The sequence below is a fragment of the Vipera berus genome (genome assembly GCF_964194415.1).
Source record: "Vipera berus genome assembly, chromosome: 1".
NCBI lineage: Eukaryota > Metazoa > Chordata > Lepidosauria > Squamata > Viperidae > Vipera > Vipera berus.
The window spans coordinates 196,188,828-196,300,350 of record NC_138202.1 but is presented as its reverse complement, the minus strand read 5'-3'; the positions used below and the strand labels follow the sequence as shown (position 1 = coordinate 196,300,350).

Sequence of the window (111,523 nt, the reverse complement as noted above, 5' to 3'; positions counted from 1 at the left end):
ATAACACCTGCAAAGGGTTCCCGAGCCTTTAAATGGTCTCTCAGTCTGGTTCAGTAGGAATCACAATCATGGGGAAGACTGCTGACCTGACAGTTGTGCAGAAAACCATCATTGACACCCTCCATAAGGAGGGAAAGCCTCAAAAGGTAATTGCAAAAGAAGTTGGATGTTCCCAAAGTGCTGTATCAAAGCACATTAATAGAAAGTTATGTGGAAGGGAAAAGTGTGGAAGAAAAAGGTGCACAAGCAGCAGGGATGACCGCAGCCTGGAGAGGATTGTCAGGAAAAGGCCATTCAAAAGTGTTGGGGACTTTCACAAGGAGTGGACTGAGGCTGGAGTCAGTGCATCAAGAGCCACCACACACAGACAGATCCTGGACATGGGCTTCAAATGTCGTATTCCTCTTGTCAAGCCGCTCCTGAACAACAAACAACGTCAGAAGCACCTTACCTGGGCTAAAGAAAAACAGACCTGGTCTGTTGCTCAGTGGTCCAAAGTCCTCTTTTCTGATGAGAGCAACTTTTGCATCTCATTTGGAAACCAAGGACCCAGAGTCTGGTGGAAGAATGGAAAGTCACACACTGCAAGATGCTTGAAGTCCAGTGTGAAGTTTCCACAGTCTGTTGATTTGGGGAGCCATGTCATCTGCTGGTGTTGGTCCACTGTGCTTCATTAAGTCCAGGGTCAACGCAGCCATCTACCAGGAGATTTTGGAGCACTTCATGCTTCCTTCCGCAGACGAGCTTTATGGGGATGCTGACTTCATTTTCCAGCAGGACTTGGCACCTGCCCACACTGCCAAAAGCACCAAAACCTGGTTCAATGACCGTGGGATTACTGTGCTTGATTGGCCAGCAAACTCGCCTGACCTGAACCCCATAGAAAATCTATGGGGCATTGCCAAGAGAAAGATGAGAGACATGAGACCGAACAATGCAGAAGAGCTGAAGGCCGCTATTGAAGCATCCTGGTCTTCCATAACACCTCAGCAGTGCCACAGGCTGATAGCTTCCATGCCATGCCACATTGAGGCAGTAATTGCTGCAAAAGGGGCCCAAACCAAGTACTGAGTACATATGCATGCTTATACTTTTCAGAGGTCCGATATTGTTCTATGTACACTCCTTGTTTTATTGATTGCATGTAATATTCTAATTTTCTGAGATTGTGTATTTGGGGTTTTCATGAGCTGTACGCCATAATCATCACAATTATGACAAATCACGGCTTGAACTATCTTGCTTTGCATGTAATGAGTCTATCTCATATATTAGTTTCCCCTTTTAAGTTGCATTACTGAAATAAATGAACTTTTGCACGATATTCTAATTTTTCGAGTTTCACCTGTAAAAGGTGTGGTTAGAAACTTCTGTCAAGTAGCTTTGCAAGCAGATTAGCAAAAATCCACCTGCGTTTAAACAAAAAAGGAAAAAAAATAATTTCTGAGTTACTTAAAATGGTTTTTCATCAGAACACTTCCGAATATAGGTCAAAAGTTCAGTTATTTTAGCACACATTTTTTAAAGTGAATATTTCATGTTTGATCAGGGTATTACATATGAAAGTACACAGTGCACAAAATCATAGCTACTTAGGAACAGTTGCTTTTCAGTTTTGGATTTTCATTCTAGTTGTTCAATCAGAATTTTCAAGACTGTTTTTCTTAAAATGTGAACACTTAGTTGTCTTCAGAATTTGCCTAGTTTTGACATGGCTACTGATAATAAATAGAAACAAGAACTGCTCACAAAGGACACAGCCCAGACAATTTAGCATTTGAATTATTTTTTCATAACTTAACACTAAGAAAAGATAAAAATGGAGGGCACTGTCCAAAAATAAAACTGGAAGCTTCTGGCCAGAAGTACCGAGTAATCAATGGAAACCAAGATGAATATTTCTGGAGATTTTTCTTTCTCCTGTAAAAGATCAGCCATATTTAAATGCACTGCAAATAAAGGGGCAGAATCTCAGCATATTGCCCATCTATGGGAATTATTGATTAGAAAGGAGAAATTCTCTTCCATCACCACCACCCAACATTGGAAAAAGTAAAAAGGGCAATGAGATTGCTGGTATATTGGAGATTATTGAAAAACCCCAGTATTAGATATATTTCCTATATGAATATGTTTTAACAAGGAAATCAAGGAAAGCATAGGGAGCAATAAGGAGAATGCAATAAGGAGCATAAGAATATGAAAGGCTGGCCTAAATCAGGACAAGAAAGGAAGCCAAACCTGCAATCAAATATACCTCTATTTTGTACATCACTCAAATAATTTAAACCAACATTTTTTAAAAAAGAAATTGCAACAAAAATAGTGAACTAATTAAAGATGACTTGACAACATGACAACAAATGCAAGAAAAGGACACTGCAGAACAGTAGAATTTTGTCTGCGTGTGTAATCTTCAGTGAGAAAACCACATACCTTGCTTGAATTGAATTTCAGGAAAAAAATCTAAAGAATGAAGGTTCCCAACTACTATTTTGCAGTCGCTGGAGGCCCATCTGATTGCACCACCAAAATTCAGCACTGTGGTTTTCCAATAAAAATCACCGTAATGTTTATAAACTACTATTTCTGTGCTGGATTTTTCTTAGTACTTTAATGAAAAAAATGTTGTATTTACAATTATTTTTCTTCCAGTTGCCCTTAATTACTTGGATTTTTTTTTCTACTGAGTCTTCCTACCAAAGTCATCCTATCAAAGTCATCAAGGCTCTGCTTATTGGTGACTTTGACCAGGGTAGAAAAAAATTAAAATGTGGCCCAACACTACAGAAAATTGTACCTCCCTGTTCTAAGTCCTTGGAATAAAATCGCATCATCACCATCATCATCATCATCATCTGCTTGGCTTGAATAATATCTACCACCAAAAAATTCTTAACTTTTATCTGAAATTACTGTGTTCAACAACAGCAAAAATAAATTAGTCTATATTCTGGTTTTTGAATTACAAGTTTTATTATTTATTTATTTATTTATTTGGTGTTGGTTGGGTACTTATGTCTGAGCATTTCTAGTCTTGACTGCAAGACAAATCAGTCAGGAGTTTAATGTATGTAAAATGTATTCCTTTCTTATAACTGATAAGGGGAAGACAAAATTCCATGTATTTTAAAATACAGTATTGGACTGCCATCTGCTGACATATATGAACCTTGTTAGAGACCATGTATTTTGTCTTTCAGTTGAGTATTATGTTTTAAATGAAATATCAAGCTTTGATATAGATATTCTTTATTACAATATAAAAATGACATGTGCAAGAGGTTGACACACATTATGAACCAGTTTTGGTTTTGATTTGATAACCTTGAGAGTTCTGTTGAAATCAAACGGTGTAATTTCACATAATGTTGACACAGGAAACACAAACTAGAGTGAAAAGGTTTCATTCATTATGAATAATAATAATAATAATAATAATAATAATAATAATAATAATAATAATAATAATAATATAATAATAATATTTATATACCGCCCTTCTCCCGAAGGACTCAGGGTGGTGAACAGGGCAAACATATAAAAATACAAAGATACAAAAGTTAAAAAGAATTAAACACAGTGCCCAGCTAAAACAATAAATAGATATATTAAAAACAACAGTAAAATCCCAACCCATCCCCCATCAGGCCAGGCTGGCTTGTTCGAATAAGTGAGTCTTCAGATCGCGTCGGAAGGAGCGAAGGTCGGGCGCCGTCCGGAGCTCGACCGGCAACCGATTCCATAAATCCGAGGCGCCCACAGAGAAGGACCTTCCCCTGGGGGCCACCAGACGACATTCTCTGACCGGAGGCACCCTGAGGAGGCCCTCTCTGTGGGACCGCACAGGGCGGAGGGTAGTTGATGCCGGCAGCAGGTGATCCCTGAGGTACTCCGGACCCATGCCATGTAGGGCCTTGAACACCATTACCAGTACCTTGAATCTCACCCGGAAGACAACTGGGAGCCAATGCAGCTCACGGAGCAGAGGTGTAACATGGGAGTATCGGGAGATTCCCAACACAACTCTCGCGGCTGCATTCTGTACCAGTTGGAGCCTCCGAGTGGTCCTCAAGGGCAGCCCCATGTAGAGAGCATTGCAGTAGTCTAAACGAGAGGTCACGAGCGCATGAGTGAAATACCCTACCTGCATGTTAAAAAGTTTGACATGATATCATCTATGGGTCTGACTTAAAGTATAAAATCCTTAAGTTGGTGACAGCTGCATGTTGTGCTCTAGCAAATGGTTAAGACTGGAAGAACCAGTGATGACTTATGAGGAAAATGATTAAACATTCCAAATGAATTGAAATCCAGGGAGGAAATGTTATGCTGCTAGATGACACAAATGGACGGAAGGCTGGGAACAAGATGAGACAGTGTAATAAAAGTAATCAGGCATTTTTGAAGACCCTAAAATTAAGAGAATGATGACTGTTGGTGTAGAGATTTAGTGACCTTTGGAAAGCTAGGCATAGGGAGCAATGGTGACATAAACAAAAGCTTACTTTAAGCCTGGCAATATTGAAAATGTAAGGAATAAGCTTAGATTGACTCCTCCCTAATTCACTATAGTATAAGGCAAGGGTAAGCAACTTCGGCTCTTTTATGACTCATGGACTTCAACTCCCAGAATTCCCGAGTCAGCATAGCTGATTCAGAAATTCTGGAAGTTGAAGTCCATGAGTCATAAAAGAGCCGAGGTTGCCTACGCCTGGTATAAGGTGAAGAGAGAGGACTGTTCAGTCAGGCTTTCAAGTTTCTGTTTACTATTGTGATTCCAGTCAGATTTATAGTGTCTCTTTCATTTTCTTTCTTTCTTTTTGTTTATAACATTTTATTGGATTATAAAATAAAATACAAAAATGAATAGTAGGACCTAGTGGGGAAGGAAAAGAGAAAAAAAGTGAGGGGGAGAAGGGAAAAAGAAAATAAAGAAAGAGCTTTGACTTCCGACTTCCTCTGTTGCAGTAGAATAAAGCATTAACATCGAACCTCCACTTTTTACTTTTCCAAAGTAGTACAAACTACCCATTTCTATAACAACATATCAGTCTAATAAGTAAATCATAATATCAAAGTTTCACTTTTTTCCACCTCAAGCACAAACTCCAGAAGCAGTTTCCATGTGGAAACAAAAGTACTTATGTTCTTTTCTTTAATCAAAACAGTCAATTTAGCCATCTCTACCAACTCCATCAACTTCTGTAGCCACTCATCCATAGTAGGAATTGAAATGTCCATTTTTGTGCATGCAATAGTCTTGCTGCTGTTGACATATATAAGATCAAAGTTCCAATTTTTTTTCTAAGTCTTTTTCCATTAAAGCCCAGAAAGAAAATGTCTGGTTTCATCTTTATCGTTAAGAATTTTGTGTATTAAGATATGTATCCTACTCCAATATTTCTTTGCTTTATCGCATGTCCACCATAAATGAAAAAAGGTCCCTTCTTTACATTTACATTTCCAACATTCATTTGAAATACCTTCATACATTCTAGACAACTTATTTGGTGTTAAATACCAGCGATACATCATCTTATAAAAAACTTGTTTTAAGTTATAATTCATTGTAAATTTTAAGCTTTTTGTCCACATATACTCCCATTGTTTCAGCATCACATTATATCCAAAATTCCTTGCCCACTGAATCATACAATGTTTTTACATGTTCACTTTCCAAATTCAGTATCAATAACATTTTATAAATTTTAGCAAGAGATTTAGGGAGTCTGTTTTCTTGATCGGGACTATCTCATAGTTGGTATCAAGCAAGGGGAGTTATACCAAATGACTTATAGAACAAAAGGTGCTTAGCAGAATGATGAAATGAAATAGGATGTGGGTCCTACGGGAGAAGGGCGGTATATAAGTTTAATAAATATAAATATAAATAAATATATAATATAAGGGGAAAAAAGCATGTCGCAGAATGCTATGACAATGATAATCAAATAAAGCTATATTGTGCAAAATGTATGAAGAGAAAAATATTGCAAAGAATGCGATCAAGAAGAACAAGGAGTTATTAAGATAAAATACAGAGTGATTTGGTGGAAATAAAGCATTGTTCTGAAAGTCAGTACAGAAAGAGAAATGAGCCTCCTGCAGACTGAAAGGAATTAAAAACAAAAGTGACAACATCATTTTCAATGATATTTATGTAATAATAAGATGAAGAAAGGAAAAAAGGACCAAAGAAAGGAATTAAAATTAATCAAAATGAATGGTAGAAATTCAGTGTCCAAGAAAAAAATTGATGATAAAGGAAGTAGTAAATACTATGAAAATGTTTTTTAAAATATTAAGGAAATTATAGATAGTGTAACTGGAGAAATGCTAAAATAAAAAGAGATATGACACATGAACAATATTTGTGAAGTGTAGTGTGTAGATTAGATTTTGCGCTCTTACATTTCATTGAGAAAAGTATGAAGGGAAGAAAGAATGTTTATTTTATATTTGTTGATTCAGAAGAAGCACATGATCAAGCCAAAGAGTTTGAATTATGAAATGTTTTAGATTAAACTAAAGTGTCATGGTTCCAACAGATGAAACTCCTCAAAAGAACTTTGAGGCATTGTTTACCTTAAAGAATCTTTTATTCGAGAAACAAAAGTATCAGCACTACATAGTTAAAGCCAAAAACTGAATTCCCCTCCCCTGGGCACAAAGTAGCAAAGCACAATTCCCTCCTCCAATTAACAGTCATAAATCATATTCCCCAATTAGCTTGGAGTGAGGGCTTTCTCCCTAGCTCTCCAAATCTTTATCAACTCTGGGCGCAATAACCTTGGATTCCCAGGGCTGAGTTATTATTGTTATGACTAACTGGACTCTCATCCACATCCCCTCTCCCAGCATCAACTAACTCTAAAAGCGAAAGAGAAAAGATGGCTACATTTCCATCTGTTGTCAAAACAAGTACATCCGATGTTAGCAGCCTTGACATAAAGCATGCATGAGAATAAGTGGAATACTTAGCAAATGGTTTAGCAATGAGGCAGAAGTAAAAATAAAAATGTATGATGTTCTCTAAGTTGCTTAAGATATTTATGGATAAATGAGCAGGGAACATTTGTGATGATGATAGAAGTGTATTGCTTGGGGGCATGAATGTGTACGCTTGTATGCAGATGATGCCATGTTGTTGGCTAAGAACACATATGATTTGCAGGGAACATTTGAAAGACTAGAAGATGTAACTGAAAATTAGGGAAATGAAAGTATTGACTACCAAGATAACTGTATTAAACAGGGAAAACTGAATGAATAATTACAGTGTAGACATTTCCGGAAGGCTACTGCAGCCGAGAACCAAGATATGGACTGAATCCATAGTTCGGTTCTCAGCTGCAGAGGCCTTGCAGGACTGAGCTATGGATTGAATCCATAGTTCGGTTCTTGGCTGCAGAGGCCTTGCAGGACTGAGCTATGGATTGAATCCATAGTTCGATTCTTGACTGCAGTGGCCTTCTGGAAAGGCCTCTGACTGTGGAATGCAGGCCTGGGGACACCACAGAAGAAGTGAGCCAGCAAGGAGAGACCTGGCTGTAAGGTGAGTGTGGAGCTGCCCCAGGTGCCCCACCCCCACTCTAGCTTGATTTTTAGGTGCCCCACCCCAAAACCAGGGCTTATGTTTGGGGCAGGGCTTACATTAGGTCCACCTCCAAAAATCAAGCTAGGACTTATTTTCAGGGTAGGTTTTACTTTCGAGGAAACACACTAGGTACATCAGAGAAACATAAGCATAAGTTGACTGCTACATGAATGGGTTACTTAAGAATTATGAATGTAAAATGAGAAGATATAAGGTTAAAAATGGAGGTGTGCTGAATAACATGAACTGGATACAAAAGTAAATAGGAAAGGTGAGGTGCTTGATGATATAATGAAAGATGAATGGGTTGAGGGGAAGAGAAAGTAAGTCATGGTTGGATGGAATTGATGATATCCTGAAAAAAGAGAAAGGTAAGTGGTTGTGTTAAAGAACAAAGGAAATGTACAAAAACCATATAATCCCAAAGACTCGCCAATAGGAAAGTGATTTGTACTTGCTTTCCCAGCATGAGTGGAAGGATAAAGGGGCCAGGGAATTCAATCAAGTATTGTGGTAAGAGAGGTCTGGACAGAACACAAAGCCATCAACGTGGCTAAAGCAGAAGCAAAGTGATTTAAACTGGCTCCATTTTCATCTAGTTTATACAGAAATTCAAGCAGCTCAAGGCTGCAATGCAGAGTAATCTATAGCGGATGATCTTGCAGTAAACTAGTTTTAGCTATGTTTCCTTTTCCTTATCTCATGCCTTTAATATCTTTGGCTTATTATTTCTTACTTGTTTTCTGTACACTAAAAGGAAATAATATGTATGATGGATACATGTGTATGTAAGTATTATAAAAGAAATAGCATTGAGACGTAGATATTACCTCTCCTCTTAATGGAGCAGGATTCAGTTACCTCACTTACATAAAGGGGAAAAATAAGACAATTTAAAAACTAGAACAAAAAAATCCCATGTAGATAAAATACTCTGAAATACACATAGAAAATACCATTTCAGTTGAAATCAGTGGGTTATACTTTCTCATAAGTGTATTTAACAATATAGTTTAACTATAAATCTGCTATTTTAAACAAATAATTTAAATGAAAACTTTTGAGAATGTATTAATCCACTAAGAGTTATGTAAACTGTAATTAATCCTGTTGGTGTATTTTTGCTTGCTTCCTTTGAGAACATCCACCTTAATGTTGACTTTTATGCTTTTTATTTACCAAAACCAATAAAATCACAACATTTGCAAAATCATTGCTTTGGCATTTCTTTTGGCAATGAGGATCATGCATAATCCTATTGTTAACATAAGGTAAAGGCAAAGGTTCCCCCGCACATGCGTGCTAGTCGTTTCCAATCTCCGTTTCAAAGCCAAAGAGCCAGCGCTTGTCGGAGGATGTCTCCGTGGTCATGTGGCCGGCATGACTAGACACCAAAGGCGCACGGAACGCTGTTACCTTCCCGCCGTAGTGGTCCCTATTTGTGTACTTGTATTTTTACGTGCTTTCGAACTGCTAGGTGGGCAGAAGCTGGGACAAGTAACAGGCACTCACTCTGTTATGTGGCACTCGGGATTCGACCCGCCAAACTGCCAACCATCTGATCGACAAGCTCAGCGTCCTAACCCACTGAGCCACCGCGTCCCTATTGTTAACACAGACAAAGACAAAGCTAAACCTTTCATTTCAGAACTTCTAATTGACTACACCTGCTACAATACTTTTTAATGCCCTTACCACTATCACACACAAACCAAAATAGGCCATATGAAAATTGCTAGGGAACATGTTTTCTTCTGTATATCGAAGAGCATTGTTGTTGTTAGTTGCGAAGTCGTGTCCGACCCATCGCGACCCTATGGACAATGTTCCTCCAGGCTTTCCTGTCCTCTACCATCTTCTGGAGTCCATTTAAGCTCACGCCTACTGCTTCAGTGACTCCATCCAGCCACCTCATTCTCTGTCGTCCCCTTCTTCTATTGCCCTCAATCTTTCCCAGCATGAGGCTCTTCTCCAGTGAGTCCTTCCTCCTCATTAGGTGTTTTAATAATAATTTTTTTCAATGACAATATGAAATTATGTAAGTCACAGACTTCAGACCAGACTATTGAGAAGAGAGCCATTAATTTTTTCTTCTTTTAGAAAAATAGTAATAATTCTTATTAACAGTTGAAATTCACAATCAGGAAATTGTTAATCCAACCACAATCCTTGACTGAATTTCCGTGCTTCTTTATCCCTCCTGCTTTTATTGGGAAAACAAGTACAAATCACTTTCCTATTGACAAGTCTTTGGGGATGTGTGATTTCATTGATAGACCTTTTGTATGACCTCATCTTTGTCGACTCCTTAACTGATGGTCAAAATGATTTTGATCTAAGTTGCCAGAAAAAAATAGATAAAACAGATGTTCTTAACTGTCCAACAATCTTAGTTTGGGTCACCTGCATGGAACTTGTGGTCTGACAAGTAGTATAGGCCACTCTAACCATGAAGCTACTAGGAGTTGAGCTTAACTTGAAATTTCCACTTTACTTTGTTACTTTTATTCAGCTGTCATGCTCAACCGTTATCAAAATCTAAAAACTATGTCTCAGATTGCTCTACAGTGTTTATATAACAGGAAAAAAAATGTCTTCTGCTGCCCAGTACTAGAAATCTGATCTAAGCAGGTATTTCACAGCCATAATCAGAAGATGTAAAAACAATATGTTTTGCAAAAGCTTAAATAAAAGGAAACAGATCTATAAGTATTTTTTTAACCCAATTGCTCTCAAACCAAGGAAATAAGTGCAAAATATTTGTCACAATTTTCAAACTAAAAGCTTAATGCCATCAGTTTATCCTTTATATGGGACATTAATGTCTATCCTATTGTACAATAGAAGTTGTATACAACTTGCCATTTATGGTCAATTGAACAACACACTTTTTCTTGATCCTAAAGCAATATCAGCTGTTTTTCTGTTCCATTCACTGTTCAAAATACACAATTATTGTATTCATATTAAACTAATAAATTGCATGTTTTTCTGATGACTCTGAAATGCATTAACTTTGTTTAAAAAAATGAAAATACAGAAAAACAGAAAAGAACTATTTTGGTTTTAAGTGGTTGTTTCTGAAAACATTTTATTACAAGTAGTCTTCAGTTAATGATTCAACAACTATTCAAACTTGTAATGAGTGGCATCAACAAGCAGTCATCAGAGTTCTGGCCTTCAGTGCCCTGTGATCATGTGACTGCCATTTGTGATATTTGCAGACTTCCAACAAGCAGTCAATGGGAAAGCTGGCAGGAGATTACATTATAAATGTAATATATTATACTCATTATAAAGATTTTTCCTTGTCAGAGTTAGGCAATCACAAATCCCATATTACAAGTCCAGAAAACGTATAACCAAATTTGACAAAAAACCCACAAAGATCCAATGGTTCAGCAGTACTTAGTCTTAGTAAACCAAATCCTTCATCAAAAACAACTTTCCCTGATTCCTCTACAGTTACATCACTGCTGCATCATAGCAGTCCCTAATAAATGCTGAAACTAAAAAAAAAAGAGTAGTCCCCTTCCATCACAAGATTACCTTACGTGAAGGTAAGCTTCTTGTAGTCCCTTATTTATAGATTAGTTCAATATATTTGGTTGAAAGAAAATCTAATGTATTTCATTGAAACTTATCTTCTTTCACATATGCAGCATTGCATCTCTGAGTAATAGATAATATACATATTTCTAGTAATCTTTGATTATACCTCTAATAAACTAACTTTGAAATTGCAACATAAAATCTGATTTAAAGTACAACCAGGAAAATATGAGTAGAAGCCAACTACCCATTTTTGCAAGCCAATATTCTGATTTCTACTCCAAAGTACTCAGATGAGATCTTTGTTGATTAGGTCTTGATACAATTTTGTTGCCATCTGGTTAATCAAATAATTTGTTTGCAGCCTGCCAGATGGTAAGATCATAACCAATGTAGTCAATCTAAGCACATTCAGTAACAATTCACAACATTAACCAATATTTCATAATTAGTGGTGGGTGGAGCCAAGCTTGCAAGACTAAGCATGTGAAAAGACTTGGTATTCGCTTGATAGAAAAGTATTTATATATTTTACTGCAGAGTTTATTAATTGGCCATATGTAATATTTGTGAGTTATTATTTCAGAATTCTAATTCAAACAACCTTAAAACAATTTGATATTGCTTATCTTCTAAAACAGTGCTTTCCAAACCTGGGTAAATTACTCAGAATTGGATAAAAGTGGCTTTTCTTTGGGTAACAATGTACAAATCCATTACCCGATCACAATGTGAACATTTAAATTGACTTAGAAGTATTTTACCCTGTGGAATAAAAAGGACTTTCTGATAAGTGGTTTGGAGTAATGAAAGAAAAAAAAATCAGAACACTATTCTAAAACACATCCCCAAATATTTTTGTTAATTCCAGAAAATGGCATTTTGGTAAAATGAAATCACTGCTTGGTGGTAAATAGCCCTTTTAACTTCCTTAGTTTTGCTTTGCTTGTGGGTGTGCGTGTGTGTGAAAAGAATTTAAAGATGGAAATACTAATTTTAGTATTATGCAGAAATGGAGTGTTACTTTACTTTGAGAACACTTCTGTGGAGCCGTTGAACGAGAAAGCGTAAACTACAAGGAGGAAGCAGAGTGGGGAGTTGAAATAAACAACCCAACCCCAATGATTATTTTAAAAAACAAGTTCAATTGATCTGAATAGAATTCTTGTCAAGTCACAAAGGTGATCACATGACTTTGGGACACTGCAACTGTCATACAGCGCATTCAGAAAGTATTCAGACCCCCTTCACTTTTGTCATTTTTTTAATGCCAATGTGACAGTCCAGTTTTTTCTTTTTAATAAACGTACATACATTTCTAAAATTCCGTTTGTCCTTATGGGGTACTGAGTGTAGATTAAGGAGAAAACAAATGAGTTTCAACAACTGTAGAATCAGGCTGCAGCATAACAAAATTGACAAAAGTGAAGGGGGTCTGAATACTTTCCGAATGCACTATAAATACCGGTAAATACCCTAAGAGGCCAAATTTTGATCACATGACCATGGGGATGATACAAAGGTCATAAGCATGAAAAAGTCCTAAGTCACTTTTTAAGCGCTGTTGTAACTTTGAATGGTCATCAAACAAATGGTTAAGTAGAGGATTGCCTGTACTGTTGCCTTTGAAAACTGCAAAGGAAGACAACGTAGTTAGTCCACAGGGCAGCCCCCCTGGTTACATTACAGCTTGGCCCACCGATCACATTCCTCTGAATCTTGAACCATTGCATTGCCAATAGAAATCAGTATATTTTGGGCCCAATTCAAAGTGGGAGGCTAGGGAGGTTAGAACAATCTGAGATTTTTGAACAGAAAGCCTTTCCCTCAGAAGGCGAAGTAGAGTAAGGTGGCTCCAAGAGAGTGGGCCACCGAGGTTGTGACGTTAGCCTTTCCCTAGCCCAGGGGTAGGCAACCTTGGCTCTTTTATGACTCGTGGACTTCAACTCCCAGAATTCCTGAGCCAGCATGGCTCAGCTTGGAAACTCTCCCTTTCCCCTCAGCATGGCCGGCTCAGGAATTCTGGGAGTTGAAGTCCACGAGTCATAAAAGAGCCAAGGTTGCCTACCCCTGCCCTAGCCTAGCCTAAAGAGAAAACAATGCTCTTCCACTTAAGGGAGGTGGTGGGTGGGGCAGAATTTCCTCAGGCCGAACCACGGAGTAACTGCGCCAAGAGAATTCAAGCAAAACCAGGCAAAACCGTGGTGGGGCCGGCCTTGGACGGCGTCCCATCTCTGACCGCCACCCTCGCCTCCTCCGTAGATACGGAGGATCTCAAGTGAACGCGGGGGCGGGGGGGGGAAGAGAAAAGAAAAGGGCGCGGAGCCGCAGCCACAGCCCGGCGGCGGCACGGGAGTCGCACGGCGGCTCCTCCTCCTTCTCCTCCTCCTCCTCCCAGTCACGGCTGCGACGAGAGGCGGCGCTTGCCTGAGGCCGGCGAAGTCGTTGCGCTGCCGCCGGCCGAGTGGCTCGGCCCAGAGTCGCCCATGGTGGCGACGTGTCGCTTTGGAGGCGCCGGGAATTACGCTAGGCCGCATCCGCTGTTTCGGCCTTTGCCGTCGCTGCGACGGCGACAGCTGCAGCCACCCGGCGTTGCTGCGGGGCGGAAATCCCGCCGGTCCCTCGGGGAATTCCAGACCGAGAAAGGCGAAGAGCGCCGGCGCCGGCGGCAGCTTCTCCGTGCTGTTCTTTTCACGCCCGGTCAGATTCCCCCCTGCTAATAGCGGGGAGAGGCGGAGAAAGAGCGCAACAAAACCTCGCTAAGGTAGGCCGGGCTCGGACGTCCCCTTAGAGAGGCAGAGGATGGTAAATTGCAGGGGCGCGTCTCTCCCACCCTCCGCTTTTCCCGCATTTGCTTGGTGCGGTTTGCAGAGGACAGGGGGCTCCTTTCCTTCCCAGACATCAGACTTCGTTTACTGGAGTTTACTGGAGCCCTCCCGTCATTTGGAGAAAGAGATACAATAACCCTCTCTTTACCCCCCCCCCACCCCAAATACTCCTCCCTCTGTGCGCCCCCAAGATAACCTCTTCTCAAAGAGGTGTCTTCTCAAATCCCAACTGTGAGGGGGGAAAAGGACTGGGTGTCTTTTTCCCTCTCCCATCTCTTAATCCCAGGAAGATGAGGAACCCCACCTGTCCCTCTTTTCCTCCCTCCCCCCTTTTCCTTTCAGTCGAAGACGATGCCCTGCCAATTTCAAGGAAATGGTTTTAATTGGAGCAAAAGGAATATGCTCTGGTTCTTAATCTCGAGGAAACAATTGATAATCTTCACCCCCTGTATGGGTATACATAAAAGGAAGCCACTTTCAGGCCAGAGAAAGTTAGGTCTGCGCTGTATCTTCTTTGTCCCATCAGAGGCACCCCTGTGCCCAGCTAAGTTTTTTTTTTATAAAGGAAAAGAATAACACATTTTGAATGGTGTCTTCTTTTTAGAATATGACAAGGTTCACAAGGGAAGGCACTTGTAAAAATGGATTCATTCCACCTTACCCTCTTTGCCCACTAGGGCTACCTTGTTCAGAATCCCTGCTTAATTCGAGCTATTAGCTCAGAATTACTGTTAAATGTTTTTCCTGTGAGGTGTAAGCCTGGCAGTATATTTAAAGGAGATGTATGTTTTACAAAATTAATTAATTAATTAACACAATTTAGGGCATAAGCATTTGATTTCACTTTAATCCACTGAGTTGGATATATGAATTGCTATCCTCAATTAGCAAGAATTCAAATATAATGGTAAAGGGTGTCCTTTACTGTAGAGAGTGTGATGGAAAGAAAAGGAAATGCAGAATAGAAAGACTGATAATTATATTGGTTTAAATAGGTGTGAATTAATTACAGCTATATTACACTAATTTATAAAATAATACTGATTGATACATTGACTTTCATAAATTTGATTAACATTTTAAAAGGCTTTTAGTGTTGCTATCCTAAATTAGCAAGAATTCAAATATAATGGTAAAGGGTGTCCTTTACTGTAGGGAGTGTGATGGAAAGAAAAGGAAATGCAAAATAGAAAGACTGATAATTATATTGGTTTAAATAGGTGTGAATTAATTACAGTTATATTACACTAATTTATAAAATAATACTAATTGATACATTGACTTTCATAAATTTGATTAACATTTTAAAAGGCTTTTAGCGTTGCTTCTGGGTCAGTAGCAAAATTAAGTCATACTGAGTGACATTACATGCAGTATTTTTCTTAGCTGTCAAATAGCATCACAGAATTTTTTTCTAATGGACTTATTTTCTGATATATGTCAAAGTCATGGGGGTTGGAATGGTAATATTTGTAGATTGTCTTGGAAGGGAAACTGGCATCCTTTAGAAATATCCTAGATGTAAACATACAGTATGTTCCTGCATTGTGTTTTAAATGCAAGTTATGTGACAGGTGCCCATGTTTCATCCCTCTTATGAGAAGTACGGTTAAAAACTGCCATGGACAAATCATTTAAATTAAAATGATTTATTTTCAGGATTTCCTTATTTGAAAAAGTCAGAAATTGTAAGGGAAACATTTAAGACATGTTTTCAACCTATTATTTATTTTGCTTCTTTGCTTTTTGTTTTGTTTTGCTTTTTGTATGGTTAATATATTAAATGTTCCTGATAATTCTTTGTAAAATGCTGTCTTTTCAATGGCAGCATCAAACTTGTTCCTTTATTACTTTTGATATTTTTTTAAAAAATATTAAATGTTAGCATCCATCTTGGTATGTATCATGAATGGTTTTACAATAAAATTCTTAATTATATTTTAAGAAACAGTGAGAAATCTATAGGTACAATGGAACTGCATACATTACACAGACCTTGAAGTAACCATCCTGCTATCAAAAGGAAAAAGTTTAGTTTAACAACTTACAAGAAACTATATTATATGCAGTCTTTAAATTATACCTTTGCTTTTTAAATTAGTAATTTAAATTTGGAATTAATAATTTGATACTTTTTTCTATATGCTTTTTTTTGTTTAGAACTTGAAAAACAGTCATGTATATTATAGTCTTGTGATCTTTTTAATAAATGAAACTGGAAGAGATATGAGGTCTGCCTTACTGGAATCTTCTTGGAATACTGTTGTTAAGGTATGCAAATTAAGTGGTTTTTTCATTTGTCAGGTACTTATAGATTGTGGTCACTATTCTCTCATACCCAGTAGATATTAATAATGTGCTAAAACTGTGTATACTTAAAATAAAATGTACAAACACAAGTTTAAATAACTTCCTGACTTAATCTTTATTTTTAGTTTCAAGGGTAATTTCCTCTATGATCATAAATGAGCATCTCTTGAACTAGACAGCCATAAATGTCACAAATTCCAAAGTATTCCATACAGTTATACATTTTTAGAGTTGATCTTTTTAGCAACTTATTATTTTTAATAAAGTAGAAGACATTATATATATATATATATATATATATATATATATATATATATATATATATATATATATATATATATATATATATATATGAAAAACACTATGACTTAAGCTAATTGTTATGATAAATGCCTAGAAACCAAGTTGTTTAAATGAAGATGAAAACAATCAGAATTGTTTCTTTATCACATAGAACCATAGGGAAAATATCTAACATTTAAAGTTAAAGCATTGTAAATTACATAATAACACATAGATTTAATCTAAAACAGAGGTCCCCAACCTCTGGGCTGCAGCCCACTACCAGGCCGTGGCCTATTTGCAATCGGGCAGTGTGAGCAGTGGGCCAGTGCACACATGCACTCGTGCAAGTCGAGCTGCGCATGTGCACGTGCGCACTGCCCGCCACTAATCTGGCCTGGTTCCCCTCTTTCTCTCCAGCTGAGCCACAAAGTTTGGGGACTGCTGATCTAAAATACCACACAATATATAGCTTCTCACATAGCAATAGCCTTCTATTACCTCCTTAAAAAACAAAAACAAAACATTCCCTCCAATTAAAATATTTCTTCTAACTTGTTTGTTCAAGTACAATCATCTTCATTAAAATATTTTTAATATTTTACCATTTTATCATTGGGGCTTGTTAGTTTAATCTTTTTTAACATTTGTATTATTGTGTTTTATTGTTGTTAGCTGCCCTGAGTCCTTCGGGAGATACGGCGGCATATAAGTCCCAAAAATAAATAAATAAATAAATAGATTAATATCAATGGTTAAGAAAAATTCATAAAACTGATGGGAAAAAATTATTTTTTCCCTTGAGAAATTAACAAACGGTGCCCAAAGAATAGCCAAAAACTATTTAGAAGAGGCATGTCAAACTGCCGGCCCATGGGCTGGATGCATCACTCTGAAACCACACACACCCCATTGCCAGCAATGGGGAAAAAGTTGTGATATGTCGCACGATGTCACGTGACGTGAGTTTGATATGCCTGATTCAGAAAGTAGCAGATTTGTGTTGAACATTGAACTACTTCTGGGAAATACTTTTTAATTGTTTTATGTTTATATTTACATTTAATTTTTTAAAATAGAATAGAAAGTATATAAGAGCCGTGGTGGCGCAGTGGTTAGAATGCAGTATTGCAGGCTAATTCTGCCAACTGCCAGCAGTTCAGTTCTCACCAGCTCAAGGTTGACTCAGCCTTCCTTCCTTCTGAGGTGGGTAAAATGAGGAACCAGATTGTTGGGGGCAATATGCTAACTCTATAAACTGCTTAGAGAGGGATGTAAAACAGTATGAAGTGCTAAGTCTAAGTGCTATTTCTATTTTAATTTACAAGTAGTCCTTGCTTACAACCATAATTGGGATTAGAATTTGCATTACAAGTCGATGTAGTTGTAAAGTGGGTCATTACATGACTGGACCTGATTTTATTTTCATTTTTCCTATGGTCATTAAACAAATCACCACAGTCAAATCATGCAATTTTTAAATGAATCACATAGTTGTTAAGTGAATCCAGCTTCCCCAAATGATTTTGCTTGTTGAAGCCAGCTAGAACAATTGCAAATCACAAACAAGACACAGCAACCCTCGTAAATGTGGGCCAGTTGCCAAGTACTGAAATTGAAATCATGTCACCATGATCCACAAACCCAATCAATGCATTTTTGGTAGTTATAACCAGGCCTGAGACCTGGCTTACACAGAATCCAGTTAGCCCATTTCGGCCAGGGTCTTCTGAACCTTATTTACCACTTTAACAGAAAAGGAGATTGGAGACTAATAAAAAAAATTATTCAAAACTGTTGGGTTCAGCAATTAATGTTAATTAGCATTAATGAAGCTGCAGAAATGAGCGTTTATTCAACATACTTACATTTGACTACCAGAAGAAAATGCAGAACTTCTACATACCAAATTTAATGTTGTCCTGTATTAATCTGCAAAAGAGGCATACATGCAGTGGACATTTTCAAGGAATTAGTAGTTAAGAATATATAGTTAAAGAAAGAATGAGATATAGAGATTTATAAGCATTTGGCTGGCTATCCAAAAGTCAAAATCGCAATACATCTGTGAAATGATCAAGTATAACTCTTTAGAAAGAATTCAACAAATACACAGTCAACACTTTTCATATGAAACACTGCAGCAAAACCATTAGATCTTTCCAAAGTGAAGAAGAGGTTTGTAACAGGAAAGAAAGGATTAGTTGCCATTGTCATTTACATACAAGGTTGTGAAGTGCATCATATAGGTACAGAGCCAAAAATGGGAGGAAATGACCAAATACCAGAACTGAGCAATTAGGGACTGATAAAATCCTATTGCCTCAATATATCTGAACTAAAGTAATCCATCCTCAAAGTAAGTAAGTACACAAAATACTGAAATGTTTTCAGATATTGTTAATCTTGTAATAATTGATTTATTACTAAATGTAGAGCCTATCTTTCTACTACAAGCATCTTTCAGTATATTAAAATGCAAACTGAAATTATGAATGAACATAAAAAGTAAGATAAATAGGAAACAAATAACCACCATTTAAAATCCCTTCAAACAAATACCTTAAAAGCCAAATTCCTGTTTGATTTTTTTTCTTTTGCTTACTAGTAGATAGACAGTACAGACACACAACCCAAAAGGGATGAGAAAGAAGTGTCTCTATTAACAATTTTAAAAATCTCACACGGTCATATAGGAAAATAGGGTTTTTAAGTAGCCTACGTCAAAGAAGCATCAGATTTTATAGATGGAATAGAATAGAGCTGGAAGGGACCTTGGAGGTCTTCTAGTCCAGCCCCCTGCTCAAGCAGGAGGACCTATACCATCTCAGACAAGTGACTGTCTAGCCTCTTCTTAAAAATCTCCAGTGATGGAGCGCCCATGATTTCTGGAGGCAAGCTGTTCCACTGGTTAATTGTCCTCACTGTTAGAAAATTTCTCCTTAATTCCAGGTTGCTTCTCACTTTGATCAGTTTCCAACCATTGTTTCATGTCCTTCCCTGTGGTGCTTTGGTGAATAACGTAACCCCTTCTTCTTGGTGGCAGCCCCTCAAATACTGGAATACTGCTATTATGTCTCCCCTATTTCTTCTTTTCTTTAAACTAGCCAAACCCAAGTCCTGCAGCCGTTCTTCATATGTTTTAGTCTCCAGGCCTTTATTCATCTTAGTTGCTCTTTTCTGATATTTTCCCAAACTCTCAACATCTTTTTTGTGATATAGTGACTAAAATTGGCTGCAGTATTCCAAGTGTGGTCTTACTAAGGTTTTATAAAGCGGTACCAATACTTTGCATGATCTTGATTCTATGCCTCTGTTTATACAACCCAGGATTGTATTAGCTTCTTTGGCTGCTGCTACACATCGCTGGCTCATAGTCAAGTGATCATCCACTAGGACTCCAAGGTCCCACTCACGGTTACTGTTTTTAAGCCAGGTCTCGCCCAATCTGTACCTTTGAGTTTTCCTGCCTAAATGTAAAACTTTGCTTTTCTCCACATTGAAAATCATTTTGTTGGAGAGGGCCCATTGTTCAAGTTTGTCAAGATCTTTTTGGACCCTGAGTTTGTCTTCTGGGGTGTTGGCTATTCCTGCCAGTTTGGTGTCGTCTGCAAATTTGATGAGTTCCCCTTCAATACTCTCATCTAAGTCATTGATGAAGATATTGCAGAGTACTGGGCCTAAGATGGAACCTTGTGGTACCCCACTGCTTACTTCTCTCCATGTGAATGTAGTGCCATTGAGGACTACTTGTTGAGTACGGTTTGCTAGCCAGCTACAGATCCATCTGGGGGTGATGCTGTCTATTCCACCTTTTTCTAGCTTACCAAGGAGTAGGTTGTCTACTTTATCAAATGCCTTACTGAAATCTAAATATACTATGTCCATAGCATTCTGCTGATCTAGTTTACTCACTTTATCAAAGAATGAAATAAGATTGGTTTGGCATGATCTGTTTTTAACAAACCCGTGCTGGCTACCAGATATAACTTTGTTTGCTTCTAGTTGTTCACAGATGTGTTTTTTGAATACCTTTTCTAGGATCTTCCTAGGTATTGATGTTAAACTGATTGTAATTTCCTGAGTCCCATTTTTTTCCCTTTCTTGAAGATGGGAACCACATCAGCCCTTTTCCAATCTTCGGGTACTTTCCCTGTGCTCCAGGATTTATGAAAGATGTGGTGCAGTGGTTCTGAGATAACATCTGCCACCTTCTTCAGAACTCTGGGATGTAATCTGTCGGGTCCCGGTGATTTATATTCGTCAAAGTCGGATAGGTGTTCTCTTACCATTTTCTTGCTTATTTTAATTTTTGTTTCTAGTTTGTCTTTTGCAGTGGTTTCTTTTGTATGTTGGGCTGTAGTTTCTTTTTGTGTGCAGACTGATGCAAAGTATGAGTTAAGCAGCTCTGCTTTCTCCCTGTTGCCTGTTATTTCCTTGCCATCTTCTCTCTTCAGTGGACCTACAGTTTCCTTTACTTTTTTCTTGTTGTTAATATGTTGGACTTTGAAAGGACCAATTGCCAGTGAAATTGTTGTAACCTAAGAGTCATGTTCTCTGATAAATAGCAGAATAGTCTGCTACCTGCCCTGTAACCTGCCCTTTGGCTGATCAATGATAGTTTTGCTTTCTCTGGATCAATATAGCTCTTGTTTGCTCTTGTCTAACCCCTTATCAACATCTGATAATTAAATTTAAAACTTTACTTAGTTTAGACTGCAAGGAACAGAATTAGATATCATTAACAATTGATTTTGAGGAACCCAGATGGACAATGCACATCTTGTATATGGGCTTCACCGTGATTTGTTAGGGGTATAATTAAAAGTTTGGGTTGTGAGCTATTTAAGCTTTAGCTTAGTTATTTAAAAGTCTGTTTATTCCTACTAAATGTGCCTGGCCCATAAAGAAAGCTATGGTTATTAAACTAATTCAGTAATTACCTACAAACAGTATGCATGCATGTATTTCTGAAATGCTACTCAATATATGCTACTCAAAGGGACGCGGTGGCTCAGTGGGTTAGGACGCTGAGCTTGTCGATCAGAAGGTCGGCAGTTTGGCGGGTCGAATCCCGAGTGCCGCATAACAGAGTGAGCGCCTGTTACTTGTCCCAGCTTCTGCCAACCTAGCAGTTGAAAGCACGTAAAAATGCAAGTAGAAAAATAGGGACCACTCCGGTGGGAAGGTAACAGCGTTCCGTGCGCCTTTGGTGTCTAGTCATGCCGGCCACATGACCACGGAGACATCCTTGGACAAGCGCTGGCTCTTCGGCTTTGAAATGGAGATGAGCACCGCCCCCTAGAGTCGGAAACGTCTAGCATGCATGTGCGGGGGAACCTTTACCTTTTATATGCTACTCAATTTCAGAAAGGCCCTGAATTGACTGCAAAAAGTAAAATTAAAATAAGTGGGGGAGGAAGAAAAGTAAACATTCAATATGAATGTTTACTTCCTAGTCACACACTGTCCTAGCAGCACACTCTAGATAGGGCTTGATAGCTTTCCTTAGTGCCAGCTAAATTGGTGCTGACCTGAAACGAATTCTTCCAAACAAGCAAAAGAGCAACAGTACTGTTGCTGTACTGTACTGTGACATTATTCTGTCCCTTAAAGTGCATATGATTCTGAAGCTAGTGCTTTTCCGGTAAAGAGTGAACAAATACAGGTAGTTCTTGACTTAACCATTTGTTCAATGACCATTCCAATTTACAAAAAAGTGATGTTTTTCATACAAGCTTTGCAGCATCCTCATGGTCATGTGATCAAAATTCTGGCATGCGTTTATGACAGTTGCCACATTTTGACAAGCAAAGTCAATGGAGAAGCCAAATTCACTTAATAAACATGTTACTAAGTTAACTGTAGTGATTTGCTTAAAACTCTGGCAAGAAAGGTTAGAAAATGGGCAAAACTCACTTAACTGTCTTGCTTAGCAACAGAAATTTTGGGCTCAGTTGTGGTTGTAAGTGCGAGGACTACCTGTACAAGATTTTTTTTTCTATTGATTTAGCATGACGGATTTTGGATTTTTCTGGATTTCAGGCCTAGTTTTTAGAAAATGTGGATATTGCAGTTCTTGATGTAATTTAATTTTTTTAGAACTGGTGCTTTTGAAAGAATTGTTTGGATGATTGTTTTTCTAATATGTGAACCAGCTATTATCTTGACAGATGCAGTGGCTTATTGAAGTTAATTATCCATAAGATTCTAAATTATTGCTGCACACAAATAGCTGTTAGCAATGAATAATTTAGTGTAGCTTCATTTTGCAGTACATTTCCGAGGCCCTTTTCTCTTGAAGGTAGTGAGGTGATGTCCAAACATTTATATTTATTATTCCATTTTGTATCTCCCTTGTTGGATCTTTGGTAAGAAAAGAATGAGGAAAGAGAATGAAAAAGTTGCAATATAAAGTATTTTATTTTACCAAATTCCTTCTGAGATTGTATTCTACCTGTCTTTTCCTGTCTTTTGATTTGCATCAAACGGAGCCACATCTGCTTGCATTATTGATTGGCTGGCAGAACTAGAGACTGACTGAAGGCAGTCTTCATCAGAGTATCTGTTCAAAGGCAATGTCCAAAGAAAGTCCACCGATCTTGTAGAGTCCAGGGGTCTTCAAACTCGGCCCTTTTATGACTCATGGACTTCAACTCCCAGAATTCCTCAGCCAGGCACACTGGCTGAGGAATTCTGGGAGTTGAAGTCCATGAGTCATAAAAGGGCTGAGTTTGAAGACCCCTGTTGTAGACTACGGGACAGACAGGATAGTTTTGAGATTAGGTCTGGGCACAGTCATAAATTACCCAAGCTCAGGTTCAGTTAATTAGAGAGGCTCTTGCAAAACTCCTATTTAGGAGGAAGATATTAGCCATGAGTACAACTTCACATGTGAGGAAGCCTTTGCTTGTTTATGCTACTTCTGCTGCTAATGGTGGATTCAGCCTGCACTTTGATTTGCGAGCCTTATGGTCAGCTTCAGATTTCTTAAGACAGAGGAGCTTCTCGGAGAAGTTCCACATTTTCTAAAGAGGAAATTTTCTAAAGAGTTCTTTCCCTCAGATCTCTTCTGCAAACGGAAGGGAAAGAAAGGTAACTAAAATGCAACCGAAGGGAATATAACTGGTGATAAGGAAGGGTATGAAACGATGGACCGAATTAAATTAGCAAAACAAAAAGATGCAAGTGGCGAAGTTCATTTAAAATAAAAAATAGGACTGAGGCTGGGAATAGAGTTTGAAGATGCTTTCAGGTAACTTGGAGAAAAAGATATTATTGGAGATTTAGGAAAGCACTCTTATCAGATTAATCCATCCCAACTATTCATTATCATTCCTTTTCTCTCTTTCCCACAGTCACTCGTAAAGCATTGCGGTGTATAGGTAGTCCTCGACTTAACAACCACAATTGAGCCCAAAATTTCTGTTGCTAAGTGGGATATTTGTTAAGTGAGTTTTGCCCCATTTTATGACCTTTCTTGCCACTGGTGTTAAGTGAATCACTGCAGTTTTTCAGTTAGTGACCTGGTTGTTAGGTGAACCTAGGCTTCCCTATTGCCTTGGCTTGTCAGAAGGTTGCCAAAGGGGATCACAGTTGTCATAAGTACATGCCAATTGCCAAATGTCCAAATTGTGATCACGTGCCCTTGGGATATTACAATGATCATAAGTGTGGAAAACAGTCATAAGTTACTTTTTCCAGTCTCTAAACGAATGGTTGTAAATCGAGGACTACCTCAACTGTATATGTCCTTTAGCATTTGGTTGAAGTAATAATTCGTTAATTAAGGTTTGGTTTAATTTTTTGTGAGGTATTGATAAAATGATGTAACATTTCATATAGTCATTGGTAACATGCAATTATTTTTAGTTACTCTTGCTGTAAATGTTTTCCACTTATAACTGCTATATATTTCATTATTCTCTTATAATGTTTGGACATGTTTAAATAAATATACATATATTTTAATCCAGTATTTATCCAGTAGTAATTTTATGCAATGGCCTCAAGCCACCGGTCTTCACCAGTGCCTCAATCAAAGAACAGTGATGCTTTCTTTAAAAAGGAAATGGATTCTTCCAAACGTTTTCGACCAGTGTGCACGCTACCGGATGTGTGCCCCAAGGAACCCACAGGTAGAAACACAAGTTTGGATGTTTAAACTGGGTTGCTTTGTTTGTTTGTTTGTTTGTTTGTTTTTCAAAAGGATAGTTGGATTATTTTTTCATTTATCAAATAGAGTGGTAGTATCTTAAGGAATAGCATATTAGAGATAGATGATAGATAGATAGATAGATAGATAGATAGATAGATAGATAGATAGATAGATAGATAGATAGATAGATAGATAGATTAGATGATAGATAGATAGATAGATAGATAGATAGATAGATAGATAGATGATAGATAGATAGATAGATAGATAGATAGATAGATAGATAGATAGATAGATATGAGCATCAGCAAAATATATTCTTAAGAATAATAGTTATCCGAGAACAATCAAATTATCCAGCTAATTGTCAGTGATAAAATTAAAAATTAAGCAGAGATGTGTTAAGAAGTAAGTTTTCAGAGCAACACTACTCAATTGTTGTGAATTAACATTCAAGAATAGATTTTGCCTGGCAATAGCTCTGAGTGGAAAGGAGTTTACAGAGAGACCTAGGTTTTTGATAATAAATGTCAATTCTTTTGGAGAATTTACCAATAACCTGACAAGAAATATCAGAATACCTAATACTTCAAACTGAATGGTTGGTAACATGTTCTGCATTCAGCTGAAGGGAATCATCTTTCAGAAACTCAGGTAGGATATCTGGCATAACAAGAGAGGTTGCAAAAGTACAAAATACACTAATTCAGAGGTTAAAACTCAAATCCAGATTGGTCAACTGAGTCAGTGTATTTGAATTCAATATCTGATGAGTGGTGAGAATAATTTTCTTGGTATAAAATAAATTATAGCTTTAGAACTATTTGGTATAGATTAAATGACATAAATTTCCAAGTTACCCAAAAACTTGAGGAATGCAGAATAATAGTGAAATATTGAAAATGTATGACTTGCCTAGTACTTTATAATAACTTACTCAAAAATTATATGCAAACATAACTGCTTTATTGACATAATAGTATATCACTTGTATATAATAATAAGAATATTCTAGATTCAGCCAATTTGAAATGAATGAAAATTGGAAGACAAGACAAATAATTTAAATATAAATTAAACAACCTTAGAATGTGTGTACAACTGTAACAGTCATTTTTACTGGCAAGAAATGGAGAGTAGACAAATCACTGTCCTATCTATATATAATTTGGCCTGGTAGAGATGGTAATTAACAACAACAGTTTTTACCAGTAGAAGAAAACATCATTTGCTAATCCTTAACTTTTGAAACTAAATGGAGGCAGCTTTCAAATGTATATGACAATACATAGGCCATTTTCAAAATACTCTCTTATTTCATAGGTAAATTAATAGAGTATTTTAAAGAGTAAATTAGTAAAGAGACGGGCTTTCTAAATCTTGCTTATTTATTTCTTGCTTTGGGCTTCAGTCCCATAAAAATTCTTAGAAACATTAATGTTATTAGAAAAATAAGTTTCCAAAGTATTGGCAGAAATACAACTTGCAATTGAGCCAGTAAATCAGGGTTTAGAAATTAACAAACATAACATTTTTGTACTATTATTTAAAAAGGTTTTTGGCAGGAATAGGTCCATCTTGATTCTGTGCTATCTGGGTAATGAATGGGGCAGAAATATTTCTTTCTTCTCTGCCAATGAACTCTGCTATTATTTGATATGGGAAATCAGCAAACTATAATGGCTTTGCTGTTGTAAAATATTGCAGTGGGTGCAGTTTTTTATTTTTAGGATTCACAAAGTATGTTTTTAATGATATCTCAGGTTACCTTCTGGATACAGACTTATTTGCCACATCATGGAGAGTATCAAAGTGTTCATGATTTTCTATTCTTCTATGAATACTAATAACATTCATAAAACCAAGAAGAATATGCTTACTCTTCTTGTTTCAAGAATGTAGTGAACCACTGTAAATTCAAATACCTATACATCCAGCTAATACATTATCTTCCTCTACTAATTGTTTAAATACTGGCTTGTATGATTTAATTGTACAATCAGCCTTTAGAATAATTGTAAGCTTATGGAAAACATTATTTTACTAGATCGTATTCCATGATTAGATTTTTTTTGTCTTGCAGGTGATCCTAGTAGCTTATGTGGCAGTCCATCTTTAGTTGTTGATCAACATCGATGGACTATTTATCATTCCAAAGTAAACCTCCCAGCAGCACTAAATGATCCTCGATTAACAAAAAGGGAATCTGATTTCTTTACAAAAACATGGGGACAGGATTTTGTGGACATTGAAATCGTGCCTTCACTCTACCTCCCACAAATCAACAAGGAACATTTTGTAACATACCAACGGGAAGTTGTTCAGGTAAAAATAAATTGCATGTCTGTACACTAAGCTTATCGACATTTGCTATTTGAATTTAATTATTACTAAACTTCAAATGGACTTCCTGGTATCTTCAAATTATCCAAATAATGTAGAACCATGAAAGGAGCCAACCTGCAAAGATGAATCCTTGTAATGATAGTAAATTTAGATTATAATATATAGATACCAAAAGTATCGATAACTGCTGACACAGTCTATGAATGGTTACAACTGGCACACATTTTAGTTGTGTAAAGGCCCTCCTAGCCACAGCTGCAACCTGATCTTCAAGCAGAAGGCCCAGTTGCCGTCTGGGGTAGTACAGCCCTTTCCAGAATAAGAGATGGGAAGTCCCCAGAACCACAGGGTCTTAGAGGCCAGAGCCATTCAATCTTCCTAGAATTAAATCGAAGCTGAACCTCTCCCACTGGATCAGCACTCATCAGAACTGGCTCCGGAAGAAGCGGGAGAACCAGAACAACACGGTGCCACCCTGCCCAATTTTTGAAGCAGTTCAAAAAGATTACCATGATCAATCCTATTGAAGGCTGCTGAAAGGTCAGAAAGAGCAATGATGGACACATTACCCCATCTTACTCCCACTAGAGATCATCTAGAAGTGTGATCAATGCTGTCTTAGTGCCATTCCCAAATCTGAATCCCAGTTGAAAGGGGTCCAGATAATATTCCAAAGTTCACTGGAGTTGCTGTGCTACCACCTTCTCTAAAATCTTCTCCAAAAGGGGAAGGTTAGACACTGGAAGAAATTGTCCAAACTAGTTGGGTCAAGCAATGACCCCTTGAGAAGGGAGCGACCATTGCTTGCTTCCTTAGGAGCCAGTAGCACCATCCCCTTTCTCAAAGAGGAATTTTCCAATGTGAATCCCAACCACATATTGCCTCTAGGTAGGCCTTAGCTAACCAGGAGGGATATGCATCTAAAACAGTGATACAACCTATATAGTAGTATGGTATCTACAGTATAATTAAGAATTAAAACCTTATTAATTACTATAAATCAATGATTTCAACAGTCACAAGGACCCTGCCCACTACCAGGACCAACAAGGTCAAATTCCTCCCAGATAATCAAGCCAGATTGAATTGCACCTAATTCATTGAATGAATTGGCTCTACTGCTTTGTAAATGATAAAATTAGAATGAGTAGTATGGAGATAATTTTAAAATCATTGGTTTATAGTAATTAATAAGATTTTAATTCTTAATTATACTGTAGATACCATACTACTATATAGCTTACACTCCATTTTGCCAGTGAATTTTTGACAAAGGTTTCTTCTTGGGTAAGGAACGTAACATATTAGAAAAATGTTCATCATTTTCATACCAAGCATTTTCTTTATCTGATTTCTTTTTTTAGAAAGAGAAGATTCATGAGAAATGTAAGAGTATTTGTCCTCCTAAAGATACTTTTGATAGGACATTGTTACATACTCATGGTAAGTTTCTGTTTTTATTTTTTTTTATCACTATCTGTCATATGTCAGATTTATTTAGAATAATATTTAATACATTTTAAATTTTAAAAATTAATGATTGCCTGCTTTTATTTTATAACAGAAAATCAATGAATGAAAAGAATTTTTTGAGGGTGTAGATAATTCAGATATCTTTATCTGTCATGTAAATTATTTTTTTTTTTATTTTTTTATTTTATTCCTAGATAAATCCAGGACAGATCTGGAACAAGTACCTAAGGTATGACTAAAATATTTCATAGTCATAAGAAAAATTGTGTGTATGGTAATACATTCTTTAACAGTTCTTTCATTTGGGGTGAGGGTGGGGGGGTTGCAGTGTTTAAGGCACCAGGCTAGGAAGAAAGCAAAGGCAAATCATTTCTGAAAATATTGCCAAGAAAACTGCAGGGACTTGTCCAGGCAGTCAGCAGGATTCCTGAGAACAAATACACATACTCTTTTTTACAAAGAAGTATGCAGTTTAGAAAGCTTAACACAGCTCTCTGCTGTTTTTATGTTTTTCTTCTTTTGTAAGTTTTTATTTTATTTATCTTTGTTGGACTAACATTTTAAAAAATGGTAAAAGAAATTCCAGACTTATATGTCTTCTTTTCCCTTCTTTTATTGTCTGCTCATCAGCTGTGGCATTAAAATTTAAAATTTCCTAATTTAGTTTACAACAAACTTACATCAACATTTTAACAATATTGTGCATTTCAGCCTTTATTTATTGCAAATTTCAAAGAAATGTTCATTTTAAAAATAGCCAAAACAATAATAGCAAACTTAGAACAGTTGGTGTGACGTGCTTAGAAAAAAAAAAGGTGGTAGATACTATTTTGGAGTTGGATTGAGGTAACTGGGTATGAATCTGAATTCAGCCTTTTTTGCTTCATGACCCGTTTCTCGAGCAATGCCATTTCGTATCCTGATTCCTGTGGTCATATACATTCTCTGGGTTGGTGTCCACCTGCATTGAACTAGATGGATTAGTTCACGCTGTATGTTTGTTTCCCTTAGATAATCTTTTATCTTTTCTCTGGGTTAATGTAATGTAATTTTGTGAGCCACCTTGAATTGCTGACTGAGGATATTATTCAGTGTCTTTATATGCATTGGGGAAAAAATGATTATTTATAGGACAGGATGAATAAGAATATTAAAGGTAACAAGATGATGATGATGATGATGTGCCATCAAGAGGTTTTTGACTGGTGATCACAAAGATGGATTTTCTCCATGACAATCTACCCTTTTATTTCAAGTCTCCCAATGGTGCACCCATCACCACTGTTAATGAATCTATCTGCCTCACTGCTGGTCGTTTTCTTCCTCACCTCTTATCAAGTTCACCGAGATTGTAGTTGAATATTTCATCCCCTCTCTATTTTAAAGGGCCGTTTCTGCTGATTCCTCAAGCAGTTCCCCCAATACTCATGTGGGGTGGCTATTAAAAAAAAAGTGTTTTGCTAGGGATTTTTAGGAAATGAATTGGAAATAAAACTGTCAGTATTGGGAAACTATGGTATATATAAATATTTGGTTCATGCAGCCATGTTTGCGATCCCAAGTACAGCTGTGGTTGTTTCACCTTGCATAACATATTTAGATTATGGATTCCCAAGCTTAGTATAGGTAGTAAGACAGTTGTTAAGTGAGTTTTGGCGCATTTTATAACTTTTCTTGCCACCATTCTTAAGGGAATCACTGCAGTTGTTAAGTTAGTTAACCCGGTTGTTAAGTGAATCTGGCTTTCCCACTAACTTTGTTTGTCAGAAGGTCGCAAAAGGTGATCACGTGTCCCCAGGACATTGCAGCCATCATAAATATGAACCAGTTGCCAAGTATCTAAATTGTAATCATGTGACCATGAGATGCTACAACAGTCGTAAGTGTGAAAAATGGTCATAAATCTTTTTTCAGTGCTGCTGTAACTTCAACCGTTCATTAAACAAATGGTTGTAAGTTGAGGACTACCTATTTGCTGTCTGTATATTTGAAAAGAGGAAAGCAAGTAGTGATGAGCAACCAAAGTTATATTGCTTGCTTTATGAGCTACATGCATTTTTCTCAAAGAAGAAATATTAATGTTAATTACTCATATGTGCAGCAACTTTAACATTGGCAAATGCACTACTTTACACAAATAACAGAATTTTACTTCCCCTCCACTTCCTCATCATCTGATAAAGAATTTGAAACAATAGTATATAATATGCTGATTCACTTCTGAATCTTGTTTGCAACTTGGCATATGTACAAAAGATGCATGTTTTTTTAAAAAAATGCTTTAAAAGGACAGGAGTCACAGTTATATCTGGTGGCAAAATACTCAGCCATTAAGTATTGTTGAATCAAAAAGAGATAAAAAGCTAAATGAAAAGACCTATTGTGTGCACAGCAGCAAAAGCAAGGAAAAAGAGAAACACCAGCGAAAAGAAAAGTAATAATAATAATATAATAATAATAATAATAATAATAATAATAATAATAAGAAGAAGAAGAAGAAGAAGAAGAAGAAGAAGAAGAAGAAGAAGTAGAAGAAGAAGAAGAAGAAGAAGAAGAAGAAGAAGAAGAAGTAGTAGTTGGAAGGGACCTTGGAGGTCATCTAGTGCAACCCCCTGCTCAGGCAGGAAACCCTATACCATTTCAGACAAGTGGCTGGCCAATCTCTTATTAAAAACCTCCAGTGTTGGAGCATTCACCACTTCTGGAGGCAGGTTGTTCCACTGGTTAATTGTTCTGTCAGGAAGTTTCTCCTTAGTTCTAGGTTGCTTCTCTCCTTGACTACCGTATATACTTGAGTATAAGCCGAATTTTTCAGCCCACTTTTTGGGCTGAAAAATTCCACTTCGGCTTATACTCCAGTCAACAAAAAAACTTACCGAGGACTTGTGCGCGGCCGAGGCTTTGGTGCTACTTTCAGAGCCTTCTCCGCTAATCAGCTGTCTGCCCATCAGCTGTCCATAGGGATGCTGCAAAGCTCTCCTTCTCTAGGCCTTGGACTCCCTCCTGGCTGAAGAGTAGATGAACCAAGCCAGCAAGGAGACAAAATGTTTCTGCAGCTGTTTTTCCTCTGAAGTTTTTTTTTGTTTTTTTTTTAAAGTAATCTCCGAAGGTTATGCCAGAAAATGGAGGACGCTGGGTCTTTGCAAGCTTTAGCTGTCCGCCTGGCTGCCTGAAGGCCGCCCTTTTCAGGCAGTCTGACAGACAGCTAAAACTTGCAAAGACCCAGCGTCCTCCATTTTCTGGCACAACTTTTAGGTCTTTGCAAGCTTTAGCTGTCCGCCTGGCTGCCTGAAGGCCGCCCTTTTCAGGCAGTCTGACAGACAGCTAAAACTTGCAAAGACCCAGCGTCCTCCATTTTCTGGCACAACTTTTAGGGATTTATTATTATTATTCCTACTACTACTATTACTACTACTACTACTTCAGGAGTAAAAAGTTGCAGAAAAAAATTCTCTCCTTACTAGCTTAGTTCCTCTACTCTTCCATCTGGAGCCAAGGTAAGATTTTAAAAAGGGATATTGGTTGGAAGGCAGAGGGAGAGTTTAGTTTTAGCATCTAAAGAAAGGGGGGGGGGAAATCAGCGAGTACATCCCAACCAGCTTTTTATGTTTTTGTTATTGAAGAAATATGGGGGAGGGGGAGGGGTTCTGGGGTGGGTTGGGGAGGGGATAATATTGTAACTTCAATAAAAATTTTCAATAAAAAAAAAGAAATATGGCTTTCTGGGGGAAGGTGGGGAGGGCGTTAAGGAAGGAAAGGGTTTTTGGAAGCTCGTCCTGAAGCTGCCTTTTGTGCAAGGGGCCTTTTCTCAAAGCCTAGAGAGGCAGCTTTGTTGCCTCCCCGTAGACAGCTGATGGGCGAACACCAAAAGCTCCAAAAGGCTAGGGAACTAGTCCCAGAACAAAACGGAGACCTGCCTGGCGGCAGAGGCTTGCAGAGCGCGGATCCAGCCTCCGAGGCATGCAGAACGGCGGATCGGCTTATACTCGAGTCAACAACTTTTCCCAGTTTTTGGGGGTGAAATTGGGGGTCTCGGCTTATACTCGAGTCGGCTTATACTCAAGTATATACGGTAGTTTCCATCCGTTGCTTCTTGTCCTGCTTTCAGGTGCTTTGGAGAATAGTTTGACTCCCTCTTCTTTGTGGCAGCCCCTGAGATATTGGAACACTGCTATCATGTCACCCCTCACCCTTCTCTTCATTAAACTACACATACCCAATTCCAGCAACCGTTCCCTATGTTTTAGCCTCCAGTCCCCCAATCATCTTTGTTGCTCTTCTCTGTACTCTTTCTAGAGTCTCGACATCTTTTTTACATCGTGGTGACCAAAACTGGATGCAGTATTCCAGGTGTGGCCTTACCAAGGCATTGTAAAGTGGTATTAGTACTTCACGCGATCTTGATTCTATCCCTATGTTAATGCAGTCTAGCACTGTGTTGGCTTTTTTGGCAGCTGCAGCACACTGCTGGCTCATATTTAAGTGATTGTCCACTAGGACTCCGAGATCTCCCTCACAGTTGCTACTATTGAGCAAGGTACCCCCTATACTATACCTGTGCATTTGATTTTTCCTGCCTAAATGTAGAACCTTACTTTTTTCACAATTGAATTTCATTTTGTTAGATAGTGCCCAGTGTTCGAGTCGGTCCAGATCCTCCTGTATCTTAAGCCTATCTTCTGGAGTATTGGCTATTCCTGCCAGCTTGGTGTCGTCTGCAAATTTGATGAGTTCCCCACCTATCCCCTCATCCAAATCGTTGATGAAGATGTTGAAGAGCACTGGGCCCAGAACAGAGCCCTGGGGCACCCCACTACACACTTCCTTCCATGTAGATGCAGTTCCATTGAAGACCACACGCTGAGTACGGCCTGTCAGCCAGCTACGAATCCATCTGGTGGTGATGCTATCTAACCCACATTTTTCTATCTTATCAAGTAGTAGGTTGTGATCTATTTTATCAAATGCCTTACTGAAGTCCAAGTAAATTATATCTACAGCATTCCTCTGGTCTGCTAGTTTTGTCACTTGGTCAAAGAATGCAATAAGGTTTGTCTGGCATGATCTGTTTTTGACAAACCCATGTTGGCTTTTAGTGATAACTTTGTTCGCATCAAGGTGTTCACTGATTTGTTGTTTGATTATCTTTTCCAGAATCTTCCCAGGTATTGAGGTCAGGCTGATAGGTCTGTAGTTTCCTGGATCTATTTTTTCCCCTTTTTTGAAGATGGGAATTACATCAGCTTTCTTCCAGTCCTCTGGTAGTTCCCCAGTGCTCCAGGATCTTTGAAAAATATAGTTCAGTGGTTCTGAGATCACGTCTGCCAGTTCCTTGAGAACCTTGGGGTGTAATCCGTCTGGTCCTGGTGATTTGAACTCCTCTAGGCTGGACAGGTGCTCACTTGCCATTTTCTTGCCTATCTTAACTTGCGTTTCTATTCTGATTTTTATGGCACTGGTTTTGGTAGGTTGGACTGTTTTTTCCCTTTGTGTAAAGACAGATGCAAAAAACGAGTTAAATAGTTCTGCTTTCTCTCTGTTGCTTGTCACCTTCTTGCCACTTTCCTCCACTAATGGACCAATCATTTCCTTAACTTTTTTCTTGTTTCTTGTATGTTGAAAGAAGCTTTTTTTGTTATTTTTGACTTTGGTTGCAAGCCTTAGTTCATTTTGAGCCTTAGCTTCCCTCACTTCATCTTTGCAGGCACGGGCTGTTTGCTGATATTCTGCCTTAGTTATGTGCCCCTCTTTCCACTTCTTCTACTTGTCCTTTTTATCTTTCAGTTTATCAGAGAGTTCTTTATGCAGCCATGCTGGTTTCTTTTGAAAGCTGTTATTTTTCTTCTTTGTTGGTATTGTGCTAAACTGGGCCTTTATTATCTCACTTTTCAAAATTTCCCAAGCTTCTTGAGTTGTTTTCCCCTTTAGGATTCTCATTCATGGAATTCTTCCCAAGGTCTCTCTAAGTTTATTGAAATTAGCTCTTTTAAAGTCCAAGACTCTAGTTTGGCTGTATTCTATTGCTTGTGCTTCCATAATGTTGAATTCCAATATTGCATGATCACTTCCCCCCAAGGTTCCTGTGGCTTCGACACTTTCTATCATTTCATCTCTGTTAGTGAGAATTAAATCCAATATGGCTAATCCCCTAGTTCCCTTCTCTACTTTTTGGGAGAGAAAGTTGTCTGCTAGGTTTGTCAGGAATCTGTTAGATCTTCCACTTGGTGCAGAATTTGTCTCCCAGTTGATATCAGGGTAATTAAAGTCCCCCATTACTATTGTGATGCACTTCCTACATAACTTAGTTAACTGACTAGCAAAAAGTTCATCTATTTCCTCTGCTTGGTTGGGCGTCCTATAGTATACACCTATGGCAATGTCATTTTTCCCCCTTTTATATTGACCCAAATACATTCAAGTTTACAGTTTTCATCACTGTTGTGCTCTATTTCTGTAGAGATAAAGTTATTTCTTATATATAGAGCAACTCCACCTCCTCTTTTGTTTAGTCTGTTTCTTTTAAATAATTTAAATCCCTCTAGCTGTGTGTTCCATTTGTGGGTTTCGTCCCACCATGTTTCCGTAATGGCAACAATATCATATCCGCCCTCATTTACCTGAATTTCTAGTTCACCCTGCTTACTGTTCATACTCAGCGCATTGGTGTACAGACATTTGAGTCCTTTATGACTGACCCTGTGTTTACTTGCTACATAACTTGTGTGGTGCCTAAGTTCCCCTATTTTCTTAGATTGCCGTAAAAAGTAAAAAGAGTTTTTAAATAAAAATAACAATAAGAAAAACAATCTTGCAAAAATAAGAATGGCAGTTAAAAGGAATCTGAAGCTGCCATAAAATGGCCTAAAAGGATTCGGGTGTTCTTTCCTCAGATGCTATAGCTGATGGGAACAAAGAAACAGTGTTAAGGTCACATTAAGGACAGAGTGAGTAGCAAGCTAGTTAAGTATCCATTTTTAAAGCATGCAAGACACAGGAACTGAGAGGAAGATGAAACTGATACAATCTGGAAAATAGGTGTTTTGAGTGTAACTGATGGGGTTTTGTTATTGGAACTTGCCATTGTTGGAGCTGACACCACCACTGTTCAGGGGAGTACTACAATTATGAATGAATTGGCTGGCAAATTGGTAGAAGAAGAAGTAGCGGGGTAACAGACAGGAGAGGTTAGTAATGGCATTATCCAGTTGGAATATTGCCTAAGAATGAGCCCTGTTGCCTGATTTCAATGCCGCCATTACTGTAAGTTTGAATGGTTTAATGAAAGGATTATGCAAAGAGAAAAATGGTTGGAGTGATTCTCAAGAGACTGATGAAGATATAGCAATATCAGATGGGAGATCTTGTGACGAGTATACTGGACTAAAGTTGTACTTCTATCATTCCTAACGTTAAGGGGGCCAGTTGTGCCCAATTTATCCCATTGGGATCCTACCAACTGACTACTGGGCGTAGGGATACAGGCAATCATGCCATTACATTTACAAGACCTACCTTGGGTGAGAAGTGAGATGGATTGGATATCCCTAACTGAAGTGGGTGAAAGGTTAAGTGCAGGGTTTCAACCCTGAGACATTAGTGGGAATATATTGGGAAGGAAGGTTCTCAGTTGATTTATTGGTGGTTTAATATGTATGAAAATTTGAGTAAGTTACTAGAATTTGTGACCAGCTGCATGATTGTTTCCAAATAGGCTGATTACTGGATGTGTGTATTGCATCTTTTTGGGAAATAAGAGCATTTAAATGGATGCTAGTGAAAGAAGACTAGTGAGAGACAACAGAGTGGATTGGGGGTGGGTGTTATATCTCTGTACTGTTTGGTTCAGGGAAATATGGGTATGCTGTTCCAGGAGAAGAGAGGCATCTAATTTAATGGAATTCTCTACTTCTAACTCAACAAGCTCATGCTGGGGGCCAGGTACTCAGATTGCTGGGCAGTGGCCTCAGGGTGTTGGTGGTAAATGCCACAACTGTCTGTAATAAAAACTCTCATTCACAGTTTGCTGGTGGACAAACAGGCAGATCTGACATACTTTACTAGGCAAGGGTGACAACGTCATTCTCTCTGAAATCAGACTTGCCAGATTTTAGTTCCTTCAGCCTTGTGCTATAGCCAGGGAGGTGGAAAGAGGTAGGGATACTCTTTCCGTGATTATGGAAACTGTTCTCGAGATATTAGAGTGTGAGAGCAAATTGTAAAGATAAGCTAGAGATCCTACTTGTGTACTGTCTGCCCTGTTCCCCAGTGAGATACTTCCCTGGGCTCCTGAATCTGTTCCGGGTTGGTGATGGATAGACACACCTCTTTGTGTTGGGGACCTTCAAACTCAATGGCTTCGGAGCTAGGATCAGATAAAGCCCAGGAATTCATTATCTCCATGGTGACCATGGATTTGTCTCAGGTAATCTCTGCTAATACATCCTGGAGATGTTATGTAATGTGGAGATGGAAATATTTCTATCTCACATAACTCCTTTGCCGTGTTTAGATCATGCTTGACCCAGATTAAATTGACTGCTACCTCTGATTTTTACAGGATGGGGCTTATTCAAATGAACATAACTAAAAAGTAGTTCTAACCAAAAGCATAGGTATGCGCTCCTATTCAGACCTACACTTGACAGTAATGGAGGGCAATTCTAGTGATCTTTTTAGGATGACTAAATCCCCTATTAAGGAAAAAGTCAACATGAGGTATTTCTGGCAGAAATAGTGGATCATGCGGTAAGTTACATGGTTTTTTTTTAGTCCTTGACTGTTTTAGTATTTGGCGCCTCTTCCAGAACGAATTAGCAATGAGGACTGAGGCACCACTGTATTTCCTTTTGGGGGTAACTCAGTGCTCTGGAAGAGTTTTCCTTAAGGGCAGCCTGGTGCATTCAGGGATATATTAAAGATGTTTCAACCTATTTGGATCCCTCATTTTTGTTTTCTTTTTTTCTTATTTTACCATTAAGATTTTTTTTACAAACGAAACCAAAATGATATTTAGGTCACTATGGATTTTTAAATTGGTTTTCTAAAGTATCAGCCACCAAGATTCAGATGATTGCAGCAGAACAGAAATAAATACATTATGGTATAATTGATTGGTTGGTTTAAATTCTAAATATTTTATACCCAGCATGAACAGTGACACTCCTGAACAAAACTGATAAGTAAATAATATAATTATAATGTCTGAATTATTAGTATCAATTATTATTAGTAGTAGTATGCAGTGAATATGAGATGTGGGTTTCCCCCCCAGATTTTTATGAAACCAGATTTTGCCTTGGATGATCCCTTAACATTTAATGCAGTATTACCTTGGTCTCATTTTAATACTGCTTCTGGGAAAGGAAACCGTGATACAGCTTCCTCCAAGCTACTTCAAGAAAAGGTAAACAATATGCATATTTTCACCACAGTGATTAAAAATTCAAGTATTTTCTTGAATTGCCATGTTTTGTTTTGTTTAAAAACAAATGAAGGGTAAGATATATATACATATACATACCACGTTTGACTATTTCATTTTCCAACTAGCCTTCATTTTAATAGCATCCCTTAAGAAAGCTTCCTATGCAAATTCTAAATATGTTTTGACAAAACTCAGTCAGAAATCGTGTCAGGTTTGTGTGCTTGCAACTAACAGCATTTCTGCCAGTTTCTACATTGTTCTAGTGTTTTTCCAGCCTTTAAACTAGTTTAGAGGGGAAAGAATTTGTGGGTCAGAAAAATTGGGGGAAATGCATCTCTGGTACATTCACAGAGTAACTTCTATTAGATCGCAGAGACTTCCAAAAAGGAAAGAATATTTTTTTTCTCTGAAGAATGGCAGCAATTCAAAAATATGAACTGTTTCTCAGTTTTATATTGGAAACCTTTTGATTTTGACCATATACTCGTTTTTGCTAATCTTCAGTACTAAATAAGGGGTCTGTTTTACAGGTAATAATTTGTAAAAGAAAAAAACTTGTATGAAGTATTTTAGAATGCAGTTTCTTGAATGAAGCACACTGAATGAATTTGCTGGCATTTTAATAATGACTTTTGTAGATAGATCAAATCCAACATGATTTTTCTTTATTTCTTAAGCTTAGTCACTATCTGGATATTGTGGAAGTAAATATTGCTCATCAGATCTCTCTCCGATCAGAAGCGTTTTTTCATGCAATGACCTCTCAGCATGAACTGCAAGACTACCTCAAGAAAACGTCCCAGGCTGTAAAAATGCTTCGAGATAAGATAGGCCAAATAGACAAAGTCATGTGTGAAGGATCTCTTAAAGTATTAAGTTTATCACTGAGTAAAAATAACTGCATAAAAGCATATAATAAGCTGAAGTTGATGGCAACTGTACACCAAACACAGCCTACAGTACAGTTATTGTTGTCCACTTCTGAATTTGTTGGAGCATTAGACTTAATTGCAACCACACAGGAAGTGCTACAGCAGGAACTTCAGGGCATACACAGTTTCCGGTAGGTAATGTTTGAGATTTCATTAGATATGCATAATCATATAATCATTATTTAACTTATTTTAAGCTGCTGTTCATTCTCAGTGCGTGTTTCCTGGATCACAGCCAAATTGACATAGTTTTCAAGTAGTAGTTTGGAGAGATGTTCACATTTTGATCTACTACTGCCTTCGATGTTAAGTTGGCATATACATATTGAACTTCCAATATTCCAAATCATTTTAGTATTGGTATTTGTTATTTCTGTTATTTCTGCTATTTTTTAGTCCTTAAAAGGACTGTGGAGTTGTGTGTGAAGCCAGGAGATCCTCGCGGATGTCTGGCTACCAGTCCGTCTGTTGATGTTCAACTCAACCATACGATGAGATTAATTACTGGGTGCATAAAATCTACACCTATTCACTGGCTACCAGTTCTTAGCCACATAGCTCCCCCGCACTTACGATGACAAGAAGCTCTCATTCGGGAGTATAGTAAGATCCTGCTAAACTCCTCTCTACCCATTCATGCCTATACCTCAGATCTCTTAAGATGTCGATTAAAGTCAAGAAATCCACCACTCCTCACAGCGCTTAAGCTGCTGGCCGAACATCAGAGCACGATACAAAAGTGGATGGAAGCATGGAGTAGCTATACCTCCCAAGATATTTCTGAGCATATTAATCCTAATAGTATACCTCCAGGATTTAATCTACCCCGACACATATGGGTGACATACAATAGAATTAGAACGACTCATGGGGTGTGTGCCGATTCTCTGTATAAATGGGGAAAGACACCTTCAGCACAATGTGATTGCGGGGCTCCCCGACAGACTATCCAACATAGTGAGGGAATGCACTAATAGAAGATACCCAGGAGATTTTAAGGACTTCCTCTGCGTAACAACGGCAGCTACTGACTGGATCTCCAAACTCGACATTAAACTCTGAAATGTTATTTCTCTTTTCCTCTTAGGTTTTATAATTGCTTCTTTTTTTAAAAAAAATTTGTTTTAACTGTTCTAACTTGTAAATATGAAGTGCTTTTAATTCTGTGTGTGACCAGCCATACGCTAAATAAATAAATAAATTAACTTATTTTACATGTAGATAGCCAAGTAATTTTTATACTTAATCGTTTAACTGTTTTTGAAGGAAGAGGGAATATCAAATTTATATAGCCACCCATCTAACTTGGGCAGCGTACCACAATCACATAAAGCTTATTTAACATTCAGTTATGAATTTGCCATATGCAAAGCAATGGCTTACACTTTTCAACTGCAGAAACCAAAAAGCGGGGGTTGTTCATAAGAAATATAAAAAAGATGGGTTTTAAATGAGTTATAAGGGTTCTGTTGTTTTTAATGCTTTTAAATTATTTTATTGCTATGCTTTTGGTTATTTTGTTGTACTGTTTTGCTTATTTTTAACTTTATATGCTGCTTAGAGTCACATGAATATGATATGGGCAGCTATACAGTATAAAGTTACCAAATAAATAAATAAAAGAGTGTTTCTTAAACTATAAGAATATTGATAGAGCAGACTGCCATCCTGATTAGAACAGTGGTTATTCAGATATTTCCAGGGACTTGTAAACAAGACAATGCAAGCAATCCATTTCTTACCAGTTTGTTCTCACTTTAATTGAAATTTCTTTTCAGTTCATGTCAAAGTAGAATGTCTTTGTTTAAATGGAACTGTAATATACTCCGAAAAGAAATTATTAGTATGATAGTAATACATTCCCATGTTTCTCAATATTAACTTTATTTCTTCTAAACCTTTTTTCTTGATTTTTTTAAAAAAAATCCTACACAGACATCTTGGATCACAGCTTTGTGAATTAGAAAAACTGATAGATAAAATGATGATTGCAGAGTTCTCTTCTTATTCGCACAATGATTTAAGTCGACCTCTGGAGGAAGAATGTCAAATTTTAGCAGAGGTACAATGTTCAGTTTTGAATAAATTTACAGTTGCTTTCAGGACACAATCTGAAATCCATAGCCAGAAATGCTATTTATTTTTTCTTTTCATTAAAGTAATCCACACCAGTATATTTTGAATTGTATTCAGTGATTTATAAGCATTCATTTTGATCCCAATTTGCATTTGTACATCTTTTCTTTTCTGTACTCCATTTGGGAAGGACATGAGCATGGTCAAGTTCAACATGAGAGAGCAGTATGAGCTAATGCTCTTCTTGGCTACACTAGGAAAAGAAGATGCATGGATTCCTCATTATTTTCTCCTCTACACTAGCTCAGTTACTAATTGGTATTATCCAATGAGGAAGTAAGACTGTGTTATAACTTATAAAATCTAACATTATATATATGGAGATTATATAGATAATCTAACTATTAAGGATAGTGGAGTCATTTATATATTTCATATGTGCAATGCTCTTGTATCAGAATAATTCATTTAATGTTAATATTTCTTTTATTATATCAAAATATATGCTTATCCTTTTTTCGGTTTGCATTCGCAGTCATGGTAACTGTCTTAACTTTCGCCAGTATATACACAATTACAGTGCGTTCACTTTTGTCAGTTTTGTAATGCTGCAGCCTGATTCTCCAGTTGTTGATTATTTTTTTTTTGCATTAATCTACACTCCGTACCCCATAATGTCAGAGTGAAAATGGAATTTTAGGAATGTCGGTCAATTTATTAAAAAGAAAAAACTGAAATATCACATTGACATTAAGTATTTAGACCCTTTACAACAACACTTGAAAGATAGCTCAAGTGTTCCCATTTCTGTTGATCATTGCTGACATGTTTCTACGCCTTCACTGGAGTCGACCTGGGGTAAATTAAATTGATTGGTCATGATTTGGAAAGGCATACACCTCTCTATAGAAGGCCTCACAGCTGACTGCATACTGTAGCAGGGCAAAAACCATGAGGACAATGGATCTGCCTGCAGAGGTCAGAGACAGGATTATTGCAACGCACAGATCTGGGGAAGGCTACAGTAAAATGTCTGCTGCACTGAAGGTTCCTAAGAGCACAGTGCCTCCATAGTGCTCAAATGGAAGAAGTTTGGCACAACCAGGACTCTTCCAAGAGCTGGTCACCCTGCTAAACTGAGCAATCAGAGGAGAAGAGTCTTAGGGTCTTAGTAAGAGAGGTGACCAAGAACCCGATGGTCATTCTGACTGAGCTCCAGAGATCCTGTGTGGGGATGGGACAGAGTTCCAGAAGAACAACCATCTCTACAGCCCTCCACCAATCTGGGCTTTATGGCAGAGTAGGTAGATGGAAACACACGAAAGCCTGCTTGGAGTTTGCAAAAAAGCACCTGAAAGACTCTCAGACTATAAGGAATAAAATTCTCTGGTCTGATGAAAGCAAGATTAAACTGTTTGGCCTCAGTTCTAAATATTATGTCTGGAGGAAGCCAGGCACTACTCATCACCTGCCCAATATCATCTCAACAGTGAAATGTGGTGGCAGCATTATGCTGTGGGGGTGTTTTTCAGCACCAGGAACTGGGAGACTGGTCAGGGATTAGGGAAAGCTGAATGGAGCAAAGTACAGGAATATCCTCAATGAAAACCTGTTCCAGGACCTCAAACTGGGCCGAAAGTTCACTGTCCAACATGACAACATTCCCAAGCACACAGCTAAGACAACACAGGAGTGGCTTAAGGACACCTCTGTGAATGTTCTAGAGTGGCCCGGCCAGAGCCTTGACTTGAACTCTATTGAACATCTCTGGAGGGTCCTGAAAATGGCTGTCCACCAACGGTCGCCCTGCAGCTTGGCTCAGTTTGTGAGGATTTGCAAAGAAGAATGGCAGAAAATCCCCCAATCCACGTGTGCAAAGCTTGTGCGTCATACCCCTGCTTCAACAAAGTACTGAGTGAAGGGTGTGAATAAAGTAAAGGTAAAGGTTCCCCTGCACATGCGTGCTAGTCGTTTCCAACTCTAGGGACCGGTGCTCATCTCCGTTTCAAAGCCGAAGAGCCAGCGCTTGTCCGAGGACGTCTCCGTGGTCATGTGGCCGGCATGACTAGACGCCAAAGGCGCACGGAACGCTGTTACCTTCCCACCGTAGTGGTTCCTATTTTTCTACTTGCATTTTTACGTGCTTTCGAACTGCTAGGTTGGCAGAAGCTGGGACGAGTAACAGGCGCTCACTCTGTTACGCGGCACTCGGGATTCGACCCGCCAAACTGCCGACCTTCTGATCAACAAGCTCAGCGTCCTAACTCACTGAGCCACCGCGTCCCCTGGAAGGGTGTGAATACTTAACGCCAAAGTGATATTTCAGTTTTTTCTTTTTAATAAATGTCCAAACATTTCTAAGTTTCTGTTTTCGCATTGTCATTATGGGATACTGAGTGTAGATCAATGAGGAAAAAAATGAATTTCAACAACTGTAGAATCAGGCTGCAGCATAACAAAATTGACAAAAGTGAAAGGGGTCTGAATACTTTCTGAATGCACTGTATGTATTCACACCAGGATCTTGTAAGTTCTGCTGTCCAAACCTAAAACCCTATTACAGGGACAATTTCCACTGAATTTACTCTAGTGTTTTAGCATAGTAAGTTTTAATTTTTTATAGCATATTTTGTTTTGTTTTTCCCCCTTTACCTAGGAAAGGCTTGTATCATTAGTGTTTGGACTTCTAAAGCAAAGAAAGCTGAATTTTTTTGAAATATATGGAGATGAAATTATTATCACAGCAAAGAATATAATAAAGCAGGTGATTTATGTTTCAAAGATTTTTACCTACTTTATATATTGAAAGTATGTACTCTGCAGGCAATTTTATATTTCAAAGTAACTTAATAGCTTTCTCTTTTCTAATAATTGAGTTACCAAAATGTGGCAAAACCCATGTATTGTTGATTTACGGTACAGCTTTGAATAGACTACACATTTCTATTTAGAGAAGTAAGCTAATTAGATTTTAAAATATGAGTTGTTGGGAAGTTTTATAATTCCTCACTAAATGTTGTACAAAACAAGGAACACTGTACTTCATAATCTGTTGCTTTAAATTTATTTAAAAGTACCGTATATCTTTGTTCTCACAAGTGATGCCTGATAATAGCATTTAGCAGCAGCTACAGTTGAGAGAAAGGGTAGGGAATTGCAACTTTTTAAAATTAATGAGTTTCAAAGTATCACCCAGCCCTTGCTGAAAGAACTACACCATGCCCTATATTTTGCCATCCTTTTTTTACAAAGTGGTACAATATATTTGAGGGGAATTGATGCTAGTGACTTGCCCTTGAGTAGGCAAGTGAGAGCACCCAATGTTTAGCTCATGCTTGACCCAGATTAAATTGACTGCTACCTCTGATTTTTACAGGATGGGGCCTATTCAAATGAACATAAACAAAAAGTAATTCTAACCAAAAGCATAGGTATGTGCTCCTATTCAGACTTGACAGTAATGGAGGGCAAATGTCTTAATTTTTCCAGCGATCTTTTTAGGATGACTAAATCCCCTATTAAGAAAAAAGTCAGCACAAGGTGTTTCATATAATCACTCTGGTTTTCACAGTACAAGTGCAAGTAAAAGCACTTAGAGTTGCTGGAACCTGACTCCTTGTGAATGGGGTTTTTAGTAGAGATTAAGACATCATCTTGTTGCATTATCTAGAACTCCTCCTGGCTTGTAAACTCCAAGAAAGTGTGTGCAGTTTTCTTTAGACTGTACCTGCTATGTGCTGGGCTTTTTTGAGGCGGGGTAGTGTGACCATCTGGATCTGGAAGATTTTTGACTCTCACAGGCTTTGATAGCAACAATAATTATAATTACTGGATCACTTTATGGAGTTGGAGATTAGATGATATCCCATCCGAGTGCCAATCAAATCTGACCCAACGTAAACAATTGTAGTCAGCTCCTACCCCATAAGCTGGGCTCAATTTAAACTTATCTTTAAAAAAAAAGTAAATATGACATAATTTCTACATATGTTGGCTGGGATTTATGTGGTGCCCTACTGAGGAGAATTTTTGCAATTAAGATGTGTTACCACTTAATGTATAACATGCATTGAGAAAGCAGAAGCAGATTGGAGTTAATATTATCAGCAAGCTGGATTTGTGACTTCAGCCTCACAATAATTACTAGGAGGAAAATAATACTAAATAAATAATTCTTACTTATTTTTATAATTAAAGCAGAATCCAATTTATTTCTTATTTTTGCTGTGTTTGATTTTATCTGAGCCTAGCATTAGGCAAATAAATATTTATATTTGGTTAAGGTTGGGAAGCATTGAATCTGTGGGGAAAGCTAAGACTTTGTTTTGTGTTATGCAGTGTATTGTTAACGTAGTATCACAAACAGAAGAAATTGACACAGACATTGTTGTAAAGTAAGTATAACACTAAATAGCTTTAAAATCTTTTGTGTATCTGAATGATGTACACTTTTATGCATATATGTTTGCTTTTGTGTTTTTGCATCATTCTGTCAAGTGCATTATTTAACGTTGGGAATATTCTGACACTAGATAAATATGATAATGCTGGAAATGATCTTAATAATTCCAGTTTAAATCAAATTAAGATACAAATTTATTTATAACCCTAGTATATTCTGTGGCCTATGTTCAGAAATAATGCTAAATTATAGATTAGAATTATAAAAGGGGCAACTGGCTATTTTCAGACAGAATAATAAACCAATAAAAATGATAATTCTGAGTTTTAGAACATTTGGCAAAAATCAGAAGTAAAGTGGGTTTGGACTTGATCGGCAAATATATTGATTATAGGAAAGTGCTGTGCTTCAATTCATAAGTTAGAAAAGTACATTCGAGTATAGGAATATACATGCCAGATTTGTTAACATCTCCTTAAGGAAGCTGCATCTTTTAGCTTCTCAATTCCAGAAAAAATAGATATTTCAGCTTAGAAAGTGCTTAAGTGCTACATGATGCTTTAGAGCAAGAGTCCCCAACCTCTGGGCACAACCCATTTGCAAAACCAGGCCATGGGAGAAATGGGCAAGTGTGCACATGTGAAGCTACACTTGCGTGAGCAGTAGACAAACACACAAACAAAGCTCCACTCACACAAACAGTGGGCGCTTGCTCTCATGCACAAAGCTCCATTTGTGCAAGTGCAACTGCCGTTCACTCACATGATTGGAGCTTCATGCGTGATCGTAAGTGCCTGTCATTAGCACGACTGGACCTTTGCACATGAGGGCAAGCATCCTCTGCTCACGCGTGAAGCTCCATTTATGTGAGTGGAGGGTGTGCACCCCTGCCACTCGCACAAATAGAGCTGCGTGCGCGTTCGTGGGCCTGCCACTCACATACCCCACCACCACACTAGTCTGGGCCATTAAGCTGTAAAGGTTGGCGAGTGCTGCTTTAGAGCAGACGGATATGTTGTGAAGTGTGCTTTAACTGCAGTTAAATCACACAACTATTGTGTGAACCAAGAAAAAGATGCAGCTTTATTAATCATCAAAACAACATTATAATGACTTTGTTTCCGTTGTAAACCAGATAGCTAAATTAAAATTTAAATGACAGCATTTTGTTATTGTTTATAGACTTGCAGATCAAATGAGAATGTTAAATTTTCCGCAGTGGTTTGAACTTCTGAAAAGTATTTTTTCTAATTTCATTGTCTTTCTCAAGAGAATTAAGGTAAGGTACTGTTTTTTCAATAAAGATTTTACAATATATCTTGCATAATACATAATACAAATTTTTCTAGTTCTGGTGATATAATGTAGTTTATAAGAGAATACTGGGCTTTTGTCTACCGGTATTGATCAAACAAGGTTGTACAGCTGCAATTTAAGGAAGTATTTGGGGAAATTTATTGTCAGCATTAATTCTTTAAAATAATAAAATTCTAAATTCTTGGGGGGGGGGGGAAATGTTCAAATATAGATGGCCATGGTTATTTGGAGGGGTTCCATTCCAGACTTGACAGCTGTGAATAATGAAACTTTGAAAATATATAGTTTACACATACACAAAACCTATTTTGTACATGATTAAAACATACATGCTGCAGAAGCCCTTTCTCAAAAAGAACCATGTACCAAAATCCACAGCTTCTGCCAGCCTAGCAGTTTGAAAGCACGTAAATGCAAGTACATAAATAGGTACCACTTTGGCAGGAAGGCATTTATTTCAGCATATAGTCATGCTGGCCACATGACCACAGAAGCATCTTTGGATAACACTGGCTCTTCACAGCTGTAAATTGGAGATGAGCACCGCCCCCTAGAATCAGACACAACTGGCAGGGGAAACCTTTATTTATTTATTTTTAATGAGATAGAAACATGGTTAGAAAAGAAAAGATAGATGTACTTTCCAGCATTTACACCAACATTCTGTCTGATGTTGAATATAACAGTTTGAAAACAGCAATCAAAAGCATGAGAAAAAAAAGTCTCTGTCATCGGAGTTGCGAGGAAGCATTTCTCTTTTTGCTCAGATTCACACAAACAGAAAATCTTCCCTGACTTCTCATTCAGGATTAGAAGATTTGAGACACTGGAATCCAGTTGGAATTTGTAAGACCATTGGGGGTAGGGCAGGAAACTACTGTTATTTGCACAAACACTGACACTTGTTTTTAAGGCAGTTCATATAAGGTAAAGATAAAGGTTCCCCCGCACATGCGTGCTAGTCGTTTCCAACTCTAGGGGCCGATGCTCATCTCCGTTTCAAAGCCGAAGAGCCAGCGCTTGTCCGAGGACGTCTCCATGGTTATGTAGCTGGCATGACTAGACACCAAAGGCGCACGGAACGCTGTTACCTTCCCACCGTAGTGGTCCCTATTTTTCTACTTGCATTTTTACGTGCTTTCGAACTGCTAGGTTGGCAGAAGCTGGGACGAGTAACAGGCGCTCACTCTGTTACGCGGCACTCGGGATTCGACCCGCCAAACTGCCGATCTTCTGATCGACAAGCTCAACGTCCTAACCCACTGAGCCACCGCAGTTCATATACATAACCACAAATGTTGCATAAAATAATTTTTGAGACAGAATATATGTTAAATGTGAATTATGAATACTTTAATGATTTTATCGTTTGGGTAGAGTTATCAAGCTAGCATATTTTGCTAAAGGATATATTTTTCAAGAAATAACAGCATTTTTAACAAGCACTATATTTTCTTTAGGGAACCCTAAATATCATCAGAAGCGTGGTTCTCTTGGTTCTTGACAAGAACCAAAGGAACAAAGAAGTGGGCGATATTTCTGTGCAGACCAATTCTGCAAAGGAGAGCTCCATAGACACAGAAGTGGCCTATCTGACTCACGAAGGCATGTTCATCAGTGACGCCTTCCGTGAAGGAGACCTTCCATCCACAGTAGCTGATTCTGTCTCCCAGAGAAATCTTTACCAAGACAGTCAGCCCAGCAGTAGTGATTCTGTGTCTGAAGCTGAATGTACCACTGATTCCTCATCTAGCAAGGAACAGACCTCGTCCAGCGTAACCCTGGGTGGAGTTGAGATCATGTATGTAGTAAAGGTCTTTAACTTAGAGCCTGATCCAAACAGCAGACACGATTGGTTCCAGCTGTACAAATGTGAACATTCATAAAAGTTCTAAAATATAGAACTTAGAAAATATAATTTCCAAAACTCAAATGTCAGATTTGACCCTTTTGTCTGAAACAACTAGCTTGCCCATCCTGTCTGTGTTTGTGCATTCAAATAATCTGTGTGATTTTTGCTGCCAGCTGTGCTTCTGTTGCCTTGTCTGTGGATGAAAGAAGAACAAACATTGCTTCCACATGTTTCAATGGCAACAGAAGAGTCTTATTGATATTTTTTATCCGTGTATGTGTTTTGACCTAAGTTGAGAAGTTTTGCTCTTACGTATTTATTCCATGCCCATCCTCCAGTTCCTTCTATGAGATTTCTAGTTTTCTTTTCTATTCCATCTTCATTAGTGCCTATAATATGCTACTAAAATGATCTTTACTTGAGAATAATTACAGTATAAGTATTTACTCAAAAACAGAGAGATTATCCCTGTCATGTTATGTAATAACTTCTTGCACTGAATTATTTTTTGTTGTTTTCAGAGAACTGATTTGGTAAACAGTTTTAGAGACAATTCTATTATATACTGTTTTTCCCTAGTGTAACAAGTTCTTATACAATTTGGTTATAGTAAAATAAATGCAAATCCCTGTTAAAAATTCCAATGAGCATCTGGTTCAAAGACCTTGACCTCAAAGTGTAGTGTAGTCAGCATATATATAGCAATAGGTGATTCCATTTTTTTCCAAACAAAACAGTAGTCACTGGATTACATCAGCTACATATTTTTGTAAACAAATTCTTCTTATTACTTTCAGGATTGGTGAGGATATAAAATTGTCAGAACTGGAACTGGGCAGATTAGCAAATAACATCCAGGAGCTACTTTACAGTGCCTCTGATATTTGCCATGATCGCTCGGTCAAGTTTCTTATGGCTAGAGCAAAAGTAAGTTTTGATGCAGATACCTGTATGTGACCAGGAAGACATTTTCAATAGTTGTTTTTCCCTTCTTGCAGTTTTAACCAGATCACTTTGGGATGATTCCCCAATAGAAGTATGTAGAGATGGACTAATTGTTAGAATTGGTCAGAGGTTCCAGATTGAAATCTATATTTAGAGCAGAAGCTTCATGGCTTGTTTGGAGCTCATCTGTCTTCACAATCTAATCATATCTGGTTACTGGTAAATAATTATTATAAAGATAAATTATGGACTGGATAAATAAGGAATAAAACGAATAAAACCCTGATATCATTTCCCCTACTAGATGGTCTCAAAGACTGTAATGCAGGTAGTCCTCGACTTACGACTATGGTTGAGCCCAAAATTTCTATTGCTAAGTGAGAAATTTGTTAAGTGAGTTGTGCCCCATTTTGCGGCTTTTCTTGCCAGATCTGTTAAGTGAATCACTGCAGTTGTTAAGTTAGTGACATAGTTGTGAAGTGAATCTGGCTTCCCCATTGACTTTGCTTGCCAGAAGGTCGCAAAAGGGGATCACATGACCCCGGGACACTGCGACCTTCATAAATATGAGTCAGTTGCCAAGCATGTTGCATTAACGTCTGTAGTGATGAAATGCTTCGAAAGACTGGTTCTCCAACATCTTAGGACATGCCTCCCATCGGACTTCGACAAACATCAATTTTCCTACAGGGGGAACAGGTCGACATGATGCCATAGCTATTGCTCTACACTCTGTAGCAAGCCATACAGCTCGGCTTTCAACACCATTTTGTCGAGCATTCTTATTGAAAAGCTGACTGACTTGAATTTTTCCCTCTCTACCTGCTATTGGATTAAAGACTTTCTTAGGGACCAGCTGCAAACAGTGAGGGTCGGGTCTGTTTTATCCACCCCTACCTGTACTCATTGTACACATAAGATTGTATATCGTCCGACCCATCTACTGCGATAATTAAGTTCGCAGATGATACCACCGTGGTGGGTCTTATTACAGGTGGGGATGAGACAGCATAGAGGGGGGAGGTACAAAAACTATCCATATGGTGTTCAGAGAACAACTTGCACCTGAACATTGGCAAGACAAAAGAGATGGTGCTAGACTTCCGGAGGAAAAGAGAGGAACCTGCCCCACTTTACATCGGGGGTGCTGTGTGGAGAGAGTTTCCTCCTTTAAATTCCTGAGAGTCTACCTCTGTGAAGATCTTACCTGGAAAGTTAATACAACCCAGGTGGCCAGAAAGGCCCAACAGAGACTCCACTTGCTCAGGGTCTTGTGGAAGAACAGGGTAGAACAACGGCTAATGACCTTCTTTTACCGGTCTACTATAGAGAGCATCCTCTCGCACTGTATTATGGTTTGGTATGCTGGCCTGACAGCCGCGGATAGGAAAGTATTATGGAGGGTGGTGAGCACAGCACAAAACATCATGGGCTGTCCCCGGACACCACTGGATGACATCGCCAGGGCTCGCTGCCTTGGAAGAGTGAGGAAAATTCTCAGGGACGACTCATACCCTGGTCGGTATCTCTTTACTCTCCTACCATTGGGTAGGAGATACAGGAGTGTAGCCAGCCGTAACAACAGGCTGAAGAACAGCTTCTATCCATGGGCTGTCAGGCTCTTGAACAGGAAATAATTTTATAATTTTATGTATGATTGACTTGCAAGGCCAGTGTGTTGTGCAATTAGCTCACATGGTATAACAAGGTGGATTTGTTGTCACTGTGAGTTGTGCTGGTGGGGGACACAAAGGGAGGCTCAGCCAATCTCAGTGTACACATGGTTGTACTTTGACAATAAAGGTTCATTCATTCATTCATTTATCTGAATTTTGATCACATGACCATGAGGATGCTGCAATGGTCATAAGTGTGAAAAACGGTTTATAAGTCACTTTTTCCAGTGTCATTGTAACTTCAAACAGTCACTAAATGAACTGTTATAAGTCAAGGACTACCTGTATAGGGTTGGAAACATTAAAATAAGTAGAGTGCTATTGCATCAGCTTTTCTTCTCCCTTTAGGATGGATTCCTGGAGAAACTGAATTCTACAGAGTTTGTTGCTCTTTCACGATTAATGGAAACGTTCATCTTGGATACAGAACAGATATGTGGTAGAAAAAGTATGTCGTTGCGGGGTGCACTTCAAAGCCAAGCTAATAGATTTGTATATAGATTCCACGAGGAAAGAAAGACTAAGCTGAGGTATTTGTATGTTTGTTACGTAGACCTTATTGCATTCTAAACAGTCAAAAAATAGAGTTGAAATCCACTGCATTCCACCTGAATTATTTATCTCTGAGCCCAAGAAGCATATTGAATCCATATTAAATCAATAAAATGATAGTTAATTTTAAGTCACTTTTTAGTGTTAAGTAGAGCACCACCATGGATTCCAGAAGGGATATGATAGACCAAAAATGATCAGAATTGCTTTTCTCCCTTCCACATCTTCATAATTCATTATTCCTTTCCTCTTAATTCTTTTATACACTCTGACTTTCCAGGTTCTGTTCAGATTAGAAAAAATAAATGCCATTCAATGATCAACTCAGTTTCCAGTATGGTCCCTTTTGATTTTTGATCCTGATAGCTATGTACCCCTTTACTTTCACTCTAACCTCTTTGCCTATATTACCCTTCTACCCTAGTCTCCTTAATCATCTCCCTCCATTTTCCTCACACTTATTTTACATGACCAAAGACTTATAAAGAAAGTGGAGAAAATATTCCAGGTTATCAATGTATTGTATATCTAGAGATTTTGAGATAAGTCAACATCTGTGCATCAGATGCCTTGAGAAAATTGATAAATGGGAGAGCAAAGCCTGCAGTGGCTGAGCTGCAGTGGTAGAAAAGGCTTGACTTGGGCCAACAAAGGAATCAATGGCTTCCATTCCTCAACAGCTCATCTGGGTCACTGTTTCATATGAGGTTCTCATGAGTATTTATCCAGACTTTGGCTTCAAAGTCAATAGAGGGGCAATGAATCAAAAGAAAAATATAAAAACAGTGAACTCATTTTCAAAATGGTATATTCATTTTTTACACACCATGGGGTCCGAAATAATACTTAATGTTATAAACACCAAAAGGGATTTTTTTAAAAATTAAGATAAAAATCTGCAGAAATTGATGCTGCAGCTTGCCACTTAGAAAATTCCTAATGTTGAATTTCGAATGAACATGAATGCAAGAGACAAGAAATAGGTTTTTTTCCCCTTTAAACCCCATTTTCTTTTTGTATGTAAATAGTCTTCTGCTAGATAATGAACGTTGGAAGCAAGCTGATGTCCCTGCAGAGTTTCAGGATCTTGTTGATTCGATATCATATGGCAAAATTGCTTTACCAGAGAAAAAAGCAGGAGGTGAGTCTTCTCTCAGTAGACTCTAGATTATTCTAATGTTGCATGTGAATGTACTTGGGCAAACCTTTGACAGGCAAAACCATTATGAATGATAACCAAACTCTTCAGTTTCCGAAGAGAAAGACCAATTTGATAAGGATAATGCTTATCTCTGGAACTCAATAAAGCAAACAGCTGTTTTAATGAGTCACAGATAGGAGTTAAATTTGCACATCTACTGGTTCTCAAACTCCTCTTCTGAACTGAATCTAAAGTAGTGCACACTTGCTGAGATTTGAAATTGAAGGCAAATCTGAAGTGTCTTCATGTGTAACCTGCAAGCTATAATCCTTGGATGTGGCTTCCTCCTAATCCAGAGTGAGAAAGGTTAAAAATAAATGTAATTGTTTCTATTTCCTTAGACGAGTGAAATAAGTCATTTTGTATTTAATGCAGTAGATTCCGCCCAAAAGGTGCATTTTCTTAGAATAGCCAAGTTACCCACATAATAACTCCAGAGCATCAGTAAACACAGAGGTCTTCAAACCTGGCCCTTTTATGACTTGTGGACTTCAACTCCCAGAATTCCTCAGCCAGGCATGTTGGCTGAGGAATTCTGGGAGTTGAAGTCCACAAGTCATAAAAGGGCCAAGTTTGAAGACCCCTGAGTAAACAGATCGTTCATTTCAGTTATTTGTAAAGTATAGCTACCCTTCGCTGTTGCTAATATAAAGTATGGGGCTAACCATATATGTCCATTATCAAGATTTGTGAAGGGAATGACACTGGGAGAGTGCCATGAGACTCTACCTTTCTGTGAGAGTATCCCTCAAGCCACACTTAATTTTTTCCCCAAAATAAATTGGATACATTTTGGAATTTGAAAAGTGCTTTCTCAGCAAACGGCAGTTTCCAGCCTCCTTTCAGTTATTGAAGATGTGGGCCATTTTATATTTTTCTGATAGAATAATGGGGTCATTTTTGAATCTCAAAGCTTAAGCACCAATTAGGGGTTTTATTTCTTGACTTGAAGGACTCTAGAAAATTCAGTTAAACTAGATAACTGAAACCATAGTGACTTTTCTTTTAAAACTGATTAATGTTTCAGTGTTCAGATACATGAAGAACTGTCTGTTACTTTCATCTGCACAGTCATTCCACCATTCTCACAGTTTTGTTTCTCTTCATTGCAAATCTTAGTAGGGCTCCAAAATGGCTGAGATAAGATAATAACTACGGGCTCAAAGGTTGTAAACAAAATCTGCTTTTTATGAAGCAGGTGTCTTATAATTTACAGCAGGGGTCTTCAAACTTGGCCCTTTTATGACTTGTGGACTTCAACTCCCAGAATTCCTCAGCCAGGCATGCCTGGCTGAGGAATTCTGGGAGTTGAAGTCCACAAGTCATAAAAGGGCCAAGTTTGAATACCCCTGATTTACAGTGTAGAATCCAGGAATGACTTATACGATAAAAAGCAAATGAAAGCTAAGTGATAGTATTACTAAGAGAAGTTGGAACTAGGATGGTTTTAAGGCCAAAACATTTTCTATGTATCTCTTACAAATTACTATTCTGCAAAACATTTGTGTCAGGCTTGAGCAGTCAGCTGCGTGCTGTGCTGGAACAATCTTTTTTTCTCTTGACAGTCCACTTGGTTTCTGTACTGACTGGAGAGGAAACCTGGTATGTTTCATTCCTCTCTAGCGATCTCTTCTTCACTCATTGGCCTAGAATTCCAAATAGTTTCCTGGATTTCTTTGCTGCCTGTGGCACACCGGTAGATGATAGTTAGGATCAGCCTGGAGGGCCAGGTTACATTCTAATTCCCCAAATTAATCCAGTAGGGCAGGGGTAGGCAACCTTGGCTCTTGTATGACTCGTGGACTTCAACTCCCAGAATTCCTGAGCCAGCCAGGCTAGCTCAGGAATTCTGGGAGTTGAAGTCCACGAGTCATAAAAGAGCCAAGGTTGCCTACCCCTGCGCTAGGGGGATGAACAACATCAGGTGTTGGACCCTACTCCAAGCCTCACTGTCATGCTTCCGACAAATGAAACTCTTCAAAGAACTTCAAGGCATTGTTTATCTTAAAGAACCTTTATCCGAGTCGCAGAGCTTCGGCACATACATGGTTGAAGCCAAAATCTGAATTCTCCTCCCCTTAGCACATAGCATCAAACACAGTTCCTTCCATCTCTTATTTCAAAAGCCCCTGAGTTCATACACTTTTACAATATTGTTATGTCTAACTAACTCCCATCACATTCCTCCTCCACCGCCCCCCCCAGTATCATCTAATTCTAAGAATAAAGCATAGGAAAGAAAAGGGCTGCATCTCCATATGTTGTCAAAGCAAGAACGTCCGATGTTAGCAGGGTTGACACTCACATTTTGGCACTATGTGGGTGCTGAGGAGTATTCATTTCAGGAAATTGGGAGTTCCTTGCTTCCATTTGCCTTATCCACTGAACTTATTCAAGGTGCTGGTGATGACCTATAAAGCCCTAAATGGCATGGGTCCGGGTTATTTACGGGAGCACCTCTTGCTGGCGTTAACTTCCCATCGCCCTGTGCGCTCACACAGACAGGGCCTCCTCAGGGTGCCGTTGGTCAGGGAATGTCGACTGGCGGCTCCCAGGGGGAGAGCATTCTCTGTGGGCGCGCCTGCCCTCTGGAATCAGCTTCCAGTTGAGCTCCGGATGGCTCCCGACCTTCGCTCGTTTCGCCGCGACCTGAAGACTTGGCTATTTGAACTTGCCGGCCTGGACTGAGGGATTGGGATTTTAGAGCTTAAATTTTAAAAAATTTTAAAATTTTAGAATTTATTTATTGTTTAGGGCTATTGATTTAATCTTATTTTAATTTTTATACATTGTGTATTGTTTATAGCGTTTTAATTGCCCTGTACACCGCCCCGAGTCCCTTCGGAGAGGGGCAGTATATAAATCTAAATAAATAAATAAATATACTTTTCATGACAAGGGAAAAGTGAAATCTAAGATCTGCTGCTACAAGATGCTGCAAACCAGAGGTCCCCAACCCCTGGGGGCCGCTGCTCTAAACACTATAATGTAGCAGCGTGCTTTCCGTCTCTTACTGCATAGATAAAGAAGAATAGTCATGCCTGTGGAGTTAGGAAGTTATTGAGTAGTGCTTAAATAGACCAGAATGTATTATTAGGTAGTCTTCAACTTACAATTGTTCAGCGATTGTTCGAAATTACAATGGTGCTGAATGAAAGCACTTATGACCTTGTCCAAAATTCAGTGCACCCACTCTTCAAACTGTGGCACTGCTGCAACTCTGCTTCCTCCCATTCTGGGCCAGAAGGCCTCAGCCAGCTGGGCCCACCACCCCATAGCTCCTCTTCCTCCCCTCCCCATTCCAAAAAGGCCAGCAACCGGGAGAACTGGTCATTGAGAGAAGTGGTCCACGTGGGCATGTCGTTTAATGACCATGCCGACTTATGACCAAAATTCCAGGCTCAGTTGTGGTCATAAGTTGAGAACTAGAGCTTAATGAGATTGAGTTAACATTTAGAGCATTCTGTGTTTCACCGTTAATTATTATTTTCTTTTTTGTTCATAGCACCTGAAGAAAGAAAGCCAGCTGATTTTCTTATTGTTGATGGACAAAATTATGCTGTAGTTGGGTAAAATAAACTTTCCCTTGCCTTCATAACATCATTTCGAATAATAATTTTGGTTTAAAATATCCAGATACAATGTATTTTAATATAAAATAATATGAAAATATTAAAAAATTAATAGGTTTAGCCAGTGCTTTTTTTGTAAAAAGAAAAGGTGCCGGAACTCACACATGTCATAGAACCCGCCTTGCCTACCCTACAAGGTTCCATCCGAAAAAGGTGCCGGAACTCCGTTCTGAGCGTTTTATGAGAAAAAAAGCCCTGGGTTTAGCATTGATTCAGAGAGTTTGCCCTAGGTGCCTGATCAGTGCAGCTAATTTCCAACGGATGTTGAAAAATGTCATAGCTCTCTGATGAGTGATTCTGTTCAGTGGCTGGTAAGCATCTGTTAACAGGAGGCAAGCTGAGCCCTGGAAGTTATTGCCCTTGAATGGCCTCTTTGATCCTTTCTGGCATCTTTGTTTACTGAGACCCCTTGGGAGAGGTAGTACAACAATGCCTAGATGTTGGTGGAGAAAATCTAGAAGTATGGGTAGGAACTGTTCAGGTCTACACTGTGACAATAAGAGAGGCAAAGCATTCTCCTGTTTTACTGCTTGGATGGCTGTCATCCAATGGCATTGTACAGGACGGTGAATTCGATTCTATTTTGTAATCATCTATTGGGCCACCGTCATTGATTTATGCAGCATTCTGCCGGTAAAGTTGCATGGATTTGCTATAGCCTTGGCTGCTATTGGACAGTGTCTTTGGGGGTAACTGGTACATGGGACTTCTTTTGATGTGTGTCCTTCAAAGAAATAGATAGGATGCTTTTCTCAGTTACCTTCTGCTACTTGTTATCTTCAGTAACCATTCTGTCACTGTCTGTTTTCTTCTGGTTGGAAGTCTATATCTTCTGAGTTACATAATTTGACAGGGCACATTTAAAATAGCTTCTGAAGTAAATGTCATCTTTCTATTACATAAATACGAGAGGAGGTAAATCTTTTAAGTAAATGTTTGCTTTATACCTGTGAGTATTAAAATAAATATTTTATTTTTTCTAAATCCTTTTTAACATATTTGCTAATTGATGTACAAAAGCTTCACAGTGTGATTCAACATGTATTTTAGTGATTATAACAGTGTGGTTTATTGAATCTGCCTTCCTCTGTAAATATGTATTTGGCTCTTCTGAAGCAGAAAATCACAACTTTGTATGTTATTAAAATAATTAGTATTTCCAATGATCACTGAACTGTCCTTCTCCATCAGCGATGAATGAATTGCTTCCAGTGGTACCTCAAATTTGAAAGTGGCAAAGTAAAATTTGTTTACTTACTCAGTCAATCTGTGCTTTTTATTTTTTTCCAATAGTGAAATATAAAAAAATTGAACACCAATTCCAACATCCTCCATTGAGAGGGAGGATAAACAGTAACTATACAGATTTAAAAAGGCCCTAGATATATAATGAGGATTAAAATAAACTAAATATGACCAAAACAACAACAACAGACTGATTAGCAGAAAAAGTATCCACAATACATTCATTGGTAGTGATGTAAAATCCTTTTAAGGATTCTCTATAATGGAAAAGTAAATTTGAAACTGGCAAAACATTCCTTCTGGCAGCTGCATTAAAGCCAAGACTGTCTTCAAAGCAGTTGTGTAATCCCCAACCCCACAGTCTGTGGACCAGTACCGGGCCATGGCATGCCAGCAACCAGGCCGCATAAACAAGCAAAGCCCCATCTGCAGGATGCAAGCAGCACACAACAGCACACACCCTCCTGTCTGTGGAAAAACCTGTCTCCATGGAACTGGTCCCTGGTGCCCAAAAGGTTGGGGACCTTGGTGTAAGCCTTCCAAAGGGTGCAGTTGCTTTTGTCTGTGTTCACACTCTTGGCAAAGTACTGTTTTTGTCAACTAATTTTTTTCACTGACAAAGTTGTTAATGTTCATATGATTCCAGTATGTACTATGACTTGTAGTGACATTTTCAATTCTTTACCTTGCAGGACAGTGTTGCTATTAATTAGAATCATCCTTGAATACTGCCAGTGTGTGGATAATATTCCCTCCATAGTGACTGATATGCTCACTCGCTTGTCTGATTTACTGAAGGTACAACTGTTTCCAGTCTGTTTCCATTGCATGGAATGTACTTGCAGGTTTTTTTTAACACTGTTTTCATGCAATTGTTTAATGAATCTAAATGGTAAGATTAAAAACCCTGCAAGAAACAGGGTAACAGAAAGTCAGGATGAGTCTGGTAGCATCTTTTTCTGACTAATAAATTTTATTGAAAGGCATAAACGTGCTGTAGCTTATACTTTGTAACAAAAAAAAAGTACTACCGGGCATTTGATGAAGTGAACTGCAAGTTCATGAAAGTCTATGCCTATGAAAGAGGTGTTATCATGTAATTCTTAAATAATTGTTTGTTCCTCTCTCTCATACAGTATTTCAACTCAAGAAGTTGTCAGTTAGTACTTGGAGCAGGTGCTTTACAAGTGGTTGGCTTGAAAACAATAACTACAAAGAATTTAGGTACGGGTGTGATTTTAAAACATTCTGTAGTTCTGTAAATTCTCCTTAGGCTTTTTTGTTTGTTTCAAGAAAAATTTAAATTTAAATTTTGACTTCCTGTAATGTTTTCTTATGAATTTATTTCTGGCAAATTGCTTGCCATAAGTGTTTGAATGTTATAATTTGGCCTTAAAAAAGTAATTGTCAGATTCTGTGCATAAAATGTGGTTGCTTCTGTCTAAATCTTTTCCTTCAATGCTGTTCTCTGAAAGGATACTCTTTAATGCAGACAGTGGACATAGTCCTACCAGGTATCCCTTTCTTAGCAACGACAATTGAGACCAGAATTTCTATCACTAAGTGGTCGTAAAGTGAGAACTGATGTGACCATGCTGCTTAGTGACAGCGATTCTGGCAGACACTTGGTTTATGTCATTAAGTGAATTGCCATAGGTTGTTGAGTCAGGACGTCAGATGACCATGATTTTTGACTTTCCCATTGACTTTGCTTGTGGGAAGCCAGCAGGGAAGCTTGCAAATCGCAATCCCATGACTGCAGGATACTTGGATGGTTGAAAATACAGGCCAGCTGCTGAGTGCTTGGATCATGATCATTTGACTACAGGGGTGCCATGAGGGCCAGAACTTTTGAGGACCGCTTGAAGTTCTACTTCTTCAGCGCTGTGGTTAACTGAACAGTTGCTGAATGAGTGGCTGTAAACCAAGACCACGGATACAGCTGGCACTGAAAAAAAGTCCCTTAATCTAAAGTGAAACTTTTCTGTTGTGATTTTCCTTTCGTTTCTTCAATTTTTAGCTCTTTCATCCCGCTGCCTACAGCTCATAGTATACTACATTCCTGTGATCAGGGCTCACTTTGAAGCTCGCCTGCAGCCCAAACAGTTCAGCATGCTTAGGCATTTTGACCATATTACCAAGGTATTTTTCCAATCACTTTCTGATTTAAATGCTCTAAAAACCAACAAAAAGGAGTATTTGGCTCCTCAAAGTAGGTTATATGTGCTTCCTAAAGAAAAATAGACAGTGGGTATCAACGCTTCCAGGTCAGGGAAGTTATTTTGAGCCCCCAGAACATTCAGCTTGTTACACCCTGTTATAAGTGAGACAATATGCTGTCCTCCTTGGATAGATTTCTACATCCATTCAACGATGTAATAAGAAACAGGCTTGTTCACTTTCATTCAGATTTCTTGGGAAGTGACAAAGGATTCCCAGATGTTACAACCCTCCATCAAAAGTAGAGTGCTTGGAAGAGAGCAATTATTTAATCTCATTTGTTTGAAGTATGAAAAAGAAACAAGCAGACATTTAAGGAAAAGACAGTATCCTATACCTTCTATAACTACCATTTAAAGCAGACATGTCAAACACAAGGCCCGGGGGCCGGATGCGGCCCGCGAAGTGGTTTTATGTGGCCCACGAAGCCATCCTGGAAACAGTGAGGGAACGGCCCCCACTACCTTGGCCCTGGCCCAGAGACCCTCAGATCTGTGCCACTCCTGCCCAGGCCCCCATAGGCAGCCTTGATGCCAACGATGTAGAGCTGGCCACGCCCACCCAGTAGGCCATACACACACTGGCCACGCCCACCCAGTAGGCCACGCCCACCCTGGCCACACCCACCTGGCCCCCTAAGGGCAACCGCAATGCTGATGCGGCCCTCAATGAAATTGAGTTTGACACCCCTGATTTAAAGGAATAAAAAACTGGTGTAAATAAATAAGGGGGGACACCATGAAATCATCTTTAGTTTTACTTTGTGTTTTATAGATACTTATCACAGGGACAAAGTCTGACATAATATGAATAATAATCATGGGTTTTTATTCCAGGATTACCATGACCACATAGCAGAAATTTCCACTAAACTTGTAGCCATAATGGATACTTTGTTTGACAAATTGCTTTCCAAGGTAATAATCTGAGGGTGGAATGTTACTGTTTAATTTGTATTAAGTTCCTCATTTTGTATGGAACTTAAACTGATACTTGAGTTGTATTTTTCCTCCTCTTTTCCTTTAACATTCTCAGTGATACTATTTTAAAAATTATCTTAATACTATCTTAAAAATTCATTATCTTTGTACTATTGGTTTATGCCGGTAAGACTGTTAACCTACTTATAGACATAACCTATATATTTCTGACCTAAAGCAGAAAAGGTAAACCAGTTCTTTCAATATCTGAAATAATGGCAGCCACAATACCAGCTTCCTGGAGCGTCGCTCACGGGCTATTCTGACTGCAGTGTTCTCAAAGAAACATGTAGGATGCTAGTGCCATCCTTTAGGATTAGAATCTGTGCTTTTGTCCCTCATAGGGTAATGGCACAGCAACCCTAACTCATAGTAAGAGTTCGTGTGGCCCAAGCTGCAGAGTACAGGCATGTAGTGCTATTTTTGTATAAGAGGCCCACACAAAGGACAACATTCACAGAGTGAGGTGAACGGAGAAATTCCTGCAGTGACTCTATTCCCATCTTTTCCTCTCATAAATAAGTTGCTAGTCAAAATCCAGAAGACAAATTCAATGACCTGTACCCTTTGTATTTTCAGTATGAAGTGAAAGCACCGGTACCTTCTATGTGCTTCAGGAATATTTGCAAGCAGATGGCAAAGATGCATGAAGCAATATATGACCTGCTTCCTGAGGAGCAGACACAGGTGAATCCTTTGGGATAGTCGATCAATTGCTGCTGAGGAACTGTCATAAATGTTCTCCCAAATGTTTAAGAGATGTAAAATAGGGTCATAGCACATAATGTTAATGGCATTTTCAATACTCTCTTGTGACTGTTGGATGACACATAATGCTGTCAGTAAAACAGGAAATCAAAATAAGTGCTTTGTATAATCTAAAGCATCACTGCAGGAAAATCTCCAGTTATGAAACTATATGATAGGAAGAAAAAAAGGGGTTGATCTCTTTTCTCTGCTTTTTCCAAATATAGTCTCCTGTTTTTTCCTTATCTAATCTTAATTCCTTATTTAAAAACATCTATTTTATTACTCTATGCATGTTGCTAGATGATTCATTCATATCCTAAAATATGTAAATTGATCATTAGTTTTAATTAAGTTGATACATTATAAGTCATGTGTGAATATTGACAAAATGTTTCTTCTGGTAGCACATAAAGTATTTAAACCTCATGCTGCTATATCTGATCTTTGGCAAACTTGTCTAATCTGAAAGAGTAGATTACTAAAAATTGAGTAGATGCAATGCTTCAGTTTTGATTCCAAAAAGATGAGATTCTGAGCAAGCAGAAAGATGAACATAGGACTGCAGTTCTTTAAAGCAATATCCTCTTTTTTCTAGGATATATAGACGGCAGATATACTGCACAATACTAAAAATAATGCAGTTCCGTTAATCTCTTTGTAAGAACAAAAAATAAGCATCTTTTGCTACTATTAGTATTAATGGATCACTGTTCATCATATGTGTGTGATCTTGAGTGAGGAACAGTCAGGACACACAGTCAGGGGAGGAAAAACTGGGGAGCGGAAAGTCAGAATTATAAAATTACTGTAGAGATAAGAGATGGATGTATTTAGATCTTAACCATAAAAACCTACCTCCTGAGAATATAAGGTAAAGGTTCCCCCACACATGCGTGCTAGTCGTTACCAACTCTAGGGGCCGGTGCTCATCTCCGTTTCAAAGCCGAAGAGCCAGCGCTTGTCCAAGGACGTCTCCGTGGTCATGTGGCTGGCATTAGACACCAAAGGCACACGGAACGCTGTTACCTTCCCACCATAGTGGTCCCTATTTTTCTACTTGCATTTTTATGTGCTTTCGAACTGCTAGGTTGGCAGAAGCTGGGATGAGTAACAGGCGCTCATTCTGTTACGTGGCACTCGGGATTCGACCCGCCAAACTGCCGACTTTCTGATCGACAAGCTCAGTATCCTAACCCACTGAGCCACCACGTCCTGAGAATATTATTTCACCTCAAAATAGTAATCCTGACAGCCAAGCTGAAATTCAGTAAAAGGTTCACATTTTTCCAGATTAAATATAGATAATATAAACAAAAGCTTTTTATCAAATTAGATGTTTTAATCACTTGCTCGGCATCAGAATATTTGCACCACATCTGATTGCTAGTCTGTGCAATTTGAATGCTCAGATTTCCTACCTTATTTCCTTCCCCTTTACTAAGAACATAAATCTCTTTCTTTCTCATATTGTTTCTATTGCAGTTGACTGCCATGGTTTTCCCTCTAAAAACAAGAACATTTGCTGTTTAAACTACACATTTATGTAGTGACTCTTTGTTTTTGTCCTACTTATGGCTTCTTCAGGAGAATAATTTCTTACTCTAACCTTTGTATTATCTTTTAGATGTTATTTTTAAGAATTAATGCAAGCTACAAATTTCACTTAAAGAGACAGTTGGCCCACTTAAACGTAGTCAATGATGGAGGACCTCAAAATGGGTATGTTACAATAAGATTACTTCTTAGTTTGGGAGTCCATATTTTGTTGCAGCATAAAAAGTTAATATATTACATATTGTATTTCTCCTCTCTTCCCCTCCACTTTCGCACTAGATTTAATTTACTTAACAACAGACCATCTGCCCCAGGCCATTTGCAATATTGTGTCCAATTTTGGTTCAATAGTTCAAGAAGTTCAGTGTTGCAAGAACTTCAAAGTTCAAGATGAACAGTGAGAATTGTTACTTCTTAAAATTTTTTAAAAAAACAATTTATGGCGATTAGTTGGAATACTGTATAGGGCAGGGGTAGGCAACCTTGGCTCTTTTATGACTCGTGGACTTCAACTCCCAGAATTCCTGAGCCACGAGTCATAAAAGAGCCAAGGTTGCCTACCCGTGGTATAGGGAGAAGGGGAAATCAAAGAAGGTAGTCATCAGCTCTGCTGATGGAATGTGCCATTTCTCAGCCTATTGCAGCCTGGCAGTTTTAAACACAGCAATGCTATCTGGAGTAACCTATTTATTCTTTGTAACAAATAAAAGTCTGTATTCTTTGGACGAGAATTTGGGGCCTTACTAATACTTTCAATTGTATTTCCCATATTCCACTGTTATGCAGTCTGAAGATGCTGGAAATTGGAAGCATCCATCATCCACAGCAGGGATTTTTTATATTGCGATTGATGGGGTTTTGTGAGAGACTGGTGTGTGGTGGGGAGTTAACCTATGCAAACCCAATTTTCTATCAATAGAGATTTCCCTCTTAAGAGTTCCAAGATTAATCTTTTTAAGTAACAGGTTTCATATCTATGTTCATTTTCAACACTGATTATATATTGTACCTTATATTTTACTGGCATTATTTCTTTCATAGATGCAATTAATAAAAGGTGGGTTTAGAGATTTCCTCTGTATTTCAGTATGATTATAGATAATTCTGTAGTTAAATATTTTCAAAAATTTTATTCGTTTGAATGCGCAAAATCTTTCCAAAAAATGCTAAAAAAAAATTTCCTGGAGATTACCCCATCTTGAAACATGTGTAAATGTATAAGTTGAGGTTGGGAGGATTGCAGTAGTTGATAAAAAGTATTTGATTTGGGTAGAAAAATTAACCCAAGTAATAGAATGGACTCACAACTCTTAATATTTTCCTTTGCCTTAAAAACTTTCTGCTAAGAACATGTCCAACAGCAGGTGATAGTCTGTTCAATAAGTGCTTTATATTCTAAGTTTCCAGCATAAACTACAAGAGATTAGGCTTAGAACAAATGGATTAACTCTCAGTGTATATTTTAAATTGCTTGTGTCTACATGGTTTGAAAATGTATTTCCTGAATGTTTTATTTCTGTTCTGCATAGATTGGTTACAGCTGATGTAGCTTTTTACACTGGAAACCTCCAAGCACTGAAAGGGCTTCAGACTCTAGATTTAAACATGGCTGAAATCTGGGAACAAAAGAGGTGACTAACAACTTGCCACTTCACAGTGGAATGATTTCTTCTTTGCAGAAGATGGCTTCTTGTAAACTGAAGAGGAAACTCTCTTGAAGTGTGTTAGAACGTTAGCTGTAGCAATGATTTGAGGAGAATCTTTTTTGCAAGAAAAGCAACAGCAGTTCTTTGCGCAGTTTCTTCATTGTATCTGGAACCAGACTCAGGTTTCTTTGGACCAAATCCAAAATAATTCATAGCTGTAACACAGCTGTTGTCTAGAGAGTGCTCTGTAAGTCTTTATATTAAAAAGATGCTTTGCATTTCCTCTAGTGCAATGAAATTCACGTGGTGTCTCACCTTATTTAATGATGGTACAGTTTGAAAATTCTTGTTGAAATCTTGAAAATGTTTTCACTATAAAAGTATACTGTTAAAATTATTTTTTTACAGATGTTTCTATAAATTCTTGATTACCTACATAACTTTGGATTTGTTAAGGTGCATTCACGTTCCAAAGTATTTTTTTCAATTAAATTACGTGCTCTCATCAGGAAACAATATTTGAAATATTTCCTGTATCTTAAAATGAAGTTGTAAAGCTTGCTCAGTTCTTATAGGGGCAAACTGGAAAGGCAATTCAAGCGTATCTGTTGTTTATTTAAGGAGGGTGAGTACAACAACGTAAATTGGCCCATTTCCATGTAACATTTACCTCCAAGTCTTTCCCACCTCCCACGCCAATTAAAATATTTCAAGGGTGCATAGAAATAAATATGCCCATAAAAGCAACAGTATAAAGGGTATTAATTTATAACATTTTTAATGCTTTCAGGCTGGTACCTGCCTGTTATAAAGTAATAAAGTGCCTGTGTATTTCACCTCACAGCATTTTTATCTAAATCCAGTGAGTGCCTATTCTTGTGATGATTATGTATGATAGTCTACCATGTTTTGTGTGCCTATGGCTTTTTTCAAACAGGCATGCCTCTCTGTTAACATTAACAGAAATCACTGTCAATCAAAATAAAACTGTTAAAATGAATTGTTTAACTTATTTCCTAAAATTATTACCAACAAAAATGGATATCCAGACTGGGAACTTGATATTCTTTATTTCAGTACCTGTACAGATGTGGAATTCATTTCCTCCTTTGTCTCAACACATTTTATTCTGTTAATATGAGTTTGGTGAAGAAGGCAATCTGTTCCATATTTAAAAGTAAACTAAAGTTTTAAGTAGAAATATAGATGTGGGATGAGAAATGATTATTCAAATGTTTCAGATACCTTTTCTTTGGGTAAAACACAGGAGAAAACAGTCCAAGTGAGGTACTGAAACATCTTGTGAAAGGGATGAGGTTGTTGTGAATAGCACAGAAAGGCAAATGATATTCTAGACATACCTGCTATAGTAGCAAAAGTACTTCATAATGTAGTTCTATTTAATAGTTAACAGCATATTGTTTCACAGCTTTTTCTGTTATAAGCAGTTCAAGTCATTGAAAGTCAGCCATATTGCACTTTAGATTATATTAACTGAATTACTGAATTAAGTGTTTGCCTTTCTTAGTTTTCTCAATTAAAAGAAATTAACAGAAATAATACTGTAAGAACAGTAGAGCGATTGATTGTATACACATCTTAATGCCGATATATTCTTCCATTTTTGAAACTCTTCATATTATATGAAGTTCGTAGCTCAGTGGTCTAGAATCCGAAGATTGCCTGAGACTATTTTGTTCTCCAGAACCGCTCCAGGGGGGATGTCAATCCTGTCACCATGGTTTGCAATGATTATGACAGTTCCCTGTATATACAGAAAATAGGAAAGTTCCAGTGAGCTGCCTGAAGATAAAATTCTAAATTTAAGTTTACATTTCATCAATTCTGAAGCAATCACATTTTATAAAGTACTGATATTGAACTCCTTACATTTATCCTATAATATCTAACAAAATACATACTGTTTCATTAAAGAAATTCCAACCGTATGCATTAATGTCCTGTTTCACAGAACTGTCAAGTTATATTTCAGAAATGTCTATTGCGGTCTCAAGATGTTTTCTAAAATCAGCAGAATTAGATCAGAATAGCTTTAAACACATATATATGAATCCAAGATTATGGTTCACTAAAAAGACAATAATTTTTATAGCAGAAAAGATTTTATAAACCCCCCCACCCCCACTAAACTGCAGAAGGAAATATTCTTGGTTGTTAATTGCCAACCAGTTTTCGCTTGGGGCTCTGTGCCTGAGGGATGGACGTATACATCTTCAAAAGATCAACCGCCTGCTCTGAAGCAGCTTACAGCAGGCATATCTGATGAGAACCACCGATGCAGAACATATAGGTTTTAATCTTGTTTTTTTTTCTTTTTCTCATTACAAATTCCTCGTGTTTTCTGAATTGTTTCTTTCTGAACCCCCACTAAAATATCTCTGACTGGGATTTATTACTTTTTTCTATACCTAAGAGGACTGCTTATATAACTAATTCTGTACACTGGTTTTTGTGTTCCTCTTTTTTAATTGCTCAATGGTTCACTTGTTTCTTTCAGTAAAATTCAAAACTTAAACAGTTTATTTAGGTAAAGGTAAAGGTTCCCCTGCACATGCGTGCTAGTCGTTTCCAACTCTAGGGGCCGGTGCTCATCTCCGTTTCAAAGACGAAGAGCCAGCGCTTGTCCGAAGACGTCTCCGTGGTCATGTGGCCGGCATGACTAGACGCCAAAGGCGCACGGAACGCTGTTACCTTCCCACCGTAGTGGTCCCTATTTTTCTACTTGCATTTTTACATGCTTTTGAACTGCTAGGTTGGCAGAAGCTGGGACAAGTAACAGGCGCTCACTCTGTTACGCGGCACTCGGGATTCAACCCGCCAAACTGCCAACCTTCTGATCGACAAGCTCAGCGTCCTAACCCACTGAGCCACCGCGTCCCTCAACAGTTTATTTACAACAGCTAATTTGAAAAAGGACACTCCATGTAGCAAGTGGCTTTTTATCCTTTCTTCAAAAGGCAAAGAGCACACTGCTTTAATTTAAAACTATAAGCAATGCCATTATACTATCACAGACACTGGCAAGGCTTAACAGAGCCATGGGAGCACTAGTCCATTACCTCTTAACTAAGAAACTAAAGTCATATGTTTTGTAAGAGGCTATAAAAAGGGGTCTATGACAATTCGCCAAGGCCAACTCGCTGCAGGACAAGAGTTACACTTAATATCAAAGAAATAGTGGAATAGAATCATTAAAGGATGCAAAAGGAGGAACAGAATGAAATGCGAATTGCAAAAAAAAATATTTTAAATAATTAAATAGAATCGTTAAATTGTCCCAGAGTGAGTTGGCTATGGCAAGCTGCCCTGCAGCGAGTTGAACGTGGTGAATTGTCCGTAGCAAGTTTGCCGTGGTGAGTTCGCCATGGCGAGTTGGCCGCAGTGAGTTGTCCATATAAAAAGTTCCATTAGATCCCAAAAGGCACATACTTGGAACAAGAACCTGGGATATATGCTACATTATTCAGGGAAGCAACATGCTCCTATTTCTCAGGTGGTTCTGGATGCTCAGAAAGGTTTAGTAACAAGTTCTACATGGCATGGGGCCAGGTTGTTTGAGAGAGCACCTCTCCTCAGCTAAATATATACTATCAGAGGTGGCAGGAGAGGCATGTTATGAGTCATTTACAAAGGAATGTCATCTGAAGGACACGGGAGGAGAGCCTTTTCTGCCATAGTGTCCATTTTCATTACCCCTGGGGTTAGAGTGGCCCTGATGCTGCTGGTCTTTCAGAAGGTACATGGTTTTGTCCTCATGCCTGGAGATCCGGTATTGGGGATCAGATAACTGAGGATCCAGTTGCATTGTTAATCATTGTATGGATTGCACTCCCACAAATTAAGTTTTAACTTCTTTGTTTTTAATGGTTTTCATGTTGGTTGTTTATTTGTAAATATTATTTTCTGTTTTTAAGTATGTGAGCTGCCCAGACTCGCCTATGTGAAGTGAGTTGCTATATACATTGAATAAATAAAGAAACAAGACTCTCTTTTTCTCTAGAGCAGTCCAGTACTTACACAACACTGGCACAATTCCTCTATGAAGCACAGTTAAATCTAAGTGTCAATTACAAGCAACTGGTGAGAGTAGAAACTAGCTTCCTAAGAAAGCTACTTTAGGTATCAAAGTATGTGCCTAATGCTGTTCTCTTTAGATGCAGAATTCACAAAAATCAAAATAGGTTTGGCTACATGCTCTTAAAATTGTGACTAAAAGCTCACTTTCAGCCCCAAGATATATCTTATCCTATCGGATAACTATTAGTCTTCTTGGAAAATTACATAAATCTCACTCACTCAAATATACAAAAAAACTCTTGATATGGAATTTAAGAAAGAATTATACCAAGATGTCTTTTAGAGCTCAGTTGGGGCAGAGCTAATTCTATTTAATGTCACCATTGTATTTGGCCCAATTTACAAATAATATTTTTTTGGAAGCCATTTGAGATCTTACCATCAACAATGGTGGAGGGTAAGAACTCCAAAATTCCCTATGTTAAAAAGCTTTGTCCCTGAAAAGATGGGAACACTGAATCACAGGATCATAAGCTGCTATATTGTATTTTTTACCAAGATACCCACAATGAGTTATTAACACCTTTTCTCAGTCCATTTCTAGGTCTACAGAAGAATTCTATGCACAGCTTCTTTTGGCTGTTTGCTATTGGAACAGCTTTATTTGCTTGTAGTATCTGTGCATTGTTGACAGCAAGGTAGAGAAGGCTACCAGCATTTTTATCATATGTGCAATACTGTAATTTGTATTATATGCTGTATTTTTAATCAAGTCTTACCCATAATAAAGTTTAAAAGAACGTTTTAAAACTATTCTAGTGCAATTACATAGCTAAGAATCTTACTAATTTGGAAATACTTGCCTTTGGGTTATTATTTTGTTTGCTTCAACCAGATGCATGCTACTCAACTTGTCTGCACTAGTTTGATCTGATTCTATTTTTACATTCTTCCAATTCCTTTAAATATTTTCTCTTAGCTACAAGAATAAGGAATGTTTATTTTAAGGAAATGTTTAGTTATAATGGTATGAACGTAATGAATGGAATTCAGTTCTTAATATGTGAATCCATTTAATATCTGTATAGTTTTAAATGTTTTAAATCTTTGTTTATGTCCATTTCCTTCATACTGTATTATCTGCTATATATCTGTCATTAAGTATATTGGGTTGTTTCTGATTTCTTACTTTTAATGTTATAATTAACATTTCAAAATCTATAATAGAGAACAACCCAAACTGGGAGAAGTCCAACCTCATTCCTCTGCTGCATACAATAGAAGATAATTGTTCTTAATTAATTCAAAAGGATTTGGAAACAAAATTTTATTCTGTCAAGTCTGACATTAATGACAGATATGATAACAACCCAAGTAGATGATCAATATAAAGAAATTAAAGAACTGCAGAGAAGACATCTGCAACTGAGTTTAGCATTTCTGCCTTCAGGCACCTAAACAAATTGGATGCTAAATTAGAACAAGCAGAAATAGATTTACATAAAAACAGCTTAAAGTTTCAGAGGTAATATGGTAAGATCTAGAAATGGACAATCAACTTAAATCTTATTTGAACCAGCTCATAAATAAAACTATTTCTTTGCTTACAAACATACGCAGAGACAGCACAAAACAGCTTTTCAACCATCTGTGCAAACTCGCAAACCACATGACTTTAACAACTTAAAGTGAGATGCTTCATCTGCCCAAGAGTGCTTCTGACTGTTCTGTGCAAGTCTATTTAACTAAGTAATTGAAAATATACGATCATCTGATTTTAAATAATATACTGGATCCCCAATATCAAATGGATATTGCAAGAATGCATTGATGCCTTTTAAAGACATTGGCAGATTTTGTCAAATAGTGTTGCTTGAGAATGCAGCATTTCAAGTACATAAAAGTTTGGGATTGTTTTAAAATTTTAATCATATGACCAACCTTTAATGCAACATGTTTCCCAAAAGTGACATCGCCTGAAACAGTTAGATGATCCAGTTCAAGCATATCTGGGATACTTTCAAACCTCCTCAGAAAATCTTGAACCTTAAAAAAAATGAGAACGTGAAGCATCAGGTTCAATGTTTATGAAACTCACAATATGTATTCAAAGAATTGTACTGTAAACCATAGTGCAAAGTTCTTAATTCAGAAAACACAAGTCCTACAGAACTTTTCAATCTGGAACACAGCTTGATCTGTAATTCATTGAGGGCCGTATAGTGCTCACTGCTATATCTGCATAGCTGACTCAGGAATTCTGGGAGTTGAAGTCCATGAGTCATAAAAGAGCCGAGGTTGCCTACCCCTGCTCTATACCATCTATCTTTAAGAATTTATTAACAGTAATAACCCTAATTCAAAAACTTTTGAGAGAAAAAAACTATTTAGAATGAATGTGGGAAGGTACCATTGTTACACTTCAGCTACGAAAAGCAAACTTTAGAATGCCAGGACAATTTTGGACAATTAGTGGCCTCAGTTTGGCCTTTCAATCTTTGGAAGCTCGCAAGATGCTACTTCCTATTAAGGACCAGGGACTACATGTTTTGTTTTGAGGGGAGGAACAATAAAGTGGTATGAGAAGAGGAAGCTTCTGGGAGGAAACTGCTACCATATTCTTAACATTTTCTAAATCAGGCCCAAATCTAATATATTCTGAGGTTGCTGGGGAGGGTCATGTGTTGCCCATCCATTTTTTTTTAATTTTTTTTTTATTTTTTCAGTTCCTTTAATACCACAAAATAACCAATGAAATATAAACATTTTTTTAAGTATTTAACACTTGTTATATCAGTAATGCTGTAGGTATTATATATCGCCATACATAAATACATACACATAAGTTTGGGTGCTGCTCGTCCATTTCCCCTTTCACTGCATCCACCCTCCTTCTCTCTCTTCCCTCTTCTCTACTTTCTTTCTCCCTTTCTCCTTTCTTTCCTACTTCCCTCTTCTTCCTCTCCTCTCCTCTCTCCCTCACCACTCCCCTCCCGTTTCTCCCCACTTCCCATTTTTTTAAAGTGGCTTACTTGTATTTGAAATACGTAAGTATTTAAAATCTTTCTGTAAAAGTGACTGCAATAAACTGGTCTGGAGCTAGCTGGTCACAGAACAGTTAACTCAAAGGTAGGTAATTAATTTTCCCAAGAGGCCACTGTGAGAAACTCAAGACTATTGGAGAAAGCTAGGACAGGCCAAACAAGGACAGTCAAAGGCCAGATGTAGCCTGAAGGCTGTAAAATGTCCAGGTCTAGATTAAATAAATTGTGAAGCCACACAGAGTCATCTGAGTGGTCTAGAAATGTAACTAATTAAATAACAGTCACACAAAAACAACAAAACAACAAAATTGTAAAGTTACTACATTATATAGATGCAAACTGGTCTATGCGGTAATATCTGTAAATTGAGATAGGAGAATTACATTCTCAGAAAACCTTTCCAATCAGATTAATCACAATCTTTAATCTTACTATCGTATTTTAATCTATTCAATTAAAGAATTGTTAGCATCATAAGTTAGATGATAGTTCACTAACTGGCCTCAAACACTAGTTTTGTACTGTATCAGAATGACTTAATAAAAATAGGTAGCGACCACTGAATGATCACATTCAGAGAACATTCTAGGATACTGTCAAGTCTTATTCCTAGTCACTTGAGTAATTAGCAAGAGCTGTTTTTACTAGTCTGTAGTTTGTTTCCACATATATATATATTTTATTCAATAATTAGGTATACCTTGGTGAAAGAACTCCCCAGCTTGACCAATGGCACAGAAGGAAATTCCCGTTTCTCACTCATTGTTAGAGACCCAGCATTAAGGCTGTATAGGTTAGACATCACAAGTAGAAGATCAGACGTGGTCTTGACCGGCAAGAAACGGCTACGGGGAACATTTATTCCCAAAGAGTTCTCAAAACTTTTAATAGCAGCACCAACCGCAGTTTCCAGTTGAATAACATTTAGACCACCATCTATAGTCTGGAAGAGAAAGCGTTCAAGATCATGGGATATGCTAGCTAGCTGAGTTTTACAGATTCAATTCAAGTGAGCTTAGAAATTCTAGGTTTCCTAAGCCTGAAATCAAAATGTCTCTGAAAAACTGTTATTTTAGACACAGAGGGTTTAATCAGTGCATACACAAGGGATTTTCTCCAGCTACCATGTAAGTGGAAATGGAAGCTAAGTTTTATCCTACATGCCCCTGCCTGCCAGTCCTCCAAACAGATATTATTGTTTCATGATTGTCGACAAGAACATGCCAATGGCCGAAGGTTTCTCATTACATTATCCTAAAGAGATGAAAATATTCCAAGGATCATTTTGTGATCTATAAATGAAAATGTAAATGTTAAATAAAAGGTAGTAAGCATTCCTACAGGAATAATATAATAAACTAAAATTACAGAAATACTAAAAATTATTAATGTTATCTTGAAATACTTTTCCAGGTTAATCTTATATACTTATAAATTCCTAAAAAATACTAATTTGAAGACAGGAGTTCCATACATGTAAATAATGTTTGAAATGCCTCTCTAGTTGATCAGCTCAAGAGGATACGTAATGTTATTCTCACCACCGCAATTCAAGACTTCAATTATTTACAGGCTTACCTTTGGATTTACAATAATTTCCATATCAATAGCATTCTGTTCCTGAAGCCGTTTAATTGCAGATAGTGAAACCCATAGGTTGTTTGTGTTGAATATTTTGAATTTTGAAACAGACTTGAATTCATCGACATGTGCTTTTGGCACCTGAGCTATTTCAACTAGCCTCAGTTTGTTTTCATACTGTGTTAGCGTACCACCCTACAAAAGTAAAGAAGACCTTTATTAAATAGAAGTCTGTCGCTGTGCCTAAACAAATGTCTAAAGAAATTTACGGCTTTGGTCACAACAATTATTTGGTACCACTGGTTTCACCGAGATCTAGTTGCAATTACTTTAGCTTTAGAAACCTGCATATATTTTTGCCATGTTAGAATTTAGGTCACTGTTGTAATATGGCTTAGGCCAGGGATATTTACAGGACCGTCTGCTGCCAGGAACAACTTCCCATCGCCCTGTGCCAGACAATGTCAGCTGGCAACCTCCAGGGGGAGGGTCTTTTCTGTCGGGGCGCCTGCCCTTTGGAATCAGCTCCCCCGAGAACTTTGGACGGCCCCAGATCTCCAGTCCTTTCGTCGCGACCTAAAGACATACCTTTTCCAACTGGCCGACCTGGACTGACGACGGGGTTTTTAATTTTGTTTTAATTTTTATTGGTTTTTAGTGGGGCTTTGTAAAATTTAATCTCTTTTAATAATTGTATTCATTGTTTTCATTGTTGTTTTATTGTTGTTAGCCGCCCTGAGTCCTTCGGGAGATAGGGCGGCATACAAGTCCCATAATTAAATTAAATTAAATTAAATATAGTTAATATTAGATAAAAAGTTGCTTTTTGTTTTTTTCACAGCAGTGTAATATAATTCTTTATATATCTGTTTGGAACTATATTGCATTAAATCCAATGGGGTTCATTTCCCATACTGTTTTCCTTTATGCAGTGTATTATGTGATATTCAGAAGCAGGGTACTATATCTTAAGACACATTCAGTAAGAATGTGTCTTGCTTCCTGCCCACAGGAACTGGTCTGCAAATCTGGTTCACAGACTGAGGATGAGGTGGGAGAAATATTTTTCTAGAGAACCAATGAGTTGCAAATGGGGAATATAATAGATTTAGCAATCCTTGTCATTAAAATGAAGTATACAGATTTTACCTACAATGAAATAAACTGAACTAAACATTTTTACCTTCACATCTGCCCTTGTTTTATTGGTGACCTCCATAACAAATTCACATCTTTTTCCATTTGGCGAACTCATGAGATGATTGAGAATATAGAGATCAACAGTAGCCCCAAGATTATCTATGTTGGACACAAAAATATATTCCTTCCCGTCTTCAATAAAAATATCCAGCAATCCGGAATTATAGAAACTTGCATAGATGTCCCCATGGCCAGGGGGATACCAAGCCTCTGTGTTCTCTCCTGAGTAAGACACATCTTTTGCTATTGGAAGTAAAGACTCCTTATTAATTCGAGGATACCTGGAAAAAAAAAACAACCTTCAGGGCAGCAGCTGAAACATTAGATGAGGCACCACTGGATCTATTCAATGTCTGGAGAGAACATCAATCATCAATTACTTATTACAACATGTTTATAAAACCAAAAGCCCATATATGGCTTATAATTTGAGAACTGTAATTTTAAAAAAGAATTTAAAATATATAACAGGTCTAGAGTTACTAAAAATGTATCTGGGAAAACCTGGTTTTCCATGGGAGATACCAAGCTCTTCAAAGATCGGAGAAAACGATGTGAGAAAAAAGTGATCTCAGCTATTTAATTTAGCTGAAAGAAGAAAAAAATCTGTAACAGCAAAATATAATGAATACACAACATTATTCTTTGACCAAATGTAGCTTTTCACATGAGACAGTGTATTACTCAACAGAATCCCTAAAGAAAAAGAGGAAGAATTGTCTCAAAACACTCATTCTCTCACATCTCATTTACAATTTTATTCATTGTAGTTATGTAACAGTCTTCTTTGTAATTTAAAAATTAATGCTTAAAGCTTATATAACAGATTGAGGTTTTTTACTGCTATCATTTACATAACAATCGACTCACCTCCTTAATGCTATTTCTTCTGCAAATACATAACTTCTATTATTAAAATTGAACTATAAATACCTGCTTTGATTAAAAGTGTAGATTTTCACACCACTGTGGCTGTATTTCTGCAAGATTTTTTTGGTATCTTCATCAGTGTTGAAGGAATTCATCAGAACTAGAGGAACATCTGTTTTGTAAGTCTTATTTAGATGCTACAAAAATAAAGTATTATTTTAAACAATTTGCTAACATTAAAGATAGCTAATGTTCAAGAGCAATTAAACATGAGTATTTTCAAAAGAACAGTCAGTCAGGAAAAACAAACACAGACTTCTAATTCAAGCTACAGCTAAGATGTTAAAACAATTCCTATAAAAATATGTGCTAAATACCACCTCCATATTCCAGCTGTATAGTTGGATCAAGGCAATTAGATACCATTAAAATACAGTCACAAAATTTAATCATCTAGTTCAATCAATCAAGGGCTTTGAATATTAATGGTGATGCTTAACACTGTAAAAATAAATGAATCCCTTATGCCAAAAATTCAGTTTGAATCATCACTAAATATAAAAGGTAAAGGTTCCCCTGCACATGCGTGCTAGTCATTTCCAACTCTAGGGGCCGGTGCTCATCTCCATTTCAAAGAGCCAGCGCTTGTCTGAGGACGACTCCGTGGTCATGTGGCCGGCATGACTAGACGCCAAAGGCGCACGGAACGCTGTTACCTTTCCACCGTAGTGGTCCCTATTTTTCTACTTGCATTTTTACATGCTTTCGAACTGCTAGGTTGGCAGAAGCTGGGACAAGTAACAGGCGCTCACTCTGCTACGCGGCACTCGGGATTCGACCCACCAAACTGCCAACCTTCTAATATTTTTTATTAAATATACTAACTGCAAACTCTGTCTCATGAAAATGAAAATCTTGCAAGAGACAAATGACTTAAATTAGCACTTAGTGTGTTACCATTTTTATCTTCTAAGTGGTTTTCACATTACCAATGTAGGGAACATACAACTTCATCACCACATACATCAGAGATGGGATTATTTTGTGAATCAGTTCAATCGTTACGTAGCAAACAAACTAAAAGTCTTTATTCAGTGGCAATTTTTCTTTTGAAGGTCTGCAACCATTTAAAAATATTTGTGATATGGGAAGATGGATGATTAGCTACAGATTCACATTCATACATACATACACCAGCTTAACTGGGATTGGTATGAAGAGCATCACTTGTTTCTGAAGACTGCATCAGATAGTGATGATGGAAAATATGTCTATTTGGCCCACCAAGAAGGGAAGACGGGGTATTTACACAGACTCCATTGATAAGAGATTCTCATCTGGTGGGACCACAAAAATGGGCATGCTTGGTGGTAGATCCTTCTTTATGGAACTTCTTTCTCCCTGAAGTATGGTTGGACCTCACACTGTTGCTTTTCATGGGTCTGGTCAGTGGGCCTGGTGACCACAAATGGATCAAGTGGCTGATTTAATTGTACTGTTGTTATCAGGAGGGGGGTTGGAGTGAGTTTTTTTATTTATAATGGAATTTAAAATTTTTGTAAGCTGCTCAAAGTCACCTGTTTGAGAGCTGGGTAGCTATATATATATTTATTTAATAATTAACAAAGTACATGCTACTTAATTGCCATTAGCCGCTTACAAGAATCTTGTACTCCATTATTTTCATCAGCTGCACAGAATTGTTGAGTTTGGTTGTGCAAAGATGTAATATTGGAATATCATATGGAGAACAGCTCTCCCAACGAGGTGGTACAAACTGTTAGTGTTTGAATATAGTTTTGAAAATGGACAAGGAAGAACATGTTGTAGAACAAAACTGCTAAGAATCACTCAACTGTGAGATGGGCAGCATATAAATTTAAAAAATAAAAAATAAGTTGCATCTTATAATACCACTTCATCCACTATTGTCAACAGAGAGAATGAAACTCTGCTGCTCATTAGGCCAACTTTCTCCTGGACAGTTAGTTAGTGCCATTGTCTAGAATAGCCTTTTACCTAGTTTACCTTAAATTTGTCTTTACCAATTTTGTCTTCAATGTCCCTAATAAACGTTAAACTGCTCCACCCAGCTCTATACAATGAATGGAGTTCTGAAAGGTGATGCTTAAAGCTATTGCTCAATATGATCACTCTGTTTGAGTGAAAGAATATCCACAAATATAATCTACTGTCAATCTATTCCATTTCCAAACTTCTCATCAGTCCTTGTCTACACAGAGTACTCAAATTACCACTCAATCCACAATCCACTTTAAAATGCAATCATTGGAATGTGATTCTGCAAGTTTGTTTGTGCTTTGAAGATCTAATTCGCAAAATTTCATATAATTGCTGATTGCAGGCAACAAAATAGACTACATACAGTACATACAATCAAAATAGACACAGTATGGAGTGGACAGCAGAATCAACAATATTTTCAAGCTCTTTCTAATTTTTTTTACAACCTGAGAAACAACAGTCAAAACATAAATCTTTTCCAAAAACTATTTGACCAATGCTATCCTTGACATAAGCAACACCACCCCAAGTTCATTATGGCATGAAAAGTCATCCAGCGTCTAAAGGTAAAGGTAAAGGTTCCCCTGCACATGTGTGCTAGTCATTTCCGACTCTAGGGGCTGGTGCTCATCTCCGTTTCAAAGCCGAAGAGCCAGCGCTTGTCCGAGGACGTCTCCGTGGTCATGTGGCCGGCATGACTAGACGCCAAAGGCGCACGGAACGCTGTTACCTTCCCACCGTAGTGGTCCCTATTTTTCTACTTGCATTTTTACGTGCTTTCGAACTGCTAGGTTGGCAGAAGCTGGGACGAGTAACAGGCGCTCACTCTGTTACGCGGCACTCGGGATTCGACCCGCCAAACTGCCGACCTTCCGATCGACAAGCTCAGCGTCCTAACCCACTGAGCCACCGCGTCCCTATCCAGCGTCTACCATAAACTTATTGAAGGATGAGTTACTATTGCTGCTTTAACGACCTTCTATAAAACAGATTAATAAGCACTAGTGTAAAACATTACTACTTGCCTCTATCACCAATTAATGTTTCACCGGGACATGTGGGGATGAATGGCTATTGGTATTGATAGCAGAGAGACTGCCTCTGAAAACCATCTGCTGGGAGGCTAGTAGGCTTCTTGTGCAATTGGTTGGCCATTGAGGAACAGACTGCTGGAAGAACTATAACATTTTACAGATTGTGTATTTGAATGAGGAAAGCCGTAAAACGGGTGTCAAACTCAATTTCATTGAGGGGGGCATGAGCATTGCGGTTGCCCTCAGGGGGCCGGGTGGGTATGGCCAGGATGGGCGTGGCCTACTGGGTGGGCGTGGCTAGAGTGCGTATGGCCTACTGGGTGGGTGTGGCCAGCTCTACATCGTTTGCATCAAGGGTGCCTATGGGGGCCTGGGCAGGAGTGGGACAGATCTGAGGGTCTCTGGCAGAAGGAGGGTCTCTGGGCCAGGGCCAAGGCAGTGGGGGTCATTCCCTCACTGTTTCCAGGATGGCTTCACGGGCTGCATGAAACCACTTCGCGGGCCGCATCCGGCCCCCGGGCCTTGTGTTTGACATGTCTGCCGTAAAAGAAGAGAGAAAGAACACTGTGTCAGTACTGTGTCAGTACTCTTAATGTTTCATTCCAATTTACTCTCAGGTGCTCTTTTACTAGTAGTTATATGCTAAAAAGTAATGATGCATCACTATGAGGTAGTTGGGTGATTGTAAGATTCCTAGACAGAAAAATTAGATTTCAGCATAATGCAAGTCAACTTTCCCATTGGGTCTCTATGAATGATAGCCACAGATTTTATGACAACAATTTAACAAGGAGAACTCACATATAAGCTACTCACCTCAATCTGTTGAACTGTTAAATCCAGGAATGTATTCTCATTCCGTACACCAATGAGACTTTTGGGGCCCTTACATCCCATACTGGTGCCCAAGCCACCATTAAGTTTCACCACAACTAACTTGTTCAAAGCTGAAGCAATGCTATCAGGTATTCCTCTTGCTTTTATCTTCTCATAGGGCTGTATCTGAAAGGAAAACAATGGTGATAAGCATCTTAGAATAACTGTGTACTGTTTACAGTATTTTATTGTAAAAAAGAATTGCAAAATAAAACATGCAGTAAAGATTTAAATTTTGGTTTTGGCTACGTAAGACAAAATTTTCACCCAGACAGCATTGCAGAATTGTCTATATTGGTGAAAACAATCCAAAGACTGATTGCTGTTCTTTCCAACCACTGTGTTTGGTTACTGTCTTGAAATACTCTCTCCTCATTTGCAAGCAACTATTTTAGATTAAGTACTGAATGTCTGCAGACGTAAAACTAGATAACCAAAACTGATTCAATAAATCTTATTACAAACAGACATTGAGCGTCAGAAAAGATGATGCTTTAGGGAACCTTACATATTTGTTACTCCAATTCCTGCACTGATTTTTTTTTAGAAACCCCCTTTAATGACTCAAAGATAAGTGACAGATATTGTTGATGATCATGACATTTTATCTTTAGGCAAACTGATATCCTGATGCATCATGGCTGTTTGCTTTCATTCCTTCAAATTAAAGCCTAATTCCTTCCTGTTGCTTAGTGTGAACTTCTTCAAAATCCCTGGGTAAGTCAGAAGATGATATTTAAAAAAACAATAAGATCCACAAGAAATTGGTAGTAATTCACATGTTGTAACTTACAGAATCTTCCGGAGGTCGTTGGATCTTTTCCCAGTCTACTGATGGTCCTTTTTCTTGTAAGAATCTGCGAAAGAGCTTTTGAAATCCTTCCAGGTCCTTTTTAGTGTGCTGGGGAAAAAAGGCAATTGAAGCTGATTTTTTTAAAACTTCTAATCCTCATGCAAAACAGATATATAAAATTATTGTAAAATGTGAAGCATCAGAAACAAAGCCATTTCTCTTTCATTTTTGAGAGGAAAAATTGGAAATGTTGCATAAAATTAAAATAAAACATGCAGTAAAAATTTAAATTTTGGTTTTGGCTACGTAAGACAAAATTTTCACCCAGACAGCATTGCAGAATTGTTTATTATTTTAGCACCTTATACAGTGTAACACATAACTTACTTGTCTTGGTTAGAGAAATATATCTATTGTTTATTTATTAATTTATATGCCACCTATCTCATTATCTGGAGTAAATAAAGCTGAAAAGTATAGTTTATTCAGGCACTAATTATAAATTTGCAGGGAGTTCTTGTTTAGCCCACCACAAATGGATCTGACAACTTGATCATTAAGCGAACCCATCACTGTGAAACTATGACTCTACTTATGATCTTACTTTAGTTTTGCTTTGCTTTACAAACCTGGCAAAATGCAAAATCATAAGGTTACTTCTTTATCCTTGCTGTAACTGCAAATGGTATCTAAATAAGGATTATAGAATTATTTTAAACTATTTTTAATTTTTTATTTCAAATGGAGCAAGGATACATGTTATATATCGTTAGAAGAAACAAGCAAACAAAACACAGAAAAGGAATGATCAATGATGTATTGGTGCAAAGAAAATCAATGTGTTTAAAACTTTATCCTTCACTGCCTCAAACAGATGTAGAGAGCAGTAATTTTTAAAAAGCAAAAAAAAAAGAAAGAAAGAAAGAAAAAGGAAGGCATCCAAGGCTCAAAATACACTTTTGCATATAAGTGTACCTATACGTATATGTAATTAGCTTCTTTTTCGGGACAGAAATATAATATCATCATTATTAGCAGTTTCTATTTGTTTTCATCATTTGCAAATATGTCTGGAAAATGAATGAGGAAAACTATTCTTTCTTATACTAGTTTATTTCTGGGTTAGATGTGAATATTTTCAAATATATTACTATTTCTTGTACATCCAAACAATTTGTATTTTTTTTAAAAAAAACATTGTTTCCTCTTTTTTCTACTTCTCCCTCCCATTGCTGTACAAGACAAAATGAACGCACAAGTATTTTCTTAACAATTATGGCAATAACCATCATAACTTTTTAGCATTTCACACACACACATGCTAAACGCTTATGATATGCACACACACACACACACACACACACACACTCTCTCTCTCCATAAAATGCACTTGGTATAACTTTATTTATAAATAGTTTTTATGTATCTATTACTTCTTGCCTTTCTACCATGCTTGCCAACTGCTTAGGATATTTCACTGTGTAATAATCAAGAAGTGTCAACAAAATATAACAAAGATGCTGAAGGCAAAACAGATAAGCACAGAAAGTACAGGGGAAAAAAAGTCATATTTTATTATGTATCAGCTAATCTATACCAAAATTGTTGGGAGCAATAAGCTGACTTTGTAATAATGCCGCTGGGGGGGGGGCGAAAGCCCTAATAAGCAGGCATATTGATTTGTGCTTTAAATTGTAAGCCGCCCTGAGTCTTTGGAGAAGGGCGGGATATAAATGGGATTAAAAAAAAAGGAAAGAATGCATAGAAAACTGCTTTTCTAAATTGCATTAATATTAAACATAGTCCTAAAGTCCACGTCATGTTTAAGAACGAGAGAGCTCTTGAAGTGGCTGCACTTAAAATTCCTTTGTTTCTCGGACAAATTCCAGAACACTTGTCTAGGTATTATATTTATCCCATATGTATATCCCAAAATTCTGAACATCACAAAAACAGGATCTACTCAAGAACATACTGTAATTTTGTTTTAGTCCCAACCTGTAGCTCATTCTGTGGTGCCGTTGAAAGTATTTTATCCAGTTCCACTTTCATGGAATATTCCAGTTCTTGCCTAATAGCTTCCTGGAATGGGGAGGTACCAGCCTGAGACATCGCTTTGCTAAAATCTTAAAAAAGAAACAGAGACAAGTTTTGTAGGCATATTGAAGAGAGAACAAAATGCTTAGACAATGAAACATAATGTTAAATTGTAGTATACTTAAAAGCAGCATGTATTATTATATGGACTTATTTTCTACAAAAATACAAAATATATTCTTGTTATTTTGCTAGTCAATCAATGTGCCAAATGAGGATGCATTCCACTTTTGTGCTTGTTATTAGTTAACTAGTCACAGGAAAAAAAATCCCCAGATAATAGCTATCCTTTTTCCAAATCGTCAGTTGAACAGCTGAGCATTACTGATCTGCCAAGCCATACAATCTTCCTTTCACAAAATTATGTCATACAAAAAAAATGTAGAAACTTGGTGATAAACTCTAGTGATCTTACCGTATCCCTCAGCATTCTCCCTTAGTGTTTTCTGGTTCAAGGGTTCAGTTATTACTAAGCAACATGAAGTGAATCACTGTATTTTTTTACCTACATTTACATTTTAAGGCACTTAGTTTACACATGCAAAAATAACAGAAGAAGTATCCATTATTAAAAGGTTATACTTTTAAGTACAGGATTCTAGACAGAAAAAAAATTCTGATAATCTTTCACCATTAAACAGAAAATTAGCTAAAACCAGCTGGCATACAGTACAGAAACAATCCAAAATATCAAGCATTTTCTTTATTTTTTTAAAATTTGTATGTCAATGAAACAAAACACAAGTGACTTGCTTTCCCCTAATGTACTGTAACATATCAACTCAAAACTACATTACAAGTTTTAGGTAACTAACTCTTCATCATAAAAAAATAAAAATAAAACATCCACAACTATTCATTTTCAACCCATTTAGTTGAAGCTACCTGTCTCGTTGTCTACCTCCAATCAATCACATGGAAGAATGATTTTCAAACGCAGTCGGCTGTCTGGTTAAATGGTTATATAACAAGAACTGTACAATCCACAATCAAATTCTAAAATGAATCTAAAACATTGCTTATTATTGTAGGAATTAAGAAATGATATATCAAAGCTAACAGGACAACAAGCAGGTATCATCCCTAAAGCAACTATATTCAAAATCACAGTAGCTATGCATGTTGGGTTATTATTTTACCTATTCAAGTCAGACTGTTGTAAAATGCACATACTGTAATATGAGCAAGATTTGCAATTTACTATTATTACAGACAATTCCAAATTTATAGAACTGCTCAGAACACAATACAATATTAAATTAACTGATCATATTTGTCAGGCCCCATGCTGTTGGCTCAAGAACATACGGTACATTGTGCAGGACTGTATAATAACATACTTAGATTTTCCAAATCTGGAAAAGTTCTCAGTGAAGACATTACTTTTTATTTCTTCCTATGTTTATTTTTTTAATGAAGCACTTTATTTTGTAGTTTTCTTTATAACAGGCTGAGTCTTCGAAAACTGAATCAGCAGTTTACTTTAAAATCATATAAATAATTGATAGTCTCAGAGAAAACCTGGTTATTTTTGCATGAAAACTCTAGAAAAACCAGAGTATTGGATATAAATATCAATTTGACTTGCCCAACACTGTTTGTAATAAAAAGAAACTTCCAGTAAAGTACATCATTAGTAACAAAGAGAACTTTTTTTTCTATACACAAGTTCTGCTTTTCATTTTAAGACTATTCCTTTACCACATAAGAGCATTTCCAGTTTTGCAATAATGGCCTAAACTAAGCATTCTCATGTTATAAGTAAATAGTTTTAACTTGCTTAACAATGCTCCTTATGTTAGACCACATACAATATTTCCTTATTTCAATTCTGTCATACAGCTTGTATTAGCCATTTTCTTACTAAAATGTTCAGTTCGCGCTTGCAGGTATCTGTTATTACAGAACAGAAAAATTCAGTGCTGAAATTTATGTCCTCAAAGCAAGCAGGAATAATGAAAAACAATCAGAAAACCTCTACGTAATTGCAGAATACTATACATGTCTATATATGGGGGGGGAGTGAGAGATATTCCTATTGAAGGTTTTCCCTCAATAATCAATTCCCAGTTTGCTTGCATATTGTCTAATTGTGTCATTTTTCTTTTGCTGGGTTCTGTAGACACAGGCATACACCTCACACAATCACAGTCAGCATTATAACCAAATTTTGTAATTTTAAGTTGAATCTACTATTGGCACGAGGATGGAAGAGAAGAAGGTAACATGATTAGAAAGAAGTTTCTAACTTGCTACGTGGGTAACAGAAAACTAGACAAGAATCTGTTAATTTTGAATAGCTGTGAAGCACAGTGATTTTCCACTGTATATAACCAAAGAGAATAATTTGTTGCAAGTGACCGTTATAACTAAATACTTAACAATATTAAACACTGTAGGAAAAGAATATTAGTCTACAGCAGACAAGTCAAACTCGCGACGTCACATAACGTCGCGCAACGTATCTGGACAGTTTTGCCATTGCCGGCAGTATTGGTCCGTGGACCAATACTGGGCTGCAGCATGCCAGCAACTGGTCCGCACCAACAAGCAAAGCCCCTTCCGCAGGATGCAGGCAGCACACAAAACCACACATCCTCCGGTCCGTGGAAAAACCTCTCTCCACGGAACCGGTCCCTGGTGCCCAAAAGGTTGGGGACCTCTGCCATATACATAAGCTAGGAAGAATAAAACCTATGCAAGATCTCTGTATACAACATTTTGCCATTTAAACCAGTTATTAAAACTAATCATAATTCTAACTATTGGACCTTAAAAAAAATCAGGGCTAGAATGGTCCAATTGTTTTCAGATTGCAAAAATACAATTGCTTAATAATTTAACTGGACTGCGTGTATGTGTCATATACTAACTAATGAATCATATTACTCATTATAAAGATAGATCTCTTCCCCAAGATGATGCCTTCCAGATTTGTTGGACTTCTAGCTCTCAAGATAGCTAGACGTATGGGAGTTGAGCAGTCTTTCCTGCTTCTGGCCTGTGGAAGGCTGCTATCTGAGATTTATAAAGGGTACTTCATTAGATCTGGAAACAGGTTTGCTATATTCATTCTTGAAGATTGTAAATAAAGTATACTATGGAAATCTATCTCAATTTACAGAAGGAACATTTAAATTCAACTGCAGATGTCACAGTGACTACATTAAAGTTTTGTTTAGGTAATATAACTTTTAATGTATTTTAATTTCATTGTAAGTAGAATCAGCTTTCCTTCTTAGTAGCCACGCACAAAAATAACCCTGGAAGTTACAATTGCCTCATTAAAATGATCTTAGAATGAGGTTTGTTTCAACTGTTTGCCTTCCCTACTGCTTTTGCCAACTGCATGTCTCATTTCCAATAAAACGATGACGCCCACATTGCCCAATAGGGTTAGCAAATGTAAGGAAGGAAGCAGGCAAGTAAAAAGGTTTGAACAAATCTGGGAAGAAAGGCTTGCTTCATCACATCTATTACACCCAAACAGTGGAATTCAGAATCAAACAAACAAGGTAAGAAATCTCCAACCATCCTACATTTAGTAACACTCTCGAGAATAAAATAAAAGGAAAAGGGCCAGATATTTCATCTTGAAAAACTAATTTTGAAATAAATAATAAAATTGTGAAACACAGAAAGGTAAAGATTTTTGTCTCTTTCAGAGATCCCACATTCAGTCTGCTTTATCTGTTTCCAGATCATAAGGAAAGAACTGGCACGGTTCTCACCACATCTGGAACTCTGAAGGTATTTCTAAAGGAGTCAACTGGATAGCAAAGCAGTAAAAGTTCAAGATATTTTTGTGTTTTCAGTGCCATCCTTTACCCTTAGTGAAAGCAGGCATTCAATACCAGTACAAAATTGGACGAGAGTTACACTACACTTCTAGTTAAAACAAAGTAGCACGACACCTTTCTACTGCTTTCAAATACAACTGAATTATGAATAAAGAAACTACTTATTATAAAAATCTGCCCTTCCCCAAATCCATTTTAAACCTTTCTTCCCCACTAAACACAATTGAATGTTTATAAATGTTGTGGGAGACAAGTTTTTGTTTACATTCATACCTGTAAGAGAAGGAAATGAAACAGGAATATGAAAGCACTACAAGTACTGCAGGACTTTGCTAATCAGCCTGGTTTATAGTCCTATCTGGTTTTAAAAAAAAACACGGCACAGGGTGATGCTTCTGACACTATGTGGTGATTTTAAGTGGACCCAAAAGCGAGGGTACTGAAATACAATCCATGAGATGAGCAGGGTGGGTGAAAGGAAGGAGAGAAGGTAAACAGTGCTGAGGTTAGAGAAAGGAAAGCATACACCTAGTTTTAGTCCAGAATTGTTTGGTCAGACTAGGGACAGATAACCCAAAATTGGATTAAATATGTACGCTGGGCTTCAGTTACCAAAATCTTTTGCTATGATTCATGCTAATTGGGACAGATGGGAGCTGAAATCTGGTCACGTCAAGTTCTGTATCACTGCTGTAAATTTTATTCAAATGTATTAAAATTAAGTAAGTAGATAGAAAAACACATCTCGCCATATCTAAAGTACAGAATCTATCCAAGGCTGAGGGATGCCTGAGGATGAGAAAACAAAAAGTATGTATCTAGAAGAGATGTAAGGAACATGACAAGAATCACAGGTGTATTTACAGTATATCTCAAGATACAGAATCTGAAACTGGGGGTCCAATAAGCTACTTTATATATAATTAGGGCAGGTAATACTATCCCTTTTTCCTTTTTGTTTTTCCTTAAACACATATGTTTCAGTGGACTATTGCTCTAGAACAGGGGTCTTCAAACTTGGCCCTTTTATGACTCATGGACTTCAACTCCTAGAATTCCTCAGCCAGGCATGCTGGCTGAGGAATTCTGGGAGTTGAAGTCCATGAGTCATAAAAGGGCCAAGTTTGAAGACCCCTGCTCTAGAAGGACAGAAGCGTTTCCTGCCTTAGCAGGGTGTTGGACTAGATGACCTCCAAGGTCCCTTCCAACTTCTTCTTCTTCTTCTTCTTCTTATTCTTATTATTATTATTATTATTATTATTATTATTATTATTATTATTATTATTATTATTATTATTATTATTCCAAGTTCTCTTGGACAGGCAGAATAGTGTCAAGAATATTCCCGCCACTGCCTCTCAGGTTTTTTAATTCCATTTTAAACAGTTTTATTTAATCCACTTTAAATATTTAGTTATAATCTACAGTTCATAGATTTGGAAATTCTACCATGTACCTACATAATTAGCAATTTATAAGAAATTATGACTGGATTATGCATTGCTGAAATATGTTCAATATTATTTCTGTACAGCATGAACTTTTCAGTTCTGCCACTTTCCTGCTAATAATATAAATACATGAAACATAACCTTTCAGAGCCACTACCTAAACACTTAAAACATCAAACCTGAATGCATTCATCTGGGGGGGGGGAATCCAGCATATGTACTGGCTTTAAGTATTTTAGATTTAACTTTTTATTCAGTGTATATAAACAAAATTATTTCACATAGACAACGCTTTTTAGTTTTAACCTAATTAGAGTGGCCTACATTTGCTAAGTGATAATGTGATTTTCTGGCAAAGCTTATCTTTGATAATGTGAAAAGCTTAGCAAAAGGATAGAAAGCTGTAGTGTGCTAAATCCCTTTTCATGACCCCATTCATCCTAAAATTGTATGCCAAAATTTGGGGGCAAAAATAAATGCACCATTTTATTTCACCGTAAAAACATAAAAAAGCAGGTAAGATATTGCATACATTGAAATGCATTAAAAAGAAAAGTAAAATCTACCAACCCTCCACTAAAAATCCTAAATACAGAGAAGTGTCTTGTTCCATTGTGGCCACAAAAGTTTAAATTTACATTAGCAATTGCTAATACTTAATCCCTGTCTACAACAACATAATCTATGAATGTAGGAGAAATATAAAAAAATACCATCTACAACTAAGATTATCTTTTAAATGAAAACGCAATTTTAGAAAATATAAGGAAATCCCATTTTTATACAAAATGGCCTCCTCCAGTATTGGACTTAAAAAATAGCAATCCCAAACCTTAAAATAACATTTAACATTTGGGGAGGGCGTTTTTGTTTTGCTGTGCAGAGTTCATTAGATCACTTTCAAGCAGTCTATTTTAAGGGTCAGTCATGGCTTAGCTTTTTGCTCAGTTGTTACAAAGATTATTCTGTAACTATAATCCACCAGGTATTGTCACACTCCACTGGGGTAGATAGTAGTACTCAGAACTAAACTGCTACCTGGATTTCTATGTACTGCCTATTAGAAATAGTCTACACACTTTCCTGTCTAGTACTGAAGGCTTCATATATTTGGTTTGAGGCATAAAACAGAGATGAGATTATTTCTGTGAAACAAGCACGCTATTAAATTATTTCCTTGTGACAGCAATGCATCAGTCATCAAGCTAAAAATGTTTGCTTCTGGGCAATTTCACAATACAGGATTTTCATACCACGTATACAGACATGCACGGTTGTAAAATACCTAGGAGAAATGGAGCTTTAATAACCACTTATGTCACCAATATGTTAATGGGAAGCCAGCTGATAAGGTACTCAGTACAAACCCTTCTTTAATTTACCAGACTGAAGGCAAGCAGCTCCAACTGCCTCAGTCTAGTTTTAGTCTTTTTTTGTAAAAAAAAAAAACATTTGGAGAAAGAAAAGGAATCCTACTCACATATTCTCCCACTCATACAGTCTCTCTCTCTCTCTCTCTCTCTCTCACACACACACACACACACACACACACAAAATGGTAGAGACTGGCAGTGCTTTGCTATCACCTAAGCAACCCTCAAAACAAGAGAATTGCTGTCTTAATCCAACTGATATCCCTTTTAAAACAAGCCTCTGATTTATACCACCCTACCTCAGTAACTGCCCATGAACCACAGCACAGTTGTTTGGGGAAGAAAAAAAAAACACAAAACCCGCACAGCCACAAACCACATGCAGATTCTGGCACTACGGAAATGAGCAGGGTTACACTTACCTTTTGCAAATGACGACATTTTGTATCTTTTATGAAAATAAATACTCTCCTCGTAGAAATATAGAAAAATTAAGACACTTATCTCCTTCAGAATATGCAAGAAAAGCTCAGGAAAATAAGAGCTTCCTTTCAAACGGACTTCTCCCCTGATCTAGCGGATACTTCCCTCACTGTTGTTCCAAATTTACGTATCGACAGAATACTCTTTTAGGAAAAATAAGTCTAATCATAATCGTCTTAGCCACCCGCCCCGTGTAAAAAAAAATATGGTTTTATCCCCGATTGTTCCCTGCTCTCTTCCTAGATCTATCTTCAGAAATAAATGACTCAGAGAAACTGTCTTCAAGGTAAAAACCTAAGGATTGAAATTTCATCAATGAAAGAGGAGGGTCAAAAACTGTGCCTCACCACCACCACCCTTCTCTCCTCCCCTTTCTCCACCGCGGAAACGCCTGGCTGCTGCAGAGATGAGAGTGGCTCACACCATTTCTCTCCCCCCACCACCACCACCTCCGGCTCCTCCTTTTTCCTGGGAATTCACTGGTTTCCTTTAAAAGGCAGAATTCCTTAGGACCACCTATCGTAAACGCTACTCTGGCTTTCTCTCCCTCTCCCAGAGCTGCTGGCTGCTTTCCTCAAGCAGTCTCTTTCTATACGAGAAGAGGCTCCTTTGATTTTTACCACCTCAGTTCTCATCCCCAACTCTGGGAGAGGGAGGATCAGTTTTTGGACCCCTTTTTCTTCTTTCTTGCTCTTGGCTTTAAAGAAGTGTTGGAATCTGCTTTGTGAGTTACACGGGGGAATTTCTAAATTTGAAATATCAATGAGAAACTGGCTCATTTTTCTGTTTTGTTCTTCTCTTTTCTGCCATGCTTCGGTTGCTTTTGCATATCAGGGCTGCAATGCTTGCTATTCCTCATCATTGCTTCCTTGGATTTAGTGGGTGTACTTTCTGATAAGATGTGCTTAACAATGTGCTGTGCAAAAGCCAAGTAAGATCATCTAGCTTTGTAAAAACATTTAAGGGTTTATTTTTATTTTTATTTTTAAAAGAGACGGTGACTGTAGCAGACACAGGTCTGGGGCACTCTACAGAATACCCATTTTAATATAAGCTTTTATGGCTCAAATGTATGTTCATTTGAATTACAAAAATGCACAAAATTATATATTAGTCTTAAAATGTGTATCAAATCCTTAATTTTATTTCAAGAAGTAACATTGGAAAACTTAAAATGTTTTCAACTGATGGCCACTAACTGGAACTGCAAGAACATGTTTATGGATGATCTTGCAAAATGACAGAACATTACAAAATAGCTGCCGTAGGGAATATAAGCATTTCATGGACAGCTTTCTTCTATCCCCACTCAGCTCTAGGATTTTTGGGGGCAGATTAAATACTTATAAACAAATAATGAACAGTAACCACCAATCAAATTCTGTCTGAAGCCTAGAAGCCACCTGGGGCCCGTGGGTGGTGCTTTGCAGCATACCATTTTCTTTTTTGGTCTTTCTTAAAATTTCAAGTGCTCTGGAAAAATAAGTAAAAATTTGAGGAACAGGAGAAAAGATGCATTTTGAAAGATGCAGGAATGGAATAAGAACAAACCATAAGGGATCACTTGGGAAAATCTGTGGAGCTGCATATTAATTTTCTCCATGGCCTACAGTTTCTGTGGGATGTATAAAACAGGCTCATAAAATCAACACACAAGTGGATTACTGAGATAAAGGAAATGTATTAGCTTTCACAACATAAAAGTATAATTTTATTTTTTCAATGTAGGCACCACCAGACTCCAGACTAGACTCTATGTGATTCACAATACAAGACACAAATAGCAATCCAATTTTCCCCGTACTTATTCCTTCACAATTTGTATGAATGCATAATAAAACACTTTCATTTTCTGTTATAACAAAAGATGTCCATGTAACATTAAATTTACAGGATCTACTTACCCCTGCAAACTCAAACATGTCCTCAGAGTTTATGAGATACATAGAACCAGGGCTTTTTTTTCTCATAGAACGCTCAGAACGGAGTTCCGGCACCTTTTTTGGATAGAACCTCGTAGGGTAGGCAAGGCGGGTTGTATGACATGTGTGAGTTCTGGCACCTTTTTCTTTTACAAAAAAAGCACTGCATAGAACCATGAACTACCTGCCTTGGCTCCATTTACACACCATGCTAGGCTAAAATGCATTTGGCAATTTTATAGATCAATCTACCCTGCGAGCACATTATGCATTCTTCAGCTCCCAGAACAAAAGGGAGAGCGTCCCAATTCTTCTTTCACCTCTCATCTTTCTAAGGCAGTAAATGAGCAGAAGGGACCCTTCAAGTGAAATTCCATTCCCGGCGTCTTCAAAAACAGTTTTCCAATGCATCTTCTAGGACAGGGGTCTTCAAACTCGGCCCTTTTATGACTCATGGACTTCAACTCCCAGAATTCCTCAGCCAGCATGCCTGGCTGAGAAATTCTGGGAGTTGAAGTCCATGAGTCATAAAAGGGCCGAGTTTGAAGACCTCTGTTCTAGGATGTATCCTCAACCTGCTGACTCAGGAATTCTGGGAGTTGAAGTCCATGGGTCATAAAAGAGCCGAGGTTGCCTACCCCCTGGTCTAGTCTAAGGCTTAAGATTTTTCTGGAGGTCTCCAGTTCAAGTACCAATCAGAACTGGCCTGCTTCTTTCTTTGGCTCACAGTCACTTTGGAGTTGTAATGCTTTCAGGATAAGAGAAAGAGGATAAGAGAAAGAGGAATAGAAGTCCTGTCAAGCCTTTGGTAGGTTAGGGCTTCAGCTACTCCCTCCACAAGCCGGAAGGATTTTTTGGGGGTGGGTGGGCGGGGCGGAAGAAAGCTTTCATTTATTTATTTTTTAGCACACTTACATACTTTATGACTCCATCAGCACCGTTTCCGATTTTGTATTTACCTCCCTCAGGAAGCACTAGCAAAGGGCCGGATGGGGAAAGAAACGGGGGCTGGGTGCGGCTCCGGGAAAAGTTGAAAAAGCAACAAGAAGCCGGGGGCCTAAAATAGGCTTCCAGTAAAGCGAAAGCATTAAAATGAAAAAAAAACAAGGATGGAAGAAAGCAGAACAGCAGCGTTACAGAGAACGCGACTATCAGCATGCCACCGCGGCGTATCTTCCCCTCGGGCTGCTTTCTACTTTCACCCCCGTCACCACCAAAGCACCAGCTACTTCCAAAACACTGGCGCGCAGGCGCACGCGCGCCATTCCCCCGTACCCGGCAAAAGAACAAGCAGAGAGGCCTCCTCGAGACAATCCCTTATTTTAGGAGACAAAAGCCAGGCAAGAGGGCGGCGGCAACAGGAGCAGCTACTCTTCCCACCCCCTCATTTTCCAAAGCTAACAGATATTACCCACCTATTTCCTCCGGCGGTGGGGTTGGGCCAGGGAGTGGGGGGGAAGGGTTGGGGAGCTCAATTCTGGCGGTACTGGTGGGATTTTTTTTTAAAAAAAAAGGAGGAAAAAAAATGGTGTATTTCACAAGACTCCTGCTCTGGTGTCTCCTCCCATTCACGTCAGGGCTCCAGCCGTGAGCCTCGAGGAGGAGGAGGAGAAGCGGCGGCGGCTGCAGCAAGTTAAACGACTCCCCTTAACCCAGGGGTAGGCAACCTCGGCTCTTTTATGACTCATGGACTTCAACTCCCAGAATTCCTGAGCCAGCCATGGCTGGCTCAGGAATTCTGGGAGTTGAAGTCCATGAGTCATAAAAGAGCCGAGGTTGCCTACCCCTGCCTTAACCTGTCAGCTTCAAGGCGGAGGGAAGTAAAACGGAAGTGCTGCATGAAACACAGACGTCGGCGTTTGCCCTTAAAAGCGCAGCCGCCAATCTCCAGGCGGAGGAAGATGGCAGAGGTGGGCTGCTTGGGAATTGGTCGCTTTTGGCCCAGGCCCCAGGCCTTTGGTGACCAAAAACGGCGATCTTTTCGCTGCAGCCCTCGCGCACGCCGAATAATGGAGACTCAGTTGTGTTCCAGGCTACGAAGTGTGTACTTGCGCATTCATTTCCGGGAGCAGCGGCAGTCTCCCACTTGAAGTGAATAAAGAACGATAATTTGTGGGAAACACCCGAAAAGCGTGTCACACTTAAACTCTCTTATTAATGTGGTCTCCTGGTTGTTTTGGATCACTTTGGTCTTGATTCTGACCGGAGGCGCTGATAAGAGTTCGCCCGTCCCCTTGTGAACGTCGGCTTTTATTTATCGTTCAGTTACATTGGCCCCGTTCAACCCAACATTCTTAAGCAATAATTTAATCGTGGATTAGGACTAACCCCTGTCTTTTAAACTATGAATTCTTAAAACTACGTGACTGAGACAAATACTAAATTATAGGGTGATTTGGCAGGGTTTGATAATAGTTTATTATGTTTGTAAAACAATGAGTAAAATATAAAATATGTGACTGATTTACATTCCATCTCTTGTTCAGGATTTCATGGCATTTCTGTTTTTTTCCACAACTCCATGAAATAAGAGAGGGTGAAAGTGACTGGCCTAAACTTGCTCAATACACCTCTGTGGCTGAAGGTAGACTAAATCTTGGATATTCCAGGAACTTGTCCAATATTTTAACCACTACGTCACAGTAGTGGAACACAGCCATGAGATCATTTACAGTAAAATATTGAAAATTACTAAGTAAGAGTAGCAGCAGTAAGAATCTAAGTAAGAAAAGCTAAAATGGCTTAATCCTCTCAGATGTGAGCTAAATTGTCTACAGTTCTGTCTGAGGATAGTGGCCCACAGCTACCCCAGATAGGGGTAGGCTGAGATAAAACTTAAGTTTGGGGGGGGGGGAATTAACAAAAAGCCTTACATGAAAAATATCAGAGTAAATACAGCAAAGACCATGTCAAATTCAGAGTTTCTTACTTAAAAAAGAACAACACCCTTCCTTGATAACTAACCATATCTCAGGTGCCAACAGAGACAGGAAAGATCTCAGCAGAGGATCTGTATGTCAAGATTTCTACTCATTCAGGCACTTTATTTATTCATTTGTTTGTTTATTAAATTTCTATGCCACCCATCTCCCCTACAAGGTGACTCTGGGTGGCTTCAAGCCAAACTGATAAAGGACTAAAAGTCAAGAGCAGCTACAAATCATGACTGTGTTTAAAAGTCAACATTTTGAACAGGATCCAAGAGTTAGTGCAACTGATAAAGTTCATGCAAACACACACACACATATATATAGCAGACAGAAATCTAACTCAACTGTTGTCCACAATTCATAATCCAAATCAGTACTGAGGCAGGCCATAAAGAAAGATACAAAGAATATATAAAAGAATATATAAAAATGTCATAAAAGCATAAAAAGTGACCACTCACTAAAGGCACAAGTGCCCAAGCAGCAGAACTCTGGGCTCTGATAAGGGCACTGGAAAGAACATGCGATGAAAGTATAAACATTTGGACAGATTCTAGATATGCATTCCTCACATTACATGTACGTGCTGCAGTCTATAGAGAGAGAAAACTCTTGACAGCAGCAAGAAGAGAAATTAAACATCCTCTTTTGATTGAAAGACTCATCAAAGCTGTGCGGGGACCTAAAAGAGTAGCTGTCATGCACTGTAAAGGACATCAAAAGGGACAAGATGATGTAGCCCGAGGAAATAGAGCAGCTGACAAAGAAGCAAGGTTATCAGCAACTCGAGATAGCCAACCCTACCCTGACATGACAGCTTGTGTAGCATTAAAAATGCCAAGAGGACTGAGCCCTAAATATTCCAAAACTGAGGAATTGCAGGCAAGTGTAGACTTGCAAGGACACAAGCTGGGAGAGTGGTATATACTCCCAGATGGAAGGATTTTTGTACCTGAGAATTTAGCCTGGCCAGTGGTAAAAGAAGCTCATTCAACCACTCACATGGGAAAGAGTGCACTAACTGAAGCCCTCCATCATATTGTGTACATTAATCGCCTTCACTCGCTGTGTGCCCATGCAACCAAGAGATGTAACACCTGTGCCCAAGTTAATCCAAAACAAGGACCTACTCTTCCACCAGGAAGCCAGCCTAAGGGATATTACCCTATGGATTCATTGGTTGTTGATTTTACAGAAATGCCAAAATGTGGGTTAAATAAAGCAATGATAGTTATGGTGTGTAATTATACTGGGTGGCCTGAATGTTTCCCTACCAAGACAAAGCAGGCATGAGAAGTGGCCAGAATCTTACTCAAGGAAATCATCCCCCGATATGGAATACCCTCATTCATCTCATCAGATAATGGACCTGAGTTTGTACATCAAGTAAATCAGACACTGGCTAAATCCTTAGGGACCCACTGGAGGTTCCATTGTAGTTTCCGGCCAGAGTCTGGGGGAAGGGTTGAGAGAATGAACAGGACTATAAAGGAAAAGGTGGCTAAGGTGTGCCTTGAAACTCAGCTTAAGTGGGTGGATGCATTGCCACTAGCACTTTGGTCTCTAAGGTGCACCCCTCGAAAGGGAATTAAGCTATCACCTTTTCAAATAATGTTTGGAAGACCCCCCATCATAAGTACTAACTTGAAAAATCATGTAGGGAACTTAAGTCAAATAGGGACTTCATGGGTGAGTCAAATGGTGGGAGAGTTAAATAAGCAAATACAATAAATTCAACAATATTGTGTGTCCCTAAGTCCACCATTTCTGAGTACTCCCAGTCATAATATCCAAGTGGGAGATGAAGTATGGGTAAAACACTGGAAAGGGGAAACTTGAAACCTAAATAGAAGGGCCCGTATACTGGGGTCATGTGTTCTCTTCTAGCAGTAAAAGTGTTAGAATCCAAGTCTTGGATTCACTGGACCCGAGTTAAGCCCGCAGCTGATGAATATTGGGAGGCAGAGCTGGACGAGGCCTGTCCTCTAGTGGTATGCTTGAAGAAGCACCCCCTATAACTGCAGGCAACATACGGGGCAGAAGAGGCCCTACTGGTGTCACTCCGGAAGCTGCCCCTCTACGTATGGCTGAAAACAAGAAGGAGAAAAATAATTGTTAATGTGTTAAGGTTAGTGTGTGTGGTGTAGGCTGGACCTATCTCGAGGAATGGTAGTCCGACAATACATAGTCATAGGTGCAGTGAGTCTGGCCTTAGTGATTCTGATTACACTACTCGTGATATGCTGTGTTGGACACCTTTTCTTCTGGAATCACCCCACACCCAAAGTAACAAGCGTTGCACCTAAAATCACTAAGTGTGACCAAGGAATGTGTGTATCTTCTGTGGACACTTATGTTTGAAACACCCTGGAAGTGGGTTCTCTGGAGTCTATTAGGAGTCTTGGGATTGTGGATACTATATTTAGCAAATAAGACTAGGCTTTGTGGTTCACCCAAGACTGATACTGTCCTTTCCCAAATCCCACCTAATTCCATCCATCTTCCTGATGTGGTAATTTCATAATTATAATTGTAATCATTCCCCTTGTTGTGACTGTGAGTGTGGAACTGAGTGTGACATAGGAATCATAACTGAATAGAAAAGGAAAGGAAGTTGACATTAACTGATTTTAGTTTGTCAAACATGAGGATACTGTGGCTTGGGTTATTATTTGCAGGTGACCTATTGGGTGATCAGGCCCTGCATGGTAGTCTCAAATGTTGTAAGAATGGCCAATTAACTCCTTTCACCTTTGAGGAAGGCTCAGGGGCTGTTGAAGATCCTGAAGGGACAGGCAAAGCCCAGGCTTTGGGGCCACTGGAGATACTCAGCAAAGAGGGACCGGAGCAAACCCACTCCCGGTCTTATTTCCCGGTGGGGAGTGCGCCCCAGGCCAACCCCAGCTCCTAAACCTAAGCGTGTTATTCTTAAACTAAAACGAGGTTTGGAGCAATGAGTTCAACCATAGATTCCATGCCTTTTCCATGAGCATGGCAGTGTGTTTAGAAGAGAATGGAGTCTTTTTCTTGTGTGGGGAAGTTGCATATGTGTCTTTGCCCACCAACTGGACTGGAACATGTACTCTAGTACACCTCTTCCCAAAGAAGGGTGTTGTTAATGGGGAGCATGCCCTCCCTGTCCCTCTGATGGGACATCTGCAGAAAAGAGTACCCCTAGTGATACCATTATTAGCCATCCTAGGGATAGGTACTGCAGTTGGAACAGGTGTGGGTAGCTTAGCCCATTCTACAATACAATTTAAGCAGCTTTCTGAGGAATTTCAACAAAGTCTAACTCAGATTGCTGGGACCTTGGTTGAAGTACAAGACCAAATAGATTCCTTGGCAGCAGTAGTCTTGCAAAACAGGCGTGCCCTAGACCTCCTGAGAGCTGAGAAAGGTGGATTGTGTTTATTCTTGGGAGAAGAATGTTACTTTTACATGAATAAGTCAGGAGTAGTCAGGGAAGTGGTCAAGGATTTGCAAGACAGAGCATCCAGAATTGGACAGAATACAAGGAACTGACCAATGGTTCTCATGGTTACCAGGAACAGATTGGGTCAAACAGTTGCTGTTCTTGTTGTTATGTGGGATAGCAGGACTAGCCTTCATCCCACGTGTAATACCTCTACTCAGACAACTAGTTATGAGGTCAATAAAAGAAATAAGGGTTGAAAAGGAATTGGTTGTAATAGAGGGACCTTTGGAAAATGGATTCACACCTAGTATCCTAAGGGAGAGTGAGGATCCAGATGGTGGAATATATGTACGGTTTGGACCTTGGGGATTAGAGGAAGTGCCTGAGGAGGGTGAGTTCTAAGAACTACCTTATAGGATTCTCCTCTCTCTTTCCTCTGTCTCTTTCTTGAACTGTCAGCAGTAAACAGAAACATGAGTGCCAGTTTAAAGTTTTGCTCTGCTATACCTCTTACCTATTCTTGTATACAATGTTTCTGATAGTCTATCTTCGCTTGCTGGAAGAAATGTAATTACTTGCTGAAATGAAGGAGTAACTCTGAAGGTGAGACTCAATTGTCAGCTGAAATAGAGTCTCAAAGGAGGGAATGAGGCAGGCCATAAAGAAAGATACAAAGAATACATAAAAATGCTGCATGTCATAAAAGTGAGGTAGGACATAAAAGTGAGGCATGAAGAAAATGCATGTATTAGTTAGAAGAAGAACAAGGAAATGGAGAATGCCAAACCACAAGTTTGAACTGTAGGTCACACCTCGTAGGCCAGCATAAAGTTCAGTTATAGCTAATCACATATGTCTCGCTTGTAGCTAAACCACAAATGGTGCCGGAAACTTATCGTAGTTGCTTAGCAAGACACCAGTGACCTTTGCTAGAGACAGGGTTGCAAGATATTTAGCTATAATTTAGCATCACAAAGGGGGGCTAGAGATGAGCTAGAAGGGGGCCTAGAACCCATGTAACCAATCAGAGCTCATAAGTTACATTTCCGTGTTTTGCTACTTTTGGGACTATGTAGTTGCTTTTCCATGACAAGGTGTTCAGACATAGACATTGCTTTTTGTTCTGAACCTTTTGCACGCAAAATAAAACAAATTTCTTTTGATTCCGAGGTCTGAGTCTCTTGATTCTGCAACAGTACAGCAATCTTTTTTGATGTAGAAAGTTGAACTTGTCTTTTAGAGGTCAATAAGCATTTTCCCCCAGCAGTATTTTGAGAATGTAATGCCAAATATTCATCAGTGCCATCAAAAAAACTAGGTACTGATTTTCAGATGTGGTAATTCACAAAACATTGCACAGCACCTAGCAGTTATTTTATCTGTGTGTCTTACAGAATCAATAGAAATCTGAAATATCTATATATCAAATATTTGCAGTGTACAAGAAATACTTAAGGTATCATACAGAACTTGAAAAGTATTGATTCTGAAAAGGAAATATGAATACGAAAAAACAGCTTTTTTGGAATGACTAATGAAACAAATATGAAAGTTTAAAAGCAAAATATTTTGGCTTCTGCCTTCTTTTGTTGAACTAATGTAAATAAAAAAGAATCTGGGGTCAATGTGGGAATTACAAAACAGAATAAATGGAATATTCCTAGATGATGATTTGTTGGTGGAACGGTATCAAATATGATCATCCAGGCTGAGGCCTGTTGAAGTAATAGTAATAGTAGTTTATAGATTAGTCTTACGACCATATAAAGAAAGAAAATAAAAATAAAATACAGGGTCTAATTCCAGAATAAAAGAGACAAATTGAAGAAGATGGAAATCAAAACGTTTTGCTTTTAAAATTTTATGCTTCTGTTTGTTATTCTCTATAAATAAACATTCAGAAACACAAACATATAAATGGATGGGTAAAGAAAGCCTAAAAAGAAATGTATATTCTTAAAATTAAACTCTTATTCTATACTGCTAAATGATTAAAAAGTAGAAAATCTAGAGAGAAAATTCAGAAGTTCAGATTCTAAAGCTCTGTATGGTTTTGTGCTTTTTTAAATTGGACATAGTTTTTCTGCATGATGCCGATTCACAGATTTTGACTGTTCTTATAAGACAAGCAAATTATGCTAACAGACTGGTTCTGATAATTTTTTGTATTGATCAGAAACCCACAGCAACTATGTTAAGCAAATCCCAATTCTCTCCAACTTGGACCTGGGATTTAGAGACACACAAAAAAGCTTTCTTCATAAGCCACCTGAGTTTTGTAACCTATTCCATGACTTTATTTGATAAAACTGGCCCTCTAGCTAAAATATGAAGATGAAAGGAAGAATTTGCAGGGTAGGTTCTGCTTATTTATGCTCCAATAAATATTTCTCTGCATTGTCTTTGGCAGTATATCGTACATTGCTCTCCAAAATTATGACAGTGGAATTATAAATAAATAATGATGTTTTAAAAACCATTAATACTCTCAAATAACATTTCTATAGTATACCAGTAGTATTTTTATGGAACAGCAACAGCCACTTTTATTACAGACAGTAAGAAACACAGTAATTTGAGGCTAGCAATGGCAATATCAAGATTCTAAACCTTTATTACTTTCTGATATTGCTCCTCTCTATTTCTGGTGCTTTCTGAACTAAGCTAGATGCAGTTTATTAAATCATGATGCAGTGAACATCATGAATTGCCTCATAGGTAGGCTCAAACTTAAAACACATGTGCATAGCACATTAAACATAGCTTAATTATAACTAAGGAATGCCCTAGTAGACAACCCAATCACCATGGTTCATCTATCCACACCTATTTTGGTGGTATCTCAGTAGAATTTGCATTAGCAATTAGCAATATCACATTTGTGGGGAGAAGGGATGGTTAATTCCTTGTTTTCAGAATAAAATCTCCCTGTACTTGGGTTGGGAAAAAGTAGATACAGCCCCCAAGTCATCACACAGGAGTGATTCGGCTTTGCACCCATGCTTGTATCACTCCTTGTTTTCCTAAAAGGCTGCTTGCTCAACTATAAGATATTAATCTGGATTTAGCTAAGAAACGTGCCAGACTGTGGTTAAAGAAACACAATATAAAATAAACTATGGAAACCAATTGCCATTATAGTATACCTACCAACTCTCACAAATCTCCCAAGAATGCCCCATTTTCCAAAAATATGGCCTTATCAACATCCTGCTACATAGCACTCTCAGGGGTACTAAACAGATAATTTTTTTAAAAAAATTACTAGGCACAGCACTGTTGTTCTATCCACACTGGTTTTATTTTATTTTCTTTACTCAACCCTGGATTAACCATTAAGCAAAATGAGCATGTGCTTAGGGCACCAAGGGAAAGGGGGGCACCACAGTTTTTTTCCCCCAGGGTGTCACAACCACCCTCAACATTACTTCTCAGTACCTATTAAGTCTTAACCATCTTGTCAGTTAAGCCAACGATCCCCAACCTTTATGGCACCAGGGACCGGTTTGGTAGAAAACAATTTTTCCACAGACCAGGAGGGGGGATGGTTTTAGTTTCACTTGCTCACCCACTGGTCACCTCAACTGGTGCAGACTGGTTCCTAACAGGCCACAGACTGGTACCAATCCATAGCCCAGGACTTGGAGGCTCCTGAGTTAAGAGTAGCAGAAGAGCAGAGAGGTACCACTGCTGGGCTGGGTGTAGGACCTTAATCTGGCCCAGCCTGCACTCTTGATGGCATCTTCTGAGTATGTTCATTTTTCCCTTTTTTTCCTGTGAAGTCCTTTTCCTATTATTGAAAACATTTTTTCAGCAAAGGCATTGGACTCACAATCAATAAAATTACCAAAGAAAAAAAATCAGCATAAATTATAGGCCTACATCGTCACCTGATAGCTAAAAATATCTTCTCCAAAGACTCAGGGAAATTTAATCAATAATGGTAAGTTAGCAATTAGGTCACCTGCATTTTGGGGCTTAGCAATTCCTTAGCTGTTTCTCATGGAATTCATTATTTCAGCAAAACAGATGCATCATTGACTTTAGCCGTCTTTGATAAAGGTAATTTTCCTGGTCATATTTTATTTATAGGTTAGAAATCAGTAGTCAGAAAAGGCAGAGGGAGGTAGGAGAGAATGAGGGATGTTTTACCTATTCCTAAAGCTGCTATTCCTACAGTAGCACTACTTTAAAAGGTATAGTGTCCATTTCACTTATTGTAACACTATAATCATTAATCCATTTCTTTAAGTTGTGCTTTATTTGGAAGCCCATATTGTCCACATAGGCATGTGGACCAGTGCCAACAGTACATGCACTGTTGACCCAGAATTAGGAGACAGCATAGGAAGTATCAATTGTGAATATGTGCAGATGGCTCTGCTGTCTTTGGGCACTTGCATGGATGCAGGGGCATAAAAGGACAGCAAGGAAAACACCCAATGTCCTAACCCACCTGGGAACATACAATGTCTTTAGGGAAACACCCCAAAGGGAACATTTTTAGCTACTTTTGCTTTCACCCTTCTTATCTACAGTGTCCAGACTTATCTTATGTGTGTCAGCTTTGTTGGGTGGATTCCTTATGTAATCGGAAAGAATAAATACAAGGATTTCTTGTCATTCGGGGCTTCTCTCTTTTAGACGAGCCCGTCTTTGTTCAGCTGAATAAAAATGTAAAGCTTAAAGGCAACTTCTGGTTTCCTGTACGTTTTTATCAAGCAAAACCTCAGAACCTGCACAGCACATGGTACTACCGATATTCTAAATTAGAAAGTAGGTTCTTATTCTGAGGAAATATTGCAGTTACACAGATGAGAGAAAAAATTTCAATTCTTTGTCCACTTGATTGAGTAATAAAAAAATGGGCTATCTGGTCCAATGGGGGAAGGAAGTTCCATTTTAGAGAAGAGTGGAATATTATAATGTTTACTTAGTAATTATACTGTATGCGTACTCACTCCAGAAGATCTGCCCTCTATGTATACTCTGGCTTTACTTCTTGCTGTAATTTCACATGCTTTATTTCTATTACTGAAGAGAAATAAATTATGTTTATAACAAATGTCTGTTGAAATGTAGCCAAGAGTATTGGTTATCAGGAAAAGTTAAGACTTAGTTTCAATTGCTTTCTACTTTGTTCAGATCAAAGAACAAAATAATGTACTATTCAACATCATTATCAACAGCCTTATAATTATGGGTAAAAGTTACTCTGCTTTCAGTAATGTAGATAGTTCTTTCATTTCCAACCTGTTATATATGATTACAATGGATTTCTACATATTAAAATAACATAGAGGAACTATGTAGTATTCCAGTCTAAAATTTGCCTTCATTCTTAACCCAGCCTTTACAAACCAAAGTACCGGTACCCATCCAAAAATCATGCTGACTGGGAGGTCTAAGATCTGGCTGAGGAAGGTTGACTTCAGTGAGTTCTGTAATTCAATGTACTGAGGATAAATCCTTAGAAGTGGATATTTCAGAACTGGTAGTGCATGTAGCTGGTTTTTTTTATTATAATTACTATTAACGTAGCCACATCTTTTCTAATTCAGGTAAATTGGTTAGAAAAAAAGGGGAAGAGAAAAATGGTTTATTTTAAAGCTGTGTCTGTACCGTTAAATTGAAGCCTTCATGGACACAACTTGGGTGTTAACAAGTACAAAATAGTATTGGTTACAATATAAGTTCTAAAATTTGCTGGAAAGCAGAAAATGCTTTGTATTTAAAAATATAATTTCCACCCATTTCATTGGTTTTCATACTGTCCCATAGGTTAAGCTGCCATGATTGGTGAGAATAGAAATCAACTAAGACCAAGGGTAGGCAACCTCGGCTCTTTTATGATTCATGGACTTCAACTCCCAGAATTCTTGAGTCAGGAATTCTGGGAGTTGAAGTCCATGAGTCATAAAAGAGCCGAGGCTGCCTACCCCTGAACTAGACAGTCATGTTAAAAATAGCAACAACAGCTGGCTGTTCTTTCCAGTTCAGTGAGTATTTCATGGGACTGTGGCAATACATGCAAAGCTAGAGAAAGACTTTGTAGTTACTTATATTTTAAAGCATATGTGAAACAGTTTTTAAAAATAAAAAGGTTAGATGCATCATTATTCTACAACAGCTGTAGTGTATTAGGTTCTGACATATTTATTTATTTATTTATTAGATTTCTATACCACCCTATTCCCGAAGGACTCAGGGCGGTTTACAGGGCAAAGTTAAAAACAGTTAAAACAGTACAAAGGTTAAGATAAAGTTAAAATTAAAATAGGATTAAATAACAATAGCCCAAATTTAAAATTTAAAATGTAAAAATTTAAAACCCCTCAGTCCAGGCCAGATAAATCAAACAACCAAGTTTTTAGGTCCCGGCGAAACGAACAAAGGTCGGGGGCGGTCCAGAGTTCCACAGGCAGGTCGTTCCACAGGGCAGGCGCGCCCACAGAGAACGCCCTCCCCGGGGGATCACCCGCCAGCACTCATTGACCAGCGGCACCATAAGGAGGCTTAAGAGCTTCAAAGAAATAATGCCAGGAGTATAATTAATTTTTTAAAAAATTAATCCCACTGGCCCCAGACATCAACAAGAGCTATATTATTTAGACCACGCTGCATGGCACCCATGCTAATTAAGTCAATATGCACAGAGAGGGAGAGAAAGAGATTGGGTCAACATACCATGCTAAGACCTGCTTTGCTTAACTGTGGTTTATTGAATAAATGACTAGATTTGTACAACACACAAAGCTAAAACCATCAAACCAGATGCTGATTCAGTGTAATATATGAATGTAGTGTAATATTTAAGTGGAAATCTCAAAAGGGAAGAAAGAAATTTGAGAACTGTCTTCTTTAATCTAATGTACTGAAGTTGCCAGGGACATGGTGCTACTTGCATTAAGAAGAAATTGTTTTAATGCTATAATATTTAACATCCTTGAACCCCGCTCAGTAAGTGAACTATATTTTATATTCCTGATATTGCTTAAAACATTTCTCAAATGTTCTTCTTGGAAATTAAAAATAGCAGGATCTTTCAGGAGCAGAGGGGCATATACTTATACACTCAGATTATTTGAGTTCTTCAGGGTCTATTACCATTAATATAAAGTACAATAATGAATAATTGAATGCAAGTCTAAGAGATATTCAGGGTTGCATATTTAAGTATGTAAGATGGAAAAGGCATACCTTTTTTAAAAAAGTTGTCTAGTGTTCTCTGCATGAATATGACCCAGCTTCTTTGAAGTCAGTTGCATTAAAGTAGGAAGAGTTTTTGTGTTTAGATATAAAAGGAGTAACCTGGAAGATGGTACACCATCTGCAAAAGATTTTTTGTTTGCATTTCCAGATAAAAAAATTACTAGCATTTTTTATAATGTGTCTACAAATGAAATTTCCAAAAATATATTGTTACTGTGTGCTGGATTCATGCATTATATGTAGTAAATCACAATGAGATTTGGTTGGATTGGATTAGATTAGCCAATCAAACTAATATTGTGGGTGCTATGTACTTTAATCTCAGCAACATGATAAGATCTATTTTGTGAGCAATAGGGATACTATTGCGTGCTAGATAGTATGAAAATCCAGTGGATTTGCAACAGTTTGAATAAGTACAATCAAACAATGTTGATAACTAGTTCAGCATTATTCTGGAGTAAAATATTGGGTAAAATTCTTTAGGTTTTATAGAGTCAGCATATTGCCCCCAACAATTTGGGTCTTCATTTTACCGACCTCGGATGGATGGAAGGCTGAGTCAACCTCGAGCTGATGAGAATCGAACTGCTGAACTGCAGGCAGCTAGCAGGCAGCAAAAGTAGCCTGCAGTACTGCATTCTAACCACTGCACTACCATGGCTCATTTAAATGTTTTTTAATGTGTATTTTATATTCTTTAGCTTTTAAAATTGTTTTTATTCTACCCTTCTTCTGCTAGTCTCTGACCATAATAAAAATTTGATTGATAAAAATTAACCAGAAGCTGGATAATTGCTTGGGATTATACTATAGTGGAAGTTAAAATAGGTATTTTACTTTCTATTATACCATTTGTTTGCCCAATATGTTCTTTTTTTGTAATATATTGATTTTTTAAAAACATTAATCACTTAATAACTGGTGAACAGTGTGTTGTCTGGGTTACATTTGTAAAACAATCACTAACAATTGATTTCTATAATCCTTAATCCACATAATATTTAGTTGATTTCCTCTTTTCCCAAAATATGTTCTTTTGCAAACATTGAGTTAATACAATTCTTATTGTTTTGATAGATAACATTTAAATATATATTTTTTCCCCGATAGTCCTAAAAATAATCACATCAATATAATATTTCTTTTCTATCATTCTGGTTGCTTTATCATAGATCCTATTATAGTCCTTATTTTAATTTGTTTCTCCCACCAAATTCTAGATATTCTTACTGGTTAAGATTTTCTCAAAAATTAATTACATTTAAGAATTTAACTATTTTTCCATATGAACCATCTCACACTTTTACGTTTCTTAAGAAATAGATAAAACAGTAGAAAAAAAAAGAAAGTAAAGCAAGAGTAAAGAAATGTAAAAATTAACATACTACCTAAAATATATATTCCTCCTAAGCTAATATCTATTTATTTCCTAAATTTCTTATTCTTTTTAACCATAATTAAAAATATGTTTAATCTTTAAACATTCCATTTAATATATCTAGTCATCTAGTCCTTTAGCTCTTATTCAAAACATTTATTTATCCATTATAATTTTCTTAAATTCAATCACATTTAAATATCTAAAACATTTCCTTTAAGTCATTTCAACTTTTTATATTACTCACATCAAGAAAGAGAACAAAAAAGGGAAAAAGCATACTATATTATATTTAGAGAATTCATCCCTCTTAGAGTGACATATATATTCCAAAACATTTCTATTTCTTTAACCATATTCAAACAAATGTTTCTTTTTTAAGTATTCTCTCTGGTAAGTCCCATCATCTATTTTCTTAGTTTCCACTTTAGTCTTTTTCTTTTGCCCAGTGTCTTTCTTAATCAATGTATTTTGCTGACTCAAAAGGTTTTTCCATATGTTCATAAATGTTGCTGTAGATATGAAAAGCAAATCAGGAGAAGTGTCTTTGTACGGGACTTCTGCTTTTCCATGTTTGTTGAAAATCTTTTTCTTTTTCTCTGCTTCTTTTATCATTTCCTTTCTCTCCAATGTTCCTGATATCTGTACAGTTCATTTTATCCAATCTCTTTTCTTGTCCTCAGATTTATTTTGTAGTCTTAAGGGATATGTTGTTTTTTCCAATTCTTGTGAATTTTTTCCCACTAGGATTAAATCATGTTTCCTTGTTTTGTTAAGTTCCATCTTTAAGTCTCTATTCTCAATTCTATATCCATTTATTTGTTTTATCTGCTCCTTCTCTGTTGTTGTTTTTTGGGAATTTTTTTGTTGTAGAGTTAACTTGGAAATAGATTGATTTATATTTTCAAAGTTGTTTTGGATTTCTTTGTGGTTTAAAGACATTGTTGTTTGAATTAGTTGCAGCATACTATATATCTCTTCCTGTGACTTTTATGTTTTCTTGATATGTTCTTTCATGTCTCTGATCCATGATAGCCAAGAATTTGAGTTTTCCTCTTCCTTTCTTTTCTCTCTAAATAGCTTTAGAGTGCCAGTCATAGCTGTCATAGTCTTCATCTGCCACTAGGTGTCAGCAACTATTTGCATTTCAATTTCCAAAATAAACAATTATCCTTGAAATGAGAGTCTTAACCCTTAAAACAATTTTAGATTTATCCAGATTTAAGATTTAAGTTTCAAGTTTTATATTTATTTCACTTCCATATATTTTGATCCTCCATAAAAATATTAATTCACCGCTTCCATTAGTATGAGGGTAGGGTAGAAATCTCCCTCCTTCCCTTTTGGAGGTATTTTGCTACTTGGGGATCTTTTCCAGGAAATTAAATGTAAAATAGAAAAGAAAAGATCAAATTTCTCACCCAGTTTCAAGCACACTGTTCACAGTTGTGCTGGTTAGTGCTTTTGGACTTCGGTTGCAAATAGCTTAGGCTGGTCGATGCAATACGGCCACCCTTTCTCCTGTCAGGTTAGAAAGCTTTCCCCAAGTCGAATGGAATGGCCACCACCATTCCAGAATCGCTGGATCACCCTTCTTTCTTCGTCACCTCTCCGGGGCGACTTAGACCAATTTAGGGTCCCCTGGCAGGGCGAAATTAGCCACAGGGGTGCGGAGAATCCGCAAGTCCACGACCAGTCGCTACCACGCAAAACCGGAAGTCTGCCCAATATGTTCTATGAGTTAGTATATGATGCCAGCTAATTGTGGCTTGTTTAATACATATTAAACAATTTACCATCTTTACTACCTTTAGTGTCTATTTGTTTTACTGCAGGTTTCATGACTGTGCTACATGGTAATTGCATAAATTTCAATATAGTGACTAGCTTTGTACCCACTTAGCTACAGTTAGTTCTTGACTTACAACCATCACAGAGTCCAGAATTTCCATCATAAATCCTGATGATAGTAAGTTGAGGCACTCACATGACCAGACCTGATTTTACATTTTTTTGTGGCAGTGCTTACGCAAACATCACAATCATTAAGTGAATCAATGTATTCCTATGGGTGTTTTTTGCTGGAAACCAGTGAAAAGGCTGGAGACTGGCAGAAACTCTTCTAAATTGTGGTCCCATGACTGTGGAATGCTACAATTTGCCATAAAGGTGAGCTGGTTGCCAGGCACCTAAGATGTGGTCATGGGACTCGCAGGGAGAGTGGTGGTGTAGCCATCAGAACTCCAAAACTGAGTCATAAGTTGCTTTGAGGGATCCATTGTAACTGCGAACTGTCACTAAGTGACCAGTTGTTAAGCAAGGATTAGCTGTACTCATTTAATTATCAGGTTGCTGAGAAGAGTGGAAAGACTTGTGAACTGGCTCAGGATGAAATTTCAGCTGGTGTTTTCATCTTGCTTTTAAGTGAACTATGCACAGTTCCAGAAAGACTACAATGGTCAGCAGTGCTATTAGACTCTATTTGTTTGGAGTGAGGATATTATTACAGTGACCTTTGGATATAGCTTCATAAACCATGATGTGAAGGGCAGTAAATTTCACAGTATATTTTAATTATCACTATGTGATCTATGTCAGAGATCCCCAACCTTTTGGGCACCAGGGACCAGTTCCGTGGAGAGAGGTTTTTCTGCAGACAGGAGGGGGCGTGGTTTCATGTGCTGCCTGCATCTCCCAGATGGGGCTTTGCTTGTTTGCGCGGACTGGTTTCTGGCATGCTGTGGCCTGGTGCCAGTCCACGGCCCAGAAGTCAGGGACCCCTGATCTATGTTACACTTCAGAGGACCATATTGCCCTAGGACAAATCAGTTCATGAAAGTTTATTGGAGGGGGGGGGAAGAATCTGGAGGAAAAGAAAACAGATTTAACAGTCAGATGCACATTTTTGTAACCTGAATCTTGCACCATGTTTCTTCAAGAACAATTTTATATAAATAAAGAAATTGCTGTCTTTTGCTTGTTTGCCTTGGAAACTTGGCCAATATGCCATGAAAAGTCCTCTGTTGTTCTGCAAGTCTGTAGTCAGAGTTTCATTTGCAGATTTTATTTATATGTTTGCAATTTTTGAGAAGAGCCAATGTGAGCAAAAATGTGAATAAAAACCTCATTGATGCTTTAAGTTTGCCTCCAAACTGAGATGAATATTACAACTCGTAATTTTTCTTGGCTGAGTTTTAGTCTGCTTCCCCCCTCCCCCTGCCTGCCCTTTCTTGCAGAAATGTACAACTATACTATGTGTAGAAATTGCCCACGTAGCTGCACAATTTCTGTAAAATAATAATAATAATAATAATAATAATAATAATAATAATAATAATAATAATAATAATAATAATAAAGTTGGAAGGGGCCTTGGAGGTCATCTAGTCCAACCCCCTGTTCAGGCAGGAAACCCTATACCATTTCAGACAAATGGATGTCCAGTCTCTTCTTAAAAACTTCTAGTGTTGGAGCATTCACAGCTTCTGGAGGCAGGTTGTTCCACTGGTTAATTGTTCTAACTGTCACTCTGCTACGCGGCACTCGCGATTCGACCCGCCAAACTGCCGACCTTCTGATCAACAAGCTCAGCATCCTAACCCACTGAGCCACCGTGTCCCTTTTTCTACTTACATTACATTACATTAATTTTCAACTCTTCTTCTACTGTCAGTCTTGAGAGATAATCCAGACAAGAAATGCACACCCCAGGAATACTAGTTCTATCTTTACTGTTGGGTTACATTCCATTTGTCTTGCAAGTCTTAAAGTACTTCTCTTTCCCATCCCTCCTCAGCTGTACAGTTCAAGATTAGGGAGCACCCCTTCTGAGCCATTTGATGTATCTCTGTTGATAATGTTTATACACGAATACAGGTAATCCTGGAATGGACCCTATCCATCAGGGCCATAAATTAAGTCTGATCCAACTTTATGACTTTTTTTTGTGGTGGTCATTAAGCAAACATGGCAATTGTTAAGTGAACATGGCAATTCATTAAGTGAATGCCACAGTTGTTAAGCCAACCAGTGATTTGGTATGGGTTGATTTTTGCCAAAAACCAGAAATAAATGCTGGTTTTCAGCAAAACATTTGTAAAACACAGTCACATGACTGGAGGATGCTGCAAATGGTCATAAATGAGGCCCAATTGCTGAGCCCTCAGCCTGCAATTACACCACCATGGGGGAGGGGAGGCTGACCATTGTAACTTTGAAATCAGGTTGTTAGTACTCTCATATAGGCCCAGTGTTACTTTGGTCCTAAGTTGAGGACTACCTGTAACTTTTGATTTACAAACTGCAGTAGGTTGGGATCACAATTTGCAAAATGGAACAAAAACTGCGCTCATAATTTAGGACCTAGCATTGTTGAGGAACTCGCAACTACAGAGATATTTAAAATTCCATCCATCTAAATTAGTTGTAGGCACATCAAAGGCCAATCTGAAAGGCTCCTGTTCATCAGCTTTCCGCAACTTGATATTTTCCAGATGTGTCATGATTGGATTTCTCAAAATGAGAATGCCAGAGACCCACAATGAAATGCTTATTATCAACATGATAATCACTGGCCCTTTGATAAACGCAGAGAGGAAATAAACCTAATGTCAAGGCTCTACCTTTGTCTAAGTGCTTCTTTTTTCTTTCTTTTTTGTAATGCGAACAAAACAATGTAGAAACTTCACCACAAAGATGATGTTTTTCTTTGGAAGCCAACATAGCAGAGATGACAGGAGGAAGTCCTCTTAATGAAACCGCAGTATATATGAAATTTAATATACCTCTCAGGGAAGTGTTTTTTTACTAGCTTGTAATTCCTGCTTGCACTTGAACTGTACTGAATAGGGCAGTGTATCTCATGAATCTGAAAAACCTTGAGAATAAATTACAATCAACAGCAGAAATGGAAATATAATATATATAAATGCCATTCTTTTCCTTTTTGAATATAAGCCGTGAAGGTAAAACAGATGTGGGAAAGGTTAGTACATAATTTAGTCTCCTGAACAGATTTAAGAATATATGCCTCTTACTATTAA

The 111,523-nt window shown here is 37.9% G+C and overlaps 2 protein-coding genes and 1 long non-coding RNA gene across 3 annotated transcripts; 2 read left to right on the top strand and 1 right to left on the bottom strand.

Annotated features, from left to right (window-relative positions):
- The first annotated feature begins 13,595 nt into the window (after positions 1-13,595).
- Positions 13,596-65,949, top strand: VPS54 (VPS54 subunit of GARP complex). The gene is made up of 24 exons (XM_081344261.1): positions 13,596-13,916; positions 16,141-16,251; positions 24,549-24,710; positions 26,814-27,055; positions 28,441-28,519; positions 28,744-28,778; positions 37,821-37,952; positions 38,651-39,036; positions 40,841-40,967; positions 43,638-43,745; positions 45,320-45,375; positions 46,566-46,662; positions 48,161-48,501; positions 49,350-49,479; positions 51,522-51,703; positions 52,754-52,866; positions 56,432-56,495; positions 58,496-58,601; positions 58,940-59,027; positions 59,824-59,945; positions 60,860-60,940; positions 61,583-61,690; positions 63,378-63,472; positions 64,837-65,949. The coding sequence occupies exons 3-24, from the start codon at positions 24,575-24,577 to the stop codon at positions 64,940-64,942; spliced, it is 2,934 nt and encodes a 977-aa protein (XP_081200387.1). The 5' UTR covers positions 13,596-13,916; positions 16,141-16,251; positions 24,549-24,574; the 3' UTR covers positions 64,943-65,949.
- A 59-nt stretch (positions 65,950-66,008) lies between these two features.
- Positions 66,009-89,915, bottom strand: UGP2 (UDP-glucose pyrophosphorylase 2). The gene is made up of 10 exons (XM_081344304.1): positions 89,558-89,915; positions 82,413-82,540; positions 80,415-80,522; positions 79,562-79,747; positions 75,750-75,883; positions 74,800-75,097; positions 73,614-73,811; positions 72,736-72,978; positions 70,933-71,037; positions 66,009-66,718 (listed from the first exon to the last, which is right to left on the bottom strand). Exons 1-10 carry the CDS (start codon positions 89,574-89,576, stop codon positions 66,611-66,613), a joined length of 1,527 nt encoding a protein of 508 aa, XP_081200430.1. The 5' UTR covers positions 89,577-89,915; the 3' UTR covers positions 66,009-66,610.
- On the top strand, positions 85,962-111,201 carry LOC308677730. The gene is made up of 3 exons (XR_014028557.1): positions 85,962-86,026; positions 86,177-86,261; positions 111,161-111,201. It is a non-coding gene; the product is annotated as an uncharacterized lncRNA (long non-coding RNA).
- Positions 111,202-111,523: the final 322 nt, after the last annotated feature.

Coding starts and splice junctions, on each gene's coding strand:
- VPS54 (XM_081344261.1), top strand. CDS start 24,575: ATGGCCTCAAGCCACCGGTCTTCACCAGTGCCTCAATCAAAGAACAGT. Junction 28,779..37,820: donor ATCTGGAACAAGTACCTAAG/GTATGACTAAAA, acceptor TTTCCCCCCCAG/ATTTTTATGAAACCAGATTT. Junction 39,037..40,840: donor CAGGGCATACACAGTTTCCG/GTAGGTAATGTT, acceptor AATCCTACACAG/ACATCTTGGATCACAGCTTT.
- UGP2 (XM_081344304.1), bottom strand. Junction 80,523..82,412: donor CACCACAGAATGAGCTACAG/GTTGGGACTAAA, acceptor TTTTTTCCCCAG/CACACTAAAAAGGACCTGGA. Junction 79,748..80,414: donor AACGACCTCCGGAAGATTCT/GTAAGTTACAAC, acceptor TTTTCCTTTCAG/ATACAGCCCTATGAGAAGAT.